General features: G+C 36.9%; 1 protein-coding gene across 1 annotated transcript; it reads left to right on the top strand.

Annotated features, from left to right (window-relative positions):
• Positions 1-13,784: 13,784 nt before the first annotated feature.
• Positions 13,785-110,259, top strand: btbd8 (BTB domain containing 8). The gene is made up of 20 exons (XM_039734875.1): positions 13,785-14,908; positions 15,077-15,186; positions 16,587-16,780; positions 28,320-28,520; positions 32,603-32,859; positions 33,634-33,745; positions 36,553-36,642; positions 49,230-49,310; positions 59,624-59,720; positions 63,608-63,696; positions 66,896-66,998; positions 75,375-75,557; positions 76,018-76,155; positions 81,343-81,472; positions 87,897-87,958; positions 91,887-92,619; positions 93,281-93,359; positions 94,700-94,839; positions 102,851-105,088; positions 107,714-110,259. Exons 3-20 carry the CDS (start codon positions 16,644-16,646, stop codon positions 108,178-108,180), a joined length of 5,337 nt encoding a protein of 1,778 aa, XP_039590809.1. The 5' UTR covers positions 13,785-14,908; positions 15,077-15,186; positions 16,587-16,643; the 3' UTR covers positions 108,181-110,259.
• Positions 110,260-112,259: the final 2,000 nt, after the last annotated feature.

Genomic DNA, 112,259 nt, shown 5'->3' with positions numbered 1-112,259 from the left:
CAAAATCAAAAACAGTTTGAGCCAACTGGCCACTCACCTCCTGCTGGATGTGCTACAGCTGAGTCTTGTGTTTGGTCAACTAATTTGATGACAGAATCTTTCCATTTGTTGATTCCAATGTTTCCAGTATCTCAGGTGTTTAGCTGGGCAGTGGAGCAGTGGCAGCAAATATCACAGCAGGACACCGAGAAGAGAAACAGAATAGAGGAGGGTGAGTAACGGTTTATAGTTATTATTTACAAATGACTAATATACAGAGATGCAGTACACACAGCTGTTCTAGTCAGGGTATACTGGACTAAAGTCCAGTTTGGATTTAAAAGTCGAGGGTAAAGGGACATATCTTATATAAGTAGGGTGATTGCTCCAGGGCTTTGGGGCCTGTAACTAAAAGCTTGACTTTCCACTGCTGTTTTATTAATCTCTGTTCCAGTATCATAAACAGGCTGGCGTCTTAAGATCATAATGCAGTCTCGGACAATATGTTCAGATATACAGGATGAGTGGGGCCTTGACCATTTTATGCTTTATGTGTAAGAAGGAGGATTTTGAAATTGGATCAAAGCTTAACTAGAAGCCAGTGTAAGAACTTGAGAACTGGAGTTATGTGGTCCTACTTTCTAGTTCTTGTAATGACCTTGCAGCAGCATTTTGAAGTAACTGAAAAACAAATAATGAGCAACCTGTGAATAATGAATTGCAGTCAGCAATCCTACTAGAAATTAATTTCTCAGCATCCTCCATGTTTAGAAAACTTCTTAAATAAGGGCACTGGCATACACAAGAGAGATCTGTGACCTGGATATGAGCATAGAATGCTTCCCCAGGATGCTAGGAAGCCGGAAGACCAGCAGAAAGAAGATATGCCTAAGTCTGCTGACTAATAGTCAGTTATGTTAGATTGGTGGAGGCCTGGTTGAATTTCTGCAAAATGTTAGGTGGCAACACAAGGCAGAGGAAGTCTGTGTGGTAGGAGTGCAGTCCTGTTGCTGGGTATGTGAAATAGAAGAGGTCTTGACCTCCAAGCATGTCTCACTGTTGAAGAGCATGTAGAAGCTCTGGGATTCAGGGAAACTTGGGCCTGTCATAGGGAGCTCTGACTTTTGAGACCATTCTTGTATCCAGAAGTGGATCCATGGATTACTCTGGAAGCAACACCAGGCTGGGATGTAAAGCAAACTCACCAACAAACTGAAGTCAGGAAGTGACTTGGGACAAACACTTAATAGATTAGAAGAAGTGTACGCTGAGAGGGGAGAGTGAGAGAAAGAACGGAGGAAGAAGAAGAGTGTTGATGCAATAGAAGAGCCAAGCCACTGGATCGACAGGGAGATGAGCCTCGTAGTAAGGATTTTGTTTTCTGTTTATCACTTTGGTACTTTATGTTAGCCCCTTTGTTTACTCCTCATTTGTGCTTATTTTTTAGATTATAGACACCTTCAGCTTTATGCTTCTGTCATCCCCTTGGTCCATTCTAGGGTTGGAGTCACAGTAAGCGTGTACTCTGCTGTCACAATGCGTATATTTCCATGTATATATTACGTAATGTTTGGTGCGTTAGTTGTGCACCATGTTGTGATTAATTTTAGTCAAAGTGAAAGTGCTGTTTGTAAGAACAAAATAAAGTGATTCGAAGGTGTTGACTATGTGGTTAGTGTTAATGCCTCATAGCTCCAGCCTAGTGGATTCAGTTCCTGTTTTATTCCCCCAGATCCTTTAGGTTTGTGTTAGGGTAATGGGAGACCCTACGTGGCCAGTATAAGTGGACTACTGAATTACCTGTGCCTTGTGTTTAATGTTGCCAGCATAGGCATTGGCTCTGCAAAAAGAGGACAAGGCTGATGCCAGCACGAATGTGTTTTCTTTCAAACAGAGCTATGGTTGCCAGCTTTTGAGGATGTGACATCTTTACGCTTTTTGTTATTTTGGAGGACAGTGGGGTGGGTATATCAAATATAATGTGTTGTATTCTTTGCTTTTGCTGTGCTTGTCAACCTTATATTTAAGTGCATTTCACTTTCAATGTTATTTTCAGCAAAGATGCTTTGTTTCATAATTATAGAAACTTGGCAGTTACTTTGAAATTACTGCATTGTCAGATGTGGAGGTGTCTTTGGCAAAACTTCTTAAGTTATTTAAAACTATAAAAGATTAAGTGGCATATATTTAAAAAGTGTGGCCTTAGTCATTTGCTCCTACTTTTTCTTTTTTCAGTTGTGGACATCACATCTATTTGTAAGCCTTTTGTTTTGCCCCCCCATTGTGCAGGCCCGCTCTGGAATTGCTTATTGTTAGCAAATAATAACACTTGTGTGTTGCCATAGCAACCAAATTCAATCTTGCCTTCATATTCCTTGCTATTTTGGAGAGATGCTGAACACTTTCTGTTATAATTCACACCTGTCATGTATTACTAGCTTGAATTTTGAATTTTGGGGGCTTTGTGTTTAAATAGATGTAATTCTAAGGAAGACATACTGTACAAGTGTCATTCTCCAGCCCACCAGTTCTGTGAAATGGCCTTATGAAAGACTGCGCTTTATGTTATCACTCACAACATAGCCATGTTATTCTGGAAAGTGACAAAGTCAAGACCATACATGTTTTCTTGAAATATTAACTATATTTCGGAAATGGTGGTCTGTCCTCTAACTGCATTTCAGGATTGTTTATACGTAGTTTTGGGCACCATACCATACAACACTATGTGGACACTCCATCAAAATCATCTTTTTGTGCAGTTTATACTAAAAGTCAATCTGGAAAAGACATCATGTGAAATCCTCCCAGAGCTACGAATGAACCGGCCTGGAGTTATTACAGGATGACCTGCCCTGAGGCTCTTCAGTCTCATTGCAGCAATCTCTACGCTGAGTATCGGCAATGCTGCCTTTCGCAATCCTTCTGTCATCATAATTTGAAATGAGTGCTGCTCCATCTTCTAATGGAGGCTAACAGCCTCTGCTGTCATTTTGTCAGTCTGTTTATGATTTAAAAATGAAGTGAGACCATTTTTGTGGTCTGTTTTCCAGAGGCAAGGAACGTCTCTCCATGTATTTTGCAGATCTGCAACTATGTTATAGATCAGGAGTCATTAAAATACGAGTGGAATTCTGCCTCTGAAATTTCTTTCTTGTCATCGTGAGAGACATCATGCTGGGACCGGTGTCCCAGACGGAGCTAGTTTGGGGTCTTTACCTGGACAGGCCCATAACATGGAAGGACAGGGGACAGCAATAATTCCTGCTTATTGTCTCCCCCATATTCTAGATGGCCACAGCCCCAGATACCGTTATCTGTTTGGATACCTGTTTGGGACTTGCTGGGGTTTGTGGGTACTGCTAAGGGGTGCTGCAGGAAGTTACACTCCCTACTATGTGGCATTTCCGTGTGCCCTGGCACCAGAAGTAGTCCCAGGTCTTCCATAGAAGAGACCCCCCTGCCTTGTCTAGGCGAATCAGAACTGGGAACGGGACAAGCAACAGTCGCCTGAAGGAATAGCAGCGCAGAGGAGAGAGAAAGAAGAACAGACCACTGGTTGAACTGTTGTACAAAAAGGTATTTTTGCAAGAAACCCCCATTTTATTTGAACCTGGGACTATGTTTGTGTTTGGGGTTTGGAGCTCAGTGGTGCCCCCTAGCCTTCAAAGCATGTTTCATCAAGGATTCTGGTTCAACTACAGTACATGCCTTGGTAGTTTGCTCCAAAATCCCTCACTTCCTTATGTAGAGTAGTGCTTCTTGGCTTTAGGTAACCATCTCTTCTGGAGACTAAAGAGGATTCATTTCCTTATCTTGTCATGGTAGGACATAACCTTTAGTTTTATGAAGGGCTTCTAATGGTGCTTTGCCTTTTTTGCAGCATGCTGACCTGAAACGTACACAGTACCTCCAGTTCGGTCCCACTAGTAAGTTATACAGTCTAAGAGTAGCATTTGGATTCTCTTGTACCTGCTGCTAGAAGAAAAGATGGGGAGGAGCCCCTGAACAGGGAGGCGAATGTCCTTCAGGATGGCCAGAGTCCTACCGTGAGTGTGGCCCTTATAAAGCGGCTCAGTTGTAATTCTGATGAATTTGTGTTGTAGTATACCTGGAGTCTTCTCATTTTATTTTTTGTTATTTATTTTGTTATTATTATTACTGCATGATGGATAACATAGTGGCATCGTGGTCAGCAGTTCTGCATCACAATATCCTGTCACATCACTAGGACACCATTTTGTGTTTTGGTTTTGGACGGCTGCTGCCATATGGTGACAAGTTTGCCTGGCCACTGACGTATTAGTTTTGCTCTACGCACATCACCAGTCGCATGACATGGTCTCTGTGTATAAAAGATCTCGACACATACCTTCTCTTACCCTAGTGTTGGATCTTTTTCACTAAAAACAAACTTTTTTACAGTGTGAGTTTGTAGGAAAGAAACCCAAATTAGGGTTAAGATTATTGGTGCTTGGTCATCTTTGTTTTCAGTACACAATTATGGAAGATTATTCATGTTAAAATTAATGCAATGCAACATGTTAATCTATTCATCCATCCACTATCCAACCCGCTATATCCTAACTATAGGGTCCACGTGTTAACTGTGTTGAAATGCAATACAAATGCAGGTTGAGCTATTTAATTTTGTCATGTTTCTATTATGTCCTAATTAAAAACATATCAACCAAATGCTTGATTGTTTTTCTGTATGACACTCAATTTTTCGGGTCAAAATACAGTACAAAAGTGGATTACATTTTATTTCATGCCCATTGATTGTGTGTCCTAGCTTATAACAAAGCAGACATATTTCATTTTGCTTAGGGGCTGCTCCATGTGTATTGCATTTCAATTTGAGACCACTTTAATTGTGCCAAAATGAAATGCAATCAAATGACCCATCAGCATCGAAATGTGGGGTAAGGGACGTCAACCGCTGGGGAAAGAGGCAGTCCAAACGCAAGAAGGTGAATGGGGGTCGATAAGGCAGGGCATTCATCGTTGTCTCATTGAACTCTAAATGATGATTTCATTCTTTAGTGTGTCCAAATAAAGGGAAAAACTATTGTGACCACAAGGTGGCACCAGAGAGCGCCAAACCACACACCCAGCAATACACCGCACATTAACAGAATAAAATAAAGGATACTTATTCCACAATGCACCTTTGCAGACCTCCTTCCAGCAATGTGATACAATTGTGCAATCAATGAACAATAAACTGACAATTCTCTGACTCAACTACGTAAGGCAGCAAGCTCCAAATGCAGGAATGCTTCCCATGCCACACCACTTCTGGGCCAGAAGGAAAGTAGGGAAGTCCTTCCCCGACAGTGCCATCTCCTGATCCCCAGGGTCCCCAACAGGGTTGCACTTCCAGACTCCATCTCCCAAGCACCCCTGTGGGTGTCCCGACTAGGTTCCTATATGAGGACCACTATCACCTGGAATATGGGGGATGGAACCACTCCTGATTCTTAGCTTCTGCTGGTCCCTTCATTAACTTACACAGGCCAGGTACAAAGTTATTTATTTGTTCTGCCAGCCAATCTGTCTGCGTCATTGCACTGGCATCCCATCCAGGTAATGACTTCTTCCCCATCTCGTCCAGATGCCCGTTCTCCTTCTACACCGTATAATATCTGGTTATCAGAGAGGGCATGAATAGAATGCTATGAAGAAACCCAACTCAGTGACGCTAACAAATGTTCCACTATATTCAGTGTTAGTTAAAATTTACTTTAACTGCACTGCTTAATTTAACATGTCTAAAAAGAAAACAACTTTAGACAACTTAACAGAAGAGTAAATATTTTCAGAAAGACCCAAAACTTGCTTTTTACCATTTTAGTTAACCACACCACTGAACATATTGACTAAACATATGCTCGCTGGCAGAATACAGAAACGTTTAGGAGTGGAACGCGTCATTTGCCAACTGTTGGTGCTCCTGACCCACCTTGTGATGCTGATTTGACTCATTTTAGTTTTGGCAAGATTAAAGCGTGGTCTCGAATCAAAATTCAATACACACAGATCTGCTGGAAAGCAAAATGCAATATGTCTGCTTTGGTTTTAGTTATGACCTGCGATGTATGAATATGAATTAAATACGTTTTGGTTTTGCATTTTAAACTGGCAGTATAATTGTGTGATGATCGTTTGGTTGATATGTTTTTAATTTAATTATGAAGTGATAAAACCATTCAAAACCCTAATGCCCCACTCGCATATGTATTGAATTTCAATGTAGCTAACATTTTGGATTTTATTTTGGCATTAATAATCTTTCCTTCGCACTTGCCTAGCACTTCTGCTTTGGTTAGTGGGTTTTCTTTGGCCTTTCGCTGATATTTGTGCCCATCTCTTGACTATGTTTTGACCGTTTCCTAATAGTTCATTTCCATTCCCTGATACAATACTAAAATTCATTTCTCTTTTAGTGTGGCGTCTCTTACAGATCACCAGAGTAGTAAGCTTACAGCCACAGATCTCACAACTCTTTTTCACTCCTGGTGCTGCCATTTGCTGCTCCCCTGAATGCTCCTGATGAAGAAATGACAGAAGTGCAGCAGTACCTGCACTGGCATAACCCTCTGCTTGAGGCGTCTCACAAAACAGAGATGTTTTCTAAGTTACTTCTGATGCCAGTGACAAAATGAATCTTGGGTGTGATACTGTATCAATAGCTTTTTCAAAGTCAAATGTAAATAGTGTCGTATGCTTTGGTTTTCTTCACTATGCCAGTTGTTTAACAGTTTATTTTGGTAGGATCCTCCTCTTGTGAACCCATGTGATCTCTTATCTATGATATTAGACATATATAAACGAAAGACCTGCGTGTGTGTGTGTTTGGAATACAGTAATCCCTCGCTACTTTGCGGTTCACTTTTCGCGGATTCACGACTTTGCGGGTTTTTAAATATAGTAGTAATATTTCCTAGTCTAAGAACAACAAAACAAGTTCGGTGACTAAGTGCGTTGTAACACGGGCTGTGATTGGTACATGGGAGGGAGACGACAAATCACAGCTTCCCGCTTTCTAATCGGGCCCGTGATTGGTGCTTTGACTGATGCCCAGATCCCACAGCATCTTCCCTTGTCTCTCTGTAGCAGCCATTTCGCTTCAAGCTTTCTCGCCGAGCGGTTTACTTTACACTGTACTGTGTGTGATTTTTTTGCGGTTTCTTTGTGTTGAACTTCGCTTCAATTTCCACCCCCTACAATGGCTCCCAAAAGTGCTCCTTCTTCCAAGGCTGGTGCTGAGCCTAAATGCCAACGAAGAATGATGACGATCGCTGAGAAGGTGAAACTTCTGGATATGTTGAAGGAAGGAAGAACGTTTGCGGCTGTGGCGATCGGTCCAATTTTACAACAAGGTCATGACCGCCTATAAGCTGCTCTTCGACCGGAAAAAGAAGCAGCGGCAGCAACTGCCGATCACAATATTTTTGCAGCCTCAAAAAAAAGAGCCAGTTCCTACTACTACGGATACACCTTCGGAAACCGTGGAAGAGATGCCCCAGGAAATGTTAGGTATGTCCCTGTTATTAATAGAGTAAAGGGTGGGTTATAAACAGTACAGGGAGGGTTTAAAAACGTCCAAATACATGTTAAATAATTAAATAAATATGGTGTCCCTACTTCGCGGAAATTCAGTTATTGCGACCGGCCTTGGAACCTATCTCCCACGGTAAACGAGGGATTACTGTAGTCCGCTCTCCTCACGCTCAACCACAACCACTAGACAGCGTATGCACGCACTTCACATCTCACTACGAAAGACATGTGAGCAGCAAACACTGCCGTGCCACAACGACATTGTGCTAATGACACTGATGAAGAAACACAACATTCAAATGCTGTAGCTCAACAACGTCCAAGTGAAACTCCTCAACAACAGAGGGCAAGGCTTCACTAAAAACTTTGTCTATCCGGAGGTATTTTCTCGAGACAAAGATTAATAAGACTCATATGCCAGCGATACAGTTAAGATATGGTACTGCCAGTGTCTTCTTATAAAAGCCGGTGGGGCAGCAAGCACTGGTAGATTCACGTCCTCTCCTCTGGGTAATTTTTAAGAGTTAGCGGACACCTCTCCAAGTTCACGAATAAAGTAAAACTGCTAGGAAGTCTTTGGGTTGTTTTTGGTCCCGAAGACCAGCTAGTATTTTCATGTATTTAAACGTTTCACATATTTCTAATTGTAGTTTCCATTGTTTTGCCAGGAATAGATTATTGGCTCATAATTACTGAGAACCACGTTGTTTTCTTTCTTGTAGATTGTAGGCACATTTGAAATTTAGAGTAAAGTTTATAATGTTATCCTCAGTTATATAAGCATGCTGAACCAATGAGGATGCCTCAGTATCTTTGAATGATTACTTCAAATTAAACCTTATTATTTCTCTGCTCTTTTCATGCACAGAGGAGAGGATATTTGATCTGATTTGAATACGATGTTGTACTGTATTCCTCATGGACTTGTAACTTGCTTATTGTAATGCGAAATATTAAACCAATAAAATATATCCAGAGAATGGTGAGGACGGCAGAGGAAATCATCAGAACCACAATCCCGTCTCTACGAGATCTGTACTTGTCACCATGTGCCTCAAGGAGAGCCACCAGGATAGTCAGAGAAGATGGACGGTTCAAACTTTTGCCCTTTGCCCTTTGGCAAATGCTACCGCAGTAGACTGTGCAGGACTGCCAGACTCAGTAGGAGTTTCTTGTCACAGGCCATCAGACTGCTCAATTCCCACCAGAAACAAACAGCATGCTGACCTACTGGGACTGTTACATTTCTAAGGTTAGAGCTGTCATGCAAGAAGAAAAGTGGCGGGTATAAGAGAAGGTTTATGGATGTGGTGAGAGAGGACATGCAGATGATGGGTGTAACAGAACAAGATGCAGAAGACAGAAAGATATGGAAGAAGATGATCCGCTGTGGCGACCCCTAATGGGAGCAGCTGAAAGGAGAAGAAGAAATTTCTGAACACATACAACGGACTGTTTGAACACATAAATTTCTCCTAAAATGTTATGTCTGTGCATTATGTTAACGTTTTTCGTCACTTGAACACTTTACAGTTATTCACTAATGCGACTATTGGATTATACAAATATTCTGTCTTTTACAGTATGTCTTTCCTTTTGTCTCATTGTTTGTACTTGTGCATTGGGCTTGGAGAAATGCAATTTCATTCAGCTGAGCACTCCTTGTTGTGTGTAAATCCAATCCATCCATCCAACAATGGATCCAACGAACTGGAGTTGACTGCCAGCATTCTTTATTTTTGAGCACCACCGCGCCCCTGTTGCTTTTTAAATTAAATACAGTTGGCCGGCTCTGAACGTCAGCTGAATGATAACATACATACATCACCGCAAGACAAGCACATTAGTGAGTCTTTATCCATCCATCCATTATCCAACCCGCTATATCCTAACTACAGGTCACGGGGTCTGCTGGAGCCAATCCCAGCCAACACAGGGCGCAAGGCAGGAAACAAACCCCGGGCAGGGCGTCAGCCCACTGCAGTTAATCCAATCCAATCCAATATATTAAAAATAAATGAAGTATATGCTATTTGAAGCTGCTCTTGGTCGATTAATTTCTCATGACTGTAAGAACCTACTGTTCTCTGCCTAATCTTTTATTTATCTTTTCAAATATGCCTTCTAGATTGACTGCTTGAAGAGAACCTCCAGCCAGCCTGCCAAATATACAGAAATGTGATCAGCAACTTCATATCAGTAAAGCATAGGACTACCAGAATTGGGTCAGGGCCATTTTTCATTTTTTTATCTTTAAAGTACTTATCCCCGTATTTCATGCTTAAGATGTCTGTTGTTATTAACAATACATATCTTGTACCATGACCCATAATAGCCAGAAATGTTCCTTAACTTAGCATTGGTATGACACCATGACAGTAAAACCCATTAATTCACATGTTTGTACATATAATTATTTTTTTTACATATATTCACTCATAATATGAATAAAAAGCTCCACTGAATACTGTGACCAACTTTAGCACATTGATCACTGATAAAAGTGAAACTGATTATTACGTGAGAGAGAGGTTGATACAGCGCATTGCCGGCACCCACCACATGACAAACCACCTCAGGACACCAGATTATGACCCAAGTGCAGCCATGCAACGGGTGACACCTCAGCACTACTAGTTCAGATGGAATGCACCCTATGTGAAGTCTTTTATGGTGGCTAGAGTGTCATACCTGCCACCAAACCCCAAGTTTTCTCTGCCACTTGGAGGACCTACTAACTGGGCTGGATGCAGATTAATGTCATACCCGGGACAGAGCAATTACAGGTTAAGGGCCTTGCTCAAGGGACCAGCAGAGTGGAACACTTTTTGGCATTTACAGGATTTGAAACAACGACCTTCCAGTTGCCAGTGCAGGTTCCTAGCCTCAGAGCCACCACTCCGCCTTACATTAGTATGTGGAATGGTATAAAATAATATTGCTTATATTTCTTACCTTTTGCTGTTTTTCATAAAACACCGAAATGCTACAATGAGCTGACCTGCTGCTCAGGGTTAGCATCTGCATTGCCTTTGATCCTGCCGAGATTTTTCCCACATCACTACCCAGGATAGAAGAGTTTTCAGAAAAAAAAACAACTCGTAGATGGAGCATTGAAATTAAAATGAATCATTTCAGGGGCTGAGAATGCTGGTTGCAGCATAGAGGCCCAGGATGAGCTTGATTGAATTAATCTAATTTAATGATCTCGACCTCACCAACATGAAGCAGAGAAAGCTAATTGATCTAATTTGAACTTTGAGCTCTGGGCACAGGGCAGGGAGGAATATCTTATTAAATATCTCCTCAGACTGAACTGTAATCTCCTTATATGACTTACTTAGCTTGTCTGTAGCTCATCAACACTGTAATTGCTACTGACACTCATTTATACATGAGATTTCCTGAAGTGAACGTGACTACCATTACTACACACACCAGAATGAGCAGCAAGTGAACAGGAAATTCTCTTGGTCTTCATTCTTGGGGCCAACACAGAGGTGCAGCGGTTAGCAATGCTGACTAGCAGCTCCAAGACCCAGCATCTGATCCACACTCTGGGCAATGTATGGGTCTGAAAAATGAATGAGTGAATGAGACATGTACCAGAAACCCAAACAGGAATATTTCTGACCTCATATTGCTTTGTTTCAATATTGCTACATCTTATCTTTCTATAAGGAGAATGCAAACCTGTATACATGATGGTTATTATTAGTCAAAGTCAAAATGAACTTTATTGTCATCTCAACCATATACAAGTATACAGATCGATGAAATTGCAAAGCCCAGGGTCCACAGTGTAACAACATGACGTGCAAATAATAAATTAAATATAGAATAAAAATGTAAATTTAAAAGTAAAACACAAACAAGACAAGATATTGTGCAAAGACAAGACAAAGAAGTAGCAGCAATATTGACGTATTGTTAGCAATATGAACATTGATCCAATGTATGGTATTTATTTCGCAGTCTAGATACATAAATATAGTCAATAGATATGTAATATAATAAATAAATAACAGATATAGATAATATAGAAATTATTAGTGTATGATAATAGTTGTTTAAGACATGTGTAAACAATGACAGGTCAGAATGTTTCACAGCAGAAGGATATCAAGAGTGTGAAAATACTGAAAGGTCAGTATGAGATTTTCAGTTCTTTTCCACATGCACACTCATCTTTGCAGGAAAGTGGCCTGCATGTATAAAAGTTGTGTTTTTAGAGGTGGGTGAGGTAGTGTGGAAGATCCCAGGGGGCAGCATGGTGTTAAGGAGTCTGGCTTTGATGCTGCAGTATCTTCTCTTGGATGGCAGAAGTGTGAAAAGTCCATGTGAGGGGTGTAAGGGGTCCTTCACAATGCTGCAGGCCTTGCGGACACTGCGTTTGTAAAATATGTCCTGTAGTGAAGGGAGAGGCACCCCAATAATGTTCTCTGCTGTCTTCACTATCCTTTGCAGGTGCTTGCAGTCAGATGTGTCGCAGTTGACATACCAGATAGTGATGCACCTGGTCAGAACACTCTCAATGGTGCCTCTGTAGAACATGGGGAGGATGGAAGGGGGAAGAATTGCTCGTTTCAGCCCATAAGCAAAATATTCCCAGGGTGGGTTAACTGACAACTCTGAATTGGCATGGTATGACTAAGTGTGTTCCCCAATGAATTGGCCTCATTAAAAAGTATGCAGTTCCCTTCAACTTTGTAATGAAAAAAAAAAGATTCAGGGAATAGATGGTGTGACCACAAGGGGACACAAGAGAGCGCCAAACCACAGACACAGTAAAGCATTATGCATTGATAGAACAAAATAAAGGATTTATATTCCTTTCTGAAGCACCTCTCCAACTCTGCTTCCAGTAAAAGGCCACACATACAATTATAAATGCAATAAACCAATGAATCTTTCCTCCTTCTGAGTTACCCACTTCCTCCCGACTTTGACTGTAAGAGTTATGGAAGTGGGACCCTTTTTAAGTGTAAACTCGGGCTACAAGAAAGCCAGGGAGGTCCTCCTCCGGCAGCACCCTTGACCGTCCCCACCAAAAACCCTACAGGGCTGAACTTTCGAACTCCAACTCATATGCAGTCCTGTGGGTATCCAGGCTGGCACACTGCATGAGGGCCTCTGCCACCTAGAATGGAGGGAGATGAATTGCTCCAGTGGTGGTTCCAGACATCTTTGGGCATCCCAATCAGGATAGGAATTATAAGGCTTCCCGGCTGGGTATTGCCCACATGTATTCCATCCTTCCATTATGAAATCCCGGATGGGTAAGGAATTCACCTCTGTTCTGGGTGGAACGTCCACTCATCCATCTACAATGGATAGTTCAAATTCCAGGAATTATTGACAGTTCAGACATAAAGTAAATCCATCTTAGGTGTGACTATAGCAGGGATTTTAAAGGACACGAGACTGATGATGACGTAGCCTTATGTGTGATGCTGGTGAGATAGATTCCAGCATTCCATAGCCTAAATTAAGCAAGTGTGTTTGATAATGGATGGATCAATGTATGGGTTTTAAAAATGAATTAATTAATGAATGAGACAAGTACTTGAAAACCAAACAGGATTATTTTTGACCTCATATTATGTTGCTTTCAAATTATTGCCAATTTTTATGAAAGGCTTTTACACATGAATGTGTTAAGACATTAATCTCCTATATATAAAGTAGTGGAAACGACACGTAGACATCTATATACGTATAACTATCATTCTAAGCTGCTTTGGAAATGCTTGAAGGCAGTATAAAGCTATACTGTGTGGACAAGAGAGACAGTTCCTTATACTACAGAATGGTTGCACTATCGGAAGGTTTCACTGGTGTTGTATGTCTCAGACTACCCCAATTTAGATTGCAACGACGTAAGACTAACAGATCAAAATCTTAGTAAGTCCGCAATGTGTGTACCATCTGTAACCACGAGAGGCAGTATGCCACGTTTACTTTAAACGAACATTTATAACATGCCTTTATTTTATTACATGTTTAGTAAGATCATTAAAAATACAACCCATTCAGACAAAATCAGAATATGAGAATAACTACGGAGGAAGAAGTATCCACCATCGTGACATCAATTAAACATGTTTAACCTAGGCAGAATAACGTACTGTATTTCTGAGTTCTAAGGACATCTTACTCAGTGACATCCTGCAGTTAACGAGTGAGCACAGAAATGTTTATTGTATTCTGCCAGTTAAAGCCCAAACCAAGCAGTTTATGTGGTGGGGTGCAGCAAAACAACGGGGTATCGGTGTCCCAGCAAGCTCTTTCTTGTCTGGCTGGTCTTGCAATTATCCCGCGCAAGCGCAGACACAATTTCGTTTAGTCATCAAACGTTTGCAGGGCCTTGTGTAGCAGAGCAGTGCGATTCAAACCAGCACTACGCAGCACCTATCGTAGCAAACACAACGGGTGAGATTGGAAAGAAGGAGCAAATGTTTACACCTCTAACAGCTAACTATATTTATATAACATTATCAAAAATGCTCTGTCCAATAACGACGCAGCGACTGACGGACGGGGCGGGCTCGTGCATGTTAAGTAAATGCCAGGGTGTTACTGTTACCCTGATTTGCGTTCCCATCCCAGCCCCGGTACTAACAAGTGAGGTGCCTTGGGTCCAGTGCAACCAGGACTTGCAATTAACAGAAAACAAGTGGATGGATGGCAAGAATTATACACCTGTAATATAACCTAAGTGTTCCCCAACGCTGCGTTTTTAATGTTCTTGAATATTTATTTTTCAGACAAACATGACGATCGAGGCGTCCTTTGAGGTAGGACTAAATTAGTCACTCTGCAAGAACGATTCTTTGATAATTGGCGGTGCCATAGCATGCCCCCTGACCGCGGTTCCTGATCCAAGACAAAGTAGATTTTTGAAAACAAATTAACAGTTCTGAATTGCAGTACTTTTCCAGATTCCGTCCATGCACCTTCAGCTGAGGTTTGTGCAGAGCCGGTGCGCTGCCTATTCCAATGACACACTGTGCGCCATGTAGAGAATTGTGTTACCGCTGGCCCTTTAAGCGCGCTCTTCCAAACGGAGGCCTCGTTTCCGGGTTGTGACGTCACTCAACTGGCATGGCTGTGTTTTGAGAGGCGAGTGACTGAATGCATGGAGCCTCGTGTTATTAGCGCTCTAAATTAGGACGCTACTGCGATTTTGTTGCCACTGCTCTATTTAGGTGGAGTTGGGCGTACCGAACACAGCAAAGCAATTTTCAGTTTTTTCATTTGCTTTGTTACGGAGGGATGTTGCCGCTACCATAGCAACTTCGCTTGTTCGAGAAAGCATACAGCCCAGTCCATCAGGGAATCCCTCTTCGTTATTTAAGCAGAAGTAAGTTCATTTCAATTAATATTGTATATTTCTAACTCCTTTTTCATAGCCCCAAGTTTGAAACTTGTATTCTGTATTTTCACGGTATTTTGTACAATACAACTTTTTAACGCCCGCTTATAATAAAAAGCGTTGCGTGTTAAGTTTGTTTTGTTTTTACTTTAATAGAAGGAGGAAACACACCGAGCGCATCTTTCTGGGGAATGTATGCAGCAATGTCGTCCACTCTTGGGCTTTATTTACGTCCCCATGCACAGGTCGAATGTTGACCACTCAAGGTAAGACCACTTTTGAATGAAGCTCCATGGGCTGTTGGTAGGGTGAATCATAACATGCCCCGAATGAGGGCGATGCCCTGGGTAGAAGGGTAGAGCACTGGTGCCCACTTGTGTCACAGCAGACTCCCCTAATAACAGCAGATTTGGTTACGTACCTCTGAACTGAGGGCAGTTTCTCTACCGAACAGAACTGAATAGAATTTGAGTTACAATGCTAACTATTGGAAGCTGGCGCGTCTATACTGCTGGGCTCCTCCGTTGAGTTTGGTATTGTTTAGGAGTGTTGTTTTTTCTTTGTCGTGATTACTATCATTTTATCAGGATTATTAATTTCCCAAGGAATATTGTCCTTTAGGCCATTCATTCTCTTGAAATATTCTTTTCTAGTCGGAGTTGGACTCATTCCAAAGCGATGCAGTTATTTCAACCCCATCATGGATGTCAGAACGTGGTGTTGTCCATTTATTCCTATTAAAGTAGAAACGTGAAAATTGCATGTAAAAGATGTTAATAAGTGTGCATACTTTTTTTTGTGTGTGTTCACTGCTTTTCAGAAGGCACTTATTTTAGTACAGTATCACAGGTTATGGAGCCTGCCTTTGGAGCATCAGGTGCAGGGCAGGAGCCTGCTGTGCACAGGGCACACTTGCAGTAATTGAATTTAGAGAGACTAACTAATTTAATTTGTAAGACTTTGCCTGAAAAAGGGGCCTGAGTTGCCTCAAAAGCTTGCACCTTGTAATCTTTTTAGATAGCCAATGAAAGTTGTCATTTTGTTCGACTTCTCATTGTAAGACTTTGGAATACAGTGAAAAACCAGAATACTGAATAGAGACTCGCAGAAACAATAGGGAAAACATAGCAAATTCTCCATTGAAAAGTTCCCACTTTTGGAATTTAAAGTAGTTTCCTTTGGGATTAATAAATATTCTGATTCTGAATAGATTCAAGAATTTAGAGCTGTGAGGAAGCTGTGCTAATCGCATCACCACATACACTTTCTTTTTTAGGAACAGTATCAAGAGAAGCTACTTGCCTATTGTCACGTGAGATGTGCATTTAGCTTTTAATTAAAAAGGCCAGCGTATCACAAGGTACATTGAAAAGCCATCTTCCATTTTAGATTAGTATGAGTTGTACATACAATTCTGTAAGTACAGTATCACCATCTTACTGTAAAAAGTATTTATATTTATCATTTGAATGTCTGTCTTTGAATTAACTGTTACTGTTTGTTTTTTCTTTTAATAATAAAATAAAAATTTGTATAAAGGTATGCTGAGCATCATGTTTCAATATAGTGTAATCTACAATCTGTCCCATAACTGGATTTATAGATCATCCAAAAATCTTTAAATATTAGCCAACAATTCAGTTGTGTTTTCTGTATTTTTCACCAGGCCTGTGACTAAGCATGTAAAAGATTGTCTTGATTGTATGGACTATTTGTACTTGTCATGGCACACCTGAACTGGAATCTAAAACAAAATGTGGCCATACCAGAAAGTACCAAAGGATTTCAAGAAAAAGAAAGAAAAGAACGGCAAAAACTAAAGGAAAATCTAGCATTACAACTCTCTAATGATCTTGATAGGTGAGAATATCTAAACTATAATATGTATAAGTGGACAAATGTTATACTAGTTCATTTGATTTTTTTTTTATTTGTTGTGCTTTATTAACCCCTGTGATTGAATTGCATGTTTTATGGATTGGCAAAATTTACAGGCAAGTGTTAATTTATTATTAGTATTTTTTTTAATTATACACTTCTTTTTGTGATTGTTACTGTCTGGGGAATGATCACTTTCAGAATGTCTGCACTCTGGCATAGTAGAACATTCTTAAACTCGCCTAGTTCAGTTCTAGGACATGGAGGACGGGTAAGCCTATCCCAGATGCATTAGGTGCAAGGCAGGAACTGGCACTGGATGAAGCTCCTTCGATCAGAAATGTCACCCATGCACATTGAAAAGCATGGGAAAGGCGCCATATAAATAAAATGTATTATTATTCCCACACTGACACATTCCACTTTAGGACTGCCAGTTCATGTACTAAGCACTTTGTTGGAATGTTAGAAGAAAACCCACACACGCTTTAGGAAAATGTGCAAATTTATACAGGCAGAGCCAGGGTATGGCGTTTACACCGAGGGCTCTACAGTAGATCTGTGCGGGAGCATCACTAGCAATTGTTCTCTCACACTTCAACCAATGAATCTTTATTTTATATACAGTAGCACTTTCTGTAGTGAGCAGAGTAACACAAGCTTTTTGTAAATCTGTTAAGGTTAAGAGGACTACATCACAAACACTGGAAGTAAAATACTGAGACTGTCTAAAGAAGAATCAACAATGTAATTTTAAAAATTAAGGTATTCAGGAGGATTTGGACATCTTAAGTAGCACTAGAGATACAAGCAAAGTATGGTTTTCAAGGTCTGACAATACAATGGTAGTCAATAAGCAATATTCGTGTCTACGGGTAAAATAGTAAGAGTCTGATACATTTGGTATAAAATCTTTGTCTGTGTTGGTAAGCATGACGATTCAGAAGGAGCTTAAAGATACCGGAGAGAAATAGAGGAACTTAGATATTTTTAAAGAAAAGAAGAATAAATGTGATTAGTTAGCATTTAGAAAGGTGCTGCTCACAAAGCAAAGGAGAGTTTATTCAACACTGTCGTACGTTTGGCAACCAGTGATTATTGTAGATATTGGTTTAAGTAACAAGAACCAATGTGGGATTTAAACAATACAAATCAGCTTCAGATGAGATAGCAATTAGATGGTATGAATTGGTGAATTTAGTAATCTGACAGAAAGAAGTGGAAATATGCATGTTAAAAGAAGTAATGGCACTTTAAGAAGACCTGAGAAAATTTGCATTTATTGGTTTTAAACTTTTAGATTGGGTGTAGTGGTCAGTTCTTGCAGAGCAGTAGTCAAGAATTCCAGAGAGAGGGGATTGTGATTGAACTGTTAAAGACAAAGTCCAAAATGTTTACATTGAAGAATGAGGGTCTTGTCTTGATTCTGAAATGTAATCTTACCTGTTATCTCCAAGAAGGGGCCTGAGTTGCCTCGAAAGCTTGCATATTGTAATCTTTTTAGTTAGCCAATAAAAGGTGTCATTTTGCTTGGCTCTTCTCTACATTCATAATGGCTAACACGGTACAACTCCCTAGTACTACTGTTATCTCCAACAAATCATTTGTTTTCCCTTGCCTCTGAATAGTAATTTTAGAGGATGATGTTGTCATTGCACCTGTTGGCAGTTAAACTTTAGTTTTAAGGCCCATACAGCAGTGTATTTTGTAATTGCTGTTCAAGGCCTTTTTAACTGTATTTGTCCTTTTTTAAGTATGTGATTCTCATTATTATTTTATAGTTTATGTGAACTAGCAGAAGAAATTGGCTTTGAATGGTGCATTTGATTTATAAATGACTAGCAAAATACCCGCGCTTCGTAGCGGTGAAGTACTGCATTCAAATTTTTATTAAGAAGAAAATTAAACCTTTTTAAACTGTGGGACAATATGCCAATGATTATTTGTTAAGGATCTCTTTGTATACCATGTTGTCAGTTCGGCCCTCCGGTTGTAACATGACCAAGCTGTGCACTGAGCTTACTCTTGAGCATGTAACTTACAGTTGGCCATGTGAACAGTAATCTTGTCTCAAATGTCACAGCTTGGATTGCTGCTGTCATAATCGGTTTGAGTTTCATGGTTTGTTTCAATTACGACAGTATTTGCAGGATTTGTTGTGTTGAAGTGACATTTGGCATCTGTCAAGCGTTGTAAGCACACAACCGGTTTCATCGATAAAATCACATCCAGCTTTTGAGAGTTTAAACATTCATAAACATCAAAGTGTCCACTACTGAAATCGTCACCTGTGAATCTAAGATGTTTAAGAGGCATTGGCGGTTGTCGAAAGGTGTAAAATATTTGGCCATTTCGGTACACTTGAAAGCGACAACCAAACAATTCAGCGGCAGCCATCAACTCTCATGCAGAACCACAGGTGAAGGGCTTAAGCATTTCACTCTTCTAGTGCTCCTGTGTAGTATAATTATCTCCTGTACCGTCATCAGTCCACACCTTGAACCTGTCCCAGTCATTCAATACATAAGACACAATGTTCCTCCGGATATCAAGAGTGAGCCTGATATGGCCGTGCAATATGTAACAAAGAGAATGGAAAAGGTAGGTGGTATCTCCGGGCATGGAAACCACTCGTTAAGTGACAGTTCTTTGATCGATAGAATTTCTTGAAGATGGGCCCATAAATAACAAGACTGTTGGAAAGTTCAATATGGCGGCCGACAGTGGCGTCATACCACCGAAATAAGTATGTACATTGGTTTTGGTTAGCGCAGGGAAGCCGCCTACCAAATTTCGTGAAGATAGGGCCATGAATAAGAAAGTTCAATATGGCGGACGTTGTTGACTGTTACGCGTAGAATTTCGAAATGAAACCTGCTTAACTTTTGTAAGTAAGCTGTAAGGAATGGGCCTGCCAAATTTCAGCCTTCTACCTACACTGGAAGTTGGAGAATTAGTGACGTGTGGAAAATTCAATATGGTGGCCGACAATGGCGTCATACCACCGAAATAAGTACGTACATCAGTTTTGGTTAGCGCAGGGAAGCCGCCTACCAAATTTCAGCAATGTTTGTTATTGAGCATGTTTGTTTATCAAAATAAATTTACAAACTACACAGTTCATTTATAAAGGATAATCATTGAGTTCCCATTTAGATTCAAAAATATTTCTTTTTATCTCCCACTATGGAGCAGCCCAAAACTAGTGTCATGAAAATGTATTTGCCTCATTCCTCATTTCCTGTATTATTTGACTCCAGATATTTTCCATTTTTCACCCTAAGTCTAATGTTAGACATGGAACACCTGACTGAGCAAACAGTACTTTTTTAACTTAGGTAATTTATTGAATGAACAACAGTATTTGTACCTTTTATACTTAAGAACCTATGCTGGTAGCTTCAGTTGCAGTGACTTCCATACACTTCCTATGATTCAACATCAGTCTTCCACTTAACTGCGGGTAATTTGTAGCCCATTTCCTTGCAGAACTGCTTTAATTCAAATACATTGGTAGATTTTTATGAATGAACTGCTTGTTTCAGGTCCTGCCACAACATCTGTATTGAGGTTTTTTAACCCGCCCATTCCAAAACTTCATCTTTGCTATTGTAATGTAGATTTGGTTTTATATTGTGGATCATTGTCTTGTTGTTTCACTCCACTCGGCTTCAACTCAGCGTATTGATGGATGACTAGATATTCTCCTTAAGATATTTTCTGGAACAGATCAGATTTTGTACTTCAGGTTCTGAGGGCACTAGGCATCTCTGTGCAGTCATAGTACCGTAAACATGTTTGACTGTATTGTACGATGATGTTCTTACAGTGGAATGGTATGTTTATTTATGAAGGGCATAATTAGTTTAGGTAAACTTTATTAATCTCAGAAGGGAAATGTAGATGCATAAAGCATCAGAAACATAAAAAAACAAAGGTATAGACTCACAGGACAAATAATACTATCAATCAATAAACAGAGAGACAGTTAAAAAATAAATATTATAGTGAGCAGAAATTGCAAAATAAACCTAAAGAGTATTGGTATTATTTTGGGATGTTTGGAGGAAAGATTGAATTTCCTGATAGCAGTGGGCAGAAAAGATGCCTAGAGGTGCTTCTTAGCACACCAAATAATGGGACCTATATTGCCCAGAAACTTCATATTTTAACTTATCTGTCCATACAAGTTTTTCTTCCTCTTCATCTTTTCCCACTTCTATGTAGGGGCGATGTTTTATAGATTTCATTGTGATTTTTACAATCGGATGCCTTTCCTGATTCTAACCCTCCCTATTTATCTGGGCTTGGGACCGGTTCCAAAATGGAGACTGGATTCATCTGTCTATACAACATTTTCCCCAAAAAGTATGGGGATTATCCAGATGCTTTCTGGCAGATGTCTGACTAGCATTCATGTTGTACTTGGTTAGCAGTGGTTTCTGCCTTGCTACTCTCTAGTGAAGTCAATTTCTTTATGTTGTCTTGCTAAGGCAAGAGAAGCCTGCAGGTGCCTGTTGTCTAATATTAGATGTTTTAGTTGAAGGATTGAAAATATTAACCTTAACCACATTTTTCATGTATTGTCAGGAATAGCTATAATAATATTAAATGATTTTAGAACCTTTTTTCGGTTACTTCACATAGACTATTTTTTTTAATTAAATCTCAAAATGAAATGTAGGACACACACAGTCGTGTTTAATGGTGTACATGATAAACCCTGGTGCAATGCATGACATTGAGTTATATGACTGATTTTCATTGGTGTGACTTATGCTAGATGTACTATTAGACAGTTTCTAATAAGAATGCATTTCATACAAAAATGACTCGCTGAAATGCAGTTATTGCTCGCCCATCTATTTTCTTACTCCAGTTTAGGGTCAAAGAGTGTGTGCTACAGTATTAGGCACAAAGCATTAACCAACCTATAATGGATTGCCAGTCTATCACATGGCACATCTATCCACACTCAGTCGCAAACTGCCAAATTAGAGTTACCATTCAGCCTAACATTTAGGCTAATTTGAACAAGTACATGTATTGCATTATGGTGTGGCATTGTTGGCTAGTGGTTAACATTGGTACCTCATGGTTTCTAAGACCTAAATTTTACATGGGCTTTTTCTGCTCCAGTCTTTTCCGTACAAGGAATTTTAAGGTTAATTAATAACCCTCAAATGACTTTGCATGAATGAGTGTTAGTTTATTTTGTGAGAGAGTGGCATCCTAACCAGGGTTGTTTGCTGGTTGGACAGGTTTTGGCTCTGTGACTCTACAAAAGAGAAAATGAGTAGAGAAAATAGATGTGTGTATGTACCACATTACTCACCAGACTTTGGTCTTTAATTGTGGACAATGTTTGGGACATGCAAGTTAACAAGAAAAACTATTTATACTTCTAACAATAATATACATACGTAATGCTTTATGGAGACATTGTTTGTTTTATTTATATTTACATTTTAATACTATGGTTGTTTTATGCATTTAATACATCCTTTTTCTGGATCTGACTTTTACATTAGAGGACTGCAGAGATTTAACAAATGTATACATTTTATGAGTGATTGTTGTTTTGGACACTAAAAAATATCCAACCATCTCCCTTTAGGTCACGTAATCAAGATTCTTCTGAAAGAAAAACCTATGAGCAATTATTAAAGCCAGTGTCACACTACACAAAGTTTTCTTTTTTTGTCAATTGTAAACCTCATTTGCATAATTATAAGGAAATTGCAACAAGTTATAGACGGTCGCAGGATATACCCAGTACCTTCACTTGTATAGTGTGACATGCCCATTGACTAGGATAGTGTACTGTAATTTGCCTCAACAAAAACAAACTGGTCTCATCCAACTTTGGAGTCAGAACAAACTTCTGTTCAGTGTTGTATGTTTGTTATACCAGAACAGAGATGAAGTATAAAAAAAAAATATGCAGAGACTTCAGCTTATTCTGCAGTCCTCATTATTCATTGGTTGCCAAAATGAGGTTACATCACAGTACTTTCAGAAAGCAACATGAAATTTGGAACCATAATGAGAAGGGGTGAGTGAATCATGTAATCGGCAACCTTCTGCTATTTCTAATCACATAAGTTGACACAATTAATAACCACAAGATATACTGTTAATTTATGACTTCCTCTCTGACCAATAGTTGGGTAGAGTCCTGTAGGATGATGCAATCCTAAAAATTAGGCATCAATTGTATGCCAAATATTGTGTCTCAATTATAATTTCAAAAAAGAAATCGAACTCGGCCATTCTTAGAATACAGTCTAGTTCACTATATATCAAGCATGCCATAATTCAACTATTTTTTTTTTATATCAATTATTTATATCACATTTAAAATAGTGTAGTTGACCAGTTGTGTAGTTGAAGCAGGATCCAACTTGTGGGCAGTTTTATCAGGCTCCTGCATCACTAGTCCATATGTTTTGGGAATATCCTACACCTAAATCATTTTGGCCAAAATGTTTTGCATATCTATCAGATAGCTTTGGGTTTAAAATGGCAAATTTGGAGAACTATTAGCTTTGCCTTTCAGCTCAGCTCCCTCTTCACCACGACTGACCAGTGCAATGTCCACATAACTGTCTGTCTATGTTCTGTTTCTTTCTTCCCTCACTCATGAACAACATTCTGAGATACTTCACCTCTTCTTCATGAGGCAGCACTGCATCCCTAATTCAAAGTGGGCACTCCACCTTTTTCCCGCTGAGAACCGTGACCTCACTTCAGCCACATCACAATTGTTGCATCTGCCTCAGTGTGTGACTAAAGTTATAGCCCAGCAGGACCATATCATCTGCAAAAAATAGAGACGTGATCTGGAGGTCACTGTTCTGGACATCCTCCACTCCTTAGCTGCACCTAGAAATTCTGTCCGTAAAAATTATGAGCAGAATCGGGAGAAAAGACAGCACTGCCAGAGATCCACACACACACACACACACACACTAAGAATGAGTTTGGCCTACTGCCAGCAATACAAACCATCTTTTCACTCCAGTTGTACAAGGAATGAATAGCCCACAACAGCTGGCTGGGTACCCATATACTCTTGAAGCACCCCCGACAGGATACTCCAAGGGAAGGGGTCACCTGCCTTTTCACAAGGCCACAGAATATATGTAGACTGGTCAGTCATACTCTCATGAACCCTCCGGAATCCTTGTGAGGGTAAAAAGTTGGTCCACTTTGTCATGCCCAAGACAAAATCTGCAATGTTCTGCCTGAATTTGAGGACTGACCATCAGTCAGATACTCCTTTCCAGAACCCTGGCATAGGCCTTTCCAGGAAGCCTGAAGAGTGTGATGCCTGTAAAGCTGGAACACACACCCTCCAATTCCCTTTCTTAAAGATGGGGACTACCATTCCAGTTTGCCAATAAAGAGGCATTGTCCCTGACATTCACACAGTGTTGATGAGGTGTGTCACTGAGACAACCCAGCAACATCCTGAGCTTTTAAACCACATAGGCGAAGCACTGCTTCTCACTCCTGAGTTGCCAGACATTTTGCTGGAATCACTTCATGCTGGAATCATTTCAGTTATTGATATTATTTCATAATATTATTATTTATTAATTATATATATATATATATATATATATATATATATATATATATATATATATATATATATATATATATATATAATATATATAATTTTTTTTTCCCATAGCCTCACCAAACTCCTCCCATGTTCTGACTTGGTGTTTTCACCACTGCCACTGGCTTATTCCGCTTGGCCTGTTGATACCTATCAACGGCCTGTGGAGTCCCACAAGCTAACCAAATTAAAAAAAAAACTACTTCAGTCAATGGCTCCCTTTTACTCCTGTCATCCACCACCAGGTTCAGGAATTACCTCTATGACAGGCACCAATGATTTTACATCCACATGCTCTGTGCAGCCACATCAGCAGTGGAGTCACAGATCATGGCCTATTCAAGTTGAATGTCCCCAGCCTCCCTCGGAATGCAAGAGAAACTCATCCGCAGGTAGAGTCTGCCAGGCGTTCCCAGCACATCCACACTAAACCTTTAGAACTGGTTGGTCTGTCTGGCATATTCCCCCACCATATGATCCAACTCACAACCAGGTAAAGCTTAGAAAAGAAAATTCCTAAAAAAAAATCACTTGTGATAGTCCAGTTTACGTTTTGTTGATAAGAGTCTTTTGCAGTTAAAATTAGCTGATTTAGATTAGTGTCCAGTATTAAATCTACTTAAAATCGAGCTAAAATCACACAGTGTATGCCCGGCATTAGTGGACTACATGCAGCATATCTTTTCTGCTTGGCTGTACAATTCTGTCCTGCAATGGACTGGTGTGTCCATGTTTGTTTCTTCCCTACACTCAATGCTGGTGAGAGAATTACTGCTCCTCTGTGAACCTAAAGTGGGCAGATTAAAAGTATACCTCCGCTCATGCAGGCCTAAATGTATACCTATAACTTTTAATTAACTGCAGCGGGTAATGTCTTACAAAGGCAATACTTGTGCGAAGTAACGCTACATTTTTATTTAATAAATGTCCATCATAACACAGTAACACATGGCAGTTGTGTTTTTTTTTTTTTAAGCAAAACAGGTATTTTTACTTCATTAAAATAAGTATTGTGTTCTCTTACTCATTATTTTAAAAATTAATGTTACGATTTTCAGAACTGATTTCATTTTAAGTTTTTACATTCGACTGGTAGGCAGGTGACACATTTTTTTGGTATTTTGGTGAAAAATTATCGGTGGCTTTATTTGCAAGTATACAGTACATTGTGTTTAACCTAAAGATTATTACGGCATCTATTAACTTATATTTACTTGTTATTGAACACATTTGGAAATGAATTTGAATGCTATCCTTCTGTTTTTACTTTCATAAAAACAGCTAAAATATCCAAGTGAAACTCAAAAATATGACTTGCAAATGTAAAACAATTTTTAATAATTATAAAGACTGCAGAAAAATGGTTAGAAAAATTCTTATATTTTAAAATTTTACTTAAAGGTTAAGACATGGATATATCAATTTTTGTAAAGGTGCTATTTTGTAATTTATAAAAGCATGCACCATTTTTTCATCTTCTCATTGCTCCTTAAAAAGTCTGTTATTTGCCTAATAGTGACTTATGAATATGTTCTGCAATAAATAAATGTATCTTCCCTCTGTTTTTCCTTTTTTAAATGAATGCCTTCATACTCTAAAATTACTTCTTTTTTTTTAATAAGGAATCCACTAAAAGTTACTTGCAGCTGGAAACATATTATACTGCCTATCCGATATTTTTCTCTTTTATTTTATTTAAGCCTAATTATTATGGTGCTATAGATCTCCGTAAAGTCAGTTTATGGGCTTAAAAGTATGCTTCTCAAATTCTTTTTTTTTGTTGTTGTTACCTTATATACCTTGGAACTTTTAATATTTATAAAAAAAATTATTTTCTTAACTCTTATTTTTTCCTAAGCACGTTAAATCTGGGACTTGCACCACTGATAGCAATCTGTTATAATACAATTTTAAAACATAGGTTGGAAACTGTGGAGGTTTTGCAGGAAAATTACTTAGTCTCATTTAGTTGCTGCCATAATTTGGGACAGCATTTATTTTCAGGACCCTTTTAATTCAGTTTTTATGGTCATAGTAGACAGAAGCGTATCCTAAGCACACAGGCTAGTTGACAATATTAAACTAAGTGAAAAAATAATTGTGTGGTCAGTTTGTGAAAATTTTTTATAATATTTATCCAGTAAATAAGCAAATTTGGTACTTTCCCTCTCTTAATCACATCCTAATCTCTAACAGAGAATTTTTATATTTTCTGAAGATGAGTTTAAATAATTTCACAAGATAGATCAGAAATACAAAGAGCTGGTGACTATGCCTTTGTTATAGTATTGTCTTGCAGTGTGTATTAGGTGAAAAAAGGTTTAGTGAGTTTAATTTCAGCTGTGGTTAGTGAAGAGGGTAAACTGCATCCACTGTAGTATTATCTGCTACTTGCAGAAAACACAGACATATTTTTCACAGCATCTTCTGTGTTCCCTAAAGTGATGCTTTAATTAAGGAATCTTTCCCATGTGTACAATGCTGATGCAAGAGAAATATTAATATTGTTTCCCTGAGCTATATCTTTGTTAGATTTTAGTGTTACTTTTCTTTATCTTGTATCTGAGTATTACATAATTGTTTTTCAATATGAAATTCTGTTTTTCAATAGTAGTAAACTTTTTCATACCCACTCCCCACTTTAATTCCTTTCCTTAACTCAAGCAGGAGCTTTACATCTTCTTCTGTGTCTTGCATTGAACTTTTTTAATATAAAATTGTCATTTGTCAGGAAGAATACAGTATAGCTACTTCTCTGATTTAGTGGTATAGATATTCATTTATTTATTTTGTCACTGTACATTCCTTACAGCTGCAGCATAAACCTCAAAGTATCCCCAAATGTGTTAAACACAAGTGTGACATTAGTGTCATAGTCTGTTGTTTCTAAAATCCTGTACTCACAGAGTGTATAGTTGCAATTTATACACAAAAGTATGTTTTAGTACGAGTAATACTAATTTAGGTACTGCAAATTTAGTCCTATATGATTGCATTGTCCATTGGTTTGTTTAAACTTCTTTCTTAAAATGCTGTTTTAGATGCTTTTACAATGTTTCTGTTTGCTTTATAGTTTTTATTTTTCGCATTCAGTCTCTTGAAAAACTGTAAGGCTAGATGTGAATTTTTGTTATTTAATTATCCTTAAGTCAATTTTTTCAAAGTCCTGACCTGAATCCAATTGAGATGCTATGACATGACCTTAAAAAGGCGGTTCATGCTAGAAAACCCTCAAATAAAGCTGAATTACAACAATTCTGCAAAGATGAGTGGGCCAAAATTCCTCCAGAGCGCTGTAAAAGACTCATTGCAAGTTATCGTAAACGCTTGATTGCAGTTATTGCTGCTAAGGGTGGCCCAACCAGTTATTAGGTTCAGGGGGCAATTACTTTTTCACACAGGGCCATGTAGGTTTGGATTTTTTCTCCCTAAATAATAAAAACCATCATTTAAAAACTGCATTTTGTGTTTACTTGTGTTATATTTGACTAATGGTTAATTGTGTTTGATGATCAGAAACATTTTGTGTGACAAACATGCAAAAGAATAAGAAATCAGGAAGGGGGCAAATAGTTTTTCACACCACTGTATACTGTATAAATAAACATATACATGTATACATACATCCTGAAATTGTCTGACACCTTGCCTTACACATAGCATCTGTATATTAACAATTCATATTCCGCAGGATAAAACAATGAAGGACATCAAATGTAGACAGGGAAGAATTATAACAATAGGCCTTATGTTAATTTTTGGAGTAGCAGTTTCTATGCAAGAATTGTTAAAAGTTTTTTTTTTTATTTTCATAATAGTAACAATGTTTTAATAATAATATGATTTTAAAGTTGATGAATGTGCATTGTTTGATTAACGGTGTATTCCTTTTAGGCTCTTCAAAGAAGAAATTTATTCAGATTTGTTATTTTCGGCTTGTTTTGGTACATTTCGAGCACACAAAAGTATTCTGCGTGCCAGAGTCCCCGAATTTTTCTTTAAAATTGTAATGCCGGCACTGAACACTTTTGGAGATGAGCCTAAAGTTGTAAAAATAGAAAATGTTCAACCCTCAGAATTTGAAGATTTTCTGAAGTGAGTATTTAAACATATTTTAGTGTTTCATAATGATGTTTATATAATTTTTACACAGGTTTTCAATTAAAACATTACATTAGTTGGTAGCATAAACATTTAAGTCTGTTTACTCACATTATGTTACCTCAGTTAATTTTTGTCCCAGCTATGTTCAGTTTTTGTTTTCACCGATTTAGTATTGGTGTCTTTCGATAAACAGTAAGTTAATGTCAGTTTTCCTCTGTCATCAGATAAACTGTAATGTTTTCAAATAATCATTTTCATATTGAACTTGCATTAGCACTTCATTGTATTGTTTTTGGTGAGAGAGATATCACCAGATCATTCTATGTTTCATTACCAAGAATTAGGCAGAGTGCACCGAGGACAAAACTGAATCCAGTGACATTTTTACTGACTAGTGATTTTTCTTCTTCTTCTTCTGTCGGCTGCTCCCGTTAGGGGTTGCCATAGTGGATCATCTTCTTCCATATCTTTCTGTCCTTTGCATCTTGTTCTGTTACACCCATCACCTGCATGTCCTCTCTCACCACACCCATAAACCTTCGCTTAGGCCTTCCTCTTTTCCTCTTCCCTGGCAGCTCTATCCTGAGCATCCTTCTCCCAATATACCCAGCATCTCTCCTCTGCACTTGTCCAAACCAGTGTAATCTCGCCTCTCTGACTTTGTCTCCCAACCGTCCAACTTGAGCTGACCCTCTAATGTACCAATTTCTAATCCTATCCATCCTCGTCACACCCAGTGCAAATCTTAGCATCTTTAACTCTGCCACCTCCAGCACTGTCTCCTGCTCTCTGGTCAGTGCCACTGTCTCCAACCCATATAACATAGCCAGTCTCACTACTGTCCTGTAGACCTTCCTTGTCACTCTTGCTGATACCCATCTGTCACAAATTACTCCTTACACTCTTCTCCACCCTGCCTGCACTCTCTTCTTCACCTCTCTTCCACAATCCACATTACTCTGTACTGTTGATCCCAAGTACTTAAACTCATCTACCTTCGCCAGCTCTACTCCCTGCATCCTCATCATTCCACTGATTCCTCCCTCTCATTTACACACATGTATTCTGTCTTCCTACTGACCTTCATTCCTCTCCTCTCTAGAGCATATCTCCACTTCTCCAGGGTCTCCTCAACCTGCTCCCTACTATCGCTACAGATCACAATGTCATCAGCAAACATCATAGTCCACAGGGACTCCTGTCTAATCTCGTCTTGTCAGCCTGTCCATCGCAATTGCAAATAAGAGAGGGCTCAGAGCCAATCTCTGATGTAATTCCACCTCCACCATGAATGCATCTGTCACTCCTACCACAGACCTTACCACTGTCACACTTCCCTCGTACATATCCTGTACAACTCTTATATACTTCTCTGCCACTCCCGACTTCCTTATACAATGCCACAACTCCTCTTGAGGCACCCTGTCATATGCTTTCTCCAGGTCCACAAAGACGCAATACAACTCCTTCTGGACTTCTGTAAACTTCTCCATCAACATTCTCCGAGCAAACATTGCATCTGTGGTGCTCTTTCTTGGAGTGTCATTCGATTTAGAAATCTGAAAAAAATATTTTTTTTTTCTAAGAATGCTCAACTGAAAATGTGCCCTGGTTTTAATTAGAATTGCATAAAATACCATTTAATATATTTTATGTCAGATTAATCGGGTGTAAATTTCAGATAACGTGTGTAATTGTGATCACTTTTTAGAAGCACATTTGAATTTTAATTGGTGATTTTTTTGCTTGTCTATTCATAAAGATTCTTCACAAACATTACTTTTCATAGATTATATAGTGAATATGAAGTGAACCAAATATTACACATTTGAATTGATGGTGGAATGAAGTGTATAGATTTAAATAAGTTGTCTTACATTTTGTTTTAATTACTGTAGTAATGTTTAAAATCTTGTTTAGTTCTATAAAATAAGAACATGATTTCTAAAGAGCTTTTAGGTTTGCAGACTTGGAACAAATAATTTCCTAAACTGTTTGTATTCTGCATGTGCAGTTGCATGCTTTTGCAATTCCATTAAAAACAATTAAACATAAACATCTAATTCCAGCATCTCCCATTCGACCAACCATTGATCAACACAAACTGTCTTCTTTGAACCATTGGGGTTGCTTTAAAATCATCCATCCCCCAACACGCAATAAATGTCAAGGAGATCAAATTTAGATGCTACAGTTTCTCTTAATTATGAATTAAAATAATACTGTATAGGATAAGCTTTAATATATAGAACACAAAAGCTGCAAAATAACCATAAAAAATGACAACTGTCATGCCTTTCTGGGCCTTCATATGCTAGTTTGTTCTTTTATCTGTTTAGTGGGTCATTTGGCTCACTTTGCACCTCTGTACCACATCAAGCATTCTCACACATCCCATTCCCCTGGCCTTTCTTCTTCCGGACACTGGAGCCTTGCTTGTATTCCCTTTTGACTCCCAAGTTTCCCGACCATGAGTCCCAGAATGACAACACATGTCGGGTTATGAATATCCTGTGGAATTTCTGGGGTTATTCTTCTTCTAGAGCCCCTTCTGCCAGCCCCAGATATTCCAACAGTCCTGAGCCTCGTCTCATCTTTAAATAACCTGGTAACAACCAAGTAGTGTAGCCAGCAACCTTAGGGGTCCATCCGTAATATAAATGACTTCTTTGATGATAACTGTTGGACTTGAGGGTTCTATTACATTACCTGCCTAAACCAAGTTAGTACTTTCCTTATTCGCCCCTAGCATTATTCCAGCTTTTCTCAGTCTTCAATGCACCTAATGACTTTTACTGAAACTCTTTTAACTCAAACTTGTTTTATGTCTACCCAAAACTATCCATTTCTTATTTTGTGAATAGCTGCATGAAGGTTTTGCTTAGTTAATTTGCAATTTGCGTACAGTTTTCAGTCAACAGCAACAATGTTAATGTCTATAACACATTTTCATAGTAACTGTGTAGCTCCAAGTGCTGTGGTCAAGAATGACAAATATACAGTTAGCTGTGCTCAGATGGCCAGGGACAAGAGGAAAATAAAATCTCCAGCTGGTATGAATGCTGGACAAAATAAACCTTTAGAAGCTGAATGACCTCTCAGCCCTACCTTAACATTTACAATCATGTCCTCATGAAATAATATAGTTCTGCTGATGTTAGTCCTAGGATAATCTTCATTTCTTTTAGTGTCAAATATGGTAGAGTAGACCACAGGATACTAGAAAGAGAAAGCAAAGGTTAAAAAACAAAAAAACTAGTTAATCAGTGAGACTTTTTTTAGTTTCTGGTTTATTTCTAGTGCTCACAAGTTACTCTCCCTGCTATTCCTGTACACCTGACACAGTAGTCTGTCTTTACTCATTCATTTGTAAGAGGTTATCACATAGATTTGAGCTTTAGCCTGAAAGGAGTATTCTACAAGTTCATTTTATAATTAGCCAAAGATTAGCTCCTGTGTACTGGATTAGATTTTAGTCCATTTCATTGTGCAAACAAGCACACTTTGAGATACTGGTGGAAACCTACTGTGTAAACATGGATAAAACATTTAAGACTTCCATACTCGCCTGGAATTGACCAGGGAACCTAGCACTTATTGGGGAATTTTATTTAAAAGAAAAATGCCATCTTGTCTTGTGTGTTGACATTCTGTTACTGGCATGTTGATTAGTAAAATTAGATTAACTGAGTGTAAAAAGTACAGTTCTTAAAGTGCAAAATCTTAACAGCATTTATATACATAAAGAAACCTATTAACATGTTCATATATGATTGCTATAAATTGCTTTTGCATTAATATTTTTTTGTGAATGTACCTACTGTAATTGTGCTTTATGACAGAAAGACATACTGTTATGGGTGAGTTTTAACCTTTTGCAGCTGTTATTAGCCTTTGTAACCCAAAATGAGATAAACCTTGCTTGCAAAATGGGTTGTATGAAACAGAAGATGCTTTTAGGTTCTGATGAAATAAACCACATTCTAGTTTTATTTATTTTTCTGTGTAGAACTCAAGTTGTTTGTTTCAAATCAAAATTATTGAACTGAATCATGTTTATCTTATTTCTTCAGACTAATCTATATAGCAGATGAAAAGGTAAATGATCTTCAGGTACTTATGAAGGAAAGATTGCATTCAACATCCAGCTGTGAAATAAACAAAGCTACTGAAATGTTCAACAGAAATTATCCCCAAAGAGATACAACAGCATCTATTTTGCTTCCATCCAAAGAAATACCTGAGGAACATGAGATTCAGGGTTTTGCATCTTCCACAAAAGCTGTCTTTGAGGAATCTGCAGAGGATAGTTACACTTCCACATCATCAGGTACCACCAGCAAGACCCCGTTCAAAGTTGTATTCTTTGTTTGTTTAAAATACGTGCCACTGAGAATGAAGTCACAGTCATTTGTAATTTTTCAGTACGATTTTAAACATACAAACAGAATGCACCTTTGCCACTAATATAAATTACTGGTAACTTGCATTATTTTGCCTACTGTAATTTAACTTTTAACCCACCTTTGTCTTATTTAGATTTAGTATACAAGTATCTATAGATAATTGAGATGAGAAATAAAACTTACTATATACCTTTAAGAATCTAATTTTAAATTTTTGTGAACAGTGATATCAGTAAGTCTATCATTGCAAAATTTCATTTAATTGGTTTATCAAATCATTTGTGTTACTGTTGCTGTATGTTTGTACTGAATATGAAGCAAGATAGAGTAAGTCTGTCTTTATATTTTAATTAGTACTATACTGCCATCAAGTGCTTTGTACTTTGGTTCATGCAGTGCACGCTGAACACTTTCTGTCCTGTTTTTCCCCAAATCATACTTTTGTTACATTTTAACAGTAATGCCTTTATATTTTATGTTATTCATTTTTTTTCTTAAAGTTGGCTAATTTAAACTCTAACTCTATGCATGATTGCTAAATCATCTTTAAGATACATTCATTTCAGGTAGTCTTCAACTAGTTACTTTTTATAAATATGAAAAACATCATTTTGTTTTAGGAAAAAATAAATGTAAAAAAAAAAAATTGAAATATTATTGCCACAAATACAGGAATGTCTGATTGTTATTGAATTTAGATTTTGTGGAACCAGCATCTGCACTGGGAGAAGATTTACTTTTTTTGTATAAGAGTGGAGATTTTTCCGATATTGGTATTGTCACAGAGAAGGCAACTTTCAGGGCTCACAAGTAAGTACACTTAGAAGAGTTGAGTAAAGTGTTTTTGCAACAGTGTACAACTTTACAATGCTGTAATTTCTGGCACAAACATCACAGATATTGTCATTAACAATATAATATTAAAGCTTCATTGCAACAGTGGGTGCAGACACTCATTTTATCACCAGAATGTAATCAGGGCTTTGATGAAGGCAACATGTGTTCATATGAGACAGTGAGAATCTAATCGACTACTATATGTTCAGAACCAAAGAAGATTTCCATAACATAAACTGTGGCCACTTTGTGTGTATGCACTACTGCAGCCATGCATGTCTTCAGAAAAAGATTACCTGTACTGAAATGAGTTAAGCCATGCTACTGAGAGGCCCAGATCACTTCTGCAATGTAATTTTCACTTGTTTTAAAACTGCCACTATATGAAAGTCCTTTGAAGCAGATTTGTTAAATTGCAGGTGTACAGTATTTAAATAGGCTCCCACTTTTTGCTTGGTGATTTAAAACTATTAATCTTTTCTTTATTTTTTTTTTCTAATTTCAGTTTTCCTGTTTTGATTGACTGTTACATTATTTTCCAGTTTTGTACTGCCTAATGATTTTTATTTATTTATATGAACTCTCATAAAACCACCCAGTTTTGACATTAACTGTTAACCTCTGCCCTCACATTAAAATGAATCCATTATCTCCCTCTTGAGAACAGCTGAATATGTCAGTAGGACATATTTGGATATTTTTTTTTTTTTTTACAGGCATTGAGTATACTGTAGTGTGGTGTGAGGAATAAGAAACTGGACACAAAATCAGACTGTTACCAGTTCAATTTCTGTGTCTGACCCATTTTGTGACTCAGTGCTGCAAAAAATGGAAACAGTTGTATTGTATACTTTTACTTGGAAAGTGCCTTGGGATATAATTTGCAATAAAAAAGACACTATATGAAAGATGCTGTTCCTATATACTTGGAAATGTTAATGATCCTATAATAAATTAAATTAGGAAAACTTTGAGAGTAGAAATCTGGGTATCTGTTTATTAACTTTATGGAATACCAACGATAAATGGCCCATATACTGAGTTGGAAATGTTATTATTTGCTACATTTTATTATTTACTACATGCTATTTTCTTCTAGAAGATGGCCAGGCATATGTGTAGAGGAGATGGGGGAATCCCAGTGAGGAATTGTCAAAAGCTCCTTTCCTATCTTTACAGTTTCCATTAACTTAATGAATACCAAAGAAAAACATCATGGGATATGCTTCTGGAACAGAATGGATTGATTTCCTGAATCAAACAACATTCTTTGAAGATTTTGGTTACAAAAATAACATTGCAAATATTATACACAAATTGCATTAATAACCTTTTTTATATAAACAAAGCTAAAAAAATACACTAAAAAGGAAGACGGCATGGATTTTACTACTATATATTACTTTGAAATGAACACATCAAAACTAAACTGCACTACCTGAAATATTGAATTTCCTTTTAAACCTATTTGATGATTCTTCACAGACGATTTGTCTTTTATTGAAGTTAAGGTTAAATTTTATCATATATTTTTGTCCTTAGGTGTGATAAAAAATGCAATTTTCTATGCACCCAGCAGTACGCTAATTACCGTAATTTAAAATGTGGAATTGAAGCTTTTCATGTTCTGTTTAATTCATAAATTTTATTTGAATTAAGTGTTTTAACCAAGTGTAAAATTAACTCTTAACTCCAAAGCTAATATTGTTTAAAATTAACCGAAATGTCTGAAGAAAACTGTTAAATGTCTTTATTAAAGCTACCATACTGATAAATATACAGAAAGTTGACATGTTGCGCGAAAAATGTGTAAACAGATATTTATAACAGTGGCAAGAAACAAATGGACATATTCAAGTCATGAGGACAAACCTATTAAAAGTGTTAAATATATTAACCTTTTTTTCTGGAATAGTACGCAAAAATAATAATAATCTACAATTAGTTAAAGAACCTCAATTCAACAGTTTTTCCTCCTCCCCCAACAATGATCTATTTGGGTGAAATTTGCACACAGTAAATTACTAAGTGTCTGATGCTAATTTATCAAAATAAATCAATGTTTGCTGTACCTAAAATGGCAATTTTATAAGGCAGCTGTGACCACTGCTTGATGTGAATTGGAGAATATCAAAAACAGTATTCAGCAAAAATATTATTTGATTTATAACTTTTTTTTTTTTTAATCTAGAACATAAAAGATTTCTGTAGTGATTTCACATCCTGTAATAATAATGTGTGGACTTTCATTTTTATTCAGATCATTCACATTTACATGTGGTTTAAATCATTTTGGGATTGCCTTTGTTTTACTGTCAGGTAAACAATAAATGTGTCATGGTGGCCAGAATAATTAAAACATTCTTAAAGCACTGAAGTTATATTGTTAAATCTAGTGTACCTGTATTGCTAAATAAAAATAAACAAAGAAAAATGAACAATAAACAAAGAAAAATTAACACAGAGCTTCATGGTCATTGAGAAAATCTGCAGTATTACCTCACTTTAAGGTAGTTGTGTTAGACTCAATTAGACTGACGTGTTGTGTAAGAATTTCTATACTGACTGCAGTCATTTGTTAAATACCCTTATGTTTCTAGTCAAAAAGTGTCTTGAAATTATATAAATGAACCATATACTTTATAGCAATGGCTTAAGAGAAAAGCCAAGCAAAATGACACCTTTTATTGGCTAATATATCTATATATATAACATATATTTCTATATTTTTCTAAGAACATTATATTAAGAATGGCAATGATTTTGTTGTTACCCTGTAGGGCTATACTCTGCTCACGCTCCAGCTATTTTGCAGCAATGTTGGGTGGAGACTGGCTGGAAAGCTCTCAAGAGTGCATTACTCTCCAAGGGTAAGATTTCTCTGTTGTTCAGAAATAATATTAGAGCAGTGAGTCTGCAACTATGGTAGCTGGAAAACTGAGACAATTCATTGTGCTTTTTTCTTTTAATCATCCGTATCATTGTGCTTGATATGGATTTATTTCCCAGTTAGTAAAAATCAGCTTTTTGTGAAAGGGCTTTATGTCTTCTGTGCAGTAAATCTGTAGTTCTTGTGTCTGCTATAAAGCCTGTATATCAGTAATACCTACACCCAGGACTGTCAAATATGTGTCTGAAGTAGATTGTATATTTTTGTACATTATGTTTTAATGTTCTTTTATACTTTAATGGTTAATAAATTGTATTTTTATTTATTGGTGGTTTATTTTTTATGTTCTTAACATAGTAAGTGAAGGTAAGAATTTCAATATACTGTTTACAGTGTAAACCTTGAGTTTCATAACTGAATTTTCACCATTCACCTTTACTTCCAAATTAACAAGGATGTGTTTTATTTATGAATTAGTGTATGAGACTGCTCTGAATGGTTTGGTTTTAAATTGTAAATGCTTCCCAGGTAATCACAATATAGATTAAAATGTACTAAATTTAAATTCTACACTTTCATGCTTACATAGTTTTATGTAATATATTTTAATTGAATTACTTTAGCTGTTACTGCTGTGTCACCATGAAGCTGCTGCATCTTCAAATAAAGTTTTTATACAACACATTGTTCAGAGGGCAAGTATCGAGTTTTAGGACTAAAATACATTTGTTCTAGCTATTATATTGCAAAGATTTATAAAGGTTGGAGAATTCATTACATATTGGGACTCTGGACATTTGTCACTGAGACAACAGTTAATGTAAAATGGATTAATATTAGAGTAAAATGATGACTATAATGTACAGTAGTTATTTCACTAAAGCAGAAGTTATTCTGATGAAGCAAACAAAGCCAAAAACAGTTGTAACAAATATACAGAGCTAATTTAGTATTAAGAAATTAATGTTATAAAATTAGATTTAGAGCTAAGATTCCGTATTAAAACTAATACGGATGTAACAGCTCTGAAATAAGAAAGAGCTAGTACAGCAAATTCATAAATTGTCGTGTGTATCAATTACAGTTTGCACCCTCAGTCTCAACTATTGATTTAATAAGATACGAATTTGCATGTTGAGTGTATAAATACACTCACCAGCCACTCCATTAGGTACACCTTGCTAGTACTGGGTTGGACCCCCTTTTGCCTTCAGAACTGTCAAATTTTTGTGGCATAGATTCAAGAAGGTGCTGGAAACATTCCTCAGGGATTTTCGTCTATTTTAACATGATAGCTTTTGTGCAGTTGCTGCAGAGTTGTAGGCTGCCCATCCATGATGCGAATCTCCCATTCCACAACATCCCAAAGATGATCTATTGGATTGAGATCTGGTTCCTCATGCATAACACTGTGCGTAGAATTCACACTAAAATATGGCGTATGGACAAAAGCAGAAATGTGCGTATGCACAAAAAAATCCAGATGCATAAATCTGTGTGTATGCCAGCTTCCATGTTCTTCTGATTCATAAATCCCAGTTAATGTGAAAAGTAACAGTTGTGCCTGTTGCTCCAACCCAACTCCTCCCAGAATTATGCCTCTTTGAATATGTAAATCAATATAATGTTTTGTGTTCTGTGAAAAGACAATGGCAAAAGCACAGGGATAAAAAAGAATTTCAGCGAATAACAAGTAGAGGCAAGGAAAAATATACAATTTTTTTGGTTTAAGCAGTGATATAAACAAGAAAAGGAAGTTGATTGAGTGATAGAGTGGCGGAGAAACTTGAAAGTTCAAGTTCAGAAAGTTGCACAGTGCTCGAAATAAATAAGAAGTGATCAGACATCAAAGTTGCCATGAAAAGGAGAGCTGTAGCCCACCATCTGAGTGTCATATGGAAGCATATTAGGGTACAGAGAAAAGAAAATAAACTGGGACACAGTGTGGAAATAAAGGTCGAAATTCCCACTTTAATCAAGTAGTTTATTTTTGTCATTAAAGTAGAACTTCATAAATTTCATCTTAAAATTGTTTAATTTTAATAGTTCTTCAAATCTCATTGTAACTGAAGTAGCACGTTAAATGCTTCGTATTCTATGTGTTCTTCAATGTACTCTTGCGTGTGTGAATCAGTATGTGCGTCTTAAATAGGCTTTCTCTTATGCCGACAGGACACAGAATACATTACATTCATGATGTTACAGCTCTCTGAACAAGGTGCTTGCTGTGCTGTGCGCGGCCCTCAATAAAATAATTTATTGTAGCAGTACTGTCTCTTTCAAACGTACTAACCACTGATTCCTGTCCTTCCTTTTCTTTCTCCAAATAACCAATCGCCACACAATCAGCTCTTTAATAAATGTCAAGCCATCTGTAAGCTTAAAACGCTGATTCTTCAAAACTTTTAAGGAACACTGAAATATCTTCGTAGTACAATTATTGTTGTATAATTATTCCATCCATCTACTGTATCCATCCAGGGTCGCTCCAGTCCTAGCATGCATACAGTGCGAGACAGGAACAATCCCTGCCTTGGGGCGCCAGTAAGTCCTCGTATATTTAATCATTAATAATATACATTATTTAAATGAAGTTGAAAATGTATAATGTAATATATCCCCGAAGATAACGCCTGGAAATCTAAATCGACTTAGAAACCAGTCGTCATCATCTCTAAATACACGTTCTATTCTATTGAATTGAATTGAATTCCTTTATTGTCATTGTACGGTACAATGAGATTCAATATGCAAATCCTCCATAAACTTATTTTCCTATAAAATGGTAAAATAACAACAACAACAATAGTAATAGGATAAAAAACAGTGAAAAATAGGAAAGCAAAAGTAGCTCAGGTTGTGCATTATTACAACTGTAATGCAAGTTCACAATGAGGCAATTGTACTTATAAGTGCAAGCAGTTCTACCGGGAGCACTTCATGAACTGATTGAGTGGGTTTATTGCTCTTTGGATGAAACTGCTTCTGAACCGCGAGGAAAGGCTCTGAAGCGTTTGCCAAATCGGAGAAGTTCAAATAAACTGTGCACATGGCTGAGGCAGCGTGTGGTAGAAGCTGTACCCTGATAATCCTATTTCCGATCAGCTACTGTAGAGCTATGATTCCACACTCTGATACAGTGGGTTAAATTCTCTGAGTGGTGCATGGATAGTAACAATGCTAAAGTGGCTATGGTATTTGGAAAAGTTTGGCCATTCGGTGCACCATTATATGGTTACAGGTTGATTACAATCAGATGCCTTGAACTAAAAAACGATATGTGGTTAATTTCAGGGTATTTGATAAAGCCTTGTCAGTGATGTGAATCTAAAAAATAAAAGGAAATCACACCGGAACAGTAGCACTGCTTTGACACTGGGTGCCACCAGTTTGCAGAACCGAGAGGCGAACTTACATACGCAAGGGATTGAGCTGGCGTGAAAATGTGTGTGGCTTTACGCCAAGTTTAGTTTTTATACATCGCTATGTCAGTGTGGAAACGGGCGTATGCAACATTTTTGTGCGTACACACCGTTTATACATGAGGCCCCTGGTGACTGTGGAGGCCATTTTAGTACAGTGAACTCATTGTCATGTCCAAGAAACCAGTTTGAGATTATTTCAGCTTAGTGACATGGCTCATTATCCCGCAGGATCAGAAGAAGGGTACATTGTGGTCATAAAGGGATGGACATGATCAGCAACAGACTCGGGTAAGCCGATGCCCAGAATAGTTCTGTCTAGGATCGGCTTACACAGTTAGTATATACCAGGCAACTTCCAGCATTCTTTGTTTTTGAGCAGCACTGCACCCCTGTTGCTTTTCAAATTAAATAGAGTTGCCCGGTTCCAAACGTCAACTAGATAATAACATCCATACAAGACCGCAAGACAAGGACATTAGTGAGTCTTTGTTTCTTAATTTATTTTTATTTGTAATGTTGTGTTTTTTTAATTATGTTTTTCTCAAACAATTAACAAAAACATGAGGGCCAACTGGAGTTGACTGACAGCATTCTTTATGTTTGAGCACCACCGTGCCCCTGTTGCTTTTTAAATTAAATATAGTTGGCCGGTTCTGAACGTCAGCTGAATGATAACATACATACATCACCGCAAGACAAGCACATTAGTGAGTCTTTATCCAACCCGCCATATCCTAACTACAAGGTCACAGGGGTTTGCTGGAGCCAGTCCCAGCCAACACAGGGCGCAAGGCAGGAAACAAACCCCGGGCAGGGCGCCAGCCCACCGCAGAAAACCTACACAGACATGAGGAGAACATGCAAACTCCATGCAGGGAGGACCCGGGAAGTGAACCCAGGTTTATTGTTTGTTAATTTATTTTTATTTTTAAAGTTGTGTTTTTTTTAATTATGTTTTTCTCAAACAATTAAAAAAAAACTTTATTTTCCTCCCGGGCAACGCTGGGTATTTCAGCTAGTAAACTAAATAAATATACTTTTGATTTAAGATTGGTTAAGTGTGCTTTCTTCCTTCGCCCATACGCTAATCCTAACAATAGTGAAGGCATATGAAGTAAATGTGTAAGAATTCATTAACCTACCAATTAAAACTTAATTTGATTTTCATCAACCAATAAGTTGAAATGGGGAAAAGCAACAAATCGGAGTGTCAAAAGCAAAGAGACTGTCTGTAGGAAACAGCTCCTGTCATTTTACTTATTAATGCCTTTAGTGATGCAAGTATGGACTTTAAATGTCTATAAGACTTCTCTATGCCTAGGTTTTAAATTTTCTACATGTAGGATAAGGCTTTAAAATTTGTAAAATTACCACATTTCATTGTTTGTGACCATATACTGGATATGTTCTGCAGCATGCCTTCAGATGATTTGGAATGCTTTACCAGGGCATAGACTACATACAGATTACGCAAATCATTGGTACTGCAGTTAGATCACTGACTAAGGATAATGGTGCCCTATGCATTTTAATAACTTTATACGTGTTATTGCCACAGCCGCAGGGAAACCAAGTAGAACGTTCAGGCTAATGGAATTGAGTTGATGTCACATGCAGCAGTGTCGGAACAGTATGGAGAACATTTACTGCATGATCTCAAACATTCAGGTTATGTAGAAAAATAGATATAGTCCATTTACTTTGGATTAAGCTGTAAAATATGCGTGTGTCTGAGAGGGCACAATAGATTTAGTTAGTATATTTAGTGTCAGTCGCCGTACATGCCATTCTGTTACTATTTAATTTATGATGTGTTAAAGGATGTCTCTGCTGGAATAAAACTTAATGTTTATATGCTGTATTAATACACTTGAAAAGATAACTTCTTCCTGCAAAGTGCTGTTTCTTATTGTTCTCTAATGTAATAAGGTGCTGACAGTCAGAATAAATGAAACATAGTGAAACCTGTAAACCGTCTGTGAGTGGTCTCGTTTTCAATATAAAGGGATATGCAATAAGTGACATTAAATATTTACCAGATTGTTGGGAAAAGCTGCATTTCCCTTTTTAAATAGGATGTCTGTTTTTTCATGTATAATTATGTGACTTATAAAATATATGTAGTTTAAATATTAAAGTAAAATCTATAATGATTTGATACCACAACTGGCAAATAATAACCAAAATGTATTTTATTTCAGTTTTAGACCTTTGCATCAAGCTTTGCTTGATGTCATTCATTCAGAGTGATCAAGTGTGTATAACACTGCACTTTAACACCACAGGATTGTTGATTTAGGTCTCACTGTCTCCCTTTGTAACTCTGAAAATGTCATATAACCTTCCTCTGCTTCAATTCATAAAGATACATATAAACAGTTTTGCAGTAGTTTTGCCAATGTAAAGTACCTTTGAATTGTGTTCATTATAAATTGAAGCTGTTATTTTTTTGCTGCTTTTTTATTTCTTGGATCATTATTTGAATGTTCAGATTAGGAGATATTTCCAACAAAAATGTAATTTATACAAAATAAAAGCTCAAGGCAAAAAATATATTATTAAATAGATACTGCAGCCTCATTTATGCTTTTTTTAATTTTATTTTATTAATTCTTAAGTATGGACTCAATTGCTCATTTCAGCTGTATATATATATATATATATATATATATATATATATATATATATATATATATATATATATATATACTGGCATGACTTGAGGGCTGAAATTTGGTCTTTGGCACTTTGTTATCATTATTTAAGACTTGACTCAAAGGTGTAAATATGAATATTCAATATTATGTCATACTGAGAACTGAAATTTAATGGTAATACACAAATGCATTTTTAATTATTAATCATGAATAATTTAGACTTTCTAGCATCTAACTTTAAAATAAAACTGTAATTCATTTTTTCATTTACCAGTTGTTGTGTATGTAAACTGCTCAAAAAAATTAAAAAACACTTTGAAAACACATCAGAAAAAATCGTACTGGATATCTATACTGATATGGACTGGGTAATGTATTAGGAATCAAAGGATGCCACATCGTTTGATGGAAATTAATATTATCAACCTACAGAGGGCTAAATTCAAAGATGCCCCGAAAATCAAAGTGAATGCGGCAGTCTAGTCCATTTTGGCGAAATTGCATTGCAGCAACTCCAAATCGTACTCAGTAGGACCCACTGCACCAGCAGACGGTCTGATAATGGGTCCAAGGATTTTATCCCAATTCCTAATGGCAATCAAGGTGCTGTTGTCTAGCCTGTAGAGGTCTGTACATGCCTCCCCAGACCATCACTGACCCACCACCAAACCGGTCATGCTGAATGATGTTACAGGCAACATCTGTCACATGTGCTCAGGGTGAACCTGCTCTCATCTGTAAAAATCACAGGGCGCCAGTGGTGGACCTGCCAATTGTGGTATTCTATGGCAAATGCCAATCAAGCTCCACGGTGCCAGGCAGTGAGCACAGGGCCCACTAGAGGATGTCGGGCCCTCAGGCCACCCTCATGAAGTCTGTTTGTGATTATTTGGTCAGAGACATTCACAGCAGTGGCCTGCTGGAGGTCATTTTGTAGGGTTCTGTCATTGCTCATCCTGTTCCTCCTTGCCCAAAGGAGCAGATACCGGTCCTGCTGATGGGTTAAGGACCTTCTAGGGCCCTGTCCAGCTCTCTTAGAGTAACTGCCTGTCTCCTGTAATCTCCTCCATGTCCTTGAGACTGTGCTGAGAGACACAACAAACCTTCTGGTAATGGCACATGTTGTAGGGTCCAGGTATTGCCTCATGCTACCAATAGTGACACTGACCATAGCCGAATGCAAAACTAATGAAAAAACAGTCGGAAAAGATGAGGAGGAAAAAATGTCAGTGGCCTCCACCTGTTAAACCATTCCTGTTTTGGTGATCATCTCATTGTTGCCCTTCTAGTGCACATGTTATTAATTTCATTAACACCAAAGCACATGAATCTGATTAACAACCCCCTCTGCTACTTATCTGACCAGATCAATATCCCAGATGTTTGACTTGGTGCTATATTCAGATAAAAAGTGTTCCTTTAATTTTTTTGAGCAGTATATTTAAAAGCTCAGTGTACTGTGCACATTTACAAATGTATACCTAAAACAGAACACTAAATAGCAAGCAGTAAATACACAGACAAAATCTTTACATTGTATTGTTGTCTGTACATTTCTGTCTTCCATGCCAGGTCAGTCAAGGCCTGGGTTAACAGTGGCTGCCTCCAATAAGTACTGTTAGCCAACAGGGTGCTGAGGGAAATTGGGCTACCGTTGGCCGAAGGAGAATGAGAGGGGGAAGATTTGTCCACAGGTAGGCGAGAGAAGAAAGATTAGGAGAGTAGAAGTGAGGGTTAAAACTTTGAATGTTTGCAGTATGTCTGGTAAAGGGAGAGAGTTAGCCGATATGATAGAGAGAAGGAAGTTTGATTTTGAGTGTGCAAGAGACCACATGGAAAGGGAATAAGGCCAGGTGTAACGGAGGCAGGTCAAATTATTCTACCATGGTGTGAGTGGAAGGAGAAATGGGGTAGGGGTCATCATGAAGCACCAGATTGTTTTGGAGTTAAAAGAGTGTTGGACAGAGATTTGATTATGAAGCTGGAAATTGGGGATGTGATGATAAATGTTATTAGTGCATATGCCAGAAAAGTTGCGTGTGCAATGGATGAGTGGATGAAGTGATGGAAAGTGTACCCAAGGAAAAGAGAGTGGTAACTGGAGTGGATTCCATTTGGTATGTTGGTGATGGAATGGTATTGTGTCAAGGAGAGGAATGAAAATCAGATGGTAGTGGATTTTGTGAAAAGGATGGACATGGCTGTGGTGAAAAGTTATATAAGAAGAGTGAGGAACACTCCACAGCTGGAGTATATCCTATGCAAGAGGGTCAGTCTGAAGGAGATTAGAGACTGCATAGTGGTGGCAGGGAACGCGTAGTTAGGCAGCATAGGGTGGTGGTCCGTAAGATGTTGGAAATGAAGTGGAGGAGGAGAGTGAGGGCGGGGCCAAGGATCAAATGGTGGAAGTTCAAAAATGAAGACTGTAAGGTGGAGTTCAGAGAGGAGGTAAGACGGGCACTAGGTGGTAATAAAGAGTTACCAGATAGATGGGCAACTACAGGCTGTAGTGGTAAGGGCAACAGCTAGAAGAGTGCTTGGTGTGACATCAGGAGAGAAAAGAGGACAAAGAAACCTGCTGGTGGAATGGGGAAGTATTAGAAGAGTATACAGAGGAATAAGTTGGTGAAGAAGAAGTGGGATAGTTAGACAGATAAAGGAAGTAGACATGAGTACAAGGAGATAATAAAGAAAGATGATGGTCTCAGGAATGTTGATCTGGTCAGGTCCTCAAAACATTTTAACATTGCTCTTAGAAAAGAGAAAATCAACAATTTCAGAAATGTATGCTATTGCACACTGATGGCAGCAACCAGCCATTGAATTAAAGAACAGTTTTAATTAACGACAAGACTCTGCACCTAATTAAGCTTCTAGTTGGAGTGAAATTGGTTGGAGTTTGAGGCCCTGACTTAGTTGGTCTTCTGATGGGTCACTCATTTCACATTTCATTTATGTTCGGGGAAAAAAATGAAGAAATTCGGGGGAACACATCTTAAAAAACAAGTCAATTAAACTTAATTCAAAAGTAGTTAATTAGCAGCAAAAACAGATCACTAATTAAGAAATGGGTTATAATGAAAACCTGCAGCCACTGTGGTTCTCCAGGACTGGTGTTGGGGACCCCTGCTCTAGAGAGAAGAGGATTGAAGGTCAGTAGGACCAAGACAGAATACATGTGTGTGAATGAGAGGGAGGTCGGAGGAATGGTGAGGATGCAGGGAGTATAGTTGGCAAAGGTGGATAAGTTTAAATACATGGGATCAACAGTACAGAGTAATGGGGTGTTGAAGATAGGTGAAGGAGCGTGGAGGCAGGGTGGAATGGCTGGAGAAGAGTGTCAGTAGTGCTTTGTGACATACAGACAGACAGGTACCAGCAAGAATTATAGGGAAGGTCTACAAGATAATGAGACCAGCTATGTTATATGGTTTGGAAACTGTGGCAGTGACAAAAACACAGTAGTAAGAGCTGGAGGTGGCAGAGTTAAAGATGTTGAGATTTGCGTTGGGTGTGACAAGGATGAACAGGATTAGGAAAGAGTACATTAGAGGGTCAGGATTAGGAAAGAGTACATTAGAGAGTCAGCTAAGGTTGAATTGTTTGGAGACAATGTCGGAGAGGTGAGATTGCATTGGTTTGGACATGTGCAGAGGAGAGATGTTGGGGATGGAGCTGCTAGGCAAGTAGGAAAGAGGAAGGCCTAAGAAGAGGTTTATGGATGTGGTGAGAGAGGACCTGCAGGTGTTGGGTGTGACAGGGGAATATGCAGAGGACAGGAAAATATGGAAACAGATAATCTGCTTTGGCAACCCCTAACAGGAGCAGTTGAAAGAGAAGATGATGATTAGGGTTATAAATGGCTAATTTATAAATGGCTAATTTATAAAGCAGTAATACTAAAATATGAATTTATAATATGAACGTAATTAAAATGTATACATTTTAATATATCAATATATCTTAGTTTAATATATCAATATGTTTTAGTAAGTTAAGCCCAACTTTCAGCTAAGAGACAAAAAGAAATTCAGTCTGCAGAGATTTCTGAGAAGATAAACCATTGCCTGGCATCACTAGAAAAAGTTCCATTCAAGTAAATAAACCACTGCTCACATTCATTCATTAGAAAGGAGACCAGTCAAAATTTATCTGACCAAGATCTCCCAGGTCCATATGGTTTAAAGATTGTAGTATTGCACACAGCACTGTTGATAAAATTCAATGAAGATGTAATGTTGAATCTGATGCTACTGATGATGTATTTATTCTGTACTTCTTTTCCTAGTTCAGGAGGGATAATTTGTAATTTATAACCACTGCATAACCAAGAGAAAAAAAATAGTAAGGACTTAATAAAACATGATCACAGCAAATGGCATTATAAAAGGAATTATCAGCAGCTCTACTGAGAATAGTTATACTGAAGTAGTGCACCCAAGTTGAGATGGCTTTGCCAGGGATCACACAATACAAAATTGTTCTTATACCTGGTCATGATGTAATAATAATAAATAAGTACCCATTGTTGCTCTGGCTCATAACAGTTTACAGAGACTTAGAGGATGTCAATTTCTTGGCAAATTCCAACATTTGTCACATAGCTACCAGCCTGGCAAATTAATGCAATTTTAGGAAAGTTGCCTTGCAAGATTTCTCAAGCTGTGCCAGATTAGATGGGGAGCAGTCGTGGACAGTAATTTTTAAGTCTCGCCACAGATTTTCGATCAGGTTAAAGGTCAGGATTCTGTATGGACTACTCAAGGACATCAGTTTTCTTCATTTTTAACTCGTCCATTTTTGCACTGGCAGATTGCTTTGGGTCGTTGTCCTGTTGATACTTACTTACTTCCCATTTTAAGCCTTTGGGCAGAGGAGAGAAAGTATTCCTCCAGGGTCTCTATTAATTGTGCTTGTGACAGTGCGGTCGGCTCCATGTTACCGGATCCTTCCGGGAGCCTTTTGAACCCGCCACTGCCGATAACGTACCTGAGGGATGAGCTTAGCAAATGAGGACACATATGCAGCAGGAAGGGGTAGGTGTGAAAGTGATCCAGTGCTTTTATTAAAACAAACCAAGTGTCCAAAAGTGCAGTGCATCAAATGATTAATCCCATTAATAAGTAATCCATAAAAATCTCAGTGCAAATCTGGAGGGTAAAAGTCAATAAATAAATATCCTTAAAACAAGGTTAAAACACAACAGGATTCTTCTCTTTAAAAATCTCAGTCCCCAGTGCTTCCATTTAAAACAGATGTCACTCCAGCTTTTCCTAGTTGGACCTCCTAGCTTGAAGAGACATCAACCAAAAGGGGCAGACCATCTTCTGATCCACTCATATCCCTGCCACCTATCCCATGGTGATCCACGGGGCGTAGCCAAGCATCCACTTCCTTGACTCCCGCTACCCTCACTAGCATTACAGAGGAGTTATCTGGAGTAAAGCAAACTGTATGTGTTTCTCATTGTATCACCGTTTAAGAGGGGGTGTCTGAGGAGCGACCGCATCTCCTTGGAGTGTGTTTAGCCCCCCTCTTCACAGTGCGAGCAGCCGAGACACAAAGTGGCTGGCGCGTAGCACAGGCCAGGCGGTGGTGGGGAGAGGGTGCTAGTGAGCAAAACACACTAGTTTAGTTTATTAAAAAGTCACCCTGCACCATGGACCTGTTATCATAATGCTGTATTCATTTTCCTATCAATTCTGATCAGATTGCCAGTCGCTGCTATTGAAAAGCATTCTCCCAACATAGTGCTGCCACCATCACAATTTAACAGTGGGTATGGTTTTACCTGGCTGATGTGCATAGTGCTTAGTTTTCAAGCCAAAAAGATCCTCTTTAGTCTTGTTAGACTACAAGAATTTTCAACTCATCTTAATGTTTCTTTCAAATGTGTGAGAGTGACAGCTGGAATCAGTGTTGCCTTTCTGACAAGTACCATTCTTGTTTGGTGACTAATTTAGAGGGCAGTGTGAGTATAGTATCATATTTTTACACAATGTATGATGGATTCTCTGAGCTGAAAACTCTTTTAATGCATTATTTTATTTATACCCATTAAAGTTACGACTTTTAATTATATGTTAAAGGAATACTCCTCCCAAAAATATTTTTTTTATATGCTACTTATGCCATGTAGGTTGTAGTGTTAGCCGAGAAACATTTTTTAATCATTTTTACATGGAAAAAAGACATAACAAAGATTCACGTTAACCAAGACCAAATGGTGACAGACTCTGGACATTGGCAAATGATGTGAAAAATGCCCTTGGGGGAAAAAGAAAATAATTGCATAATCCACATATCTTTGATCCATTCATATTATCAGAATGTACAAAATGCACGTATGTTTGCTAAAATACTGTTTATACTTACATAAAAATCTGCATAACAGGTAAACAGGAAAGGCACTTTCCCACAATACAGTGCATTTTTATTGATTGATTTACCTCTCGATGTATGATGTATGTTATGTTGTTTTTCAGAATTGGTCAAACAGAAATGGATGTCATGCTGCATTTCATTTATGGAGCTATTGTTGACCTTCCTAAAGGAGCAGATGTGTGGTGCGTATAACAATATTTCATTCAACAGCAAATTATTTAAAATGAAATATTATTTAAGGCAAGCTTCCTATTTTGAGGCATAAATAAACAAATATTCAGGTGGTGTTCCAAGTTAGGATATGCCTAATCAAATAGAAATTGCAGACTTTATATTTTAAAATTTTATTAATACAAAGACAATATTCAGGTTGCTCAATGCTTTTATAATGACTTTTTTAATTCCTTTTTTCATAACTCTTGTTTGATACTCATTCTTTTTTTGATTATTCACATTTTTGTTATTTTGCTTCCATTAAAATAGAAGTTTGGTGATTGAGTCAAAATTTGCTATCGAGTTACGTTCACATTCTGATTCTGTAATGTTCAAAATATTGGGAAAGGTTGATTTTAGTATGGTGTCTTTATGAGTATGTTTGTGGAAACGTGTACAATGATAACTTAGTAAAAAATGTACCTATCTTATAAGTTGCATCGCATTTGTCTTATTACAGGCTCTTGGCCTATTTTTTTGGTCCAGTTTGGTTTAGTAGTACTTATCTCCACATTATGTAAGTTAATATACTTGATTGTATATTTTTGTACAGTACAATTAGTTATATTGTATTATAAAATCTTATGTTTGGTGATTTTCTGTGGTATCACTAAAGTAAAGGTTTTATTATTAATCTGTGTCTGAATTTTATGTGGTGACCGAGTGGGCAATCTTATATCATCCGGTGAACCCAGATACAGTATATGCCAAGAGGGACAAATATTCTAAACATAGTCTTTTCATTAAAGAAAATAACCAAGGTGAATTTGACAAATGGAAGGCCTCAAGCAGAAGTAATGCAATAACCCTGCAGTTTATTTGTGCCTGCCTACATCTATTTTGAATCCATGATTGAGAGGTAGAGTGGCTTCTCCAATTGGCCAGCTCAATTACCACACATCCATTTTGAAATTTTTTCAATCCTAGCCCTTCTTTTTACTGCCAGGCAAGCGTTCGTCCATAGCTCACCTCTGGTATCTAACCTTTTCTAGGCTTTTTCTAGGTTTTAAACTCCATGTTGGAAGATGTCTTTATCTCCAGTTCAGGAGAAACTTTACTTTTGTTTAGGAGTGCAGGGATGCACCAGAAGCCACTAGAGGAACTCCAGCATGGCTCCCTAAGATTCTTTTATTGCCATTAATAGGCTAAGTCTTGCATGAACAGTTAGAGGTCATGACAACATCAATCCTTGGCTGATGTGCCCTCACTTCTTTCTGTCATTGATTGACTTTTCCTCCCTTGGTGTAGCTTTAACCAACACAGGTATCTTTGTAGAATGCTGGGTCTCCTCCCCTCTATCATCTTGAAGAAGTATTATTTGCTTCTGTCCCATCTATCGCCTCCTCCCTATTGTGCAGGTGTCCCTGCATCATGTTCCTCTTGCCAGTGAGAGCTGCTTCTTGCTTTTATCACTGCTGATAATTGTCCCTGCCTTTTATGGAATCCTCCTGCTTGCGTGCATTAATCCATATATCTACAATAAATAAGGTCTGGTGAAGAGCCTAGTATACAGTATGCCAATATTAGTTACAGTGAACCCTCGTTTATCACGGTTAATCCGTTCCAGACTCTACCGTGATAAATGAATTTTCGCGAAGTAGGATTCTTTATTTATAAATCGAATATTTTCGCAGTTAGAGTATAGAAAACCTGTTTACGACCTTCTAAATACGTGTTTTAACATTATTAGAGCCCTCTAGACATTAAATAACACCCTTTAGTCACCATTACACTCGTATTACCCAATATATTAGACAAAATAAGAGAAAACAAGACATATTAGACGTTACAAATATCATATTACTAGGTGCACTCGCCTTTTAAGGCGACCGACTTTTATCCTCAATTTTTGTGCGCTCCATGTGTACATCAGGCATGTAAGTGTAGGGAATGAGAATATCAAAGTGCCCATTCATAACATCTCCCGAAAACCTAAGTTTTTTTATCCCCTCAAGTGCCTGTCCAAAGTCGTACAATGTCAGCCCGAATCTGTACCGCTAAAGACGGAGTTTCATAGATGAGAATAAGCAAGCACCATCTCCCCTGATATTTACTACGCGGTGAGGCATTTGTACTCCATCAACATTAATTATTTCCAGAGACATAATTTTGTCTATTTTTCCAGCGCATGGCGCACAAAAGCAAGGGAACGATGAGAGCACCAGAACTCTGTTCACATCGCGTTGCTTCGTACCTCAAGCCGTAAGTAGTAAGTCTGTAATAAGCGGAATACCGCTACGCTTTGCACTCATGGGACGGAAGGACTATCACGAACGCTTTTATATAGTAGATTATTGTACTGTACATTTAATTGCACACAACCACTAACCTATGAAGGCACGACCTCAGTAGGAGAGTCTTCAGAAGTGGTGCAGTATCTTCAGCAGGTGCGTTGTTGTCTTCTTCCGCTGAAGGAGTACTAGGAGTAGGCAGTGGGTGTCTGGGTGCGCAGCTGAAGAACATCTTGATAGGCAGTTGCTGGCGCTGTCTTTTCATATGCGTGAGAAGGCTTTTGTAGGGTATTGCCATCTTTAATCATATCCAAGAGTTTCACCTTCTCCTGGATAGTAAGCATCTTCCTCCGGCGCTTAGTTTTATTGTCAGATGGCTTAGAAAAAGCAGCACGTTTAGGAGCCATCGTAGGGCTTAGATAAAAGTTCTCAGAAAGCGCATGCGTAGTGACGTAAGCGTGTATGAGAAAAAAATCGCGATAGAGTAAAGCCGCGAAAGTCGAAGTGTGATATAGCGAGGGATCACTGCACTTCATATTTATCCAGCAGAATGTTTTTTAACCTTTTTGGATTCTGTAATACATGTAGATTTGATTGATTTTATGTGGCAGAAATGATTCCTGACTTTTTGTTGTTTCTAGGATATTTTGCATTGTGAAAACACACAGTTTTAATGATATTTGATACAGTAATCTCTCCTCGATCACGGGGGTTGTGTTCCAGAACCCCCCGCGATAGGTGAAACCATATGTTTGTATGGTTATTTTTATATATTTTAAGCCCTTATAAACTCTCCCACACTGTTTATAAATATTCCCCACACAGTTATACAGCGTAAACCCTTTGTATTCTCTTAGATATTAGGTAAGATTCATTGAAGTTATGTATGTAAACACACTGTTTATATACAATAAAACCTAAATATTATTGTAAAGATACCGAGCATCTCCGATATCACATATGTTACAGACATTATGATAGACAGGCCACCAGCGATAAATACGTACAATGCAAGATAAATTGTATGCAGTAAATGTGTGTACAGTGACACTAAACATACAGTGGTGTGAAAAACTATTTGCCCCCTTCCTGATTTCTTATTCTTTTGCATGTTTGTCACACAAAATGTTTCTGATCATCAAACACATTTAACCATTAGTCAAATATAACACAAGTAAACACAAAATGCAGTTTTTAAATGATGGTTTTTATTATTTAGGGAGAAAAAAAAATCCAAACCTACATGGCCCTGTGTGAAAAAGTAATTGCCCCTTGTTAAAAATAACCTAACGGTGGTGTATCACACCTGAGTTCAATTTCCGTAGCCACCTCCAGGCCTGATTACTGCCACACTTGTTTGAATCAAGAAATCACTTAAATAGGAGCTGCCTGACACAGAGAAGTAGACCAAAAGCACCTCAAAAGCTAGACATCATGCCAAGATCCAAAGAAATTCAGGAACAAATGAGAACAGAAGTAACTGAGATCTATCAGTCTGGTTAAGGTTATAAAGCCATTTCTAAAGCTTTGGGACTCCAGCGAACCACAGTGAGAGCCATTATCCACAAATGGCAAAAACATGGAACAGTGGTGAACCTTCCCAGGAGTGGCCGACCGACCAAAATTACCCCAAGAGACGACTCATCCGAGAGGTCACAAAAGACCCCAGGACAACGTCTAAAGAACTGCAGGCCTCACTTGCCTCAATTAAGGTCAGTGTTCACGACTCCACCATAAGAAAGAGACTGGGCAAAAACGGCCCGCATGGCAGATTTCCAAGACGCAAACCACTGTTAAGCAAAAGAACATTAGGGCTCGTCTCAATTTTGCTAAGAAACATCTCAATGATTGCCAAGACTTTTGGGAAAATACCTTGTGGACTGATGAGACAAAAGTTGAACTTTTTGGAAGGCAAATATCCTGTTACATCTGGCGTAAATGGAACACAGCATTTCAGAAAAAGAACATCATACCAACAGTAAAATATGGTGGTGGTAGTGTGATGGTCTGGGGTTGTTTTGCTGCTTCAGGACCTGGAAGGCTTGCTGTGATAGATGGAACCATGAATTCTACTGTCTACCAAAAAATCCTGAAGGAGAATGTCCGGCCATCTGTTCGTCAACTCAAGCTGAAGCGATCTTGGGTGCTGCAACAGGACAATGACCCAAAACACACCAGCAAATCCACCCCTGAATGGCTGAAGAAAAACAAAATGAAGACTTTGGAGTGGCCTAGTCAAAGTCCTGACCTGAATCCAATTGAGATGCTATGGCATGACCTTAAAAAGGCGGTTCATGCTAGAAAACCCTCAAATAAAGCTGAATTACAACAATTCTGCAAAGATGAGTGGGCCAAAATTCCTCCAGAGTGCTGTAAAAGACTCATTGCAAGTTATCGCAAACGCTTGATTGCAGTTATTGCTGCTAAGGGTGGCCCAACCAGTTATTAGGTTCAGGGGGCAATTACTTTTTCACACAGGGCCATGTAGGTTTGGATTTTTTTTTTCTCCCTAAATAATAAAAACCATCATTTAAAAACTGCATTTTGTGTTTACTTGTGTTATATTTGACAAATGGTTAAATGTGTTTGATGATCAGGAACATTTTGTGTGACAAACATGCAAAAGAATAAGAAATCAGGAAGGGGGCAAATAGTTTTTCACACCACTGTATGTACATGTATTAAGTACTGTAAGTAGAAAATTAATTATGGTTACCAACAATGACACAACGGCTTGTCCGATAACGATGAGTTTAATTTTACTGCACAACAAAGGAGAGCGTTACAGCCCTTCTAAAGGAGCCTCTTCAGGTGACTGTGTAGCATCGCCGTTGTTCTTCTTCCGGTAGTCTTTAATCCAAATCCCTAAAGCCGATTCCATCTGGACTACTGCCTTATTACGTCCACTTACAACTCGTTTTGCACCCTGGTTAAAAGGACACTGCGGCCGTAGATCTTATATTCTTTTCCTCCTTTTTAAATAAAAAGAATCGTGGACTCATTGATGCTGTAATGGCGTCCTACAGCGGTGTAGCTTTTCCCTTCCTTCAACATATCCAAAACTTTTACCTTTTCGGCAGTAGTTAGCATCTTCCGTTGGCGCTTGGGCATGGCCTCTGAAGCAGTAGCAGGAGCAGATCATTTTGGAGCCATAACAAAGGGCTTGACTACGCACAAAGATAAACACAAAAGAGCACAAAAGTTAACTCTTTACACAGCGAAACACATTGATGCTGAATGAACGAGACGAGACTTCCTGGTTAACGCCGCGGAATCGAATTTGGCACTCCGTCGCTGAGCCAGTCAGCACACAGAAACTTAACTGCATGGTGTGATTGGTTAGCTTCTCAGCCATCCACCAATAGCGTCCCTTGTATGAAGTCAACTGGGCAAACCAACTGAGGAAGCATGTACCAGAAGTAAAAAGACCCATTGTCTGCTGAACCCGCAAAGCAGCGAAAAATCCACGTTATATATTTAGATATGCTTACATATAAAATCCACGATAGAGTAAAGCCACGAAAATCAAAGTGCAATATAGCGAGGGATTACTGTACATTATTTTCTTATGCCTTTCCGATTATTTGTTAGTTCTGAATTGTCACAAGAGTCACAATAAAATGATTAATTTATTCTGGTTTAAATTAAGAAATGGTGTTGTATATTCATATACATGCCAAGGACCTGTTTAAAAAAAAAAAAAAAAAAATTCGACAACTACAGAAACACTGAGTAAAACTCAACCAGCAGAAGTCCTAGGAGAAGAGGGATTTTTTATTGGAAAGATTTATTAAAAGTGGTGCTGCGAAAGTTGAGAGAAATCTGCAATGCAGATGTCTTTCTATCAACCAGAAAAATGTAAACGATAGACAATGTGGCACAAAAGGACAATATTTGAGAATGGGATGGTGGCTTAGGTGGCAATAGAGATGAGACTTTACAGACTCCCATTGTTATGGCTGTGCAAGACCAGATGGACACAGTCAGACCAATATAAACTGAACACAGGGGAACCACTACAGTACTCGGCACATGAAGAGGTGAGTGCTCCCTATACAAAAAAGGTTTCATCGATGTTGGGGAGATGAGCACAGAAGGTGCTGATTGGATGGGAAGCAAGAGAATCTGGTTTTATTACAGCAGCTTTTAGAATGTTATAGCAGTGAATCAGTTGGAATGTCATATAGTACTATGAATCACCTAAAGACGGCAAGAGAGAGATAAAAGAAATATTTACTAATGAATAACACAAGATTAGAAATGGTTGGAAGAAGAAGGATTTAAACATCATATGAGATTTTATGGCAAAGATTAGTGTGCATAATACACTAATGCACATGAAGAAGCTATGAAGAAGTGATATGGAAACATAGTTTAGTGGAGATGAATGATAATGGAGAAAAGTTAGTTGATTTGTGTGCATTAATTGATCTGGTTGTTGATGGGAGTGTGTTTTGACCTATTAAAAGTATACATAAAATGAATTCTCTAGGTCACATTAAAGAAAGCCGAAAAGATCAAATGTGTTACTTCCAGAAATTCAATAGAGCAATACAGGATGTTTGAGTCAAGAGAGGTGTTGATATAGCATCAAACCATCATGTTGTAGTGAAAATCCAGTTAAAATGCAATGGAAACAAGAAAATCAAAATTCAATAAAGAACTAATGATCCCAAAATGATCTCATACAGGAGTATGAATATGTAAAATTGAACCTATTAACCAGATAGCAAAATATTTTTATAGCTTTTAAAGGAATAAGTGAAAGAGAAGAAAGAAGCAATATATCTTAACAGAAGCAATATATCTTAAGTGAAACTTATCTTCTTATATAATACGCTACCGTGGCTGTTCGTTTGTCTGTCTGGGATTTTAAATCACCTGTAGCTCGCAAATTGTTTGACCTATTGACCTGAAATTTGGTACACATTGTGAAGACCGGCCTCGACCATGAACAGACACCAAGACAGCTTTGACAAAACACACATTTATTGTTCTTCTCTTCTTCCAACACAGCTCAATGCACACAACTCTCACTGTCCTCTGCTTACACTCTTCTTTTCCTGCCATCTGCTCTCCTCTCTCGCAATGCCCCGTCACACTACCTCCCAACTCTGGCTTTCGGAATGGAGTGAGGCGGCCCCTTTTATCCAGTACCTGGATGTACTCCAGGTGCTTCTTGACAAGCTTCCTGCAGCACTTCCAGGTGTGGCGGAAGTGCTGCAGTCCATGTTACCTAGAACCCAGAGGGGACTGGGCAGTCTAATGGTCTGGAATCCCTACAGATTTTATTTTTTTCTCCAGCCGCCTGGAGTTTTTTTTTGTTTTTTCTGTCCACCCTGGCCATTGGACCTTACTCTTATTCTATGTTAATTAATGTTGACTTATTTTATTTTCTTATTGTTTCTTTTGTTTTTCTATTCTTTATTATGTAAAGCACTTTGAGCTACTGTTTGTATGAAAATGTGCTATATAAATAAATGTTGTTCTTGGAACATTTTTTGCGTCACCCTCTCATGTCCAGGGAGAGGTATTGGCGCTCTCCTGGTCCTTCCACGTCCCTGACATCCTGACTGTGCAGCTGTCTATTACAACATATACTACGTGACATCTACTATCTGCTTTCGGGGTGATGATTGACTTCCAAGGTTATTTCCCTTTTTATTTTGATTTCATTTTATTGTAGATCCAACTCTCGGCAGCGGCCAACAGGGCAGCCGTGCATGCGCCGTTCTTATCCCTACCACCTTTACCGTCACTTCCCCTTCCTCTTCATATCTTAAATCATTCTTGAGGCAGAATGAAGTGAAAAATTAAAGACAACGTACTAAGTAATTGCAACACAAACACTGACTTAATCATTTTTAAAGTGAAAAGATGCCAACGAAAGAAGAGAAGAAGCGGACCGCTAGGGTGGAAAAAAGAAGAGCTGCTCAGGAAGCAGCAAGCGCATCAACCTCTGAGAAAATGAATACTAAACGTACAGAGAAAGAGTATGAAAACTGTGAATGCTCAAGTCAAGTGTATTCACTGCACACTATTGTGCAGTGCACTGTTACTGGTAGAATTATAAAAGAAAGGAGAAAAATAGTGACGGTTATTATAAGAGCAGAGCAAGATCAACAAAAGTAAAGTTGCAAGAAGAATACTGTGTGGCTAATAAAAGTAAAGAAAAATACCGAAGTAGATAAAAGTAATTACATAAATGGATTTTCACACAAAGAAGAAGAGGCCCCAAGAAACAGAAATATAAAGCAACTGAATAATATCACAAGAAGAAGAGACATGTTTTAGAGATAAATATGGTAAACTACTGTAAGAAACAGAACAACTCAACTGTTGGGTCTAATATTTAGAAGAATTGCTAAATAGACCTCAAACAAATAAGTCAAGTTACTTTGTTGTTGTTGTACCATCCATACAAAATATTGCAACATACAGTGGCAAAAAATATTTTCTAAGGACGATTGTGCAACATATACATAAACACAGAACAAGTGCAAGACAGGTAAATAACTATACTGTACTAAAAATAGATTAAAAAAAAATAGGTAAGTGAATTGATAGTAATAATTTGAAATAAATAGTAATAATTAACAAAAACAACTAATAGACAACTAAACAACTAAACTAATAGAAAGCAATAGTAACAAGTGTAATAAATGTACTGCAAATAAATAAGCTATTTGGAGCAGACCTGAGGGTAGGACCACAGCACAGAGTTCAGACAGCCAAGGAGTAGTAGCTGTTGCAGAACCTGGAAGAACTGGTTTGGATGCTACAGTATCTTCTGTCAGATGGAAATGGCATAAAGAGACTGTGGGAGGGATGGTAGCTTTCCCTCACAATGCTAAAAGATTAGCTAAAGGAAACACTTTATAAACATGTCTTTAATGGAGGACAGAGAGGTTCCAACATTCTTTTCTGCTGTGTGCACTATCCTTTGTAGGACTGTATGGTTAGAGACACTGCAGTTCCTAAACAAGACAGTCATGTAGCTGGTCAGAATGAATTTCATGATGCCCTTATAGAATGTGATGAGAATGTGGGGAGGTAGTCTTGCCTTCTTCAGCCACTGAAGGAAGTGGAGACGCTGTTGTGCCTTCTTCGCTAAGGAGGTGTTCCAGTTATAGAGGTTTCACTGAGGACGGCAGGCAAAGTTGTTAACAAAGTAATTGTAGAAAAAGTGAAGGGACCAATAGATTATAAACTAAGAGAGAAATAAGCCTGCTTCATGGGGAAGTGACCATGTACTGATCAGGTAGACACACTGAGAATAATTATTGAACAATCAAATGGAACTCTCAACCCTTTCTAAATATTGTGGATTATGAGAAAGTCTTTAGTAGCAAATGGAAAAGTAACAGAAATTAGAGCTAGAGGCAAGTATAAAACAGGGTTGCTTGTTGTTAATGTTCTTGTTCTTGCTTGTCACAGAGTGGGTTATGAAAAGTATTACAAAGGGTAAAAGAGGCAGAATTGAATTTAAATGTATACAGTTGACTAGATGATTTTGATTATGTGGATGAGATGGCACTTCTGTCATATACACCAGTTACAAACACACGACAACACCTCTGAATTAAGTAAAAAATCTAGCCAGGTGGAACTACAGATCTTCAAAGAAAACACAAAAATCCTATAGGTACATACCTTTAGTGAGGTCCACTGTGCTAGAAGGGGTACTTTTAGCAGACAAGACTTTTTAAAATACTTTAGGAATATTTACAAGATTGGTGGGACAGATGGGGATGTAAAAGTGAGGATAGGAAAAACAAGAGTAGCCTTCAAAATAGCCTCAGAATACATGGGCTTCAATCAGTTTTCAGTGCCATAACCTTCAACCTTTATGATGATACTTAAATTCAGTCTATGAGAGTAACACTTAAAAATTAAGTTGTCATTTTTTTTATTATTTGCATCATCCATGTTTATATTTTAAGGTGACATGGCAGGTAAGGTTTTTATAAACTATGTTTATAGAAAAGTATTCTATTAATTAGATTTACAGTATAGAATTACCACATATTTGTTTTTTTTTCCTTTCCCAGCCAGGTGCTGAGTGTCGCAGACATGTTTGGTTTAGATGGTCTGAAAGAAGTAGCAGTATTATATTTAAAGAGAGACTACTGCCGTTTTTTCCAGAAGGTACTACTTTGCTTTTTTTTTTTAAATAAGTGTAGTTATGATGCTGTATGTAGAACATAATAATACTATTTGAAGTTAACTTTCTCTGACATTTTTAATCGTGAAAATTGTCAATGGTGTAAAATGTTCTAGTTTTGGATGACTAGTTCTCATCCAGGTTTGCTTCCTATGCATTAGAATATGTACCTTTATTATGATTATCAACCCCCCAGCCCCAATTACCCCACTGAAGGGGGCCCTGAGTTTGACTTTTCACCTCCTTTGAGCGAGCTATGCCTAGTAATATTTCCAATGGAAATGACTACAGGTACTCTTATTCTTACTCTTATTCTTATTACATACCCAGTCTACCTTAAGTACTCCTTTAACTGGAGACACAGAAATGAAATGTCAACTGCTTTACTGTATAACGAGTGCAAACACAGCAAGCCTGTATAGGACTCTCTTTTTGGCTTCATGTAACTGTCTCCGATGGAGAATAATCAGTAAGTAATCAGTCATCAACATGTCTCTCTGGTTGTTGCTGTAAAAAAACCAAAGACTAGCTTGTATACTTTGAAATATATACATTACAAGTTTCTATCATCTGTAGGTTATAGTGTATTTTTCTTGTTTCAGAACAGTGTCAACATGAATTCTGAAAACCACATTTCAAGTATTTTGCTGCCATCAAATTTTTAACACTGGACAGCCATATGCCTTTTAACTATGACAAAAACCTGTGCCTGTTGGGTGCCCAGAATGTTAACTCCTAAAACGAAGTATCGCAGAATTCAGTGTTACAAAGAGTTAATAAATACTGATTGGAAGAAATAAAAAAAAAAAATCACTAAATTAAACTTCATCATTAAACAAGCTGCAGTTATATTTCTTCTTTAACCAGGCAAGGAACATTCCGAGTGTTCTAACTATCATTCTCTAACACTAATGGATTCGGGACATTAAATTGCTGGTTAAGGCAATTACATGTGGCCTGCAGATCATGGTTCATAAATCAATTCACCCCAGTCAGATTTATTAAATCTCATCAGACTTCAGATAATATCTGCCGCCTACGTATTATGGATGCTGCTCCAGCTATATCACGCCCTGCTGCTCTCTTCTTACTCAATGCAAAGAAGGCCTTTGGATGAATTGGTCTTTTCAGTGACAGGTCTTGGAGAAGATTGGATTCAGACGATAGTTTGTAAATATGGCTACAACTCTTTACTCTTCTCCTTCTTCCGCCCTTCTCAGAAATTCAAATATTTCTCAACTTTTTTGACTATATAAAGATGCCAGACAAAGTTGTCCCCTCATTCCTTTACTTTTTAATTTTTCTCTTAAGCTCTCTTACTCAGTCACAGATTTTCCTAAAGTCCACAAAATAAGCATAAAAGGGTTTGTCAGACTCGCATGTCATCTGAAATATCCATAAAAGGATAAAGAGTTGGTCCATTGTTTCGCACTCATGTTGTACTACATGGTGCGGCAGAAATAACTCCACATTTCAAAGGGGGATTGAAGAAAAATGCTATGAGGTATCACCAAAAACGTTTTATTTTGCAAATCTAGATATAAAAAGTTTTTTTTTATTTTAAGTTTTAAAAATAAAATCGTCCAAATGGTGGCCTTGATGGCTGATGAACATTTGGAGCCGTTCTTGGAAGTTTTTCATCACTCTTACTAACATGTCGGGCGAAATTCCTTTAATTTCTTCTTGAATAGCCTCCTTTAGTTGGTCCAAGTACCGAGGACGATGTTTGAAAACCTTACTCTTACTCTTTGAACCCACAGCAAAATCATTTTTCGGTCTGGAACACTTTCATTAGCATGTAAACCGAACTGTGTGCGAAACACTCTCTGCGTGGCAGCTACTGATTCGCCATTTTTGAAAAAAGCCTCCACTACAAAGCCTCGATGCTCACCTGACCACGGCATTGTGACGACTGAAAACTTTATTATGTACCATACCTAATGGAATGGACCACACCCCTCTACCTGCTTTGGGGACCCCACAGTGATTTTTCGAAATGTGGGAGAGTTATTTCTGCTGCACCCTGTATTTGTCCACATGTATGTGTGGTTAGAGTTAAAGCTACAGAATTAGGCTTCCTAAAGACTTAGCAGTTACTTAAAGTTACATCTCCAATTCAAAGTCAGACTGTTTTTTATGATTGAGATGGGGAAAAAAATAGAATAAATTAATACAATAATTCTTTTGCCTAATATGTGATCAATACTCTGAAACCAAGTTAAACTGGCAGGCATATTTGCATTGGGTGCAGGAATCTTATAAAAAATTCACTCCGACATACAGTGTACCCCACATGTTGTCATAACTGCAGAGACTATAGTACCAAATTCTGCAGCCATGTTTACGTTAGAGGTTTGGGGTGATTTTGGTTTTTGCATTGTTATAGCAAAGAAAAATCTTATGAATCATGAAATTTGTAAGCATTGTCATATTAAAATCGTGTACTGAAGCACACTATTAACCTAGCCAGTCTTTCCAACTTCAACAAATGGGAGGGCTTGAAGGCAAATTTATACCGAACCTCGAATTTATTGTGTGCAAACTGATGCAGTCGGAGAAAAACACATTTGTCTGCAGAGCAGGATACCACCAATGCTTTGTTTGGGAATGCAAAGCACTACAGGAAATCCCGATGGTTAATTAAAATGAACCATATATCAATAATTGAGAACTGAATAGTGTTTTGCTTATGTATAAAAGGTTACACAAGAATTCCCCTAAAGCTGAACGTATAAATTGTGTCAGTGTGTGTGTGCTACAGTGTATACCACAACAATATTCCCGTCTTTCTTTGGTGATGGCTGAGAAATGTGAAATCAGTTTTTACAGTTAGAAAATTGTTTGCTTAAAGCTAACAGTTGAAATTATTTGAACTTTACCTTCAGTCAAATAAAAATATATTAATATATTTCAGTATATTCTAGAACTTAATGACATTTTAAAGCATAAAATATTACCACAGTATTGTATCATAACCTAAGTATTGGATTAATAGTGTGTCATAGTGTTATTATTATAATTTATTCTTGCAATTCCCACCCCTCCCTGCAGATGTCACATTTTTCCATGCTGAATCATAATGGTTTGTAGGAATTTATTTCACGCCATATTACAATAAGTTACTCATATTTAGTCTGATGCTTGATCTTTCCTTAGATGGACTTTCTTTAATATTGGTGGCTTCTCCAGTAGTTGGTTGTTACCAACAGGTACTAAGGTTGCTGCTGTAACAGGCATCAATCAGTACTCAATCACAAGTCTTTGCAACAGTTCGTTACTGAGATCTTGATCAGGGTCCTCATAGACTCAGGCTTCCAAGTCAGTGTTAAAATTATTGTCAATATAAGATCTAAACTTGCCAGCAGAGCTCTGTGTTTTAGGTGTTCATTACACTCTGTTACTACCAGTTTGAGTCTCCAGGGTCTGTGCACCTGAGGCTATGACTCTTTGTCCCATCTCGTCCTGTCCTGTACTTAGGGCATCCACATGATTACTTTTCCTAGAGTAAATAAGGAATCACTTTTGGAACAGTTGGAAACTAGTTGATGGTACTCACAGGAGTATACTCGTTTCCTGAGGATTAGTTCAGTGTGTTTCTTGCTGTAAACAATAACAAAAAATACACTGCTTGAGAAGCCTGTGAGTTTTTTTTAGTGAGACTTGTTGCATCTTACTAGTGAGTGAAGCTTACTAGTGTTGTATTCTTCTTTCTGTTTTTCCTGTTTTATTATTCTGTGTTTATTTAAATGAAAGTATTATAATTTGCATATACTAGGAAGGAACTAATTTAATGTGAATCACTGCAAGTACAATGTTATGAAAAAAGAGTAACTTATTTACACTGTAATTCTTGTATGTTTGCCTTTTTCAGCCAATTCCTGGTACACAACAGTCTGTTTTAGAGTGCCTTTCCATCTCCCATTTGTTTAACCTTGAATGTTTGTATAATTTGTGCCTCAGGTGGGTTAAACTTTACTTTTTTTTAGTATTAAATGTCCATTGTTTCTGTTATCACACAAGAGCTTTTGAGACATGATGCAGAGAAGTGATTTTTTTCTCAAGGCTCACTGTGTTTGCTGTCTTTTTGTTTTTCTTTTGAGGTTTTTGCACTGAGTAATTTCATCAAATAGAATATGGCTTGAGTATATCTATTTAATAACTAGTTTTAATAATCTTTGATGGGCTGAGATGACAGGCTTTAGCTTGCCTGTATAGCAGCTGTTGTCAATCAGCATAACATACTGTGTGGACTGTTAACACAAATATGAGTTCATTCCTGGAGAGAAACTGCAGAGAATCTACAAAATTACAGAGGCAAGGCAATAAATAGGTGAATGCCTAAGTGCAGTATGTTATCTGAATGTTCTGCTTTGATTTTAAGCAAACAAAATGTTATTTTGTTTGTTAAAATTATGCTGCCTGTTATTATTTTTGTTTCTACTTCTGTTCTGGCACTGCACTATATTATACAGTTTTGATGTCATAAGCAGTACTGCTTACAAAAGAGATACTTGATGCAGATGTCTGAAGAGAAATAAAGACACAACAGTTTTAAAATAATAATCTGAATGTTAAAAATACCTAACTTTTAAATATAATAAATCCATTCATGTTTTCATGCAGTACAGTATACTCTGCCAAGCTACGCCAAATGTGACTAATAACAGCATGTTCCAAAAAAATGTTTCTTTCATCAGTACTATTTTGTTTTTCTTTTACTGTGACTTAATATCTTAATTATTTATTGCCAATTATCTTTAAAGCTTCAAAAATGTATTTCAGCCCTATACACACTCACCTCAACAAAGTCTTTATTGTTCCACTGACAGAAAATCTTCTTTCTTCCATGGCTACTTTTTAGATCCTTACATGTTTCCTTCTGTTTTCTACATATATCTACTTTCTCCCTATTCATTTCTTCCCTCACTTTACCAGATTTTGGCATTATGAAGTGGACAGGTGTGGGTTCCTACACCAGTGATTTGTATCATTTGAGTAGGTGTTGAAACAGTAAAAGATCACATTTCAAAAGTGTGCGCATTACATATATTACCAGTGTTTGTGTGGATTTTCCAAAGTCATTTTCATATTTGTTAGGGATTATTTTACTTACAAAATGTACAGTTTTTCAACAAAATGTAAAATCTTTTATCTTACCTCTTTTTTTTTTTTAACAATGCATCAAATAGCAACTTTACATTCCACTGATAAGAACTTTAATATTTCTTAAATTTAAACTAAACTAAAACTAAAAAAATGGATCAGTAGGCTTTATGCCTTAGGAACCAAGTTACTTGAGCTATTCTATATCATTTCAGTAATTGTTTACCACTCTGATGCTGATCTTTCTGATCATAGAAAAGGTCATTATGAAAGCAATTGATGAGAAGAATTCATAATTAATTGCAGAATTACGGTATTTGAGGGTTCCTCTAGGGTGCCCACTTCACTTGCACGATTTGCCTCAAAAGTGAATCAGCACATCATCATTACCTAATAGGTGTAAATTTCGAGTTTTGTATTTTTCCATCCAGCCATTTTAGCTCTAGACTGTCCTCAAGAAAATGTGACACACAGACACATACACACACAGAGACACACACCCATCATCAAGATATTGATGTTTTCGGTATCGGGGGATCCTAAAACGCTGAAATCCATTGAAAACCGGACATCAAAATTTTTTACAAATTTAAAGCTTTTGCACCTCCTCCATAGACAATAGGTTATGGTGTGGGAGGGTGCAAAGCAAAAAAGACCAGCCATCACAAGGTTTTCATACTTTGTTCAGCTAATCTAATAATAAGAAGAAGAATTAGGACAAAGCAACACTTACAGACACTTTTCTTAAACAGGAATCTACACTTTGATATATAATTGCCTTGTAGAATAAAGTGTGTATTTGCAAGGTACACTGTATGGGCCTGCATCTCTTTCAGAAAAAAAAAATATTTGTCTAAAAAAAGGTTGCATCATTTGCATTGCTTGCTGCCTTTGGCCTTGCATATTTGTGTGAGAAAATATTTTCTCATCTGAACTTCATTCTTAGCCCCACTCAAAGCCGACGTATAATGAAACACTCAAACGCATGCATACAGTATAAAGTCACAACATACAGTACAAACCACAGATAGATGAGCTCAGCACGTGTAAACAGGCCAAGGAATCCAATTAATTGGTAAGTCTAAATATTTTCTTTTTTTAAAATTATTTTTATTTATGTGACTAATTTCTGCTCTTTTTATGTAGTAACTGGTGTTGACCAGAACGTTAGTGCTTAAACTGAACTTACTTGTATAATTGACATTTGAAACAATACATTTACTGATACCTTTTAGGGACTCAAATCTACCCTGCAAGTGGAGGTCTTAAATCATTTTTTGAACAGGGTTTAAATATCACTCCTCGGTCCTTGCTATTGCAGTTTAGAGTCAAATCAGGATGTGAATGTGAGAATTTCATTGTGAGAAGAAAACGTTTCAGATAATCTGATAGAAAGTGAGGAAGACATCATTTCAGACAGTCTGGGGAAAGACCAAGTAGGAATGAAGATGTCAATTAATCTTTATTGTTATCTTTTTTTTACTATAAGATCCCTCTCTGATCATCCTTTCTTTGTATAATAAGAATAAAAATATACAGTATTTGGATGATTTTTTTTTAGTTTTATTTGACATATTCAGAGTATGGAGAAAGACCTGGGCATGCTCTTTTGTCACAAATAAAAAAATATGTAGTTTGCAAATATAAAAAAATATGCACTTTATTTTGTTTGTTTTATTTTATTTATTTGTCTTTTGTAATTTTAATGTTTCCTAACTTCAAAACACTGAGCTACATATTTTTTATGAAAACGTGTTATAGAAATGAATGCTGTTTTTGTTGTTTATTGATACAGAACATTCACTAAATTTTTACCTAGAGTAATAACTTCATAATGAATGAGAAATAAATTATCATAATTATTCACAAGTCACCACTATTGCAATTCTTTAAATAATATGAACTTCTTTAGTTCTCTTTTGGGGTCAGTAAAATCTTTAGCAGTCTTATTCTATAATCAACCACTTTAAATATGAGTTTAGGTGGTTTCAAATATAGACGGTCTATCTTTGTTTTGTATTTAATACATTGTAAACCAAATTATTTTTCTGTTTAGGTGGGTTGCAAAATATTTCTTGAAGTGCTGGTCTGGAAGAAATTTTGCATTCCTTCCAATGGAGATGCAAAGAGCTTGCCTGTGTTCTGTCACCCAGTCCATGGTATGTTTGTTGTTAAGTGCCATGTGTGATTTGGTACTCTGATTTCTTAAAATGTTGAATTTATTCACTTTATTTCTGAATGCTCAATTCTACTAGTTCTCTGTTTTTTAAACCGTGGAGGAAAATGTAACAAACTGAATTAGAAATGACGCTCATTTTGCAAGTAATGGAGAGGTTAATTATTTCAAACAATGAATGCACTGACAATTCCAAGTAAACTGTGAAGATAATAATTGGTCTGTTTTCCTTCTGGTTTTCAATTCCTTTTAGAAACATGCTTTATTCATGTAGAGTCTGGAAATGCAGTACTTGAACTGTGAAATTATATACTGTGTAACTGAAACATTGTCATTTTTGAAGTAATATAGAAATAATATATAGTTTTAGGTATTTTTTATTTTCTTAAAGCTTCATCTGTGTTGTTTTGACATTAATTAAATACTATGTAAACAGTAGAAATATTCCAATAAAAATGCAGTAATGTCTATATATGTTTTTTTTGTCTGAATGAAATACATGGCAATTATTAACTTAAAAACCAGGTCATCCTGACTAATGCTGCCTAAAGCATCATAGAAAAACTAAACTAGGTTACATACAGATGGATTTATTCATTGATTTATGTCATAATGTTGAGAGCATGTTTATTAGTTTCAACAAGTTCACCTTTAATACTGCAGGATATTAAATAATTTCTGTTGGTTCAGAAATTGCTGTGCTTATTTAAAGTGAGCACTGCAGGGTGCATTGCATTTGAGATAAAATTAATCCATAAGAGGGGTTACTTGAGTCTTCAACAAATGTGCTATTGTTTCCATGATTTTTGCCAGATATTTTGCTGCTATTCTTTTAAAAATGCATGTTATGTACAGTATGGCTGAAAACAGTTTAAATATACTTGCTGATTATGAGAAGGAAACCAAATCTGTAATAGCAAAGCTCTGTAAATCTACAGCTATACACCTTGCTGTTTTAAGTAATGTAATCATTTTCATATTTGCATTCTATTGGGCTCCTTATGGCTCATATTTTAGAGTAAACCGCTGTTTGTAGTGACATTGAAGCCCAAGAGGTGGAACAGGGTGAGGTGGGGATGATAAGTGTAGTTTTGCTTGTTTAGAGTTATTGTCTTTTTACAGTTTCACTAAGATTCCATTTGAGAATAACTCATAAAATCAAACTATCCATCCATTATCCAACCCGCTATATTTTAACACAGGGTCACGGGGGTCTGCTGGAGCCAATCCAAGCCATCACAGGGCACAAGGCAGGAAACAAACCCCAGGCAGGGTGCCAGTCCACCGCAGGGCATGCACACACACACACCAAGCACACACTAGGGACAATTTAGGATTGCCAATGCACCTAACCTGCATGTCTTTGGACTATGGGAGGGAACCCATGTAGACACGGGGAGAACATGCAAACTCCATGCAGGGAGGACCCGGGAAATGAACCCGGGTGTCTTAACTGCGAGGCAGCAGCGATACCCACTGAGCCACCATGCCGCCCTAAAATAAAACTAAGTCCTATTAATTAAAAATGTTCTGTATATACTGTACTGTATTTAAATAAATATGGATTTTTTCTTTATAGTTTTTAATAAGTACAATACATATTTAAATATTCTAATAGAGGCCAGGTTTTCCCTTAATGCACACAATATATGTTGATTTTTATCTTACACCTTCTGTAAGATCCTGTATAAATGGTTATTATCTAAACAATATAAATGGTAATATCTTCATTAACTAAAGTGTTTTTCTAAATAATAATTATGTATTCAAATTTATAAAAAGCAGACATTTAATGTGTTCCATATATAGATTGGGTCATTTTAGGGCAGGGATTTTCAGCTCATGGTATCAGACAATACTGAAATTGTTTTCCTTTCAATTAATGTATTCCTACACAACAGCCAAATATTCTTTAGGTAAAACTCCCTAAACTATTTTGCATTCATTCTCTATAGTAGTGCTAAACCACTATAGATTTAATATATTTTTGGTGTTGGTGTTCTGCGGCTTCCACTCTGCCTGCAGCTTCTGTCATAATAAGCAGGCTGTAGCATTTGTCATCCATTTTATGTAATCACTGATTAATTTGTGAATAATTCTTTAGCTAGGTAGATGGCAATATTTATCATGGTATATAAACACCTTTTTTTTGGAGAAAACAGAACCTGCAGTATTATCAAATAACTCAAAAGACCAGATTAGGATTTCTTATGTTTCTATTAAACAAAAGCAAAGGTAGAGATAACAATATTTTAATTCAGTAATTCATGGTAGAAGATAATACTATAGTATTTGTGTTTTTTGTACACAACTGAGAAACTAGAATTGTAAATACAATGTTCATTCCCAAATAACACAATGTACAGTCAAACAAATTATAAATATGCATATGATCTGAACAGTACCATATATTAAATAACAAATTCATAATACTAATATGCAATATTGTCAGTCAGCCAGTCATTATCCTACCCACTATATCCTAACACAGGGTCACGGGGGGGTCTGCTGGAGCCAGTCCCAGCCAGCACAGGGCGCAAGGCAGGAACAAACCCCGGGCAGGGCGCCAGCCCATCACAGGGCACTGTGATATTGTACATTCAATTAATTATAGTATTATCACCAATCAATATTTTTTTTTTTTTATTATAGTTTTGTTACTACTACTGTACCTCTTTTTCTTTAATAGAAACTTTTAAACGTCCTAACCTGCTGCTTGGCAGTCATACTTATGTTTAATTTTGAAATTTAAGGATATAATCACATATATGTAGTAAAACTATGGTTCATAATACGTAATTAGCTATTTAGATTGATAATAAACCTTAAAAGGCTTATAAATGTTTTGAATCCTATATTCTAATGAAGTGTATCATTCATCTTTTAAGATAAGATTTAAGATATGATAAGCATGTTACTGCCAGTATTATGCTTTTAATCCTTGCTCAAAGATACTATTGGAGAAGTAAAGATTGTAGCACAGTTTAATAGGAGGTAGGGATACTGCATCTTGTCAGCTGTGGCCATGTCTTATGTAATTGCTCATCCCAGTTTAACTTCTCCTGTCACACTATTAACTCATGATTTGATTGACTGGATTTGGCAGTAGGTAAAGTAGAAACAATTGCAATAACAATGGTAACCACATGTTTTGGGAAACATAACAAAACTTTACTTTCAGGTAGCTAGCCAATGTTACATTACACAAATGCTAGTTCCTCAGTTCCTTTTATTTAACAGTGCTTTGTGCTTTTTCTACCACTCCACAAATATCTTTAAAACAAAGAGATCAAATCAAGTTCTTTAATTGAGAATAGGAGGCAATGGAGGGCAGAGCTGAAAAGAACGGGTAGAAGAAAAGGGATAGGCCTGACACATCACCCCAGGGTTGCATCGGATGATTTTGCAAATTTGAGTTCAAACAGGGTCCTAACAGCTCTCGTATACAAAAAGAATTTCTAGGACTTCCTGAAAAAAATATTTATTGGTATTTATTGCCCATGCTAAGCTTACTACCCACATAAGGATCAAGCCATAGAAATGGAGATTAATTAGAAGGGTTGTGAGTTGTCTACATTTTAGGAAGCTGAAGAGAAGAGCTGAAAAAGTGGAAATTAAATGTTAAAAAGAAATCATGTAAAGGATCAGGTTTGTTAAATTCTGTAAAATCTTGCTTGCTTGTTTTTTTTGTGTGTGTTTTTAAAATTATCAGAAAAATCTGTGTCTAACCTATAAAAAATTATGATATTCAAATAAGAATGGGAGTCACAAACAGGTGGTGGTGTTCCGTACTAATATACTGAATTATTGTAAAACATCGGCTACTTTTTTATGTAACTAGTCTTGTAGACATTTTATTTAATCTGTTCCATACTAAACATGTATGTAGCTGCTGGTAAGGTAGGATCAAGCATGGTTCAAATGTGTACCAAAGGAAATCTCTCAGTCCAAAAAAGGTTTATTTTAAAAACATTTAGTGAAAATTCTAAGCAAATAGTCCACACAAGAGTAGAGAAAAGTTGTTATATACATAGAATAAAGGGGAAAAAAGGAAATATGTTTCTTCTTGTTAAACTTCAATTGTTTCTATACTTAATGATGAGTAATTTCGCTGTGCTTTACTTCACATTCAATACGTTCTAAGCATACGGCTCTGCACATACAACTGAGCATGTTAGGGCACAGTTTGAAACCATGTGCCTTCCAAGCCTTACCTATGGCAACTTAGATCACTAACTGAGAATAATCTATGGTTAGAGGGACAAGAAAGAGTCAGAATATACCGATTCAATTCAGCTTGTGGGGACTGTAAGAACCTCCCATATGCAAAGCACTAATTTATAGGCAAACATTTAATATAACTAAGAAAATACTTCTGTCAAATTAACATGACCTAAATAACTGGGAAATGGCTATTACATTGTACCTATATTTACTTTTGTGCTTTGAGGCATTGAAGTGGTAATATGTTTTATTTCTATATTATTAAAAAAAACATGCATTTCTGTGGTAAGACAAGCTTATAGATTTTTTGAATAATGTGTTCAAATATTGTTTATCTGTTACTTTTTGTGGCAAGGTTAAAACGTTATCACATATCATATGCTGAGTCCTACAAATTTACCTTTTTTAATAAGGTAAAAGCACAGGTCATTGCTTGTATAGCTTTGGGTTGTCACATAGACTTGTAAAGATTTTATATAATTAATAATCTGCTTCACACTATATATGTATCTATGTTTATGATATGTACATGCATGCTTTGTTGTATTGAAATATTTCATCTTATTATTAAAGCAGAAAGTGTCTGTATGGTGTGAAAAGGTGAAATGTTTTTTTTTATACAAATTGCATTACACAGACTAATAAAAACAAAAATGTATGTGACATCTGAATTCACTCTTAAGTCCATAACTTGATTAAAAAATGAAAAATTACTTTGCTGGAAGAAAATGCAGCTGTTATGGACAGGGATAGAAATGTTGCATTTTAATTGGCTATCAGTATATACCAGCTATTCACAACTGGCCTCTATTAGTCTGTGGCTGTTTTCTGTTCTTTGTTGAATCACAGGTTTAATTACAATAGAAGAATCATATTTGCCCTCAGTCTGTAAGACATGAAATGTATAATAGTGTCTTTTTATGTAAGACTATTGTATTTTATTAGTTAAGTTATATTTTCAGTTTTGTATTATTTCATTGGATTTGCTGTGACCCTTCTTTCTAAGTAGCAGTGAAAAAGAATATGCAGACATGGGTGTAACTAACATGCATCCTACAGCAGCGTCAGCAATCCCCACATCTCTATTAGATATTTTAGACTGAGTACTCTGGAAGAACATTGAAGGAAAAGCAGAATTTTAAGTGTGATAAGTAAAACAACAAAATTATAGTAGGCATGCGTAAAATGTATTCATAAATCTACAACAATTCTATTATAGTTAAACAGGAGCAAATGTTTGAGCCCCCTACACTCAGCTTAATAGAATGTTTTCTGCAAGACAGCTATTATTTTCTTGTTGTAAGTAGGTTTATGCACAATTTTTTCAAGGCTCATTTTCCTAAAGCACAGTGCTTTGTTAAACAACAAATGAATCTAGCATGGAGCAGTCCTGATCATAACTGTTCCCTCAAAAACTCCAAAGAAGAAATTCTAAGAACTGCTAGGCACTTTATAGAGTTGTTTCTACACGGAAAGTGGCCTATTGAGTAATATAAATTTTTGAGTGCAAAAATTATACTGTAAGTATATGCGATACAATAACCATTACACTGTATAGTTAAAAATCCAATTTAGCATAAAAAATCACTGTTTAGACCACATGACCATTTCCATTTATTCTGGTGTTAAGAATACATTTATTTTAGAAGTTAATTTATTTAAACCAATTGCTTACTGGGAATTATGATTATTACTCTTTTACATAATACTAATCTGGATAATTAAAAATAAAAACAGAAAATTATTGATTATTTTGAAAAACAAATTATGACATAGAAAAATGTATATTTATAGTAATTTTTACTGAGCTTAGAAATCAAATCGGAAATTGCTGAAGGCCTATTGCACGGCTACCTTAATTTTCTTTGGTATGAAGCACTTACAAATTGCAGGTACAATGACACCCAAAACTGTATATTTGAAAAACATTTATGTTTTGCAGCTGAGAAGATATATGAAAAGTTTACATTTTTAAACCGTTGTTTTAATTAAGTCAACATTTGGTACCTGCATAGTTTAAGAACTATGAGTGTGAGTGGCAGACACACACAGATATTAGGAAGAAAAACAAACTCCCCACAGAGAGTAACAAGACATTGGATTGAAACTCAGAATGCTTGAATGCTTGTGCTGATCACCATAAGTAAAATACTCAAAATGCCCAACACTGGTTCAGCATTGATAAAGCATATCTAATAGCAAGTACAGTATGTCATATCCACTTCCTTAACATTGTAGTGGCTGATATTTTGTCTTTAAAGATGCACATCAGACCCCCTCCCCAAAGTAATAAATTGCTTGTTTCACTAGATATTTTAGGAACGTATATGTAAACTGAAATATTTTTCATCTTGAGTGAACAACCATGCTTGTTTGATAAAATTAAGAGAGAAACAATCAAGTCACAAAAAGCTTTTTTTAGTAGAATATCTGTATAAACACATTATATTTATTTGCAATTTATTTATTGGATTTTCACAGTTAACAACAAAGTATTTAGTGTCAACACAGATAATAAAAATTGGCACCATCGTTCAGATGAGATGTAAATCTTAAGTCCTGACTCTCAGTGGTTATAATGATCCCTGGGCATTTTTCAGAAAGAGTAGGGAGTTTCCCAAAGCCTGGACATTCTAGCCCCGTAATCATCCCGTTTCCCTTATTCCTTCACCACCTAATGTCACTAAGTGGTGAGACTACTGGTACAAAAATGGCTGCCACCGCATGATCCAGGTGGATGTTAAACATTGGTGTTGGTTGAAGTTGCACTCCACTGTCTATGTAAAGTGCTTTTAGTAAATTAAAAAAGCTGTATAAATTTAACTAATTGTTATTAAACATTCCCATACTTCATCAGGAAGCACTGTTGTGTTTTCAAGCATGAACACTAGTTTTTATATATGCTTCTGAACTGGTAATTAAGCTGTAATTGTAGTGGTTATTTATATTTTGGTAGTACTAGGGTGTTGTACCGTGCTAGCTATTATGAATGTAGTGAGAAGTCAAGCAAAATGACACCTTTTATTGGCCAACTAACAAGATTACAATATGCAAGCTTTTGGCCTTGAAAGCTTGCATATAGTAATCTTTTTAGTTAGCCAATAAAAGGTGTCATTTTGCTTTGGTAGTAATCTATTGATATTAGCAGTGCCTTTTCTGATGGTTTTAGTGCATTTTATATTCATACAGTATTTCTACATGTTACATTGTATTGCACATTTATACAGTTATCAAAATAAATTGAAATAGCTTATAGTTATTTTAAAAATTGTCCCATCCTATTTTTGTATTATTGTCTAGTTATAGAATGATTAAGACTGCCATATTTCTAGGTTCTGGCTAATTTTCTTTATGTTAATGATGTGGATAGTAATGCTAATGACTTTATATGCCATATCACTGTTATCTTAGATTGGTAGTTGGGGATATTAACAAGTTTCCTTTTGTTGAAGGACTTGCACTTCATGTTGTATTAGCCTTAGTCAATATGATATGATATACAAGAACCTCATAGAATGTAATTGCTCAATACTATAGTAAGGTAGCATTTTTTTTTCTTTTTAACATTTTTATACTGAACCTAAAGGAGCCATAGGAATAATTAATGCACGATTAAAGACATTTAGGAGCTGTCCTGTTTAAAGACAGAAATTAGATCATATTGGAATTCGCAGATTTAATAAAGCAGCTCTTCAGTGTGAAAATAATAGGCTCAAGAGAACTACATTAATTATAGAGATGATGGCCCAAGATGATGATCTTGCATGCTACAGTTAGGACAGTGGAGATTAATAAGCATTGATTAAAATGCTAAAATATAAATTTTTCCCTTTAATTTTTTGCCTTGTTTGTTTTTAAGATTATTTCACTTTATGTGGGGATATTTATAGAATTTTCACAATATAGAAAAATATAGAAAATGTATACTTCATCCAGTTTGACTGGCTAGGAAAGCTTCTGTGGCTGACTATTTTGCAGCCTATAGCTGGTTAAATAAATACAGAAAGACATATGAGTTTCTATTTGCAATTTCTTGTAGAAGGAGTTATACTGTTAAAGGAAAATCAATAAACAAACTTCCTTCATTATTTAGCATATAGTCATGTAAGTGCTTTTTGTCTGCATTGCTTTTTAGAACCAGGAAAATGTGGTTTCCATTCTGATGGAAAGTGACCAGCTTATCTGCAGTCTACCTGGAGTGAAGTGGGCGGAGAAGGCTTTATCTCTGGGGGCTGAATTACAGGATGAATGCATATCTTACATTGTGGCACATTTCTCTGAGATTATATCAACTGAAGGCTTCCATCATCTTCTTAAGGTAGATTGATTTATAGCCTACTGAACACATTATCTTAATGGATAAAAACAAACAACCATGTAGTAATTATGAAGTAACTCGATCTAGTACCTAGGTTTAGTGTGTTTAGTATCCTTTCTCAAATGATCCAGTTTTTTTATGCCACAGCTGAGCTTTTTCAGTACAAGCAATGTCAAATAAAAAAAAAGTTTAGAATTCCTCCTGAGACACAGCATATATACCTTAAGCTGTCAGTTGTTGTACTTCTATTTTATAATTTTTGCAGTTTACTCCTATAGACATGCTACTTAATATTACAGGAGTAACCATCACTCTGACTAGAGTAAATACTTGATGATGATGGATGTATTACAAGAGGATTCATTTATTCAGTATTGCTTATCAGTAACAGAATGACTGCAGTGATTTATACTGTTTAATTATTTTATGTTGATTAAAATTGTGTGATTTGTGTTTCTAGGCACAAGGAATGAGCAGTAAGCCATATCTGCTAGAGAAGATTTTTCAGGCCATAGAGGCAAGCATTACCACTGAAAACTGCTGTTCTTACTTTATTGCAATTGAGATGCTGAAAACATTTCCATCAGTGAATGATACCGTACGTTCTTACTACATTTTCTCTGAAACCTACATATTTAGAAGTAATAGTAGCCTTTGAAACATTATTGTGATCCAAAACTTACATTTTTGAATGGAGTAGCAATTGTATTTATATTTTATATTTCACTACTTAAGGAAGTACTTTTGTCACTGTCTATTTGCTTTGTAGAGGACTGGCTTTCAAGTACAGGCTGTGTGTTGTACTTTTTTATAGTCTGAAATTATTATGGTTAGGAAACATAATTTTGGAAAAGCACAGTAGGCTTATTTAGTTTTTAAGAATGTGCTCCAGTATTGACAGGTACAGCTTTAAGGTGGTTGATTTATTTTTGAAATAAAACTCCATTCTCAATCTTTTGTGATATCTTGTAAAAAATTAATACAACTGGGTGCTGAATATTTCCAAGAAGGTACCAAATTGTAGATCGAGTATTTTTCTACTCATAAACAGGTAAAAAGACTGCATTAGATGTATAAGTCTGATAAATACACTTAAAAGTCAGGGATTAGACTTATTTATATTATGTACCTCAAAACCTATTGCCATGCACATTATAATAGATGTACATAAAACTATTAAAAAAGAATTAAGAAAACATTTATATCATTATGTTTATTACAACACTTTCCTCTGTTTCCCACAAGCACAACACAGTTCAAAAGCACAGCACAACACAAGTTTCTTCTTCTTCTTCTTTCTCTTTTTTCTCCTCCACTCCTCCTGGCATGCTTTGCCTTCTCCCACCTGACTCTGGCTCCTGGAGTAGTGGCTGCTGGCTCCCTTTATAAGGCACCCGGAAGTGCTCCAGATGCTTGTTGTTCCACTTCCGGCAGCACTTCTGGGTGTGACGGAAGAACTGCCCATAAGGGCTCAGCAGCCGCTGCAGCACCCCCTGGTTAGAATTGTAAATTTGTTTTATTAATTATTCATATTTAAAGACTGTTATTACCGTTACATTACCTATTAATTTCCAAAGCAGTAGGTACTGTACTTCAAATGCAAGAATAAAGTATGTAATTTTACAGCTATACATTTTTCACTGTAGCCTTGAGACTGTGAATACTGCATTATTGGAGGATATACTACTAGGATATATGAATATAAAGAATTAAGAGGTTTTAATTAAGAGTTTTCTGTCTGGGTTTGTTGTACTTCACTTACCTTTATTTCCTTCTTAAATGATTTGCTTGTTGTATGTTTATGTAAAATTGTCTGCATGTTTATGTAGGCTGTGTGTTTGCCTTATCATTTTTCATTGTCCTTCAGTGTGTTGGTCGAGGTATTGACTATCTATTGGTCACAGTCTTCTGATGTAGTAAATTACATGTCTGTAAATGTCACAGAATCGCACATAGTAAACAACAGTATAATATTCATCCTCTCCTTCAGACCTTTTTTTGTTTTTTAAATAGAAAGCAGCAGGAAGCTTGTGCCTATATTGGTAGCAATGGAGAAGAAGCCTGACTGTCAGTTCAGTTTGTATTTATATAAGAAGTATGTTTTCAATGTCAGATTTCTATGCACATTTAAATATATGCAGTTAAAAATAAATGCAAAATAAAGAGGCCTACTACATTGCACACACTTACACTATGTCCATTTGGCATCCTAACTCAGTTTAGACAGTTTAAAGCAACTTATTTGGATTCTGTGAGGAAACCTAAGCAAAGCTCTCAGAAGAAATGTTCGTGAAAACGGAATTTGTAGACTCCACACAGAGATTACACCTGGCAGGTAGATAAACTAAGGTCCAACTGTTGTAAACCTTTAGGACTTGCTTTTTGAATCACCATGCTGTTTACAATAAAGTGAATTTACAAGATAATATTCCTCTGTGATTTACCTATATTTAATTTAAGATAGTTAAATATTTTTTTTTTTTTGCTTTTAAATTGAATACAGAATATACAATATTTGAAAGTCTTATTGTATTGCTCTGTTTTGATTCAGGGTAGTCTGTGTTACTGTAGGTCTATTTTAGAAAATGTTAAATACAGTGGAACCTCTAGATACGATCACCTCTGTATACGAGAAATTCAAGATAAGAGGAAAGTATGAGCGAAAAATTCGGATCTAAATACGAGCATTGGCTCACAGAACCAGCCACGAGCCAGGCTGTGGTTATGCGTGACGCATTTCCCGATCCGCCTCGACTCGGGGATTCACCCAAGCTGACGCTGCCAGCCCGTCAGCTCACTCAGTGTTCCTTGTTCTTCCGTAGCGTGAGGATCTACGCATTTGTGCGCTTGTGATTTCATTGTTTCGCTGTAGCAGTTCGCTGTATGAGCGTATCCAAAAATATCACGCACATGCAGACGGAGAATAGGAGATGATTGCCCTCAAAGAGAGAGAGAGAGAGGCGTGCGAGCGAGATAGATAAGGAGAGAGAGAGAGAGACGCGAGCGAGAGAGAAGAACCATCAGCTCAGTTATGCTCACATGACGCTCAGCAGACAAAGTGTATCCATACTACTTGTATTGCAAGACATTGCTCGTTTTATCAAGTCAAAATGAATTAAAAAATTTAGCTTGTCTTGCAAAACACTCGTAAACCAAGTTACTTGCAAACCGAGGTTCCACTTGTATATATTATTTATCAGTGTTATTTGTTAGGAAAATTGATTTTTATGTTGATATTTTTGGGGGTGCGGAACGGATTAACTGGATTTCCATTATTTTCAATGGGGAAGTTTGTTCTAGATACGAGAAATTTGCTATACAAGATCAGTGCTGGAACGAATTAAACTCGTATCTCGAGGTTCCACTGTATATATTACTCTATTGGAATAAGCTGTTTTTCTAATGAACGAATTGCTGATGATATTAGACTAATGCCATTCATTACTTTGGAAAATATCTGACCGCATTATCCCTAAAACCAAACACAGTGGTCACACTCATGGCACAATGAAGTTTTCCTTAACAACAACAGTATACAATCATGGCTGAAATTATCGGCACCCCTGGAATTTTCTCAGAAAATGCACCATTTCTCCCAGAAAATTGTTGCAATTATAAATATTTTGCTATACACATGTTTATTTCCTTTATGTGCATTGGAACAGCACAAAAAAACAGAGAAAAAAATCCAAAGCTGACACAAAACTCCAAAAATAGGCCGGACAAAATTATTGGCACCTTTTCAAAATTGTGGGTAAATCGTTTTATTTCAAGAATATGGTGCTTGTTTGAACTTGCCTGTGGCAAGAAACAGGTGCTGGCAATATAGCAATCACACCTGAAGCCAGTTAAAATGGAGAAAAGTTGACTCAACCTTTCTGTTGTGTGTCTGAGTGTGCTACACTAAGAATAGAGAACAGAAAGAAGAGCAGAGAATTGTCTGAGGACGTGAGAACAAAAATTGTGGAAAAATATCAACAATCTCAAGGCTACAAGTCCATCTCCAGAGATCTTCATGTTCCTTTGTCCACTGTGCGCAACATAATCAAGAAGTTCACAACACATGGCACTGTAGCTAATCTCCCTGGACGTGGACGAAAAAGAAAAATTGATAAAAGACTGCAATGAAGGATAGTCCGAATGGTGGATGAACAGCCCCAATCAACTTCAAAACATATTCAAGCTGTTCTGCAGAGTCAGGGTGCAACAGTGTCAGCTCGAACTATCCGTCAACATCTGAACGAAATAAAACGCTATGGCAGGAGAGCCAGGAGGACCCCACTGCTGACACAGAAACATAAAAAAGCCAGACTGGAGTTTGCCAAAATATACTTGAAGAAGCCAAAATCCTTCAGGGCGAACCAAGGTAGAGCTTTTTGATAAAGCTCATCATTCTAATGTTTACAGAAGAAGAAACGAACACCATAAAAGAAAAGAACACCGTACCTACAGTCAAACATGGTGGAGGTTCTAAGATGTTTTGGGGATGTTTTGCTACCTCTGGCACTGGATGCCTTGACTGTGTGCAAGGCATCATGAAATCTGAAGACTACCAAAAGATATTGGGGCACAATGTAGGGCCCAGTGTCAGAAAGCTGAGTCTGCGTCAGAGGTCATAGGTGTTCCAGCAGGACAGTGACCCCAAACATACCTCTAAATGGACCCAGAAATGGTTGAAGACAAAGCACTGGAGAGTTCTGAAGTGGCCAGTAATGAGTCCAGACCTAAATCCGATTGAACACTTATGGAGAGATCTCAAAATTGCTGTTGGGAGAAGGCGCCCTTCAAATTTGCGAGACCTTGAGCAGTTTGCAAAAGAAGAGTGGTCAGAAATTCCAGTTGAGAGGTGTAACAAGCTTGTTGATGGTTATAGGAAGCGCTTGATTTCAGTTATTTTTTCCAACGGGCGTGCAACCAAATATTAAGTTGAGGGTGCCAATAATTTTGTCCAGCCCGGTATTTGAGTTTTGTGTGAAATTATATCAGATTTGGCTTTTTTTCTCTGTTTTTTTGTATTGTTCCAATGCACATAAAGGAAATAAACATGTGTATACTAAAACATTTGTAATTGCAATAATTTTCAGTGAGAAATGGTGCATTTCCTGGGAAAATTCCAGGGGTGCCGATAATTTTGGCCATGACTGTATAACAAATAGTTTTATACTTTCTTGTAATTCATGAGGTGTACTATCATATAGTAAAATATTGAGTATGAGTTTCCCCAAAAAATATGTAGAAAATATATGAATAATCAGATCCATTATAGACCATGATGTTTGTAAAGTATACTGTTGATATCTGTAATTTATTAGTTGTATGCCAAAATGTAACAATTTGAAGTAATCATTTAATTAATTGCAGTGTGTTAGATATTAGGTTTCCTTTGTAATGAATGAGATCATTTTGTTGATTATTACTGGATTATATATTTGTACATGAACATGATGGCAGAAAATGTGCATAGGTATGAAATTCTTAAAGACAGAATTTTTGAAGTGGTTGACCTTGGTGTAATATAACTGGGTTATATTGCTTGAAAAACAATGGAAGGGTAGATTGTATATGATATCAGTCAGTAAAGGTAGCAAAATATGATCTGGGTTTAAATCTTCTCTTGCTTTTTAAGATAGTTTTTTTCCTAAATGGCATTGAACAGCAGACAATCTTTAATCTTAGTGATGACATCATTGATTTAGCTTAGGGAGTAAGTAGATTCTGAGAGGAATAATGATTGGTTGCCATGGTAATGTGGCTCTGAGCAGCTGCTGATTCGTTCCTCACACAGGGTTTTGCGTGTGAAATCCAGGCTGTGCATGAGAAGCTGTGGACATTTCTAGTTCAATCTTTCTATGCTGTTCGTCACTCGGAAGGCTGGAATCTCATGAAAGCAGAGCACAGGGAACAAATACAAGCAGGTACGTATCCACGATGCCGCATTACTGATTGCATAGATTGATCTGCTGCTTGAATTTCCTGTACTGCTGTAATATTGTGCAAAAGGATATTATAGTTAAAATCTGCTGTGTGCTGTTAATGTGCTATTTTTCCTTTGCATTTTAACTGCAGACATCAATGACCTAGCAAGTAATGACTGTATACTCCTTGTGACCTACAAGATGTAAAACATGCCATATCATATAACCAGGAAAAATACATGATGTGCTAATGCACAGCAATGTCTTTACCCTTTATGATATTCAGTGCTTTGGGATCTGATGTATTATTTTAGTGATGAAGAACTAAACGTTTGTTGCTTTGCTTTTCTATTCTAAAAAAAATATGATGGTAGCTGTACTAGTAATTTCATCTATTAGGTTATGATATAGGTTATCATTTGAAATTGCTGTGATGTTGAATTGTCAGCAAGGTTTCATGCTCTCTTGTGTTTATTCATTTAGTTATTCATTTATTTATTTATTGTAAGCCAAAATACCACCACCTTACCATTGTGATGTAATCGTTATGCAGATTAATGTTATGTATGATTGTTAATTTTTTAACTTTCTGAATATTTGTTTATTTATTTGTGTGTATTGTCAAATCAGAAACCAGGATGTGTTGTGATAATAAAAAGGTGCAAAAGGCATCATATGATGTTCTTTTAGAATTTGTTGTTTCCACAAAACACATTTTCTGCAGATTAGCAAAGGAATTTATGATAAAATAAGCAAGCTTTTTTGTGTACTTGCTTCTGGCTAGCAGTTTTCAAATTAATGCTTCAATGGTTTGACATTAAAAAACCTGCTGGTTAGGCCCACATAATTTGGGGTATTTGCAGGCCAATTAATAATGTAGTCAAACCCTCGATTTCCTAATGTTGGCTAATTTGTCTAGTTTATCTGAGCTCAGCTACTCAGTGCTAAGGTTTCATGTATACATTTTATTAGGCAATTAATAGACCCCAATAAACATGTGTTAACCACTTCTATGTAATATGACTACATTTTATTAGCCAATGCTCATAATATAAAGAAATAAAGACAAAATTCAAAACAATCCAACATTTTTTGGCATAGATAAATAGGATTTTTACCTAAGGTTTTATAATTTTGTCTAAAAGCTAGACAATGATCCTTGCTTCTTTTACACCATCAGTACGTCTCAAAATTTGGTAGTAGAATGAGAAATATCAGAGGATTCGATAAGTTATTTTAGACTTAAGTACACAATGTAATTCACACAACCATTTCTACAATGTTGTTGTAAAACATTTAAAGGATATATGATAAAAATACCCAGAAACAAGGACTGATATTCCACAGTTTTGTTTCATATTTAATGTTTTTATCTCAAACCTGAATGAATTTAGTTAACTGTCTTGTCAAAATACTTAAATAGGCCAGTGTTTTATGTGTGTGTGTATGCCCTGCAAGAAAATGTGCATAGTGTGTGTGTGTATGTGTGTGTGTGTGTGTGTGCATTTGTATATATACACAACCGGTCAAAGGTTTTAGAACAGCCCAGTTTTTTCAGTATTTATGGGAATGCACATAGTTTAATGTCTTAATTACATGAAATCAAGGTATAGAACAAATAAACAATGGCAAATAAAAAAAATAAGTCAAGTAAATATTAATTGTACAAAATTTGATTCAGATTTTTCATTCATCAAAGTAGCCAGTCACTCTGTGCAAGTCACCAATGCTGCCTCCAGCAAAAGAACCCCGACCATTGCACTTCCTCTTCCATGTTTAACATTTGATGTTACATACTGAGGAACCATTCTTTCACCAACTCCACAGCATACAAACAATCTGTGTGATGAACCAAAGATTTCAAATTTCGATTAATCGGTTCATAAGACTGTCTTCCAGTCTGCAGTAGTCCACAGCTGGTATTTCAAGTCCCTATTTTGTCATTTAAGGAATGACTTTCTTACTGCCTCTTGCCCTGTCAGACCTGCAACAAAAAGTCTGCTCTTCACAGTAGAAACTGAGACTTGCATTTTTCGACCACTGTTAAGTTGTGCTTGAAGCTTTTGTTCTGTGAGGCACCTATCACGCAAGCTGGTGACCCTCAGAAACTTGAGTTCTAATTGACTTCTGACTTTGGGTCTGCCTGTTCTCCTTTTCCAGTTTCCTTTTGCCTTTGGATTATGAATGACACCGTACTCACTGACACTTTGATTATTTTTTTTGGCAGTTTATGTAAATGAAAGGCCTATACTTTTAAGAGTAATAATACTCTGCCTCATTTCACTTGTTAATTGCAGTTTTCTTGCTATTATCATTGGAATTTACAACTTTCTACAGTGTAATATTGTCCAGGTAGTACTTCACAGGATATAGTAACACAGTCTGTTCCAACTCTGATTTAAGACAGACTGAGGTTTATAAGTAATCAACAGAAGTTAGGTCACCAGTGCAAGTTTGTTTCTTTAAGCTTGCAAGGCTTAATTTACTTTAATTGTTGCAGAATATCTGTAGGTTGTAACCTATTAGTTGTTTCCTGAAGAAAGCCAATTTGTAATATTCTATGTTTTTGCTAGCCTAAAATTTAAATTAAAACCTCTGGCAGTTTACTGTTTACCTTTTCAACATTTTTGGTCATTCGTTACATTGATTCATTATAACTGATTACATTTGAAGAAACAGTGAGGTGTCCTAAAACTTTTGACCAGTAGTGCGTGAGAGAGTATATATGTATACACACTCAATACCAGTAAGAAAGTTTAGAACAACCCCATTTTTTCCAGATTTTTTTTTTTAATATTATGCAGTTTAATGTCTATTTTTCTTCTGAAATACAGGTAGAAATGAAATAATGGAATGAAATTTGTTTAACAAAATTTAATCTCAATTCTTGACTCATCAGAATCACCTTTTACAAATATAACAGCTGAACATACTCCAGGCATCCTTTTTGCAATGTAAATCAGATATTGTTAAGAACGTTATTTCCAGTACTATTGCAGAAGTTCCCACAATTATGTTGCACTTGTAGGTTGCTTTCCTTTCACTGTTCTGTTCCGCTCATCCCAAACCATATCAGTGGGGTTTAAGACTGGAAACTATATGGCCATTCCATAATTTGAAGTCTTCTGTTTTATTTTCTTTTATGGTAGTTTTAACATAGGGTAGAGGTATGGTTTGGATATTTATCTTGCTGTAGGATAAATCTCTGACCATCTAGGTGTACACCAGAGGATATTGCATGGTACTGTAAAATTCTGTTGTAGGCATTTTTGTTCAGGGTGTCAGTTAATCCTATATGTTTGACAGTGGGTCTCACATACTAAAGGGCCATCCTTTCATTTTCTTAATGGTATACAAAAACCGTGCATAATGAATGGAAGATTTCAAATTTTTATTAGTCAATCCATAAGACCTTTTTTCAGTCCTCACTAGTCCACTCTCAATGGTTCCTGGTCCAGGCAAGCCTTTTTTTTTTATTTTGCAATTTTATTAATGGGTATCTTGCTGTAACTTGATCTGTCAAACCTGCTATGTTTGAAGCTGTTGCGCTGTGAGGCAACTTCATGCAAGCTGTTGACTTTTAGAAGCTTCTCTTTTGATTCTGTTGTGACTTTGGGTCTGCCAGACCTGTTCTTGTCAGAATTTCTTCCAGCTTGTAAGTTCCTTTTTATCATGTAGGAAACTGACAGCTTGACTTTCTTTGCAATTTTTCTAAAGAACAGACCTACACCTTAAGGGTTATAATGGTCTGTTTGTTGTGGCACGTGTACCCAGCTGGGACACCCAAGAGGACTGGAGGAGGGCTCATGCCTTCTCCAGACCACGAGGGGGCGACCGCCCTGGTTGCTGTGAGGGCCACGGGTACAGAGCTTGGAAGCTCGACCCCGTAGGGGCCCGTGGTCACTGCCAGGGGGCGTCCCAATGCCTGGAGAGCCCTGGACCTCATCACTTCCGCCACACCAGGAAGTGTTGGGGGGAAGAAGACTGGGGACACCGGGAGTGCTTCCGGGTACACAGCTGGCACTTCCGCCACACTGGGGAGTGCCGGTGGAAGATTGCTGGGAAGCACTTGGAGCACACTCGGGTGGCCATAAAAAGGGGCCACCTCCCTTCATTCAGAGCTAGAGTTCGGTGGAAGAGGACAAGGTCTGGAGGAAAGAGAAGGAGGTGGTCTGAAGAGGAGGCATAGTGTGGTGTTGGCCTGGACTTTGGGGGTGAAGTGGGTTGTGTGCACTTTATTATTGTGTGTAAATAGTTGTAAATAAACGTCTGGTGGTGAACTTACCATGTCTTCCTGTCTGTGTCCGAGGCTCGTTCCACAATGTCTTCCTTTGTTAATTGCCTTTTTTTGCCATTATGATAGCAATATACAGTACAATATTATCCAAATAATGCTTTGGGGGTGAAGCAATACAGTTTGTTCCATTCGTGCTTTAATAAAGAGAGACTGTTTGTAAGTAAACAAAAAAATTTGGAACACCTATAGAATTGTTTTCTTCAAATTTCAAGGCTTAACTAGCGTTGCTTAAAAGCTGTAAGTAGTTAACACATTACTTGTTCCCAGAAAAAGGCATGTTTGTCTGACTCTGAAAATTACATTTTTTTTTTTTTTTAATGTTGTTCAGTTTACCACTTACCTCTCTACTATTTCAGGTTATTCACTGGTCCTAAACTGCTCAAACTTAAATAAAAATTGGAGAAATGGGGTGTTCTAAAACTTTTGACCAGGAGTGTGGGTGTGTGTGTGTATATGTATGTATGTAAATAATATATATTTTTATTTATATATAGGGGACATTCAGAATATATAGAAGTTATATTTATAAAATCAGCAGCTTATAGTATTGGCACCTCACAAATCCCGCATCCTGTGTTTAAATCCTATGCTTAGTCAATTTCCATTGGAAGAGTGCTTGTTCCCTAAATGTTACCAGGTGTTTTCCTTTTGCATCCTTAAAAAATTCCAGGTTAAATTGACTGGTGGTTCCATATTAGCACAGTATAAATAAGTCTGGGTGTTCCCCACTCATGCACCCTCTGATAAACTGAAGCCTTTCCAGAGTTGCTTTCACCCTGCACCCAGTGCTGTTGAGATAGTCATTGACTACAGCAGAGTCTCGCTTATCCGACATAAACGGGCCGGCAGAGCGTCGGATAAGTGAAAATGTTGGATAATGGTAGGTGTTAAGAAAAGCCTATTAAACGTCAGACTATGTTATAATTTTACACATTATGAACCTAATTATCATGTTTTACAACAAAACAGAATAAATTAACTGAAAAAATGAACTTACGGTTATAGAATTATTTGGAGTTAAATACAATATGTACTGTACTTAAAAAGTTCAGTCCTGTGATGATTTCAAGACATTTTTGATCGTAGTCTGCTTTCCCGACAAGTGCCGTTTCTTCGCTCTCAAGTCTCGCCATCTTTGCAGCATCATTATGTCGATTCCTGTAGCTTCTTCTTGTTGCTCAATGTAATTAATTGCAGTTTCTAGAGCCTTAACTCCGTCACTCATATAGTCAACATCCGTACGAGCGTGTGTGTGTGTTTGTGCTGTGAGGTGCGAGTCCCTGTCTTGCACCTGAAAACTCGAAGCTGAGTCTCAGTACTTTTAGCAACACCAGCTTTATTCAGCTTGAAACAGCAACAGCACAGTTATTTATTTTAGTGGGATCTGCCATTCTCCTATACACAGACATAGCAGTCAGGTAACACTGTGCCCTGCGCATTTATAATGTTCCTTGTATCACCCATCGATGGCAGGCGCTTATAGCATGTCTGCGATCTTTTCAGATTGGCCTTTATGGCAAACTGCTACAGCGCTGGGAGACTGAGATTGCTTTGGGACACTCTTCCTCAAGTCGTTCAGTTGGGTGTAATCCCACAAGAGTTTAAAAACTCACTCACACCAGCCATGATTCTTTTCAAAGGTAAAGTGCAGGTTAATTTACTTTATTTATTTTTACTTTATGTTATGTATTAATCATTTTTATATGAATAGTTTTGGGTTGTGGAGCAAATCATGAGTTTCCATTATTTCTTATGGGGAAATTCACATTGATCTACTGTATGAGTGCTTTGGACTGCGTGCATATTTCCAGAACGAATTATGCTCACAAACCGAGGTTCCACTATAATTCGCTGCGGTAGTCTCAGGAGCAACAAAAAATAGACTACGTTCACGCTCACAACTTGCAGTTCTTGTTGCTGATTGATGCATTTATTTTTTATTTTTTTTTTTGCGGTGGGATGTCGGATAATACGGAATGTTGGATAAGCGAAGGTAGGATAAGCGAGACTCTACTGTACTTATGACACTGAACTGGAGAAGTAGGTTAGAAAATAGATAGACATGAATGCCTTTCTGTGTGTAAACCACCATGTGGTATTTATTAGTTGTGTTCTTTCCTCTTTTAGCTGCTTTTGATAAAGGTGACAGCAGAAAACTTGGTAAGAAACCCACCTTCAGCAGTTCCAAGGTAAATTAAACAAGTAGGCTGGCATATATTTGAAGTAATATATTTAATTTGCTAGTATAAATCCAGAAACAGTATAATTAATTCCATTATTTTTGTTTATATCAGATTTGGAGTTTATCATATTTTTGTGTTTAAGCCTGCAATTTCTAAAGAAACAAAGGCTTCATTTGTTAATTTGTATCAAGAAATAGCCTTTTTACATAACTTGACTTGTTTCATGATTAGAAGTGTAGAATTTACTTCTTCATTAAAGTAAGTAATTCTTGAAGTAACATGACATTAACAACCAGGCAGCCATCAGCTTTGGTGTACGTTTCTTTTCATTGCACTTTTGTACAGGAAATAAATGTTGCTCACAAATTCTGAAGGTACTTTTGTTTGGCCATGCTTAGAGTTACTTTACTGTTTTGCAGTCAGGCATTTAATTATTGGTTCTTGCCCTGCAAGAACAGAAGTGATAAAAGAAGACCTCATGCCTTATGCTTAAAGTGCTGTTTGGATATATATATATATTTGTCCTTCCACGGTTTCAGCATGTTCACATGATAAACCCGCTCCTTTGGCCGACGATTGGGTTGACTTACCAAATAGTCGACCAGTCCCTTCCTCTCCTTAACACTAGAATTACCAGAGCCTACGAAAAAACTCGTAAATCTGTCCCACCTTAAATCGCTTCTTAAAACCATTCTCACCTCTCCGCCAGCGTGTTTTGTTAATCTAAATGTGCTGATAAAAGAAAAGCTGCAAGTAGCCGGCTAGTCCATCCCCCCACCGACTTAGAACGTGCACAAACTTCTCCCAGCTCATGCCTTGATTGATTTTCTGGGAGTGAAGTGGAGTTTTAGAGTAGAAATAATAGATTGTTGTTTGGAACACACGCATTTCATGTCTGTTCCGTTTCTACAGTAATCCTGTGTAAACACATTGTTAAAACAGAAACGTTTTTTATATCCTAGTAGTAGATGACAAAATGTGGGCATAAACTATATAATGTATGAAGCCAGAAGTCCAAATATCAAAAGAAATATTTTCACAGAAGGTACAAATCTAACACAACAATTGCGCTTTTATTCAAAAATATAACTGCAGAAACAAAAAGCCGCCTTTAACATGTGACTTTGAAAGTTGTTTGTTATGACTTCCTCCGTGGCGCAATAGACTCAGCTACCAACTGGGTATCAAAAGGTCACGAGTTTGATCCTGCACCTCTCCGTTTTGAGAAGTAAACAGCTCTTAGACTTACTATTTTAGAATAAAAACAAACATTTGATTTCAGTCTGTAACAGCCGGTGTAATTTATGATTCTTGTAAAGGATAGCTTTGGTTTTTTTTTTTTTTAGTCAGTTTTATTATCTCAGCCGCGTTCACGAGCCCAAACACACCCCACCCCCACATCTGATACTGCTGTTTTCACATAGACGCTCTGTAACAGAGGTAAACTCCACTCCCTTCTACATCGGAGCAAGAATGCTCATACCATTGCTTGCATACTAAAGTGTCAGCAGGCACTTTTCCTGGCATTACACACAGTTTTGCGCATGCCCTCTGCACACTACTTGTGACTTTAGGCAGTAAGTAAGTAAATAAATCATTGACCACCTTACGCAGAATTTGTTTGAAAGTCTGATTAAACCTCTGCACTAATCTGTCGGTTTGAGGATGATACACCGCGGTCTTTAAATGCTTTATTTTCAGTAACTTGGCAGTCTCCTTGAACGTCTCCAAGGTGAAAGGTGTCCCTTGGTCCGTCAAGACTTCCTTGGGGATATCCACGCACACAAAGACCCCTAGTAATTCCCGTGCGATGGCTTTAGAGATAGCTGAGCGCAATGGAACAGCTTCAGGGTATTTTGTAGTATAATCCACAAGGACTAAAATGTACTTGTGTCCTCGGGCTGAGGGCTCTAGGGGTCCGACCAAATCGACCCCAATTATGTGGAAGGGAATGTCAATTAAGGGTATAAAAACGAGAGGAGCACGGTCCCTTCTAGGAATTTGTTGCAGTTGACACTCCGGGCAGGAAGCGCAAAAGCGACAAACCTCCTCATTGATCCCCGGCCAGTAGAAATGGAGCTTGATCCGCTCCAGAGTTTTGTCGGTACCCAAGTGGCCACCTAGGAGGTGGGCGTGTGCTAGCTCACAGACCTGCCGCTGGAAGGTACGCGGAACTAGCAGTAGCTTTCTCTCCTGCCCATCATGCATTGCTACACAATAAAGAAGGTCATTGTCTAAGACAAAGTGAGGGCCCTGTGGCATCGACTGGTTAGTGCGCTGGCCATTGACAAGGACCACTTCATTTTTAGCAAACTTCAGGGAGTTGTCATTCCATTGCTCCCTTCTAAAATATGCCGGCGTCTCTTTAAATTGGAACCGCAAAAGGGAGAGAGGGTCAGTGTCGATCTCAAGGGGCGTGGTTTCGTCCTGTTCCGTCTCGGCGTCGGTGGATGACGTATCAGCATGCGACGGCCCGGGAGTTGCCACGTCACTCAGGGAAGCCGCTTCGTCTCTCTCTGCCGGCTGATTACACGGTGTGGAGGCAGCCTGAGACAGCTCATTGCCGTTTATAACGAGGCCCAAATTAATCCCGGGAGTGGTATGTGTCTCACCGCTTTTAATTTCAGGCCAGTCCTGCCCCAGTATCACCGGGTGTGGATGATCAGGGAGGATTGCCACGTTTAATTTCCAAGCTGATCCTCCGTAGCTGATGACACAAGCGGCGGTCCCATACCAGCGGGTTTCCCCGTGGACACAGGTTATACTGGCCTTAAATTTCAACCACTGTTGCGGTAGCACAAATCGGCGTGCAACAATGAAAATGTTGCTGCCGGTATCGAACAGAGCAGACGTTTTATACCCGTTAACGATCACCGCGCCTGTGTGTGGGACCGCCAACGGGTTTATCAGAGCACACCAACCTTTCCTCCCCCTCCACTTGCATTCCACCTTATTCCCAAGCAGTTTGCGCGCCCGCTGCCCCGGGGACGCCGGGACAAGCTCTGGGTTGTAATGGGTTGGGGATGTGGGTGGGGATAGGACATACCCCGTTCGGTCAAAGGACGGTTCAGCTCCCCCAGATTGTGAGGCCTAGTGGAGCATGCCGGGAACAGAGCCTGTACCAGGCCACTCCGAAACACGGGACACCCTCCCCACCTGGAAATTCGGCCCCAGTACGCTCCCACCTGGATGTGTTGCAGGTCCTGTCCCCTTCTCTTCCAGGACTTCTCCATCTTGCCGACTATGCCAATGTTATAAAAACGAGACATAAACAGATAAAGGCTTGGGGCAGCCACCCGTATAATATGGTATCCCAGCTGTAAAAGTCATTTTTATCAAAATAATCAGCACTGAAGTGCATACAACTGAGTCCAGAACAAGACTGAGGGAAAAGGGGAAAAAGGGCAGGCTTTTAAAGGGGAAGACAGGAAGTGAGGTCATAAGGATCGGGCACGTGTCCATCAATCATTGGATCAAGCCCGGACGTGACATCAGAGGGGCCGAAGCTGGTAAGGTCTACTTTCATTGACTCGGTCCTGGAAGTGACCTCAAGAGAGTCAGGTGGAATCTCCCGGGAATGGACTACAGGAAAGGGAGAAAAAGAGTCAGTGCACTCTGCCACATCCCGGCATGCCTCAGAACTGCCTTCACTCAAGCCCTTTAGCTGCCTCCCATGCGCACGTGTGTGACAGTGTGTGTATATATATATATATATATATATATATATGTGTATATATATATATATATATATATATATATATATATGTATGTATATGTATATATATATGTATGTATGTATGTATGTATATGTACATCTGTACATTTATAGCAGTTTGGAATGTTGTTCACTGTGTTAATGTTCTTTTTAAATTAAAGGCCAAAAATTAGATTTTAATGCTACATTAATTTTCAATTTTGTTGTTCTGCCTAACAGGTCCTGCATTTAAAATGCCCTCAGGCTCATCAACAGACAACTGAAAATCAAATACAGAGCCTCCAGGAGGGGAGGAACCTACCAGCACCCTGGAGTGTTTTATCTAACAGAACAACAAAAATGAAGTCTGATGGTTTAGGAGCATCAGGGCACACAGTTGCTGCTGGAAGGGGTACCTCAAACAAAACGCCTAAAAGTGCAGTTTCAAAGGGAAAAGATGCTAAAGAGGCCAACAAAGTTGCAAAAGACACTAAACTTACTGAAAAAAGTGTTCCAATAAAAGCAGTGCCACTTTCAAAAATGAAGTCTCTGAACAATGGCAATGCAAGAATAGAATCCTCAATAGTTAAGAGAGAAAATAACCCTTCAGCATCTATTGATGGCCCTAGGAAAATGCTAGGCACTAAGGTGCCAGAAGATCAGGACAGAAAAATCTCCTCGGGAGCAAGGCCTAAATGCTCATCAGCTACAAGTACTGCCCGTGCAAATCCAGCTAAATCATTAAAGGCCATTTCAGCAAAGGACACCCCACTGACTAACAAAGAAGAAGGGTCTTTTGTTAAGTGTGAGTCAACTCATATTTCTGAGTCAAGTGGAAATGTTAGTCCACTCAGGGATGAGAAACCAGATAAGGAATCGGACAATTCTCTTAACAAGGATCTCGGCAGTGACATAACATCTGGAAGTGCTTCTCCACAGTATAGTTCAAACAGCCCCAAAGACTCCAGCACAGGTATGATTATGATTACTGTTTAACAGTTGTGTTGAGGTTTACTTTTTTTTTTATTGTTTCTTACTTTACCTTGTTGTTTGATTGTTGAGATAATACAATTTGAACCATTTGGTTTTTAAAATGCAAGAAGGATACGGGATTTGTTAGTCACAAAACATTAAAAAGATACACTTTAAATGTAATTGACTGTGATCTTTTAATTAAAGTCAGAGAGAGAGAGAGATGACAAAAAGTGAGTGAAATGTCCTATGAATCCTGATCAGGCTGCAGCACTGATCATAACATGCTTCTCCCAAGTCTCTTATGAGAATTAGTATTTTTTAAATTCTACTTTCAGTTGTTGTCTTTTGATTTCATTGTAGCCATTTAGACAATAGTTTTAAGACTGAGTTAATGCTTTTATTTTTTTTATGTGAGAAAGCTATGTCCTTAATAAAAGCCAAATTAAATTACACTAATTGTGTGCCAAAATGGATTGAATGATAAATAGACACCTTCTAAGCATGCCCTTTTTTTTTTTTTTTTTTGGAACCATATTTTATGTTAAACCTAGTGTTAAGGGCTTGTTTAGCAGATCAGTTATTTTAGTTTGTATAGAAGTGCTCTTGTGGAACATAAAACCAAAAATATAAGTATGGTGTACTTTTTCTGCATTTTTCAGGTCCGGGAACAAAGAATGCTTCTAAAACAGTATGTAGGACACTTGGCCACAAAATACATAAAGCAGAAAAAGTAAACAGGTAAGCTGTGGCCTACTTCTTTAAGCATCCTTAATTGAAATTAACAAATGTTTTCTGGTATAAATTGTATTTATTTCAAAATCAAACACCCATTGTTATAAAAAAGTAAATTAATAAATAAATAAAATTTCATTCTGAGTCCCTGATATTCAATGAAAGTAATTTACCTTTATGATTAGTTTAATACATTTTTGTTCAGTAATTTTGGCATAGCCAGAATGTACTTATTATTTTATATTATTGACTCAGTCATGAAATAATGCCTTTATATGGAATTGACATTTTACTTAATGCATTGATTAGTAATATTAGGCTTGAAGGAGGTATTTGGATGTGTTACTAGACTGAGGCAGAACTTAAAGCACAGATGTTTCCCAGTCCACAGAAAAACGTAGATGAGAAAGAAAACAGTTTCGAAGAGCACTTCAAGCTAGGAAATTTCTTAATTACAGACAAATACCTGTACCTATCTTTAACTAAAATATTTTTAATGGCTTGCTTTATTTTTGATCTCATTATGTGGAATCCAAATTATCAAACAGCTTTAATCTTTCAATGAAATTAGCCAAAGTGTGTTTTTTTTGTAGCTTCAGGTAAATGATTCTATTCCTTTTATTTTCATTTAGGATTCATCTTCAACTCTTTTATTATGATTTTGTTATCTCAGTGAGTTGGTACTGTTGGAAATATGTAAGGCTTTTGAGAGGTGAAAATCATTTGGAGTTAAATGAACCTTAAATAGAGGTCCACTTTCAAAGTAGTTATAAATAAATATGAAAGAAAGTTTGCTTCTTAAATAATTTTGTGTTGAACTAGATATTGTTGAGGCCAAAGGTTAATGAGATTGTTCCTAATTATATCTGATTTGTTAAATTTAAATTAAAAGCTTTTTATTAATATTGTGCATTGGTTAAAATGATAGCCACCAGTAACAATAAGAAACTGTGCCTAGACAGTCTACTTCTTTTCAGCATTTTTCATGTTAGTGGAAAATATCACTATATGCCAAGCCCGTCAGGCATTCTGTAGGCTGCTTGCCTTAGGAATTTAGCAACAACAGGCGCTTTGTGTGGATTTTTTTAAGAACATCAGAATTTAGACAGTATGGGGGCAGAAAGTAGTGCCACTGAAAACCATTGCCTTCTTTTTGTAATCTGTCTCTCAAGATCGGTGAACTAATACTTGACCTGACATGAAAGAAGCTGGGCAATAAAAAACTGATGGCACCATCTGTTACATTTAACTAGGCTTGGTAATAGCGAGATGCCAGACCTTATTTGATAGATGGGTTTCAATAATAAAACCACTCAGAATCTTTTTAATTTTTATGTGTTCTACAGTGTAACAGCTAAACCACCAATCAAAGAAAACAGCAAAGTGAAACAAATTGCTCCTTCAAACAAAACACCATCTGGGAACAGGGCAATGAGAAATGATAGAAGGGTGAAGGGTGTGCCTTCTGTATCAGCAGAAAGTCTAGGTGAGTTACATATTTAAAATGTTCTTTTTTGCATATACAGCATTCTATAATTTGTATTATGTACAGCAATATCATTTTAACATGTTAGTTTTGCAAAAAATATTTCAAAGAATTGTTGAGTATGTATTACTATCAATCAATAAAGAATTTCCTCATTATTAGATCTCACAAAAATAATCAAAATCACATTGCTGTCATTTGTCAATGAACATGGGCGATGTTATAAATCATGAAATATCTGGTATTAACCCTAAAGATCAGTATGCAAGTATGAAATTGATAAGAATTAACACTCCATCTGTCATGCATGATATGCAAATAGGCTGTCAGAATTAACTGTTAACATAGTACCAAATTAGGTTTAATAGGGTTTTTTTTTTAATTTTTTTTTTAAGCCTTCTTCTATGAGCAAGCACATTAACATTTGACTTGTGGGGGCCTTGACACTTAAACTTGTGCTCTTGTTCATTTACAGAAAAAATGAAACTATACAGATGCAGACAAAACAAATTTTAAGCAAGGTTAAGTATTGTTTATGCCCAGTGTTCAATTCAGTTAAACTTGGAACACTTATACCTATACTAGGCTATTATTTAAAACCCATCCCCATTTTAAACTTCAAGATGTGGACTGGAAACATCTTTTCAATAATGAAATCTTAAAAAAATCAATATAAGTTAACCCTACATTATTAACAAAACTAGATTTGAATGCTTATATTTTTACAGCCAGTCTTCCAATTATGCTAGACCAAAACAAACGTTAAGAAATTCAGCACAGAAATTAGATCTTTGGCCTTAAGGGAAAAATGTCAGATCAGCAATAATTTTATAGCAAAATAACCAAAGCAAAAGGAGCAAAATGTAGTTACACCTGGCCACTGCAAGTGGAAACCAAAAAGAAATATGATGTAAGAAGCAGATACTCTTTGCCAGCTTTCCTCAAATGTACACAAATCCATTGAATTGCCTTGAGAGTAAAGTAATAAATAGCTTTTAAATGTATGTTGATTTAAAACATTTGCAAGAGAGGGGGCTAAGGGTTTTTCCAGAAACAACATATAAAACAATTTTATTCTCAAATATAAAAACTTTAGTGTTCATAACTTTATGATCTTGTGAATTGAATAGTTGGACCGCTTTTTTGACCAGCTCACAAGTTATCATACAGTGTCAGTTTGCCACAACAGTGTGGGAAAATAAATTATTTAAAATAAATAGCTTTAATATAGTAGTCACTTTCCCAAAGGTCTAACACTTAAGGAAATGAATGAATGATAGTAATCATAATGAAGGTAAAATGTTCCTTTAAAACATTGTTTTTTCAGTCATAGTGGTTACATGGTATTCAGTGTCTCATTTGTTTTGTTTACTCTGTTTTCTTTAACATTTGCTTAATTTGTGTGATACGTGAATAATTGGAACTTGAAGGATTCTGAGTGCAAATAGAAGTAGTGGATTATGCAGAATGTAGCAAACAATAAGGTAAATCTAAATTTCTCTAGTGGGGTGTGCAGCTACCAAATAAATAGTACTGTCCTTGAAATGTCAATGAGCCCATCTGGTATATAATGAAAAAGGAAAAAGAAAAAAATATATAGATAGATATATGCACGTTGTGGAGGCTGGCCCAGATACAGACAGGTGGACACCGATGGTTCAAACACCCACACACGTTTATTATACATATTTACAAATAAAGTGACAAACACAACCCCAAAACTCCCCCAAAGTCCAGTTCTCTATACAAAATGATGCCTCTCTCTTCAGGCTGACTCCTTTCCTCTCCTCCCTAGCTCTGTCCTTCTCTCTCTGACTTTTCTCCACTGAACGGAGGGAGGCGGCCCATTTTATAATCACCCGGATGTGCTCCAGGTGCCTCCTGATAATCTTCTGCCTGCACTCCCCAGTGTGGCAGAAGTACCGGCTGCGCACCCAGAAGCACTCTGGGTGTCCCTGATCGTCTTCCCCCCAGCACTTCTGGCTGTGGCGAAGTGCTGAGGACCAGGGCTTTCCAGGCATCGGGGCGCCCCCTGTTGGTGACCATGGTCCCCTATAGGGTTGAGCTTCCAAGCTCAGTTCCCGTGGTCCCCAAAGCCACCAGGACGATCGCCCCCTCATGGTCTGGAGGAGTCGTAATCTCTCCTCCGGTCCTTCCAGGCATCCCGGCTGGGTGCCACCCCCAGCCGCTTGCCACAACGTACATCTTCGGTGAAATTGAACTGGTGTCATAGTTTTATTGCCATATGTTAATAGAACTTTGTTATTCTTGGTTAAACTTGCTCTCAGTAAAATTAAAAAAAAAAAAATCAACAGTTTACAAAAAAAAAAAACTTGCTATACATTTCATTTCACAACAATGGAACAAGGTGAATTTTAGTCATTACTGTATCTGATAAATGATTTCATTCAGCGGTCCTTCAGGTTTTATTTGAATGTGGTTGTCAGGTAAGCTCCAGGAATAAAGCACAAGCTCACAGCTTAGCTCTCAGAGCTCATCCAGCCAAAGAATTCAGAGGTGCTTTCTTGTTTTAGTTGGATGCAAAAATATCTTGGAGAAATTACGAACCAGCTTTTTTGACATCTACCACTGTGATACGACTGGCAGAGCAATGGAGGTAGGCAGAGACATATACGAGCTCCAGTCAGATAAACACTTTTAAAGAAGGCAGCAGCAAGTGAACACTGTGACTAAATCTTGTTTGTGTTTTCATCAGTGTTGAGGCTCACCTTTTGGGAATTTCTCTCCAGCCATGAGCCTGTCATTTGATAACATTCAGGACCAGGCTGAGTGTGAAAGCATGATTCACATGTGGTTTCCTTTGTGTATCAAAGCATACATAACCTTAAAGTAGTCTGAATACTCCTAGCCACTGCCTCAGAAAACACTGAGCAGGATATATGTTTTAGTCATTAAAAACTAGAACTAACAATCAAAATAAAAAAAAGAATTTTGAAAGAGCAAGATGTGAGATGTCACTATCTTATTTATATTAGTAATTATTTACTTTGCAGCCTTCTGAAGATTTTTTGGTATTAATACTCACAAATTTATCGAAGACTGATTCTTGATTGAGATGGAATTGTATTTTTTCAGTGATCTGTCAGGAAATTGTCATCAAATCTTTTATGGTGCAGATCATGGTTTTTTGATTGATACAATGCATGCATTTGGTCAATATTATGCGCAGTATGTTGAAGACAATATACTGCCTGATGTTTTTTGTACCCTTCCTGGTATATTATTTTGTTGGTAAATTACATTTATCTACATAATGTTCCCCAATTGAAAATCTCTTTACATAGGCGTTAATGAAAATAGCCTAGGGTAATGCAGATATGTACCGAATACAAATACCACTTATTTCGCAGAAATGCTGCACATTTCCTACATACTTTCCACTGTTGTGGCCCCCAGTTAAGAATGGCTGAAATAAACAAATATTCCAATTAAAGTGATTTTTGTTTCTTCTTGATATCCATTAGCTTTATCAATGAGGATAATCCAAGTTTCGAGTTTGTACTAATAGTATTTTATGTACCTAATCACCTGGTTTTGGATGTTTAAAGACCACTGGTTTGAATGAAGAGAAGCTTCAGGGAACAAGAAATGGAATTTTAATCTGTCAAATGTTTAACTCCTGATTTTACTTTACTGGTATCCATTAATGGAAAAGATCAATGTATAATCGATATGACCACCTACTTGTACTCTTAAAACTTTCTAGGAAAATGTGCCAGTAATTAATCTGCAGGTAAACTGACTACACCTTAGGGGCTACCAAAAATCACTGCAATGGCATAACAATGGTAGCATTATTAAATGTAGTTTTCCACTTCTTTGGTGAACTGTATTAAGTTTACTTATACTAAATAAATATACTTTATTCAGCGTTCTGTAGTTTCATAAAAAACACTTTCACTTTGATATTAGACAGTGAAAAGGCTCCACAAAATTTTTACACTGTAGACAAATTTAATTACATCTTAAGCATTCCTTAAAACAACATACCTTAGCTAATTTGTTGTGTTTCCTATTAATAGTAAGATTTTGATTGCACAGCATGGGACTTCTTAAAACTAGTGTTCATTTTGATTAAAATACATACTTTCTTACACATTTGAGAGTTAGAGTGGGGTTCAAAACCTGTTCTGTCAGCATAGGGTAAAGGAATCGGTTCTGGACTGTGTACTAGTACATCACAGGGTATTCTAGGAAACAGGTTAAATAAAAAATCTGTTTCTTTTTGCAGTAGACCTGCGCCTAACAGCATCTAACCCCTAGCTGTTTGTCAAAGGTGCTACTTCGCTTTTTTGATGTTCAGTATACCTAACCTTAAAATGCCTAACTAATTGAAATGCCATTTCAGTTGGCTGTCCATAATTCCCCAAATCCTTACAAGCTGGTTTATCATGTAATTCCTTTGATAGTGTATTACAGGAATTAAATTCAGTTCAGGTAAAGTCACAGTTTAGGTTTATTGTCACAGGAGGGAAATTTGGCTTGCTAGTAGGAATTTTACAAAGTGATAAAGACATCACATAAAAATACAACAAATAATACTGCAATAAAATATAATTTTGTAAAAATAAATAAACTATGGTGGCTAACATAATATAGTACATATGACATAATATCTTATCATACATATGCATATGCACCATTCAACCAGTGATGTCAAGAATGAAAACTGTTTGGCCTACAAGTTACAGATGTTTATAAAAATAGATTATTAATAGCACATTGGATGAAGGACTATTTAAACTGGATGCTTTTGCAAATTAAATTCTGAATGTAGTAAGTCCGTTATTTCTGAGAGAATACACTCTTATTTTCCACAGTCCTAGATTATTAAATAGGTTAGTTAGATTTGGCTGAACATCAACAAAATCATTTTAACACCCCAGGTTGGCCTCTAGATTTTTTACACTCTATAAAATAATTTTCTATATCTGTCTTTTCCTGTCTTATATTTAAAATGTTTTTTCTCTCCTGAGTGTTAAACAAGTGCATATGATTCATTATAGAATAATGTATATGTATGTTCAGTGATTTAAATTCCTACTTAACTATAATATGTGTCCAGTTAATGAAGAAATAATGGAGGCACATTTTACACTCTTAAAAGAATATACAGGAGTAGCTCCAAACTTACAGAAGTCAGCTACATTAGAAAATTCCTTGACAAGTGGCCGTGTTTCCTCCAAACGTATCAGGAAAAGAAATCATGAATCCATTCATGACAGCAGTTTATCTCTTCATGGTTTGGAACTACACAAGCAGCTGTGTTATAGGCCCCGTCCATGCTACTTCATTTTTGTTTTAAAAAACACAAACATTTATCTCCATTTTTGCCTTTTGTCTAAACTACCTTGGTGTTGTCCACCCATGAAAATGAAGACTTTTGAAAACACTTTTCAGAGCAGTATACTTTAAAAACACAAAGTCAGCATTGTGGTGTGGATGACGGTAAACATACTTAACTTAAAACAAAGATTCTAATCATGCTCCACTTCGTTTGTGGCCCTTCACCGATGAATGAATGAATGTCTCATTACTTGTCTGGTCACCCTTCATGGTAGAAAAACATATTCCAAAAGGACAGACATAGAGGAGCTGCTTTCTGTGGTGCTTGTTGTACTTACCAAAATGCACGTAAATTGTCATCTTACATTTAAAAGTTTTGTTGCAGTTATTACCTTGGAAATTTTGTCTTTGTTGTGCAGGTAGTCTTTTCCCATTGTTTGCACCTCTTCGAGTGACAGATAGTATTCCTTATAGTGCTGTAAAATGTCACTGTACTTTCACTGACATGTCTCCGAGTCTGTATATATGAGCCGATTTGCTCACCTTGCACTCATGCATTATGATTAATAGCAATTTCAGCTCATTGTCACCTCAAACAAACCAATCTGTTTGTTTTTTTTTTGGTTTTTTTTTTTAAATTGTTTTCGGCATCACTGTTCTCCTTGTGTATGTGCAATCTACAAATGAATGAATAAATATCTAGTGTTGATGACACTTCCTGATTCTGACAATGTGCTCATGCTTGGTGTAGGTGAACATCTACATCATATATCTTTGGTCGTTTTAGTTTGGACATAGATGCTTTCATAAATGATGTGTAAACACTAGTATGGATGGAGATAATTTTTAAATGAAAACACATTTTTTAAATGAAAACATAGTAGTGTGGATGTAGCCATTGGAGCCCACAGTTTGCTTGAAAGAACAATTGTTTGCTGTCTGAGTTCTATTAAAGGAATGCTAACCCAAAAGTGTTGCTTGCCCTATTTAGTTTGTAGGTATGGCCAAGTAAACATTTTAATCTTGTGTTTTCATGCAGAACGGAGTTAACCAGTGTTGTTATTAAATGGGTGTCAGTAGTGACCAATACTGGACAACAGCAAACACTATCAAAAAAGTCCATCAAGAAATCTCACAGAACTCGTGTTGCATAATCCACATTTCAGGTCATCCAGTCTTATGCTCACAATTTTCCAAACACATGTATTTTAAAAAAAATATTTTTAAATAGGCCAGTTCCAGAAAACACTGTCCTGACTGAAAATTGAATGTGACCAAACCCTTTGACTTTAGATCTTTCTATTAAGGTTACCGTGGTCTTAATCCAGTACTGTTAAAAAGTTTGATAATCATAATAAATAGTCTAATAGCTATTAGGTCTTCAAAGTCAAATCAACATTGCAAATCTAAACATTTCATATGTTAATCAAACTGGAAAAAAACTAGGAGTCACATGGCATAGGGGCATCTTTCAACAACATAGTACTTCTGTTACTGATAGCTTAATCATGATGTTTTCTTAAATTACTAATTGTATAAAATGTACCTAGACTTACTGTTAAGGGCAGGTTGCTTTTACAGTTGTGTATACTCTACTATGCTATATTATGCTACTTGCATTGATATTGTGTAATAACATTTCTTACCTCCAGATAAGGTGTGACTTTTTTCCTTTTGTTTATTTTGTAAATTTTGAAATAAAAGACAGGCTTTTATTAAAAAATAATAAGAAAAAAGTAATAATTGATCATTAGTGCATTATCTATAAATTCCAAAACCGCTGACAGTGTCGTTAATTTATGGAACCTTCTTTTACATTTTTTCTTTGCTTATACTTTTTATTGATGTGTGTGGTTGAACGGCTTTAAATTTGCATTCATTTTGAAACAACAAGAAACCAGGCAGCTTTGAGTTAAGTGTGCAGTAGTCTAGGGACTAAATGGCATGATAGCTCCCCCTCTGTTACTATTTGTTATATTAGACATGATTTTAAATGGTTAAACCATAGATATGGGGGAGCCTGCAGCAGCTGAACTGCATTATCATAGTCCAGATTTATTATTATTTATCTGATAAATCTGATTTTATATTTTTTATCTGATATGCTTTTTTCATGTTTTGCAGTTTTACCTTCTTAAAAGATACACTGAGTGTCTTTTCAAATTTTTAACTATTAGCACCTTATATCCAAATGACACAGTTGTTGCACTGTACAGAGTACTCTGTTTTGATATGATTTTCTAATGTCTGACACTATATAAAAAGTTTACTCCCTGTTTAGGCTCTTTTGTTATTCTGTAAATGTCTTTGTTCCACTTATAGATTATAAATTCTCTTGGGAGAAAACTTATGATGCTGTTGCTGAAAAATGTTAACATAGCCCAAAGAATGCTTTGCATTTTAGTAAGCACAGGATATTAAGGTGTTTTCCTTTTGAACAGGCGAAGGTTGTAAAGGAATTGGTATTTTGCACTTGTAAAAATGGCATAAAAGTACTGCTGCTTGCAGTGACTTGAGGGAGGCTCATTTCTTTGATTAATCTGACTTCCCTTGTCTCTCAGCCCCTTTTACCATTCCCTTCCCTTCTCCATATACAAGGCAAAAGTAGTATGCTTTAAATGAATATGATACAAATGTTTTATATTTGCAATACTAAAGTTATACATTAGTTAAAATGAAACTTCTTTATTTTAAATATCTTTAGGACCAGCACCAATGGCATCAAGCCCACAAAACATAGCCTCTCCAAGAAAGGAGGATTTGCAACAAAATTCAAAGTCGTCTTTGCTGGACAAAACCTCTCGTGAAATTCCAACATCAGCTAGAAAAAAGACAATATCAAAGTCAATTCCAGCGGTCATTGAGACTAAACAAACCACTAATTCTGCAAAGGTTATTTTGGGAACTTCAAGGCAGACCGTTGGTGGAAGCAAAAGCGCAGCAAACAAGAAAAGCATCTCTGAACAACCAGCATTAAAGGTGACATCCAAATCATTGGGATCAGACAAGCAACCTCTTTCTGGGGTGAAAAAACCTACATCAAAAAACAAGGAATCGTCTAATCAAAAAAAAATTACGTCAGGATGTTCAGACTCTAAGCAGAATGCTTCTACAGTCAAAGTTGTGTCATCAGAATACCCAGGCTTAGAAAAGGCCCTTGACACAAAGAAGCAGGATTGCTCTGGACTATTAGAATCTACTCAGACTCGGAGGAACCCAGAACAAACATCTAACTTGCAATCTGACCGAATCCAATTACATGCAAACTCGTCTCCTGCAACACAGAATTTAGCATCTGAAACTCTGACAACAGAGAATGATATGCCGTACATTACTGGGAATATCTCTGGTCAGATGAACATTGAACAGTGTGAAACATTATGTCATGGTGTGTGCCTTGAGACAAGAGCATCCAGTAAACCTGACCTGTCCAAAGTTATTGTACAAGCAGAAAATGTAACTCAATGCTTGAGTACAAGCCTTAGTAAAGAAAAAATACCTGAAGAAATGTTTTTCAAAGATGCATCAACTTGTGACAATAATAAACAGAAAAGTTCCTCAGGTTCAAATTCATTTACTGTAAACTATAGCACATCATCAAGGTGTGGCCCTGGCCAAATCCCACAGGTTTTATCTTTGATTTCTCCCACGGATATGGCTACAGCAGAAACCCCAGGGAGCCGTGAGGATGGTGAAATGGCCCTGGAAGACCCATGGAATACACTTCATCAAAGGAGCAGTCCTGAATCAGACACAGGGAGTGCAACTACCTCATCTGATGATATCAAGCCCAGATCTGAGGATTATGATGCTGGTGGCTCCCAGGATGATGACGGCTCTAATGAAAGAGGAATTTCTAAATGTAGTACAATGTTATGCCATGATTTCCTTGGAAGGAGTAGTAGTGACACTAGTACACCTGAAGAGCTGAAAATGTATGACAGTGGATTAAGAATAGAAGTGAAACTTAAAGATAGGGAGTCCACAGTAGATCCATTTCATGTTCATTCCACAAGTGATGATGATGACAGAAGGAAGACAAAAAAGGCATGGACTGAACGTGAATGCAAGCCTATGGATGAGGGGATTTGTGAAGAGAACTCATGTGCTGCATCAGTTTCCATTAAGAATGTGCCAAAGCACCAACTATCCTCTACAGATGAGGAAACAGAGGATGAAAAATCTGAGGCAGAAATAGTAGAAGAGAGAGGCCCCCAACCTGAATCTTCCTCTCATCAGTTTCAAGGTATAGATAACTTAGCCTTTGAGGATATTGCTGAGCAAGACAACAATGCACCAGAGTTCCAATCTACTGGAAATTTCAGACGTACAGTACTTCTTTCTGTAGATGAATGTGAAGAACTGGGATCTGAAGAAGGTGCTGGACAAACACCTCCTTACAACTCTGTAGATATTCTTACTCCTGGGGATGTTTTTGAATCTACTACCGTTGGTCTTCGGGAATCTCAGGTTAAATCACTCTCTGCTGGCAACACCTGTGATGCTGAGAAAAGTCTTATTGCATGTGAAAAAGACAATAGAAAAGAAGTTTTTGAAAAAGGCAGTTTTTCATATAATTCTTGTACAAATGAGCCTGAAAATAACCCAGACACTAACTCTTCTAAAGAAAACCATGAATGCAACCTCACAACTGTTACTGTAAATCAGACTTTGTGTTCCCAGGGAGAATCTGAGCAAGACAAATCAACTTCACTTATAGAGCAACGTATTGAAGACCCTGTAAGTGACAGTAGACACCAAGAAAGGCCCTGTCATTTAAATCTGTACCATTTAGACCATAGCAATGATAGTGGACAGTGGATAGGCTCTACAGAAAATTTAGACTGTAGAAAATCTGAATTGCATCTTAACTTAAATAACCATCACATGAAAGATGGCTCTGTGACACCAACTGATCAGAATCCTTCTACTTTGTCAGCAGGTAATGTATAATGAACACATTTTATTTAGATAGGAAAGTCAGCACTTTAATCAAATAGTGTGACAAAGGTAACCCTTGAGCATTAACCTGTTATATACCCTTTTACCCCTCACAAGTCCTTTTGCAAGCTGTACAATTGACAGAATGACATTCTAAACCTACCATACCCTTCTTTTGACAACACAATTTGCAAGTTAAATTAGTATTTTTTTAAATTTTACAAGTAGGTCTCTTAAAGTTTAAAACATTCAGACATGTTTGCCTCCAAAACAGTGTTTCTGATTTAATATAATATTATGCATGTGTATATCTTAGCATTTTCAGTTTTTTTTTTTTTGCAACTAGTAGTTTGCAATAAATTAGAAATTTAGCTGTGACATATCAAAACTTTAACTCATAAAGTGAGAGCTTCTCACAATTTTTGAGTTATAAATACAGACTGAAAACCTAGGAATTAATGCAGTGTAATAAACATAATTCACCTACTTGTAACTTTTTCTGGAAAAAGTTAAATATATGCAGGCACCCCAAAGTGTATTGAAAACAGTAAGTTAGAGTAGAATGGAAAAAATCAAAGTTGAATTTAAATTTTTAAAATGTACTTTTTTTGTCATACTAAATGGTATAAACATCACTTAAATCATGGAACACAATGAAAATAATAGGCCCTTTGATAGGGCTATAAAATATAAAAAATAATAATGCACTTTGATGTACATATGTTTATTCTTATAAATGTATATGCTGATGTCATTATTTTCCATTCCTTGTATTTACTTAAACAACATTACCATTAAATGAAAACATACATGCATTGCACCTCATTGACCTGAGCATATTACAGAATGACGTGAGAAAGAAATCCAGTGACCATTAATCTCCTTTTCAACCACTATCACAATTGCCAAAAAAACTGGCTTCAAATAAAGTTTTTACCTTCCAAGGTGGCTTTCAAAAGTGGTGCAGAAACTATTTTGTTTATACTCTGTAAAATGCAATCTGATAATCGTAGTCTTAAGGTTGTTGCATGTGGATATCTGTTCTTTTTTTGTATTTTGAGTTATGCTTATCCAATGTAGACCTGCATTCATTTAATAGTGTGTATTTTTGTTCATTTTTGCTGTTTCTTTATAATCTATGAAGAACTAAGTTTTACATCAGTAGCTTTACTGTGCAGCAGCTTTGTGTTTGTTCATTATATTTTGTAGTGCTTTTTGCCTTGTTTGTATATTAGATTGGTGTGCTTGCTAGATTAATATGTTACTGGCACTGTAATGTCTCTCTTTCTGTCACATGCCTTATTATAGGTCAGTTAAGATTTCAGATTCTGTTGTTTTTATTTATTAGTCTTCAATTTAAATTATAGACTGTCCATTTATCTACCTTGCGTTTTGTATCATATCTGCTCCCCACCATATGTGTTAAACACACTGGCATAACAGACAAAACTGAAAGAGAATATGTTTTAAAAAATGTCTATTTCTGAGTGAATTAATTGTGCTGAGATGGAGAGGTTTTACTGTTGATTATACACAGAGTAAATCTCCTAAAACTATAATAAGACATGCTTTATTTGTAAGAAGGGGAATTTAGCTTTTGATATAGCAAGAAGATACAGTAAATGTGACACAGTCTACATTCTGTAGCCTCCATTACAATTCATTTTCAAAACATTGGTTAGAACAAAACGTAAACTCTTATGCAGCACACTGCATTTGGTATAATGTTTAATGAAAATGATGTTCTGTAATTTATGTAATCATAAAGTTACATAAACATGGCCAGTTTTAAAAAGAGCATTGTCTTATATTGTAAGAGCAATGGGCAAAAGAGAGACATTCTGGAAATAAATTGTTCTAAAACACAATTCTTTTAAGAGAGCTGTAAACATTTTCTTGCCATTCTACTTATATCTGAAAGCTAAACTTTTGTACAGCTTGTATGCATGCTTTCTTAAGTATCTATTCATTGCAGATTATTTGACTTTAGGTTTAAAATGCATTGTTGGTCATGTGGTTTAACCCTCATCAGCCCCTTTGGGGCAAGATAGCGGTTCATAATGTTAAGAGGATAATACTGCTTCAAATATCTGAGCCACTGAGTGGTCGAGTTACTGCTTAGGATATGGCAGCAGAAATGGGAAGTCCTGGTTCTTTAGTGAATATAAATGCTGCAATTTCAGGTGATGCATTTCATGTCTTCTTTTAAGACTGTTTGACTTCCAAGTTATAACAGAATATTGTATATTGGAGTGTATTTTTAATTCAAACCTATCATGGTTGCCTATGTTGTGCATTTTGATTAGGACATACTCCTTTAAAGGCTCTGATGAGGGTTAATCATAATGCAGATTAAGTCAATTTAACTGTACCACTTTATTGTGTTTCAGTGTTTGTGCGTGTTTATGTTAGGTTTGTTTGTCCTTTTTATGATTTTGGAACAAAAACATACTATAACTTTGATTAATGATCAGTTTGTTTCCCTAGACATCATAATTTGTTAAACAAAAATAGTATATCAGTTGCCATTGTTGTAGGAATACATGTGTTTTTGACTAACCAGGTTACAACTGTGATGAAAATCTACTGATAATTTACATTGTATAGTATTATTAATTGCTTCTAGGGGACTTAGATGATTGTGAGGAACAAACCTGCACTTATGACAGACGACCTTCAAAAACCCTATCTCCAATATATGAGCTGGATGTTGGGGAAAGGTTTGAACAAAGGCCAGATGTGGAAGCATGTATCTCAGACCAAGAAGAAAACAACCATTTTGCCAAAAGTGACTGGATGCTCCTTCACCAGTTGTTAGCTGATCAAGTCTGTGACTTGGGAATAATAAACACTGTTCCTGAAGACCTGAATCTTGCCCAGTATCTCATCAATCAGACACTTGCTTTATCACGTGATGGTCTAAAATCTCAGGGCAAATCTCTTGCAGAAAAGGAAATGTGTAAAAAATGGTCTGAACTCATATCCCCTTTGGAGGACTCCACAGCCAGTATCACAGTTACAAGCTTTTCACCGGATGATTCTGCATCCCCCCAGGGCGAATGGACAATTGTTGAACTTGAGACGCATCATTGACATTATTGAGAGCTGGATTTACTGCTTTGGACGTTTTTTTTTTTTTTTCTTTTTCAGCTGACAATTTTGTACCACCTTGGAAAATTTCTAAGTAAACAAAACATTCAGGGTAATGGCTTCAATTTTTAATATCAATTACAGAACCTTTTTCTGATATGAATTTAAATTTACATACATATATATCAACTAAGTACAACCTGTATATTTTCAGCTGTTTTCTCTGTTCCTGTTTAAATCACCAGACCTATTTGGGGAAAAAAAATTAAAAATGCTACTTAGCACATTCATATTTTTGTATATTCTAATGTATATTTGATGTACTTTAAATGCTGACCTTGAAAGACTTTACTCTGACTGTCTGGATAATGAATTAACATGAGGAGCTTTGCAAGAGAACATAAACATTTTTAAGAAATGACTGGTTTATGTTTAGTGTTGTGAGATGAATAAATATGTGGCACAGATAACTGATTGAGTTACATCATTTGGGAGACTGTATCTGTTTAGATTTTCCTTTCCTACGGATGTCTGGCATAATTAATATACTAGTCTATGAATGGTATTTGCACATTGTAATATTTATTTTAACTTTTACTGCATTATTCAGATGTTTCATGATAATTGATCATGTACTTTTTGTACATCATCAACCTGATCAGTTTATTCCATGTTATCCATGATTGAGACTTAACATTTCAACTGTTTTTGTTGTTCATATACTGCTTTATTTTGATATTTAAAGATAATAGTTTGGGGAGTGTAAAAGTTTCAGATATATTTTGAAACATCCAGAAGACATACGATTTAAGCATTAAGCTTTAATTTGCTTGCTATTTTCTTTGAAGGACTAATCTAAAAAATTAACTACATTGCATTTTAATACTGTTTATAGTAATACATTTTTTGCTATCAAACCATAATCTAAACACAATAGCTAAGGAATATACTGGAGATGTACTAAAAAATATAGCACTAGTGCTATATTTAAAAATGTGTCCAAATGTTCATTTTGGTAAGTAAATATAACTTAAAATTGTGCATGCAGTAGAAATAACTGTTTTTGTTAAAGTTTCTTAACACTTTTGTAAAATGAAAAGTATATTCATACAGTAAAACTTTTACAATTCTTAAAGCATGTTATAAAATGCTAGCAAAGAACATAACAAATATATGTTTATATAGCTTATTGATATAGTTCTGTTAATGCCTGCTTGATCTTGACATATAGAGGCAATTGATGTATATGCAAATTCATGCATGGTACAGGATTAATTGATGCGTATTGACACACTTTCAGTGTCAGTGTGACTTAAATTGGACTGTTCTCCCATTTTGGGATTGTCCTAACTCAGCACCTGATACTAAAAGGTAATGTTCTGGCTCTGTGATATATCCTGCATTTGACTAAGAAGGACTGGAAAACAGAGACTGCAGTTTGATAGCTCTTGGTCAACACCAAAGCTGTAGTATTCTCTGTTATGTTGCAGCACTACATGGATGGAGTAGCTGCTTATCAACAGGTTCTATTTGTCTGTTTCATAACTCGTGTTTTCTTATTCTCTGATTGTTTCGGTTAATAGGCTATCTATTTTTTTAACAAGTGTACACTTGCTTACAGGTTATTTTCTAATCTGTTAGCTGTTGAACTGGTTAACTGCGGATCTCTCTAAAATATTATGTTGCTATGTGTATGTTTAAGTTAAATTCCTTTTACACATCAGATTATATGATTGCACGTCTCTGTATCCTAATGAAAATTTGTACTCTGAATTGTTGAGACCTACTTTATAATAATGTTTCAGTTGACTGTGTTTTTATTTATTTATTTATTTGTTTATTTATTTTGTTGTGATGTGTATTATGAAACTGTTTTGCATGCTTTAAGTACATGATCTGCACCAACCTTGGTTTAGGCAACCCATATGTTTAATGTTTAAGCCAGCTTGTCCTTGCATTAATGTTGCATTTTTGTTTAGTTTTCATAAATGAAGGGACCATTTTTATGTACTTTCATAGTGTTTGTCTAAGTATTTTTCTAACAGTGTCCTTAAATGTAAAATAAAAATGCATTATAAAATGCTTTTTTCTAACAGAGATTGGTGTTATTCCATGTAATTGTTATAGTAGCCCGGCAAATATTTTCTGTGAGAGGCAGTGTTTTTCAGTCTCCAAATGTATTCTTTAAGGCTGACTAGTGCACACAGCAGTGTCTTCTATAACAAGTGTTCTTTTCTAATGACCTAACCAAAATAGTTTAGCTTTAGTGTGACAACATAAGATTCCACAGTGCAATCAGGTTTTATCTTATGTAACACTGACTGAATTGTCCATGTTGCAGTCTGCACTCAGCCTAGTAGTTTCCATCAGCACCTCAGTTCAAAGGCTTTCATCTCTGGATGAACTCTGTTGATGGCCCTGCTTGCACAGATGTTTGCTATTAGGATGGCCTTGAAATGAACTATTTAGACATTTGTTGCAAGTATAGCACCTCTGGACTTCATTGGTCTGTCCAAAGAATCTCCCTGTTTTTGTTCCAAAACCTGGCAATGAAAATCTTTGAGTCTAGTTTTAACAATCTCCACTTCCAAATTATGTTTTCATTTGGTCAATGAAATTAATTTGCATAATTTTGGTTTTATTTATACAGAGTGTTTCAAAAAGAATTGTACACTTGGAAAAAATGATTACTTGACAAATATGAATATGTAATACACATCAAATTTTAAAATCGCCCTTTTTTCCTAGATTTTGGTGCTTGGAAGTTGAATACATTCCTTTGTCAACCACTGACAGTGATCTCCTTCAAAGAGTCTGGGATGAAGTAGACCACAGGATGGATGTGTGCCGTGTGATAAAAGGAGCACATATTGACCATTTGTAAGATTAAGAAAAAAACTGTAAAGATTCTTTACTGATTGGCTTAGACTACATGTCCACATATAATACATTGTTACATTTTTGAAAGTGGACAGTTCTTTTTGATTAACCCTGCATTACGCTGCAACAGAGAATTTAAACCTTATTTTGTTTTTTTATTTGTGTCATTTTCCATCCTTCTCACTTTTTACTGTTTCAGAAGAGTGTCATTGATTGATTGATTCCATCATTAAGGTTTTGGCTAAGTTTTCCTGCCAGACACCCTTCCTGACATTAACCCTCTCTATTTATCCAGGTATGGGACCAGCACCAAGTGGGGCTGGTTTGCCCCCATGTGGCTAGATTTTGAGGATGTTTATGATAGAGTGCCAAATCAAGAGGTCTGGAGGTGCATGTGAGAGAGAGTGGTACGAGAGAAGTATGTGGGGATTGTCCAGGATATGTATGTGGGAGTGAGGACTTCGGTTAAAAGCAGTGTTAAGGTAACGGACATGGTCAAATTTTAGAGTTGGTCTGCACCAGGGATCTTCTTTAAGTCATTACCTCTTTGATCTGGTTATGGATGTGTTGAGTTATGGGATAAAAGACAAGTCCTTCAGTGCAAGGTTTTGCTGAAGACATTGTGTTGTGTAGAACCAGAAAAGAGTAAGTGGAGAGGAAGTTGAAAGAATGGAGAAGGGCTTTGGAAGATAGAGGGTTGAAGATAAAAGGGAAGAAGACAGACTATACAAGGTTTAATGATAATCAGGATTCAGAAGTTAACCTGCAGGGAGAGCTATTACAAAGAGTGTAAAAGTATAAAAAGCTAGGAGGCAGAGATGTGGATAGTGGGTGGGTAAAGTTATAGAAATTTGAAGAAAAAGGGCTTGACTGAGGAGGAGGTGCAGGACCGAGCTATATGGAGAACCTTGATCAAGCACAGCAACCTCACATGAAAGTGGAATAAAATTAAGAGGAAGATGAAGAGAGATCAACCTAAATAGGGTTTCCACTCATTTTTATTTCTCATTCTATTTCCTTCACTCCAATATTTCTTATGACAAAATATTCAAAATAGTACAGATAGGATGGTAGAATACAGCCTGAGATGGTAAACCTTCCCAGTTTCCATCTTGCTACTCTTTCAATAGTGCCTGTGTCAGTTACTGTCTTTCAGAATTCAGATCATGTTAACAGTGACACCACAATTCATCAACTTGGTA

Source organism: Polypterus senegalus, chromosome 14, assembly GCF_016835505.1.
Source record: "Polypterus senegalus isolate Bchr_013 chromosome 14, ASM1683550v1, whole genome shotgun sequence".
NCBI classification, from domain to species: domain Eukaryota; kingdom Metazoa; phylum Chordata; class Cladistia; order Polypteriformes; family Polypteridae; genus Polypterus; species Polypterus senegalus.
Note: the sequence above shows the minus strand (reverse complement) of the source record. Positions and strands in the feature narration are given on the sequence as shown.

Excerpts from the sequence above, each read along its gene's own strand:
- btbd8 (XM_039734875.1), top strand. The coding sequence starts at position 16,644 with ATGGCACACCTGAACTGGAATCTAAAACAAAATGTGGCCATACCAGAA. Across the intron at positions 75,558-76,017 it reads GCTTCCATCATCTTCTTAAG|GCACAAGGAATGAGCAGTAA; the intron begins GTAGATTGATTT and ends TTGTGTTTCTAG. Across the intron at positions 87,959-91,886 it reads CCACCTTCAGCAGTTCCAAG|GTCCTGCATTTAAAATGCCC; the intron begins GTAAATTAAACA and ends TCTGCCTAACAG.